This window comes from Pinus tabuliformis, chromosome X, assembly GCF_031772625.1.
Source record: "Pinus tabuliformis cultivar Carrire ecotype Pingquan chromosome X, CPIR1, whole genome shotgun sequence".
Taxonomy (NCBI): Eukaryota; Viridiplantae; Streptophyta; class Pinopsida; order Pinales; family Pinaceae; genus Pinus; species Pinus tabuliformis.
The window spans coordinates 254,147,739-254,291,917 of NC_142308.1; the positions used below are offsets into that span (position 1 = coordinate 254,147,739).

The 144,179-nt window shown below is 36.1% G+C and overlaps 1 protein-coding gene and 1 pseudogene across 1 annotated transcript; one reads left to right on the plus strand and one right to left on the minus strand.

Annotated features, from left to right (window-relative positions):
* Positions 1-30,296: 30,296 nt before the first annotated feature.
* On the plus strand, positions 30,297-89,910 carry LOC149139334 (uncharacterized; annotated as a pseudogene).
* Positions 89,911-105,117: 15,207 nt separating this feature from the next.
* Positions 105,118-107,417, minus strand: LOC149139335 (putative receptor-like protein kinase At1g11050). The gene has a single exon (XM_089449312.1). It carries the CDS (start codon positions 107,404-107,406, stop codon positions 105,628-105,630), a length of 1,779 nt encoding a protein of 592 aa, XP_089305438.1. The 5' UTR covers positions 107,407-107,417; the 3' UTR covers positions 105,118-105,627.
* Between the last annotated feature and the right edge of the window lie 36,762 nt (positions 107,418-144,179).

The following is a 144,179-nucleotide window of genomic DNA, read 5'->3' on the forward strand; positions in this document are numbered from 1 at the left end:
TCTTTTGCTGAATCCTGAATGTGTCAAGCTACATGGCAATGGTCTGTCTCACCTCACTCTTAAGATCTTCTAATTGATTTGCAAGCTCATGTTTGGAGAAAGGGACACTAGTTGAGAGGTGGTTTCCTCTACCTCGTTTCCGAGCTGCCCTGGAGTGGTTTCTAAACACAGTCTTGATGTCCTCATAAGGCAGTTGGTAAATGTCCCCCCCAGCTAACATGTGAAGGGTATCTAAGAGGTCTTCAGGGACTCCTCGGAGCAGGACCAACTTGAGGGATTCAGGGTCAAGTGTGCACCTGGCCCCCTTATAGCTTAGTTGGAACCTCTCCTCATAATCCTCTAAGGACTCATCATTTCCCATGGACATCCGAAAGATTTCCCCCTTTGTTTCCTTGGACCTACAGTAATCCCGGTACTTGGTGTTGAAAGCTTGCTGCATCTGAGCCCAAATGGTGATACTATTCCCAGGTAAGCCCATGAACCAGCGTAGTGCTGCATCCTTAAGAGTGGAAGGGAAAAGTTTCAACTTTTTCTCATCTTCAGTATAGTCATAGGTTCTACAAAGGACAGCAAACTCAAACAGGAAGGTATCCAGATCTTCAGTGGTCAGCCCATGGAAGTGAGGTAAGGCGGAGGGGCTAATGTTCTTCATTTTCATCTCTCCATTGGTCTCTCGGATGGGGAAGGCACCTTCTATTCTCTCATCGTCTCTTCTATTGTCAGCCATAGCTTCAGATGGAGTGGTCTCTAACTCTTCTTCTACTATAGGATCTTTGGATATCTCAGGATGTTCAGCTATAGGTTCCTCTGGGTCACTGTCACCAAAGAAGAGAGAAGGGTGACTCAGTGATGTGGTGGGGGTGTTTGGTAGGAATTTGCTTGATCTATCTCGGTTCCTACGAGGCATGAAATGGAAAAGACTTTCTTTTTCTTTTGATTGTTTTTGCTTTGCTTTTCTTTTGGTACCTGCAAAACTGAGACAGATTGATCTACAACTAACTATGAAAGATGCAGAATTAAACTGAAAGCAGGAAAGAACTATTCTACTTTGCTCAAATGAAATTGCAAGAATGGAAATGCTAGTCTACGCTTGCAGAAAGGAAATGCTAATCTATGAAAGCAGGAAATGCTAATCTATGAAAGCAGGAAATGCTAATCTATGAAAGCAGGAAATATCTATGCTACTTTTGCAGAATGGAAATGAAGTAAACTACTTAGCAGAAGGCAAGAGTAAGAAAGTAGAAGAAAAGCAACAATTACTAATACTCTGACGCTTCCCCGGCAACAGCGCCAAAAATATGGTGGGATCCAGTATTGTAGCAATAATGCTACAACTCCTGGAGCTTCCTATCTCTAATTTGATCAACCTGGTAGTTCGTACAAACTTGGAAGCGACGGTGCTGTATGCACAAGTACTAGCTCTTGTCGCAGCTGTCACTTGGTCAGCTGGCACAAGTCCGCTAGGGCTCAAGCCAACTTCTATATGCTCACAGAAGAAGCTTTATGAATGATGGAAGAAAGCTAACTCAAAGGAGAATAATCTATCTGCTGAAAGAAACTGAAAGCCAACAAAGCATGAAAACCCTAGTAAACCCTAATTTGACTAGCTAGACCCTTACTATGCAAAATTGTGAATGAAACCACTACCAACAATGCCATTACTTGCAGTGAACTGAAATACATGCATCTAAGCTACTTGCATCTCAAAAGACATGTTTTTGTATTTTTTCATTAAGTGGTTGGATTTATTGTGATGATGCTTTTGATTAGGGTTTGGTTGTGCAGGAGCGGTTGGAATGGAAGGGAAGCATGGGCAAGGTCAGGATGGCTAGGGGAGGTCCCAGAGGGTCTCTAGCATTAGTCCACAGAAGTCTACCACGTTCGTATGCTCAGCAACTGAGTTTGCAGGCTTCTACAGGAAGTCTGCAGGGGATCCTACAGGAAACTCAGGGATTTCTACAGGAAGTCTGTGCAATTCTACAGGATGTTTGACCGTGGAAATTTTGGGAGATGGTGAAGTGTTGGAGTGGTGTGGGAGGATAGGTGAGATGGAGATGGAGCTGGTGATGGCTCAGGAGCAGAGAAATCAGATGGAGGAAGAGTGCATGCAGTGGTTTGATGGCTGGAAGGATGGGATCAACGAAAGTTTAAGTAGATGGAGCTAAGTGAATAATGGATGAGTTGGAGGGTAAATGAGCTGGACAGAGGCCGAGTGGGAAACTTGAGGAGAGTTCAAGAAGAAGAAGAAGGAAGTGGAATGATATGGAGCAGTGTAAATGAAACAAATGACTTATGCACCAAACGAGAATTCATTAACCTATGATAACTGTGCCATGAAACCTATGATCAGCAATGGAAAACCGTGAAAAGAAACTCGTGCATGGAAGTGGAATGTAGAAGTATGCTTCAATATCAAAAGTGCATGGATGGATCTTCAACGAAAATGACTATGTTGCAGCTTGCATGGAAGTGAGAAGAACTGCGTTTCTTTTTGGTGGTTGGTTATGGACTGCACCCCAATCCCTAGCAGAGATGGCAGTGAGCTTTAACAACCTTTTTCTGGAGCTCCAATGGATTATATCTATCCTCTTCTAACCTAAGCAACTGGAAACAAACTCACCATAAACTAATCCTATTCAATCTCATGAAAAAGACTAAATTAACAGACTGTAAATTCAAATTGCATGTTAAAGTAAAAACTCAAAGTGCTGGAACGAAATGCAAATAACATTACAACACCGAGGAGATCTATTGCTCTCAAGTTGGGCCCTAACCTGAGAGCTATAGCTCCCTTAGAAACTCAGAATGAGATCAAAATCTGCCTTCCTTTATTCATAAACAAAAATCTGATGTCATGCCAAAACTGGCTTACAAAAGGAACAAAAACCGAGCTGTAGCTCGTACTTCCAAATTACAAGAGCAATACAAAAGTTCAAAAAGCTCCTATCCAAGGCTACGGCCTCAGTATTTATGCAAAATGATCATCCAACAGGTGTCCTTGATTTGTGGAGCTCGGCTGTCCAACTGAAGGTTAAACTGCTGATCCTATAGAACAGTTATAACTGTTGTTCCTGTAGAACAGTTGGCTGCCTCTATGCTCGGTGGGGAGATTGATTGGAGCTCGGAGCTATGGTGGGAATCACGAGGAAGGTCCCCAAGACTGTGGACATCCTCTCCTAAAAACCAGCAGTGCCACCTCATTGTCTCCTTGTCTCCTTTCTCGTGGTCTTTGCTCCCTTTTAATGCCAAAACCTGAAATCATCATGTATTAGTCACGTGGATAGAATGCCTACCCTTCTTCCTACAAACAACACAAATAAACCAAGAAATGAATGCATAAGCAATAAAAAATGAATGGTTTGAGCAGAGCAAGTAGGCCAAATGAGCCCAAATTGTACCAAAAATTGGGGCTCATCACTCTGCCCCCTTAATATCGATTTCCTTTATGCCCATATCAATTTCCTCTACGCCCTCATCGACATCTAGGTCTACCACCTTGCCTTTCTCCTACGCGTTGGGCTTCTCTTTTCTCTGATGCTTCCTTGGTGACTCGCTCATTGGTTGTGTCACATTTTGTTTATCCTTCTTCATCTTGGAAGCCTCTCTTGTTGGCGTAGGCTTTGGCCTAGGTGACCTCGATGATTTTGGCACTGCTGCGGGCACCTCCATACTTACGACCTCAGGGGCAGCTCCCTCAGAGGCCATAGCACCTTCCACACTTGCGGATTCTACGAGTGTAGACATGAGGCTATTAAGGAGCTCCTGGGTTTCCTTAGGTAACTTGTCAAACATTGAACTGGCCACCAAATCCTCAAAAAACGCAGGGTTCATGCGCAACTGATAGCATGACACATAAGCTCTCAAAATGCAAAGTGTTTTTGGTTGGGTGGCCCTCCTGTAATTTATGGGAAAATTGGAATTCAAATCTGACCGTTTACCCCAAAATTCGCTCATAAATGCTAGATTGGTGGCAGATTTTCAAAGATCTCGCTCTTAACTTTAGCCTTAAATGCCGCCCCCCCCTCTTAGCCATTTTCTCACTGTCAAATCATGAACAGTGACAGTAACGGTCACTTTTTGACTGCCCTATGTGGTCTCTCCTTCTATAGCCCAGCTCCCTTTGTGATTCTGCTTATGCTGTGACATTCTTCCATCTCGAGCAGTCCCCCAGTCATGCTGCTCTACAACCCAGGAAGTGTAGTTTATAGTCCCGCGCCTCCTTTCAGCTGCTTGGAGCACTAAGACTATGCTACCATCATATAGTCATCTGGTCGGATCCCTGGTGTATGGCTTCAATCAGCTGCCATTTACCTTTCTGGGAAATGGATCTCCATTCAATTTCACAAGCTAAACTGCTCCACCATCAGTAATCTCTTTGATGACATATGGCCCTAGTCAATGCATCTGAAATTTTCCTGGAAATTTATCAAACTTGCTGTCATATAATAAAACCAAATCGTTTACCTTGAAGGTGTGCAGTTTGGTGTGTCGATCATGCCATGCCTTTTCTAGCCTTCTGAACTTGCTGATGGAATCAAGCCAAAAATATGTCTTCTTCAAGCTCTGTCAGTTGTGCAAGTCTCTCTTCCAGGGCTCTGCGATCTACCATTCTTGTGAATGCCGCTATGCATAGACTAGGTACAATATACTCCATCAGCATCATAGCTTCTATGCCATAGACCAGTCTGAAAGGCGTCTGTCCATTCATCTTCTTGCAAGTAGTTCTGTAAGCCCACAACACCACGGGTACACGCACGTCCCAATCATTCCTTTGTGCATTACAAACCTTTGTCAGTGTGTTCTCCTTCACAGGCTGCGCCTCCACCCATCTAGTCAAATACTTAGTGGTGGTGATGATATACCATGCACCCATCTTCTTTCTTGGAGGTTGAATCAGGCCTACAAAATCAATCGCCCATTTCTCAAATGGTTGTAGCAACATCTACGGATTCATAGGCATCTCATCCCTCTGTGATGGCCTGCCAATTCTTTGACATGCATCGCATGCCCTACAGTAAGCTTTGGAATCCTTATGTAATGTCAGACACCACAACCCAACGCGTAAAATCTTCTACGTTGTTGTTTTTCCTACATAATGTCATCCCGCAACTCCTCCATGAGCTTCAGTGAGGATGCTATTTCGTTCTAACTTAGGCACATAACGTCACAAAATTTCATCTAAGCCCATTTTATATAAATGTCCTACAATGACAAAAAATTCTATCGCGCGCACCACCAACTCCTTATTTTGTTTGCTAGTATACCCTTCTGGATCCGTTCCCATCGTTAGGAAGTGTATGATATTTGCAAAGTGATTGTTAGCTATGCGCAACGCAAATAGCTACATGTTAGGAAGTCCTTCCTCTAAATTAGTAGGCTCCTCTCCTATTTCAATGCGTGACAGATGATTTGGTCCTGCATTCAATCATCCTGGCTTCACAATGACTTCGAAATCATATTCCTAAAACAACAGCAACCATCTACATATCTTCCCCCCCAACACAGGCTTTTTAACTAGGTACTTCAATGCAGAATGGTTTGTATACATCTTAAAGTGTCTGCTTAGAAAGTAGTGTCTAAACTTCTAGAGCGCGTACACCATAGCCAAACCTTTGCACTCTGTCGTTGAACATTTGTTCTCATCTTTAGACAACTTCCTACTTGCAAACGCTATAGGGTGATCCAACTGTCCCTCACCGGCCTGTGTTAGTACTGCTCCAAGCGCAATACATGATGCGTCCACATGCACATGAAATTCCTTCTTCCAATCCGGGAAGACTATGATCGACGTGGTGACCATCTTTTTCTTTAACACATCTAGGCTTCACTGACATTCTTCATTCCAACAGAATGTAGCATCCTTATTTAGCAGGTTCTCCATCGGCATGGTAATATGGGCATAACTCTTGATGAACTTTCTATAGTATCCTATATGCCCCAGCATTGCACGCAGCTATTTCACACTTCTTGGCGCCTCCAAATTAATTATAACTGTTATCTTAGCTGGGTCCACCATTAATCCTTGTCTGCATACCACATGGCCCAGAAAGATTCTAAAAGGAACACAGAACAAACATTTCTTTAAATTGAGTGCAATGTGATACCTTCGGCATGTATCTAGCGTCAAGCATAGGCTAGCTACATGGTGCTTCACCAGCCCAAACAACATCCAATCGTTGAAATATACCTCCAAAAACTTGTGAATGAAGTCTTTGAATGCCACGATGACTACGTGTGAAAAGATCACTGGTGCGTTCTTCAATCCAAAAGGCATTACAGTATATTGAAAGCATCCCCACTCAGTTACGAAGGTGATCTTACTTCTATACTTCGGCACAATCTTTATCTAATGGTACCCCAAGAACCTATCAGTGAACGAATATGCTTCCTTCCTCCTACATTATCCAACACTTCATCGGCGAATGAAGTCGGAAATAGATCATGCACGCAAGCGTCATTCATCTTCCTAAGATCTACACATATCCTTATTTCATCCTTCTGCTTCTTTTCCTGAACTACCATATGTTACACTAAAAAATGTCACCATGACTACTTACAGTTAGTATGGCTCAAATCAACAGTCATGCTACCCTCTTAGGCAAGTCTTATGCCTCTGCTATCCATCTCAAACTCAAAGAAGAGAGAAAGTCTTGTAAAAAATATGTTTATCTCTGGGGTCGTAGGTTCTCTCTAGCCTTACCTGCGGGGATGCTGACCATGTTCACAAAAGGTGCGTCCTTGGACGCTCTGTATGTTAAGGGACAGGTGCGTCCTTCTGTAAAAGGCAAAATGCGCGAGTTTCATCTTAAAAAAGTTACTTGTGGTTACTTCTAGAACTTTCTAGAGGTCGGTTTGATGAATTGGATGCGCCTCCAGTTGGTTCATGTATCTCTATTAAGGGGGAACTTATCCCATCAATAAGGGAGCTATCCCACCCAAAGAGGGGGATTATCCCATTGATGGTGGACCTGAATAACCTCTTTACAGCACTATAAATAAAGACATTGAGCCAGAGGGAGGAGAGGTTGAAGCTATACATTTTCTTTGGGTAAATGCTGCAGGAATTAGGACTCCCATTTAGAACCTTGTGAGGAGAGATTGTCTTTGCTTGATTCTACTTGGAAGTGGGTGAGATTTGTCAAAGTAGAGGAAAACCCTTGATGGACCCTGGGAGGAACTTGCACAACACCAAGGCCAGGTTGTAAGAGTTTCTTTGTTTCGTTATTAATACAAACTGGTTCATTTTTCTCAATAGCTTGTGTTAATGAGTTATTTCATGTGTTCCTTGGTCTGCATGTTGGATATATGTTTTATTATATGAGATGCAAGTGCTTGGTAATTGTTTGATTGTTTGTGGTTGCAGGAATTGATGTGAAGGAGGAGCTCATCCGGATCGGCAAGGACGGACTACAACAACAGCGTTTTGGAATAAGGTAAGCCTAAACACTTGTAGTTTTCATGTTTTAAAAGGTGTATTTAGAGAAAGATCGCTCCATTTTGTCTTGTTTGTCGCTAGAGAGTTTAGACTCCTAGGGAGGTCAGTTGTGTCCGCACAAACGACTTTTTCCGCCACGACAAATTGGCGACTCCACTGGGGAAAACCCTTGATGGACCCTGGGAGGAACTTGCACAACACCAAGGCCAGGTTGTAAGAGTTTCTTTGTTTCGTTATTAATACAAACTGGTTCATTTTTCTCAATAGCTTGTGTTAATGAGTTATTTCATGTGTTCCTTGGTCTGCATGTTGGATATATGTTTTATTATATGAGATGCAAGTGCTTGGTAATTGTTTGATTGTTTGTGGTTGCAGGAATTGATGTGAAGGAGGAGCTCATCCGGATCGGCAAGGACGGACTACAACAACAGCGTTTTGGAATAAGGTAAGCCTAAACACTTGTAGTTTTCATGTTTTAAAAGGTGTATTTAGAGAAAGATCGCTCCATTTTGTCTTGTTTGTCGCTAGAGAGTTTAGACTCCTAGGGAGGTCAGTTGTGTCCGCACAAACGACTTTTTCCGCCACGACAAATTTCTAGCCTTACCTGCGGGGATGCTGACCATGTTCACAAAAGGTGCGTCCTTGGACGCTCTGTATGTTAAGGGACAGGAACTTATGTTTTATTCAGGTCCACCATCAATGGGATAATCCCCCTCTTTGGGTGGGATAGCTCCCTTATTGATGGGATAAGTTCCCCCTTAATAGAGATACATGAACCAATTGGAGGCGCATCCAATTCATCAAACCGACCTCTAGAAAGTTCTAGAAGTAACCACAAGTAACTTTTTTAAGATGAAACTCGCGCATTTTGCCTTTTACAGAAGGACGCACCTGTCCCTTAACATACAGAGCGTCCAAGGACGCACCTTTTGTGAACATGGTTAGCGTCCCCGCAGGTAAGGCTAGAAATTTGTCGTGGCGGAAAAAGTCATTTGTGCGGACACAACTGACCTCCCTAGGAGACTAAACTCTCTAGCGACAAACAAGACAAAATGGAGCGATCTTTCTCTAAATACACCTTTTAAAACATGAAAACTACAAGTGTTTAGGCTTACCTTATTCCAAAACGCTGTTGTTGTAGTCTGTCCTTGCCGATCCGGATGAGCTCCTCCTTCACATCAATTCCTGCAACCACAAACAATCAAACAATTATCAAGCGCTTGCATCTCATATAATAAAACATATATCCAACATGCAGACCAAGGAACACATGAAATAACTCATTAACACAAGCTATTGAGAAAAATGAACCAGTTTGTATTAATAACGAAACAAAGAAACTCTTACAACCTGGCCTTGGTGTTGTGCAAGTTCCTCCCAGGGTCCATCAAGGGTTTTCAATGAATCAAGGTTTTTAGAGCATAGTTCCTTGTCTTGTGTCAAGCTCGTTAAAAAATGAATCAAGGTTTTTAGAGTAAAGTTTTTGTTAGGTAGATTGTAGAGAGTAGTTCTGAGCATAGTTCCTTGTCTTGTGTCAAGCTCGTTAAAAAATGAAACAACTCCCTTTTCAAGTCGAATCTTTACAAGATCTTGAAAGTAAAGCTCCATTCCATCCAGCTGGTTGAATGAAATGAAGCTTGGGGGGCATGTACCTCGTTTTGCATCATTATGCTGGGGGCATGCGAACTTATAACAAGCATAGTTTTTCGTTTCAAGCTTGTGTAAACATGAAACCGAATCCGAGCATAGTTCTTTTCCTGTGTCAAGCTCGTTAAAAAATGAAACAAATCCTCCTCTACTTGAGTCGAGAGATTGACTAGATCTTATAGATGTTAAGTATTTAGGTTAGTTATTTCAGTGTTTTGCATAATCAAAAAGTGTTTTGATGTACCTCGTTTTGCATCATTATGCTGGGGGCATGCGAACTTATAACAAGCATAGTTTTTCATTTCAAGCTTGTGTAAACATGAAACCGAATCCGAGCATAGTTCTTTTCCTGTGTCAAGCTCGTTAAAAAATGAAACAAATCCTCCTCTACTTGAGTCGAGAGATTGACTAGATCTTATAGATGTTAAGTATTTAGGTTAGTTATTTCAGTGTTTTGCATAATTTTCTTATAGTTTTAGGTCGAGTCTTTCGAACGATCTCGTACTTGAACCTTCATTTCATCCAACCAATTGAATGAAATGAAGCTGGGGGGCATGCGCTCTAGCAGTTATGCTTAGGGGGCATCAAGCACAGTTTTCTCTCTGTTTCAAGCTTGTGAAAAAATGAAACTAATTTGAAGCATAGTTTTTCTCTGTTTCAAGCTTTTGTAAAAATGAAACCTATCTCGAGTCAATTTCAGTTATTTTCAAGACTCGTTAAACTCATGAAAATACCGAGATTATTTTGCTATCTTTCATTCTCGTAAAACAAATGAAAATGCCGAGTTCTTTTCGTCTTTTCCTGCTCGTAAATTAAATTGAAAGTCGACCATATGAGTACATTTTTATCCTTTTTTCGAACTCATTAAAACTTACGAAAAAGTGAAAACCATGAGTACATTTTTATCCCTTTTTCGAACTCGTTAAAATTTACGAAAAAGTGACACCTCAGAGTCATCTTTTAAGCCCTTTTCTGACTCCTAAAACATGAAAAGATCGTCGAGCGTTTCTTTTACACTCGTTAAAACAGAATTAAAAGACGGTCCCCTTTTAGCTCTTTTCTGACCGCAAAATCAGGAAAAGATTGCCGGGTTTTTGTCGTTTCAAACTCGATAAGGAAATAAAACGACGTGTCCTTGATCGCTTTTTACTTTTCAGGTCAACGACACTATTATGAAAGTACTCCTTGGTCGCAAGATCAAGCGGTTCCCCCAGGTATTATTTTATACTTTTTCGGGCTTGAGGGACACAAATATACGAAAAAGTTCAACGTGGAGTCTCCTTTTGTTTTTTCAGACTCTCTAAAATTGAAAAACGCCGAGTTTCTCCTATACTGGGCTCGTTAAACTTTTACAGTAGAGGACCTGTTCAGTTACAAACAGGAACGAACCACTCCTTCCTAGGGTTCGAATTTAAACTAGGTTGGACTCGTCCGAAGGATGAGCTTATAATCAAGCATATGTTATCCTCCTCAAGCTTGTTAAAAATAAAGAGGTACTTGCCAGAAATGGTGGGGGAAAAGAGAGAAGAATGAACCTATTTGTCACCTTTTGTCTCAAAAGAAACTTTATTACCACTCTTGAACACGACACTTTTCATTCACCTGGGTTGGGAAATCTTTTACCTCACAGTTGACCAAACCACTTTGAAAGTCTTTAACCGGGTTCCGGGAATTAACTTTGAGTTATTCGTCACCAAGCCATCTGTTGTGTCGTTATGTGTTCAAGAGGTCTGCGAGCAAAACTTTCATCTGCAAAATACTTGTCATCCATTTGACCATCCCTAAGTCAGTCCTCACAGCAACATTTCTTCAACTTGAACAATGATTTCGTGTTGTGGGCTTGCCTGCAACGGGTCGCTTTCTATCGACATCGACACATTATCTAGAAAGATGACTTAGGAATCGACAGTACCTTGAAGTCTGCATGCATCAATGGCAGGTTTCTCGCCTTTGACGTCAGTTTACATCATTGACTTTTGATCAAAGGATTCTGTGAAGTGTTCGACATCAAAACATCTATTCACATTTCACGGGTTGTGCTTGGTACTTTGAGAACCATTGAAATTACTGGTGGTCTCTCTCACGCTTGTTAACAGTTTACATCATCGACTGGTAATCAAGTGGTTTCTACCATGTTCGACATCAAATCATTTAATCACATGACTAGAATCGTACCAATTCGGGAAGTAGAAGTGAAGACCCTGGATCTAGTTTCTACCATCCATGCTGCGAGGAGTTTTGTATTCATTATCTATGTAGACTAATCATAAACAGATGGCTGCGTCCATACTGTGTCTACAAAAGTCTATAAAAATGATGTAATGCAAGATCATTCCTGTATCAGAGTAGTTAGTCCTTTAGTTAAAGTTTTGAATCTGAGTATGGGAATGCCTACCTCAGTGATGATGTAATCTTATACATGTATTTTGTGTTGAAAATTGCAGGTTCCAACCAGGTCATCCACAAGACAATCCTTGAAATGATAAAGCACTTCACCCTTCCTAGAATTACAAACCCGAATCTATTCCAGGCTTCGCACTTTAGGGGGCAATCTGTTACACTAAAAAATGTCACCATGACTACTTACAGTTAGTATGGCTCAAATCAACAGTCATGCTACCCTCTTAGGCAAGTCTTATGCCTCTACTATCCATCTCAAACTCAAAGAAGAGAGAAAGTCTTGTAAAAAATATGTTTATCTCTGGGGTCGCAGGTTCTCTCTAGCCTTACATGCGGGGACGCTGACCATGTTCACAAAAGGTGCGTCCTTGGACGCTCTGTATGTTAAGGGACAGGTGCGTCCTTCTATAAAAGGCAAAATGCGCGAGTTTCATCTTAAAAAAGTTACTTGTGGTTACTTCTAGAACTTTCTAGAGGTCGGTTTGATGAATTGGATGCGCCTCCAATTGGTTCATGTATCTCTATTAAGGGGGAACTTATCCCATCAATAAGGGAGCTATCCCACCCAAAGAGGGGGATTATCCCATTGATGGTGGACCTGAATAACCTCTTTACAGCACTATAAATAAAGACATTGAGCCAGAGGGAGGAGAGGTTGAAGCTATACATTTTCTTTGGGTAAATGCTACAGGAATTAGGACTCCCATTTAGAACCTTGTGAGGAGAGATTGTCTTTGCTTGATTCTACTTGGAAGTGGGTGAGCTTTGTCAAAGTAGAGGAAAACCCTTGATGGACCCTGGGAGGAACTTGCACAACACCAAGGCCAGGTTGTAAGAGTTTCTTTGTTTCGTTATTAATACAAACTGGTTCATTTTTCTCAATAGCTTGTGTTAATGAGTTATTTCATGTGTTCCTTGGTCTGCATGTTGGATATATGTTTTATTATATGAGATGCAAGTGCTTGGTAATTGTTTGATTGTTTGTGGTTGCAGGAATTGATGTGAAGGAGGAGCTCATCCGGATCGGCAAGGACGGACTACAACAACAGCGTTTTGGAATAAGGTAAGCCTAAACACTTGTAGTTTTCATGTTTTAAAAGGTGTATTTAGAGAAAGATCGCTCCATTTTGTCTTGTTTGTCGCTAGAGAGTTTAGACTCCTAGGGAGGTCAGTTGTGTCCGCACAAACGACTTTTTCCGCCACGACAAATTGGCCAACATCCTTCGTGGCCCATAATGAAGCAAACTTCGCTGCTTCTAGTAGATCTTTCATGATCGGAGGAAATTGGTTGTCTTTCGATAGTTCCCATGTGACCAACACAATTGACAATAACAACCATGAGTAGTGGAATTTTTTGTTGTGGTCCTGTGCCTCCCTGCAGTTCTCGAGGAACTCGCTGCACAGGTAGCATGCCTTGCTGAATTGTACTCCCTCCGCGCATTAGGACATTAATGAAACCACTAGTGCTGGCACCTCTTCCACGCGAAACTTCCTCATCACCTTTCCTGCCAAGATCTGGGTGGCCACCTTCACCGCAGGGTCCGTAATATTCAAAATTGAATATCTGCACAACTTCTTGACAAGCTTAAACTTTTCCTTCATCCTTTTGGTGAGGTTGTGCTCGCCCGTCTTTACACCAAATTCCTTTGCTGGATTCAGCCCTTAATGGCGTAGTAGGGTGACCCGACGGATCAAAATGTCAGTTATAGGGATCGACTCTCCCAACCACAGGCACTCGTCGTGCACTAGCAACAACAACTTCTTGATAACTATCAAATTTATGGGAGCGCGATGGTAATGCGGTACCCATAACATATTCAACAATCCTGCCATTTCCACCCCACGAATCCACTTCACCGGTTCAATCGCAGTGACACCCAAGTCCTTGTAGAATACTCTATGCGTGGAATTATCAGTATCCAAGTGGGGGAACCGCTCAGTGTCTCCCAAGTCCTAATCCTCTAATTTCATATGTGGGATGCACGCTAAGCGCGGACCTCCAAATGCTATGTTTTCTGGTAGCAGGGGTGTGTTAAGGAGAAACTTTCCATCATCAGGGTCCTTCGAGACATTTACCTTGCCCTAGCATGGAGGGATGTATTCTAGCAGCTTTAAGATAGGCTCTGTGGTGGGCTCCAGTATTGTAGCAATAATGCTACAACTCCTGGAGCTTCCTATCTCTAATTTTATCAACCCGGTAGTTCGTACAAACTTGGAAGCAACGGTGCTGTATGCACAAGTACTAGCTCTTGTCGCAGCTGTCACTTGGTCAGCTGGCACAAGTCCGCTAGGGCTCAAGCCAACTTCTATATGCTCACAGAAGAAGCTTTATGAATGATGGAAGAAAGCTAACTCAAAGGAGACTAATCTATCTGCTGAAAGAAACTGAAAGCCAACAAAGCATGAAAACCCTAGTAAACCCTAATTTGACTAGCTAGACCCTTACTATGCAAAACTGTGAATGAAACCACTACCAACAATGCCATTACTTGCAGTGAACTGAAATACATGCATCTAAGCTACTTGCATCTCAAAAGACATGTTTTTGTATTTTTTCATTAAGTGGTTGGATTTATTGTGATGATGCTTTTGATTAGGGTTTGGTTGTGCAGGAGCGGTTGGAATGGAAGGGAAGCATGGGCAAGGTCAGGATGGCTAGGGGAGGTCCCAGAGGGTCTCTAGCATCAGTCCACAGAAGTCTACCACGTTCGGATGCTCAGCAACCGAGTTTGCAGGCTTCTACAGGAAGTCTGCAGGGGATCCTACAGGAAACTCAGGGATTTCTACAGGAAGTCTGTGCAATTCTACAGGATGTTTGACCGTGGAAATTTTGGGAGATGGTGAAGTGTTGGAGTGGTGTGGGAGGATAGGTGAGATGGAGATGGAGCTGGTGATGGCTCAGGAGCAGAGAAATCAGATGGAGGAAGAGTGCATGCAGTGGTTTGATGGCTGGAAGGATGGGATCAACGAAAGTTTAAGTAGATGGAGCTAAGTGAATAATGGATGAGTTGGAGGGTAAATGAGCTGGACAGAGGCCGAGTGGGCAACTTGAGGAGAGTTCAAGAAGAAGAAGAAGGAAGTGGAATGATATGGAGCAGCGTAAATGAAACAAATGACTTATGCACCAAACGAGAATTCATTAACCTATGATAATTGTGCCATGAAACCTATGATCAGCAATGGAAAACCGTGAAAAGAAACTCGTGCATGGAAGTGGAATGTAGAAGTATGCTTCAATATCAAAAGTGCATGGATGGATCTTCAACGAAAATGACTATGTTGCAGCTTGCATGGAAGTGAGAAGAACTGCGTTTCTTTTTGGTGGTTGGTTATGGACTGCACCCCAATCCCTAGCAGAGATGGCAGTGAGCTTTAACAACCTTTTTCTGGAGCTCCAATGGATTATATCTATGCTCTTCTAACCTAAGCAACTGGAAACAAACTCACCATAAACTAATCCTATTCAATCTCATGAAAAAGACTAAATTAACAGACTGTAAATTCAAATTGCATGTTAAAGTAAAAACTCAAAGTGTTGGAACGAAATGCAAATAACATTACAACACCGAGGAGATCTATTGCTCTCAGGTTGGGCCCTAACCTGAGAGCTATAGCTCCCTTAGAAACTCAGAATGAGATCAAAATCTGCCTGCCTTTATTCATAAACAAAAATCTGATGTCATGCCAAAACTGGCTTACAAAAGGAACAAACACCTATCCCCAGCGGAGTCGCCAATTTGTCGTGGCGGAAAAAGTCGTTTGTGCGGACACAACTGACCTCCCTAGGAGTCTAAACTCTCTAGCGACAAACAAGACAAAATGGAGCGATCTTTCTCTAAATACACCTTTTAAAACATGAAAACTACAAGTGTTTAGGCTTACCTTATTCCAAAACGCTGTTGTTGTAGTCCGTCCTTGCCGATCCGGATGAGCTCCTCCTTCACATCAATTCCTGCAACCACAAACAATCAAACAATTACCAAGCACTTGCATCTCATATAATAAAACATATATCCAACATGCAGACCAAGGAACACATGAAATAACTCATTAACACAAGCTATTGAGAAAAATGAACCAGTTTGTATTAATAACGAAATAAAGAAACTCTTACAACCTGGCCTTGGTGTTGTGCAAGTTCCTCCCAGGGTCCATCAAGGGTTTTCCTCTACTTTGACAAAGCTCACCCACTTCCAAGTAGAATCAAGCAAAGACAATCTCTCCTCACAAGGTTCTAAATGGGAGTCCTAATTCTTGCAGCATTTACCCAAAGAAAATGTATAACTTCAACCTCTCCTCCCTCTGGCTCAATGTCTTTATTTATAGTGCTGTAAAGAGGTTATTCAGGTCCACCATCAATGGGATAATCCCCCTCTTTGGGTGGGATAGCTCCCTTATTGATGGGATAAGTTCCCCCTTAATAGAGATACATGAACCAACTGGAGGCACATCCAATTCATCAAACCGACCTCTAGAAAGTTCTAGAAGTAACCACAAGTAACTTTTTTAAGATGAAACTCGCGCATTTTGCCTTTTACAGAAGGACGCACCTGTCCCTTAACATACAGAGCTTCCAAGGACGCACCTTTTGTGAACATGGTCAGCGTCCCCGCAGGTAAGGCTAGAGAGAACCTGCGACCCCAGAGATAAACATATTTTTTACAAGACTTTCTCTCTTCTTTGAGTTTGAGATGGATAGCAGAGGCATAAGACTTGCCTAAGAGGGTAGCATGACTGTTGATTTGAGCCATACTAACTGTAAGTAGTCATGGTGACATTTTTTAGTGTAACAGATTGCCCCCTAAAGTGCGAAGCCTGGAATAGATTCGGGTTTGTAATTCTAGGAAGGGTGAAGCGCTTTATCATTTCAAGGATTGTCTTGTGGATGATCTGGTTGGAACCTGCAATTTTCAACACAAAATACATGTATAAGATTACATCATCACTGAGGTAGGCATTCCCATACTCAGATTCAAAACTTTAACTAAAGGACTAACTACTCTGATACAGGAATGATCTTGCAGTACATCATTTTTATAGACTTTTGTAGACACAGTATGGACGCAGCCATCTGTTTATGATTAGTCTACATAGATAATGAATACAAAACTCCTCGCAGCCTGGATGGTAGAAACTAGATCCAGGGTCTTCACTTCTACTTCCCGAATTGGTACGATTCTAGTCATGTGATTAAATGATTTGATGTCGAACATGGTAGAAACCACTTGATTACCAGTCGATGATGTAAACTGTTAACAAGTGTGAGAGAGACCACCAGTAATTTCAATGGTTCTCAAAGTACCAAGCACAACCCGTGAAATGTGAATAGATGTTTTGATGTCGAACACTTCACGGAATCCTTTGATCGAAAGTCAATGATGTAAACTGACGTCAAAGGCGAGAAACCTGCCATTGATGCATGCAGAATTCAAGGTACTGTCGATTCCTAAGTCATCTTTCTAGATAATGTGTCGATGTCGATAGAAAGCGACCCGTTGCAGGCAAGCCCACAACACGAAATCATTGTTCAAGTTGAAGAAATGTTGCTGTGAGGACTGACTTAGGGATGGTCAAATGGATGACAAGTATTTTGCAGATGAAAGTTTTGCTCGCAGACCTCTTGAACACATAACGACACGACAGATGGCTTGGTGACGAATAACTCAAAGTTAATTCCCGGAACCCGGTTAAAGACTTTCAAAGTGGTTTGGTCAACTGTGAGGTAAAAGATTTCCCAACCCAGGTGAATGAAAAGTGTCGTGTTCAAGAGTGGTAATAAAGTTTCTTTTGAGACAAAAGGTGACAAATAGGTTCATTCTTCTCTCTTTTCCCCCACCATTTCTGGCAAGTACCTCTTTATTTTTAACAAGCTTGAGGAGGATAACATATGCTTGATTATAAGCTCATCCTTCGGACGAGTCCAAACTAGTTTAAATTTGAACCCTAGGAAGGAGTGGTTCGTTCCTGTTTGTAACTGAACAGGTCCTCTACTGTAAAAGTTTAACGAGCCCAGTATAGGAGAAACTCGGCGTTTTTCAATTTTAGAGAGTCTGAAAAAACAAAAGGAGACTCCACGTTGAACTTTTTCGTATATTTGTGTCCCTCAAGCCCGAAAAAGTATAAAATAATACCTGGGGGAACCGCTTGATCTTGCGACCAAGGAGTACTTTCATAATAGTGTCGTTGACCTGAAAAGTAAAAAGCGATCAAGGACACGTCGTTTTATTTCCTTATCGAGTTTGAAACGACAAAAACCCGACAATCTTTTCCTGATTTTGCGGTCAGAAAAGAGCTAAAAGGGGACCGTCTTTTAATTCCGTTTTAACGAGTGTAAAAGAAACGCTCGGCGATCTTTTCATGTTTTAGGAGTTAGAAAAGGGCTTAAAAGATGACTCTGAGGTGTCACTTTTTCGTAAATTTTAACGAGTTCGAAAAAGGGATAAAAATGTACTCATGGTTTTCACTTTTTCGTAAGTTTTAATGAGTTCGAAAAAATGATAAAAATGTACTCATATGGTCGACTTTCAATTTAATTTACGAGCAGGAAAAGACGGAAAGAACTCGGCATTTTCATTTGTTTTACGAGAATGAAAGATAGCAAAATAATCTCGGTATTTTCATGAGTTTAACGAGTCTTGAAAATAACTGAAATTGACTCGAGATAGGTTTCATTTTTACAAAAGCTTGAAACAGAGAAAAACTATGCTTCAAATTAGTTTCATTTTTTCACAAGCTTGAAACAGAGAGAAAACTGTGCTTGATGCCCCCTAAGCATAACTGCTAGAGCGCATGCCCCCCAGCTTCATTTCATTCAATTGGTTGGATGAAATGAAGGTTCAAGTACGAGATCGTTCGAAAGACTCGACCTAAAACTGTAAGAAAATTATGCAAAACACTGAAATAACTAACCTAAATACTTAACATCTATAAGATCTAGTCAATCTCTCGACTCAAGTAGAGGAGGATTTGTTTCATTTTTTAACGAGCTTGACACAGGAAAAGAACTATGCTCGGATTCGGTTTCATGTTTACACAAGCTTGAAACGAAAAACTATGCTTGTTATAAGTTCGCATGCCCCCAGCATAATGATGCAAAACGAGGTACATGCCCCCCAAGCTTCATTTCATTCAACCAGCTGGATGGAATGGAGCTTTACTTTCAAGATCTTGTAAAGATTCGACTTGAAAAGGGAGTTGTTTCATTTTTTAACGAGCTTGACACAAGACAAGGAACTATGCTCAGAACTACTCTCTACAATCTACCTAACAAAAAATTTACTCTAAAAACCTTGATTCATTTTTTAACGAGCTTGACACAAGACAAGGAACTATGCTCTAAAAACCTTGATTCATTTTTTAACGAGCTTGACACAAGACAAGGAACTATGCTCTCTCTAAAAACCTTGATTCATTTTTTAACGAGCTTGACACAAGACAAGGAACTATGCTCTAAAATCCTTGATTCATTTTTTAACGAGCTTGACACAAGACAAGGAACTATGCTCTAAAATCCTTGATTCATTTTTTAACGAGCTTGACACAAGACAAGGAACTATGCTCTAAAAACCTTGATTCATTTTTTAACGAGCTTGACACAAGACAAGGAACTATGCTCTAAAAACCTTGATTCATTTTTTAATGAGCTTGACACAAGACAAGGAACTATGCTCTAAAATCCTTGTTTCATTTTTTAACGAGCTTGACACAAGACAAAGAACTATGCTCATGACTACTTTCTACAATCTGCCTACTTAACCTACCCTTGTTTCATTTGTTAACGAGCTTGACACAAGACAAGGAACTATGCTCAAAAATTTCGCATGCCCCCAGTTTAATGATGCAAAATGAGGTACATGCCCCCCAGGCTTCATTGCATTCAACCGGCTGGATGAAATGAAGGTTTACTTTCAATATTTAACTTGAAAAGGGAGTTGTTTCATTTTTAAGGAGGTTGACACAAGAAAAGAACTATCCTCATACCTGATTCATTTTTTAACGAGGTTGACTCAGTAACATGAACTATCCTCGTACCTGATTCATTTTTTAACGAGGTTGACTCAGTAACAGGAACTGTCCTCGCACACACTTACTTTCTACAATCTACCTACATGTCCTAAAACCTAGCTGATTCATTTTTTAATGAGGTTGACTCTGTAAAAGAACTGTCCTCATGCTAGCCTATTTCATTTTTTAACGAGGTTGATACAGGAAAAAACTATCCTCGTAACATTGATCATGGCTTCCAACTGGAGGAAAGACATGTCAATGGACACACCTTGATCATGGCTTCCAAGAGGTCTTCATCCGAAGGAAGAATACTTCTTGGGAAGGAACACATGTCAAGGGACTCAAAAGGGATAAGAACATCGTGTTCAAGTAATCCCATAGAGTTTTCCATGTCAATTACCGGAGCTAAATCAAAGGAAGATGAGCAAACAGTGAGAGGCTCACTTACATTGGTAACTGAAAACATGGGATCAGTTGCCACATAATTAACCCGTGGCAGGGTAGATACCACTTTAGAATCAGGAACATGTAGGGGTGTCATATTATTGGTAGTTGAAACAAGACTAGGGAATGAAAGCTGGTCTACAGTCACAATACTGCCATTGTGAGGGAAAGACATCACGCGAAAGAGTGTCGATACGACAGCTTTCATTGCATAAACATAGTCTCGCCCAAGGAGTAAATTGAAATCCAAGGGACCTCGAACTACCATAAGATCGATACAGACAGTTTTACCTTCCAAGGTAATAGAAAACTTAGGAAGGATCCCTAAAGGTTCACTAATGGTTCTGTTAAAAGCTTTCAGATTCTGCGTAATAGGCGCAAGCTGAGGGGAACCCAAAGCTTTCCAAACAGCTGAGGATAAAATACTAACAGAAGCACCTTCATCTACCTGAGTACGATGTATGTCCCTACCACCAGCCTTGACAATGATTTGGAAAGGGATGGAGGAAGGAAGACGAGGTTCTGTCAGTCTATTCCAATCAAAGGAAAAGACCTCAGTACTTGGAGGGGGTTCTGTAGAAACAGGTGAAATGCCCCCCGGCATAGAAGAATCCGATGTAACAAGAAGAACATCAGCGGTATGAAATTTACTCTCGAAAAGGAGAGTGTGATCGACCGAATGTGAAATTGAATCGACCACTTGATCAACTAATGGATCATCAACCTGAGTGACATGAGTTTCACTCTCCAATGGGAGAGTGTGATCGACTGTACTTGAATTTAGATCAATCACTCCGTCAGTTGACGGTAGGTTGGGAGAAAGTTTACGGTAACCAGTTGGAAATTCTTGCTGTGGAACAGTAAGGTTTTCCAACAATGTTGAGGCTTCATCCATGTGAGGGCAAATGTGAGTTTGATGACTCCCTTTGCATAACTTACAAGGAAACCTAACTTTAGCCTTTTTCCCAGGAACCTGACTATCACTGGTTGATGGATCAATGGAAAGTTGATGAGATTTTTCTGACCATACTTCCAAGACCTTTGGAATACCAGGACAATTGACAAGGAAGTGGTCACCCTTACAAAGCCTGCAAGGGTATTTGGGTTTACGATGCATGTCGGAATTTTCCTCAACACAACTAACACTTACAGCCATGGTTGGTTGGTTGACTTCTTTCTTATCTTGCTTCTTCTTCTTCTTCTTCTTCTTCCCTTTCTTCTTCTTCTTAGCCTCCTGGTTACTAACATCAAGGCTTTTACCAGGCGAAGAGGAAGAAATGGAGGAAGAAAAATTAGGCGAAGAAGGTAAAGGGTCAACAGAAGGTTGGTGATGTTGAGATGGTGAACTCTGTTGAGGTGAAGCATCCTGTTGAGATGGAACAATTGGAGTATTTTGGGCCAACGAAGTTGAAAATAACCATATCGGTAAACCTATTGTAAATCCAGGTAATGACAAAGTAGCCATATAAGGAGGACCAACATTTCCAAAGTAAGGAAAAGTACTAGGATTCTCATTAGGAGGGGTTCCTAGGTTGATAAATTCCGGAAAATTTGCCATTATATTCAACTTCAGTGAATTTTATTAACAATTTAAAACTAAAATTAACAATTCACAATTCACACTTAACAACTAAAATTCACAATTCACACCTATGGTCTCTAAAAGTAAAAACAAACAAATTAACACGCACTATCAAATCTAGGAGTCAAACCATACACAAACAGTAGCCTTCCGGACCGAAAACACTAGTTGGTGATGAAGCCCAACATCGCCGAATTCAGTACAGAAGTGGTGGGTGGAACAGTTACCCCGGCAACCTGCTTAATGAATAGACCGGACCAAGTTCCTCCACTTTAACCGTCTCGAAGTGAAGTGAACCCCCCGGAAAATCCAAGTGAGTATAACCGACGTCTGCTCCAGGTACAGTGGGACCTTCCCTCCACCGTCACCTCGGTAGAACCCTAAAGATTATGGTCACTAAGGTCACCAACAGTAACAAATACACCTGGGGGAACAGTCTAAACTCCGACAGCACGCAAGGGCAAAGTAGCAAGCTCAATCCCCTTACCGGCTCCTTGACAACAATCCAAGGTTTACCGATAAGTGACCCCTGGCTCCTCGACAATGGTTAATCCGAGGTTTACCGTTTGTAATACGTACTGTCTGGCGTCGTTCCCAACGAGGGGGGAATGATCCCCTCACTGATTCGGACACGAGCTCGTGCTTCTCCTTTAAGAGGAGCTTTCCCAGAGTGCAATTGAAACAATTGGATTTATTCTACTCAAGATAAACTATCTGTTTGGTTTTGTAGTCTTGGAGAGTTAAGTACTCACCTACTCCAAGACCCTAGCCTAAGCTATGTTGGTGTTTCAGAGCCCTAGAAATGTAAAAATTACTAGATGAATTTTAATTAAGCGCTGTGTTATTAAGGCTGTTATTACTCAAATGGGTAAATGGAGATGAAACCAATGGTGTTATGACCCGACTCAACTGAATGCAATCGAATATGATAATGCAATCCTTTCAATTCAATGAATCCTAACTAGAGTAAGGAGAGAGTTTCCATTCACTTCCAACAATGCAAAAAATTGATCATTAAGAGAAAATTTAACAAATTCTCTAATGCACTAATTTCATCAAGAAAAACTAATGCAAATCAATTCCAAACCAATTTTTTATTTTTATTTTTGTGTAAATTCAAATCAAAGAAAGCTGATCTAAATCTACGATTGATTTTTCAGAATGTAAACTATACAATTGTAATCTATGCACAATTCACATGAAAAGTATGCAAATGTAATCTATGCACATTTTTCATTCATATTCTGAAACTGAGAACTCTAATTATGCAAATGTGATCTATGCAAGAGAATTCTCAAACACAAGATGATTCTAATGTAATCTAAGAACCAATCAAGTGCAAGTCGAGAAAATTGGGTGAGAGTTCCAAAGATCAAAACATAAAAACACTCAAAGGCGATTAACACTCATACACAATTTAGCCCCCCCCCGGCGAATGAGGGGGAAATTTTTTTGCAAAAACAAAAGCAAAAAGATGCAAAATTGTGAAAAGACTGAGAGAAACCTCCAAGTAATGACCAAAGGAAATCAAATTAAGAATTTCTCAAAAAAGAGACTCAAAACACCCAATTGATGAAAGCTAAAAGCAGGAATGCTAATGAAACAAGTTCAGGTGAAATTTTTTGACAGGGTACTAAAGGATCTGGGCAGAAAACACTAAGAAAAAACAAAATCTAAAAGCAATTAAAGCAAAAATGGAGTTTTCCTAAATTTTTACAGGAAGACGCAGGCAACCCGTTAGAACAGGCGCGGGCCCGCTCTGTGCAAACGGCAACAGCGCGTCCAAAGACGCACTGTGCAGTACTCAGAGGGTGCGTCCTTCTGGAAAAGTTAAGAAAAACCAAATCTAACTAAATCTAAAGCTAAGCCACCCAAATACTAATTCTCACAGTCAAAAACCAGAAAATAAAAATGATTTTCTCAGAGCAAAATTCACACAAAGGAAAAGACTTTCACATTAATGGATTCCCCAGTGGAGTCGCCAATTTGTCGTGGCGGAAAAAGTCGTTTGTGCGGACACAACTGACCTCCCTAGGAGTCTAAACTCTCTAGCGACAAACAAGACAAAATGGAGTGATCTTTCTCTAAATATACCTTTTAAAACATGAAAACTACAAGTGTTTAGGCTTACCTTATTCCAAAACGCGGTTGTTGTAGTCCGTCCTTGCCAATCCGGATGAGCTCCTCCTTCAAGTCAATTCCTGCAACCACAAACAATCAAACAATTACCAAGCACTTGCATTTCATATAATAAAACATATATCCAACATGCAGACCAAGGAACACATGAAATAACTCATTAACACAAGCTATTGAGAAAAATAAACCAGTTTGTATTAATAACGAAACAAAGAAACTCTTACAACCTGGCCTTGGTGTTGTGCAAGTTCCTCCCAGGGTCCATCAAGGGTTTTCCTCTACTTTGACAAAGCTCACCCACTTCCAAGTAGAATCAAGCAAAGACAATCTCTCCTCACAAGGTTCTAAATGGGAGTCCTAATTCCTGCAGCATTTACCCAAAGAAAATGTATAGCTCCAACCTCTACTCCCTCTGGCTCAATGCCTTTATTTATAGTGCTGTAAAGAGGTTATTCAGGTCCACCATCAATGGGATAATCCCCCTCTTTGGGTGGGATAGCTCCCTTATTGATGGGATAAGTTCCTCCTTAATAGGGATACATGAACCAACTGGAGGCGCATCCATTTCATCAAACCGACCTCTAGAAAGTTCTAGAAGTAACCACAAGTAACTTTTTTAAGATGAAACTTGCGCATTTTGCCTTTTACAGAAGGACGCACCTGTCCCTTAACATACAGAGCGTCTTTGGACGCAGCTTTTGTGAACATTGTGAGCGTCCCCGCAGGTAAGGCTTGAGAGAACCTGCGTCCCCAGAGATAAACACAATTTTTACAAGACTTTCTCTCTTTTTTGAGTTTGAGATGGATAACAGAGGCATAAGACTTGCCTAAGAGGGTAGCATGACTGTTGATTGAGCCATACTAACTGTAAATAGTCATGGTGACATTTTTTAGTGTAACACCATAGGACTTACGCAATTGGACTCCTCCACTGGTTGAATGATTCCTGCTGCTAACATTTTTTTCAATTCTAAGCGGACCCTTTCTTTGTACATAGGATTGAGGTGATATGGCCTTTGCTTCATGAGCATCACGTCTGGTTTCAATGTTATCCTCATTACTCCTAAATTGCCGATTATCCCTTTTAGGTCTGAAAACTTTTAGGGAACAAGTCCTAGTATTCGTGGAGCAACTCAATGACCTTATCCACCGTAGCATCATCCCAATAGTCCCCTATCTTCGCAAGCTTCAGCTCTTCCTCTGTCCGAATCTTCACTTGTCTCGTTTGCAGCAGTGCAGTGACATTTGGATTTTCTATCTCTGGCCCCTCAACTTCATGATGACCTTATGTTTCTAGGATATTGATGTTCCTTCAATCCTCATCTTCCTCTTCAACGGTCGCATTGTAGCACTCCAGTGCATGGCACAACTGGGTGGTCCAATCTAGTTGAGTCAAATCTAAAGGATCTTGTGGTATTCGGAAGACGGCTACCTTGACCTCCTGCAACACCTCATAAATACATTCAAATCCATCCTCAAAGCTAAATGTCATCAGGAATCCTTCTCGCAAAACATCCCATTCTCTAGTGCCATGGCGGAGCTCTGTTTCCATATATCAATTCATCGTGATTAGATCCAAAGTGTGATAGAATGAATGCACCCATTGAGGCTGAGGCTCCACTCCATAAACTTCAGTCCATTTTTCCAGGTGATCACATGGATCATTCCTTCCATCATTTTCTCTGTTAATCGAAATTTCGGGTGACCAAACTGCAGCCTCATCATCTTTCTATACATGCGTCAGTCATCAAAACTATCTTTGTGCTTGCCCCACCATCTTGTGGGCATAGCATGCAACGCTAAATCCAAGGCATGGAAGCGATACTTCTCTAGCATTTCCCTTTCAAATGCATCCAAAAAATTATCAATATTAGTTAAACCATCATAATAGGGAAGACTTCTTACCTCTGATGATATATAGTGCGACGATTTAGTCATCATATTACAGCGCAACGTAGATACTTCATATAATCGATTTTGCCAGTGTTCCAACTCCTCATCTGAATTTGATGTGCAAGAACTTTCGCGGTCCCATGAAATACTTCTGTCAGATGTCGGATTCATCCAATCTTGATCTCGCGCCATTATCTTATAAATTTGGTCCAAATCATCATCTCTTTCATAATCGCAAACTAGTTCAGTATAACGTTGTCCTTCTGTAGGGTCCAGAGGTACTACTATGCAGAGAGATTTATTCTCAAAGGTGATTATCCGCTTCTTCAAATTGATCACCCCTTTCATATTAGTGTCCCAATTGATCCCAAGGAGCACAGGGTAGGGATTGTTGTCATCCACAATCTCTATCACTTCAAAATTGGCCAACATGCTCGTGCCTTCAATATCGACTGTCACACCCTGTAATATTCCCATGGGGATAGTCTTTTGTTGGTTCATCGTCTGTAATTGAATAGGAGACCAGTGTAGCGCAGGTCTCCCCATTCTCTCCCATGTCTGTTTAGGCAAAGCATTCGTGTCGGACCCTAGATCCAGAATAACTTGGTCCATTTCATATTCTCCTATTTACACTTTGAGCCTCATCTCACACCATGTTCTTGCGTTATGCTTACCAATCTTCTTGACTATGCGTGGTCCATCAGGAGTGTTTTCTTTTCCGACACACTTATTTATCAGTTCTTGTAACCCTTTCGTAGCCTTGCTATCGTGCAACAACTTCATACAGGTCTCCAAGAAAGTAGTAAGCATAGAAGGGTTAATCTCTTTAGCTGGCTTATCTTGACTTCCTCAGGTAGAGGCCTCATTGAAGATTTTCTTGGCTTCCATAAATGTTTCCCTTGCGCACTCTAGATCAAACCCGGCATCCTTTTATGGAGCTTTGCGGACCCATTCACTTTCTTCAAGCTGCTTTCCCTTGTCTTCGCCTATCGTCATTCCACTTCACAGCACGATGTTCACATTAGGGCCCACTTTGCGGGGTTCAGCCCTCGTCATTCGCAGGTTCTAGATAGGTTGTTGATGCTGCACCCCTTTTTCACATATCTTAGCTAGTAATACAAGGAAGTCTTCTGTCGCGTGATCAAACTGAGTATAATATCGGCATGACAGAAACGTTGGGTTTGTACATTCTCGTGCGTAATTTCCTGGTCCCCCACAGTTGTGGAAAATCACTTGTCCTCGACCTCGACCAGCTCCTCCTCCACCTCTGCCTTGTCTGCGCCCCTGATATCCCCCTCGCGCTCCCCCGTGCCTTGATCCAGAGGCCAAGTTTCTGCTTACACTCTCTATGTAGGTGTTATATCCATCATTAGCTCATAGCTATGACAACTACGCTCATCATGACCCGCTGATTGATAGAAGTTGCGGAAGAGCTGTGTGGTGTCTATACAAATTTCTGCAGCAAGTGACAATTGTGTGTCACATGTTTTCCAGCTACCTGATAGATAGCACACCATAGCACGGGCCCTATACTTGGCCCTTATTGAGCTTCCGGCCTCAAAGGAATTGGCCCTACTATTGCAACATAATTCGCAAAGACTGGAAAATTATCTTTGTCATGCCCCTGACTTTTGCATTTCAGGCACCAAACTTCTTCGCGCACCTCTGGCTGAACTGCTCTATCCTTCTTCAGACTTTGAAACTCTAGGCAAAGGTTCTGCAACTACGCGTGAATCTGCTGAACTCCCAAATTAACATCTTGCATCGGTGTCTCATGCAATCTCATCACAATCTCTAGGGCTTCCGCCTAGGTCCCAATCTTTTGTTATGATAAAGCAACCCTCAAATGAGGCAAGAGCGAAGCCACAAACCATTCACGGTGCTGCCCATCCATAAGATTCATGTTAGCTTTGTGGATTGTGCACTTCAATCTCTGATCCAGATCCCAGGGTGTCTTGCTAGGCTTCATCATGATCTCCTTGAATCCCACAATTGATTGTGCTTCAGACTTAGGCCTACTGAATTCCTTATTCAGCGCAATCTGAATATCTGCTAATGAAGCCATCAAGTTATCAGTGCAGTACTTAATGTACCCTGTTAGCGCACATTCTTGTGATTAAGTGACCAACATTGCTTTCTTCATCTGATCATCTGTAATACCCTGAGCTTCCCATATGGCCTTCGCGACGAACCAAAACTGGTCCGGGTCCTCATTACCCAAACCCTTAAAAATGAGCGGCGTTACTACATTCGCCATATTGAACGGTGGCGGAGGTGGTGGCGGTGTGGGCGATGGTGTATGTTGTGGAGGTGGGGTGGGTGGATGGGGTATTCACGGGAACCCTCATCTTATTAATTGAACATAGCTATATGGTGAAGCCTGTGTTGTTTCCTCGTCGTCAGTCAGAGGAGGTTCGATCAACGGGCTATATTCAGGGCCTGTTCTCCCTCTATCCCTAAAGATCTTTCCACTTCGTGTAGCTTCAAAAATCAAGGTAACTGCATAACCCGCTTTTCACACAAGAGCACGTTAATCCAAGTATTTAAAGACTTTAAATGCTTACCTCACGGTCCCTTGAAAAAGCGGTGCTCTGCTTCGCTGTAACTCACTGAAGTATCGACCGTGAACTCTATCACAAATCCTCCTATGCTACGATCAAGCTAGTGATCGAGAATGCATGAGATCTTACCTTTAGAGGCTTCCAATCTCCGCACTAACTCCGGGGTCCATGCTATCAGATCGTTAGGTCTCCACCTTCCTTGGCCGTCTACCAATTTAGCGATCCACTTGTATAAATCGACCACGAAGGAACATAAAAAAATTTTGTGTATCTCTGTGTACAAATACCTGTCTAACCACCGTTCTTTCATTAATCACGGGTTCCTATTTTCCTAAGCCGCGAATTTGTGGATCTTTCTATCCAACCAATCTTCAATTTCCTTAGTTGGATTCGAGTGATGCGACATGACACATCTCTTTATGCAGATCCCGGTCCCGACAACGGAACCATTTTTTGGCTTAGTGGGCCCTGACCCAGGTTCAACGTTAAGTTAACCAAGAAAATCCGTACACTACTAGCCCTTTTGGCATCAGTCTGTGGAACAAAAACTGAAGTCTCACCCAAAGCAGTATGGGGGGATTCTAGAACCAAGTTTTCGCACATAGAGATGGTTATTATGTCTTTTTTACCCCTCTCTCTGCCTTCACGCAAATCGATAAGCCCTCGAGTATTATCGATATAAGTTCCTCTTACCAGCCTCTAGACCTCCGCGAAGGTCTATGACTGTCTTTCGTGGACCTTAAATAGGCGAATCAACCATTTACATACCTCTGTAATTATTCCTAAGTCTGTTATTATCTAGATCGGCTTAAGTGTCTGATATCTTTAACATGCATTAAGATATTCTTCGCATAAACAAGTATTATTACTTGTGTTAATACAACAATGTAAAACATATAGTTTCGCACATTAATACAACATTAAATCATAAACCCAGTATTCATCATATCATAATTGCATTCATTCGTAACATAAGTAAATAGATCAAACACAGGTATTTCCAGAGTAATCTTCTTTATTAATGCTTCAGATCTCCTTACATACTCAAACTACCCTCTGCACTCAGTTGCAGGGGTCCATGCACTCAGTTGCGGATTTCTACCCTAGGCCTCTACGCACACCGATACAGAGGCTCTCTTCTACTCTAAGGCCTTTCGCTCTTTCTGCTAATGACCTATTACATTCATCATCATCAATAATACTACTTTAGACTCTTCTAAGACTCTACTTTTTATACAATCCCATGGTTCGTGGACCATGGGTAGATATTCTAAAGCCAACACAACTTACATAAACAGAAGGGTAAAACCCTTTATGATACTTTACATCTACGCGCTCCGTGACCACAAATTGTGGAGACTTTACATTTTACATATAAAAACTTGGGTTCTTAACCCCAAAATTAACCGTAGGGGACACTGTCCCAACATTTGATATGAGAAAGAGAGGAACCATGGAAAATTGGTGTGTGGAAGTGTGGTGAGCATTAGATTACGACGAAGACATGGATTTTGACAAAAGACCATACATGATCTGTTGTAAGAGTTGTTTCTCCTTATGCGTGGGAGCTTGGGCATTATCATTTGCGAGATCATGAGCTCTATCTAGCTTCTTGATTAGGGTATTGGTGTGTGAATCCATCTCTTTGATTAGCTTGTGATACTTGCATATAGAGTGTGGACTGTAGGCGGAGTAGCCTACGTTGAACGGTGCCACTTGGCGTGGACTGGTATGGTATGTATTAAGTGTTGTGTGGAATTGTTGTTGAAGTTGCTTGTGGTGTGATGAAGACCTAATGCACTATTGTGAGTCATTAAATGTTTGGTTGATAAGAAGCATAGTGGTGGAAAAATGCAGCTCACGAAAGGAGCATTGAAATTTTTCGAGTTATTGAACCTATGCCTAATGAAGACATGAATCAGCTTGAAGAATTTGAAGATACTGATGCAATATTGAAGCGATTAATGCCAGTTCTACCATTGTTTTTAGGTATAAAATATAAGCTTTGGGAAATGATAATGGAAGGTTACTTGGTTCAATAGATTTATGGAAATTTGTTGAAGAAACTTCCGTAAATCCCCAAGATAAGAGTAGAGGTGCAATAACATTGCTTCTTATTATATTAACACTAGATGAAAACATCCTGTCTAGTATTTTGCATGAATTTGGTGAAGAATGTGATGCAAAAATGTTTTTGGATATTCTTGAGATGAAGTACAACATGAAATGGAGTGAGAAATTTGAAGTCGATGAAAGTGTTCTTGAAAATGATGATTGTTCTTTCAGCGTCATAACTGATTGTGAAACTGAAGATGACAACATTGAGGATGCAATGATGGATGATGAATGTGTGCCTGTAATTGACATTGAAACATGTGATGATGAAGAAACAACCATTGATGTAGAATCTAAATATGTTTATGAAGTATTTTTGACGTAGAGACGTATGAAGTCAAAAGTGATGAGAATTATGAAGAGTGGTTCAATCTGATGCATGGAAAAAATCTTATTGATGAGTTGTTGTTTGGTGAGAAGATATGCCTACTTCCATACACAAATAAAATGTAGGACAACATGTTTGCAGCAATAAGATCAAGAAAGAGGAGATTAAGAGTTCAAGTGTTCCACCTTTGGTGCAAAAAATGTAAATAAAGGAGAAGCTCCGCCACTATCTTAAGGAAAAAAAGGTGAAGATGATCTTGTATCGTCTTCTGTCAAACTTTGTGGTTTCGTGGCTATCTAATTTTCACCACACTTCCACACACCAATTTTCGACGCTGCCTCAACCTCAATTTTCCACATTGCCTCTCTCCCTCATATCAAAGACAAAACTGAACACAAAAACACTTGCTAGATAGACGTTATTCTTTAATATCAAATTGCACTACCGAATGAACAACCATGGACCAAAAATGAAAGCTTTGTTATCAAGCTTTTTTATGTACCATTGTAGGCCTAGCTGAGACTAAGACCAACAAGAAAGTTAAAGTATAAGTTGTGATTAAGGGGAAGTATCAAAATAATAATCACTCCCATTGTTCCTTAGTCGTCATGGAGTTAATAATCAGGAATAGTCAATAAAGCTAAGTAAAAAGTAAATGGCAATTGGTGAAACCTATATAAATTTACTAACTAAATGCATGTATAAATTATCTTATTCTGAATGCAATCTGCAATCTCTATGTGAGTCTTCAAATTCTATATCTCTGTGTGAGTCTTCAAATTATATTATGGTCTTCACAACTAAAATGTTACAGGTCCAGAATTAACTCAGCCTCATTTCAATCGAAATCATATAAAGAAAGGATAACGGTTGCTTTGTATTAATTTAGACAAATAGAGTACCAAACATGAAATTCTTCTGAAATCGATCAATAAACATATACTCAAATTGATACAATATCTTTTAAAATTGATACAATATTTTACTAAGTTAAACATTAACACACACACACACATATATATGGATATTCAAACAATTTATCTAAATTCTATATTGAAATATTTCTAAGAGAAATAGAAGTGTTTTTTAAATTCTAATTAGTTTATCTTTGTAAAGTTATATAAAATTATATTATTTAACATTCATATTTTATTTATTACTAGAATAAAAAAAGTGAAATATCAACAAACCAAGTGAGCACAATGAGAATGTGATTATTGATATTTTTATAACAAGTTTAATTAAAACTAAATAATCGTTTATGGTTTTGTTATAACCGACAATGCTTTTCATTTAAAGTATTTTATTTAAAGGACATGTGTCAACTCCAACTTGAACAAGGATGAAATTACACATCCCCTCAATGGATTATAGAATGAACCTCATGGCTCAATTAAGTGTGTATAAACATTCTCTCAAAATATACATTTATATTCCCCACTTACTATTAACTTATTTATCAAACTAAATTAAATTTTATTTTATAATCATTAACAATAATATTTATTATTTTTAAGTATTAATTATTTGTTAATATAAACCAACCCAATTTTACTTTATAATACAAAATATTAACATTACAAGTTGTTTATTTAAAATTTTAATAAAAAAATAACTAATGTTATAAATTATTACTAAATTAATTAACACTCTTGATTATAAATTTACTTAAAAAAAATTCATTCTATAAAAATTCAAATGGCCTTACCCTTTGTTAATGTCTAACCTATACCATCTCATGGATTCGAAACCCAGTTTAAAAGGTAGTGGGTCACTAAGAATTAATTTGAAAAGTAGGTGGGCCACTAAGAATTATTAATTTTATTATAAATTCATAGATTGATCCGTACTAAATTTCAAATTGTTGTATTAAATCGCAAATTGAATAGAATACCTAATTTTTCGTACTGAATTTCGAGTTATTAAGAAAACAGATTCGGTCTTATAGGAGAATTTTGACCAACGTATTTTGAAACATCCAGAGTGTGGTTCATTGTTATGACAAGATGAAAAGGCAGAGCTAATTTATTCATGGAGGACTTTGAATCAAAGGCCTTAGCCTCTTCTTGGGAAAAAATCTTGAGAAAACAAAATCTCTCAATCTAAGATTTGCTAAAGGATCAGAAACTTTAAATGAAATTATCAAAGTTCAGCATTCTCCTCTGATAAAGACAGGTCTTCGATATACTGAAGAAGCATCTCAATCACAGAAGCCATCAACCTCCACCTAAAGTTATCTTGATGCAGCAAAGACCAGTAAACAATATCATAATCATCAGTAAAGGCATAAAGCTGATCACCAGGTAAATCATACTCAATTTGCTCCAAGGATAAATATCAATAGAAGCCACAACCAACCTCAGGAAAATCATACTCAATTTTCTCCAAAGATGAATATCAATAGAAACTACATTCAATAGGTAAATAGATTCGATAGTCGTAGAAACTTCTTTAATGGGTAATGTTTTTCATGTCATAATTTTGGGCACAAAGCTGCTCAATGCGTTGCTTACAAAACTGTCATGATTAGAGAAGCATGAAATCAAAGGAATGTAACAGGGATCAAGAGAAGTTCCTATAATAACTTATCTCCTCTTGAAAATGAAATAGAATGCTCAATTTGTAACAACTTTGGTCATGAAGAATTTGAATGCAGAAGAAAATTTTGGCAAACACCTTAAAAGGAGCAAACACCATTAAATCCCAAGATATGGAGAAGGAAAGAATCTCAAACAGAAAGATGTGGTATAACCTTATATGTAGAAGGACAAGAAAATCAGTGGTACATCGACAGTGGATGCTCCAAACATATGACAGGTGACAAAGAGAAACTTCACTCATATAATGCCTTAGAAAAAGAAAAGAATGTCTCATTTGGAAATGACACTTCAACTGTCATAAAAGGTAAAGTTTCTATTTTCTTGAAAGAAAAGGTTAAATCTGGAAATGTTAAGTATGTAGATGGTTTAAAGCATAACATGTTGAGTGTCAGTCAAATGTGTGATCAAGGAAATGAAGTGGTGTTTCAATCAAAAAAATGTGTTGTTCGTGAGCTTGATATAGGAGAGACCATGATCGAAGGTACAAGAACTCCAAACAACTTACACATACTCAAAGGAGGACAACAACAATGCTATCTAAGAAAAAATGATGAAAAATGGTTGTGGCATCGAAGATTGGGACATCTAAGCTTTTCTCAAATAAGAAAAGCATGCAGAATCAAGGTTGTTTATGATCTTCCAGATATCAGCATTCCAGAAAATACAATATGAAAACCATGTCAAATCAGTAAGAAAACCAGAGTTCATTTCATGGAAAAAAAATGGTCATCTACTAAGCCTCTTGAAATTATCCATATTGATTTATGTGGACCAACAAGGAAAAAGTCACCTCATGGAGAAGAATACTTTATTTTGTTCATTGATTATTTTTCCAGAATGTGTTGGATAGGTCTTTTAAAGCATAAAGATGAAGCATTTGAAAATTTACAAGCCTTCAAAGCTTTGGTTGAAAATGAATCAGTCGAAATTTCAAATGCCTCAGATCTGATCGAGGAGGGGAATTTATATCGGATGAATTCTTTGATTTTTATGAGAAACATGGAATAAAAAGGCAATTTTCCACCGTAAGAACTTCTCAGCAAAATGGTGTGGTAGAAAGGATGAACAAAACAGTTCAACAAATGGCTCGAGCTATGCTAGATGAACTTGGAACTCCTGCAACCTTTTGCGGTGCAGCTACATTTGTTGTTGTGACTATTCTAAACAAAGAAAATGTTCGGGTAAATAGCACTCGAACTCTACATGAACTTTGGTATGGTAAGACTCTTATTGTAAAATATTTTAAAGTTTTTGGAAGCAAATGTTTTATTAAAAGGATTGATGAAAAACTTGGTAAGTTTGAACCTAAAGCAGATGAAGGGATTCTTCTTGGTTATTCTTCCAGAAGTAAAGGATATAAATGTTATAATAAAAGACTTGGGAAAATTTTTGAAAGCATTGATGTTGTAGTTGATGAAGCATGCAGAAATCCAAAACAAATAAAATCAATAGAAGATTATGACAATGAGGAAGATGGGGATTACTTTCCCACATCAAATCAAAATTATATTGAAGAAGAAACCAATGAAGCACCAGAAGAAGATATAATGGTAGAAGAAAAGACTCCGTCCAGGTATGTTCAGAAAAATCATCCAGAAACTCAAATTTTAGGAGAAAAGGAGGCTGGTGTACAGACAAGAAGAACTATTACAGGAACCTCAAGCTATATAGCATTACTATCCTCCACCGAACCTCAAAATTTAAATGAAGCATGCAAAGATGAATGTTGGGTCAAGGCCATGGATGAAGAACTTGAGAAAATTAAAAAATATGACACTTGGGAATTAGTTCTTAGACCTCATGATAAAACTATTATAGGAACTAAATGGATATTCAAGAAAAAGTTGAATGAAAATGGAGAAATCATTAGAAACAAGGCCAGACTTGTTTGTAAAGGGTATGCTCAACTAGAAGGTATAGATTTTGAAGAAACTTTTGCACCTGTTGCCAGACTTGAAGCCATAAGAATGTTTCTTGCTCTTTCTAGTTTTCGGAAATTCAAAGTATACCAAATGGATGTCAAATCAGCTTTCCTTAATGGAGATTTAGAAGAAGAAGTTTATATTGAACAACCAGAAGGATTCATTCTTGGAAATGATGCAAAACTTGTATACAGACTCAAAAAGGCTCTCTATGGTCTGAAATAGGCTCCAAGGGCTTGGTATTGCCACCTTGACAAATATCTACACCAACAAGGTTTTACAAAACGTTCTACAGATAGAAATTTATATACAGAGATTGAAAATGATAAATTGATAATTATTATTGTTTACGTTGATGGTATCATTTTTAGTAGCAATGAAGAATCCATGAGTCAGAATTTTGCTTCAGTAATGCAGCAAGAATTTGAAATGTCCTTGTTTGGTGAACTTACCTATTTTCTTGGTCTACAAATTCATCAAACTAAAGATGGTATTTTTCTTTCACAAACCAAATATCTCAAGCAGATCTTCAAAAAGTACGGAATGGAAGATTCTAAACTTGTATGTATTCCAATGGTAACAGGATGTAGTCTCGGCTCAAATGATGAATCAGCTGTATTACATCAACCAACTTATAGATCCATGATTGTAAGTATGATTTATCTAACAGGTACCCGACCTGACATCATGCATGCAGTAGGAATAGTTGGAAGATTCCAAGCAAATCCAAAAGAATCACACCTTTAGGCAGCCAAAAGAATTTTCAAATATCTTTAAGGAACTCAGGACTTTGGACTATGGTATCCTACAAATGCAGATCTTACTCTTCATGCATATACAAATGCAGATTGGGCAGGAAGTGTTGATGATAGAAAAAGCACTAGTGATGGTGCATTCTATATGGGTTCCAGGTTAGTGTCTTGGTTAAGCAAGAAACAAAGTTCAATTTCTTTATCTACAGCTAAAGCAGAATATGTGGCTATTGCATCTTGTTGCACCCAACTACTTTGGATGATGCAAACCTTGCAAGACATTCAGATCACATGTACTCCACCCATCTCCATTCTATGTGATAATACAAGTGCCATCAGTATTTCAAAGAATCCAGTCACGTGCTCCAAGACCAAGCACATACCCATCAAGTACCATTTTCTACGAGAAAAAGTTCTTGAACAAAAGGTCAAATTGGAGTATGTCCCCTCCAAACAACAAGTTGCTAATATATTCACTAAACCACTGCCCAGAGAAACATTTGAATATCTCAGACAAAAGTTGGGAGTAGTCGCTGCATCATACTGTTGTTAAATCCAGTTTTTTAGAATAAGGTTATTATACGCAGGTTTCATGAAGTATAGTCGCGTATACATGTGGGTCTCTGTGGCTGAAGAAGTGTATATGCTTTTCTGATAGGAAAAACAGTGGGTCGGACTCTGATATGGGTTCTTTGTCTGATGTTGATGATTACAATCTAATGATATGTTTTGTTCATTAATTTTTTATCAGACTGACAAAGATGCCTTGATTAATGACTTGTTAACAATGCACAGGTAGAATAGGTTCAGGGGGAGCATTAGCCTTCACACGCATTCTGCATTTTTGGCATTATGGTTGCTGAGTCCAACTATTGCTTCACATATTTATACCATTTGTTGCTTAAGTCATGTAAAAATCTAGGGTGTGATATGACTTCTTATACATTTGAATGAGTCCTATTGGACAAATGATGTAATTTGTATCCCCACTTTGCATGGGACAAATGATGTAATATTTATTGTATTTTTGTCATGTATAAACAATTGGTATATCCCCACTTGGTTGGGTGGATGAGTCAAATTTGGTATATCCCCACTTCATTGGGAGATTGATGTATGTATGAGTCATTGGTGATAGGAAGGTCAAACTCACATAGGTGAGTTATATAGTCATGTTATTCTTTTGGAAAATAGTTTTACGAATTCAGTATGTGCCTAGAGGGAGCATGATCAATGTTTATATTCAGCTGTTTAGATATGAAAGCCTTCACTTTGGTCACCCCTTTTCCCTTGATATCAAAGGGGGAGAATATCTTGGTCTGCCCTTTGCCCTTGATGTCAAAGGGGGAGAGTATTTTGGTGTTGGTTGTTATCTCTAACAGTTTCTATAGCTTGCAATAATCAACACCAACATGGTTGCCATCATGTCTAAAGGGGGAGATTGTTGGCATTATGATGTATGTGTTGTACTTGATGGCAACCCACTTGTAGCAGAACAACTCACTTGTATATGGTAACGAGATGAATCTACGTAACTAGATGAATCTACAGGAGAGATATCAGATGTAACAGAATGCATGGAAATTGTGTTTACAGATGTGACAAAATGCATGGTAGTTCAAAGGAATCATTTCAGAAGTAATATGGAAAATTACAATGTAACAGGTCTATTAAGAGGTAACAGGGCACTAGTACAGAAGAATAGGAATATGGAACTAAGGTCTACTGATCAGAATAAAGAAGGTAAAGGAAAAGGTTGATGTAAAGAAGTTTAAGAAGTATATGTAGGTCCACTTAATTAAAATAGCGTATACACGTTGGTCCACAAAACAAAAAGTGCGTATACGTATACATGCACTTTCACAGAAGGAAAAGCGCATATGGGATGGAAAATCAAGGTTTTGGTCCAAGGTATTGGTTCGAGGTATATGGCCCAAGGTATTTGGTCCAAGGTATTGGTCCTAAGTGGTTTTGGTCCAAGGTATTGAGAAAGGCTTAAAACTATATAAGGAGGAGAAGATCATTAGGCCAATAGTGCAAGAAATGAATATCTTACAAAGAGTGAGATCAAAAGCTAATATGCATGTTATGGGTTTATGGTGCTTTGCTTGATCTGAACTAAGGATGAACCTTAGCAGTTGATGGCGATAAGATCTCATGATGGATCAGGATCATGAGACCTAAAATGAGTTATTATTATATGGTTTAGTCTAGATCTGAATGCTAACGCATGATATACACTGTAAATGTTCTGATCTGGGTAAGTCTGAAGTCCGGAGGTGCAGCGAAGTTATGAAGTAAGTATTTACAGATCTGTACGCTGGTTCGCTTTGGTGAAGGTGCGTGTACACGCTAGTTCACTTCATTGAAGTAGCGTATATAGATCTATTTGCGAAATAAAATTATTGATATGATAATACTAATTCACCCCCCTCTCAATATTATTTCCAACAATATAGACACATTGTTTGATAGTGGTTCACAAGAAAACCTCATTTCTGAAGACATTATCAAGAAATTGAATTTGGAAACAACGCCTCATCCTAAACCATATCCTTTTGGTTGGATACGTGACAATGAAAAATGCATGTGACAAAAATATGTAAATTAAGATTTACCATCACTGCAAACTTTATAGATGAGGTAGAACTTGATGTCATTCCACTTGATATTTGTGGTATTGTTTTGGGAAGTCCATATCTATATGATAGGGGAGCCATCTTTCATCGCCATGAGAACAAATATCACTTGTTTAAAAATGGAGTTGAGTACATTGTTAGAGCACATAACAAGAAGTTGAATTTGTCACTTGTAAATGCTAGAAAAATGAAGAGGTTAGTCAATGCTAGTAAGAACTTTGTACTCTTGATGATCAAACCCAAAGAGAATGTTGAAAATGAAGCTTTCCAAGGATGTGATGCAAAGTTAAAATCTGATTTGTATGAGGTTGTTAACACATATGATGAGATGTTTCAGGAGCCGAAAGTATTGCCTCCTAAAAGGGGTATCCAACATGAGATCCAATTGCAACAAGATTGTCCTCTTCCAAATATTGGCTTGTACAGGATGTCAGTTATGGAGAATGCAAAGATTAAAAGACAAGTACAATATTTTCTTGAAAAAGGGGTCATCAAACCAATCACATCGCCACTTGGTTCACCAATTGTGTTGGTACCAAAGAAAGATGGTGCATGACATGTGTGTGTAGATTTCAGAGCCTTAGACAAGATAACAGTAAATAGTCGCTACCCTCTTCCTCAAATTGACGATTTGCTTGATCAATTAAAAGATGTTGTTTATTTCACTAAGTTGGACTTGATGATTGGTTATCACCGAATAAGGATTGCTAAAGGAGACATATGGAAGACAACCTTCAAAACAAAAGAAGGTCTGTTTGAATGGTTGGTTATGCCATTTGGGCTTTGTAATGCTCCTACAACATTCATGCAAGTTATGAATGATGTCTTAAAGCCTTTTATTTATGATTTTGTAATTATCTACCTAGATGACATATTGATATTCAACAAGTCTCATGAAGAGCATGTCATGCATGTGAAACAAGTCTTAGATGTCTTGAAGAAAGAGAATTTGTTTTTAAAGATGTCTGAATGTGAGTTTGGAAAGACCTAATCAGTTTATTTGGGACATATTGTTGGAGGGGGTGAATTGAAGATAGATCCCTCAAAGGTAAAAGTCATTGTTGATTGGCCTAAGACCACTAATATAACTGGGGTGAGAAGGCTTTTGGGAGCTACCCAATATTGGAGAAAATTTATTTCTAACTTTTTTTCAATTGCAGCTCCATCACATGTAATGAAAAACATTAAGCGGTTTTTCAATTGGGAGGAAAGCAACAATTTTTTTTTTGTGCATTGAAGGAGAGAATTAGTACAACTCCAGTTCTTGCACTTCCTTATTTAAGACAACCATTTCAGATACAAACCGATGCAAGTGACTATGCAATGGGAGCAATCTTGATGCAACATGGTAAGCCCATATGTTTCCATTTTGAAACTTTTAATGGTGCAGTAGTTAACTATCCTACTTATGACAAGGAACTATATGCATTGGTGCAAAGTGTGAAAAAGTGGAAACACTATTTGATGGGAAAGGAAACTATCATTCACATTGATCATCAACCATTACAATACTTGCAATCACAAACTAAGATACAACAAGCAAGGTACTTTAGATGGATGGGTTTCTTGCAGAAATTCCACTTGGTGATAATGTATAAGAAAGGTATCTATAACAAGGTTGTTGACATGATTTCTAGACCAATTTTTAGTACTTTAGTTATTCTTAAGCATAATTCTATCATGCATGAGAGATATGTTGAACAATATGCTTTAGATGAAGACTTTAAAGATGTATATGTAACTTTGTGTCAAGGAAACCAAGTAGAGGAATTGGATTATCATTCCATAGGGTTAAAGAGTCAACATCATAAGGGGAGGTGCATACTTCTCTTATTGCTGGCCATTTCGGTGTGGGCAAGACAGTGGCACAATTACAAAGGTATTTTTATTGGCCTAAAATGAATGAAAGTGTATCATGATATGTAAGAGGATGTTCTTTATGTGCTACAAGTAATCCTAGCAATAGAAAGTTAGGATTGTATACTACACTTCCAGTTCCTTCCCGTCCTTAGGAAAGTGTCTCTATGCACTTTGTAGGAGGATTTCCTATGTCTAAAAGAAATCATGATTATATTTATATTGTGGTGGATTGTTTCAGCAAGGTGTGTATTTTGATGCCTTGTAAGAAGCAGGTTACAACTGAATAGACTATACAAATGTTATTTCAACATGTATGGGTACATTTTTTATTTCCCAAATCCATTATTTCTGATCGAGATTCTCAATTTGTCGAGAAATTTTGGTCAAGATTATGGACACTCATGAAAACCAAGTTGAAAAAGAGAACAACATTCCATCAAAAAACAGATGGTCAGACAGAAGTGGTGAACAGAATGGTAGTGCATATTCTTCGTGGTTATTGTATCAAACATCCCAAGATTTGGGATGAACATTTACACTACATTCAACATGCTTATAACCAAGAAAAGCATTCATCGACTCAAACACCTCCATTTGAGGCATGTTTTGGTTACTTACCAAAATATCCTTTAGATTTTATCTTTATGAAGGATGTTACTATTGATGGTCATAGTGACATTGATAAGGCCAAGTAGTTCATTGAACAAGTTCAATTGGTGCATCAAATTGTTCAAGAACAATTGGAAAAGAGGCAAGCCAAGTATAAGACAAGGCATGATAAGCATCATGTTGATCACAGTTTCCAAGTTGGAGATGAAGTATGGCTTTACATTAGCAAAGAAAGGCTTAAAGTAGAAGGTAAAATGTTGAAACCAATAAGATATGGTCCTTTAAAGATTGTGGAAAATATTGGTAATAATGCGTTCCATTTTGATTTGCCTCCTTATATGCAAATGTATGAAGTTTTTATTGTTGAGAATTTCATACTATATGAACCTCTTTTGATTGATGATAAAGGAGAACATGTTCAGATTCCTTCAATAGAATATTTCTCTCCAGAATTTCTTGAAGGATGGAAACAGGATATCATCCTTGACAGAAGTACAAGAACTTCAAAACAAGGGAATGTGGAGTACCTTCGTGTTGGTCTCAAAGGTACAAATCAAAGCAAATATAAGTGGATTGAGAAAGGAAGGGTGAAGGAATTGTAGCCTCATCTATTTGTTGATTGAAAATGTGCTTTTGGAGGTCCAAAAGCTTCCAATGGGGAGTAGTGATCCAAGGGATCAAAAAAATACTCAAAATTGAAAGTGTATGATAGATCTCAAAACCTATAAAATTTAATAGATCTCTGGGATCTGAATCCAACGCAACTCGTTTCACCCAAATCCAACATCGGATGTTCCCATAATTGCATTCTGATCAATTTGGGAAACAACTAAAATTTTTGGAAAAAGAGTTACAGGGATGCTTAGTCAACAGTCCGTACGCTGATTGGTCCATGACTTGGTAGGTGACTAGGTTCTTCATCAAACAATGGCAGGTTGACACTTGGCATTAGGAGATTGGTTGGCATGGTTTAGCTGTATTGGTTGAACGTTGATGTGGTGGCCTAATGAGGGAGTGCCAACTGGGCCAACCAATGGTTGCCACATGGCCTCCTCATGGCCAAATAAAATTGGTTTGGAGACTGAACAACACTGCCTGGAGTCAAACGTGAGAAAAACTACCTAGAAACCAACCGCTTTACTATCTCACCACTTCCATGTCACTTGACATATATTAAATGCGCATTTAATTTAAACTTAAATTTCAGCATGGTTGGGGGTAGGGCTAGGGCTAAGCCCTAGCCCTGGTCACCATACCCAAGAGGATCAAGGGGCGGGACCATGGGCCAGGGCTTAGCCCTAGCCCCATTGTCATGATGCCACCATAAAACATACGCCGAAGCTAACATCATAACCGTGGGTAGATGAAAAGGGGGCTAGCCTTAACCAATATGAGGTTCCATACAACCATCCACAAAAGCGGAGAAGGAGCCAACGAAAAGGTTCTTTCCACGGGGGCCAGCCCTGGGCCATATGGTCCTCCGTGTGACCTCTCTGCAACAAATAAAGCGCTCAGTCTTGTGCACGAAAATTTAGCACTAAACCTAGGTTCTATGGATCGATAAGACTATGTGTCAAGAAGTTGGGGGCCTAACCAACGAGGATGGGTAGTTAGCCCCGACCCTTGGGCACGTGGCCCCCATGTGGCCTAAATTTTCGGAAGTGGGGCTTAATGGCACCCTTATCGGTCCTACAAATTTTCTCGGCGAGCAGGAATTGTGCCAAGTTTAGTGCGCTGGTTCCGCATTTGGGATGCTCAAGCCAGGTTGAGGCCAATTAGAGGATGGTTAGCTATAGAATTTCGGAAAATGAGGAATCAAGCATACATTTCTTAGTTTTTTTCCAAATGAGGTGCAGAAAGAACCAAAATAGGGGTTTTTGACTGTTTTGGAGCCACTGGAGACATTGTTTTAGAATTATGAGAACTTTAAATTCATGTAAACACATATTTTTTAATATAATCAGAGAGGCCCAACATTGGAAGTTGGACCAGGAGCTGTAACCCAGGAGGGGTGAACTCCTTTATCATTTGTTGCTTTATATTTTTTGTTATGGTACTGATGTCTTCTTTACTTTCTAAAAACTGAGTTTTTTAAAGCATATTAATGTGTAAAGGAAATTGATATAAGTGTTTGAAAACTTTAATCATTATACTTGCAAATTACACCATAAAATATCTAAGTATTACATTTAGATCACTTGACTCCCTCAAGGGAGGGCCAGGAATATGTGAGGGATCTTGAGTGTTATTATTTATGTACATATTAGCATAGATGTATGAGAGTTTATTTTTAGAATGTGGTTTCTTTTGTGATCTTGTGTCTAGATCTTGTTGTTCATGTGTAGTGTCTTCAAGAATCTTCATATCCTTTAGTTATCTTGCTATCAGTAAAGTTTTGTTGTGCTTATCTGCCCATGAACTGTACATGTTGTTGCACTGATTTGGATTCAAGATCTGGGGCAAGGGAGTTTCAAGCAACCAATGATATATGTCAAAAGTGTTAAAATTGGAGGAATATCTCAAATTTTCACTTATGCGAGGAAGAGATCTCTACTTCATATGTTTATGTTGCAATCTTGTTCCGATATCAAATTTTGGAGTTTGCATTTTAAACATATTGAGTCTGTTCAGCTCAATATGTGAGTGAGTTTGTTGGAATTGACCACTCTAAAAAACGCAACTTTGTGAAGACAAGAAAGCTCCAAGACAAAGATTGAACCAGATGAACAACTTTTGACTTGTGCTAAGAAGGGACGTGGTGACTTGTTTATGCTTGAATGACAGTTGATAGTTTGATGGTTATTGATTTTGTAGTTGTGAAATGTTTCAATTCTGGTTGTAAATAGGTTTGGTGGTTCTTAAACTAGAAGCTTCGGTGTCTAAAACATCAAGTCTTGAGTGTTTTTATTGGTTATAAAAAGGGTTGGTGGTTCTTAAACTCGAAGCCCCGAGGTCTGAAAAATAAATTCTTGTGTAAGGTCAAGTTGTTTGATCAACTTTTGAACACATTCAGTATCCAGACCTCCATCCTAGCAATTGACGCATAGACGAAAGAGAAATATCTGAAAGATGGTGTTTGGTCCATAATATGGTTCATTACTTGATGACTCTTATCACGGAAGTCGTGACGATACGAGTTGTTGATATTGTTGATCTTGCAAAGTTCATCAACGATGGTCAGACACATTTATGTTTTAAATGTAGGTCAAGTAACAAGTCGAAGATGTAGTGGTGAAAGAACAATGTTTGTGAGATTCCATAGTGGATGTGAGTGTTGATGAAGATCAGTCAGATATAGATTGTCCTTATTGTTGTAATATGTGTTTTCAATTTTTTCCATGTAAGCATTAAGGGAAGGTGTTGGAAGTAATGCTTCCATTTCATGTGTTCCATGTGTATTAAAAGTTGTTAGTGAATATTCCAAGGTGTTATTCTAGATGTGGTTGTTTCCCATGTGTATGAGTTGTTGTTGTGTCATGTCCCAGTCATAGATCCACTTTCTTAGGATCTAGGTTTTTCAAAGTCAGTAACTTCTATCATATATATGTAACCTTTGTGATCAATAAAAATAGCATAGTTTTCTCTCTCTTTCTATTTCTAATAGAGTTCACCTTAAGCACATTTCTAAGACTTACTGAGTACTTTTTTAGATGAAAATAATAATTCTAATCTATAAATAATCCAATAATATATATTCAATCCTTTATTATTATAAAATTTCTCAACAAACATATACATATTATGCATTCATGCGAACATAACAATCATCTAATAAACCATAGCGAAAAGAACATCCATAATAAGGGGCCTTATGTGACTCCATTCTAGAATAACTAATAAATGCATTATCTCTCTTACAACATACCAATGGGTTTCCCATGTACAAGAATAAATCTACAACAACTCAAGACAATCTAGAACTATGAGCTAATACTTGATTAATCAACCATTTTTTCCTAACATTTGAAGGCTTTGTATAAAATTTTTACCCATCTGCATCTTTAACCATATCAAAACCCTAAATGGAGTTCTTTCATAATAATGATAATAATAATAATAATATCCATTTTTAAGGTCACGGCCAAGCCAGACACCAAATTTGTGTATGAGACCCCCTTGTTTGTGGGACAAGGGACCCACCTCTGCGCAACGATTTGACTGCTAAGTCTACGAAGGCATACATACTCTACCCCCCCGGTTTGTGTATGAGACCCCCTTGTTTGGGGGACAAGGGACCCACCTTTGCGCAACGATTTGACTGCTAAGTCTACGAAGGCATACATACTCTACCCCCTCTGGTTTTGAACCCGTGACCTCTTAGGAGGAAACACATGCTCTTAACCATTAGGCCCACTCAAGTTGTATAATTGAATTGACTTGACTAATGTTATTTTTCTATATGTGACATCATTATAATTATTTAGTATTGATCAACCACATTTTTTTTCGCCTACAAGGATACAACCTTGTAAAATTACAATAATAATTCAAAAAATAAATTTAAATATGTCATAATAAATGCTATATGTTATGACATTTTTGTGGATATACTTTCTAATTAAAATTTTCCAAAATATAGTTAAAATTTACTTTAATTATAAAAATAATTTATAAATTTATAAAATTCAATACTTTGAAAAAAATTCAAAACATTAAATTCATTTCATATTAAAAAATACAATTTTAATAATAAAAACTTAAAAATCTTAATAAAAAATTATATTATTAAATTTCAAATGAAATTTGTAAATGATAAAAAGATAAAAAACACCAAATTAAATTATATTATTAATTTCTATAATTATATTATTAAATTTCAAAAAAAAAGTTGTAAACAATAAAATAACAACAAACACCGAATTAAAACAAAATGGCTTGGCAGTAAAAGAGAAAACCTACTCCACCAAAACCCAACAAACACCAAATTAAATCATATTATTAAATTTCAAAAAAAAGTTGTAAAAAATAAAATAAAAACAAACACTGAATTAAAAAAAAAAAATGACCAAAAGAGAAAACCTACTCCACCAAACCTCAACACAGTAAAATAAGGTTTGTACTACAACCCCAACTTTAAAAGGGTTAGAAAGATATAATTCTAACTAACAAATCCTCCCTAAGTGCGACCATTGAAAAAGAGAAAAAGTTAATGAATGCACTACAACCCCAACTTTAAAAAGGTTAGACAGATATAATTCTAATTAACAAATCCTCCCTAAGTGCGACTATTGAAAAAGAGAAAAAGTTAATAAATGCAACCCTAAGTGCATAAATAACTAAAATGTTAATAGACAAATAACAACAAAACCCATTCAATCACATAACTAAGAGTTAATAGACAAGTAACAAAAAAAACCTATTAAATCATTTCCCACTTTTAATACTGTTAGCACAACTGTCGAGGCATACCCCTCATCACAATCGGCAATTGGCGTTTCCCCATATATATATATATATATATATATATATATATTATATCATTGATATGACGGACCCGCCACAGTCATGAAACGTAATACATAGGCTTTCAGGTCCAGCTTACCCATATTGCAATTGGCAATCATTTCTATTATAATCTCTTTATAATTGAAATATATAAAATGCGCAATCATAAAAAGACTTTTCGACCTGCCGGACCTAACAGGACTTACAACCATAATGAATATACCTTTCAGGTCCGGCCCGCGATTGAAAATCGCAATCGCTGATCATTGAATGCACCAACATACGTTTTCAATGTTTTACGGAGCCGCCGGGCTGTTAAAACATAACGTAAATATGTTTCGGGTCTGCCTTACCCATATCGCAATTGGCAATCATTGAATGCACCAACATACGTATTCAGTGCCTTACAGACACGTCAGGCTTTTAAACAAAACGTAAATATGTTTCGGGTCCGCTAGTATTAATCGCAATCAACAATCTTTATATATGTAGACCAATATAACTGCAGACCCGCCAGGACTTTACAACAAAATATAAATGTTTTTCGGGTCCACACTGCTCATCGCAATTGGGGATTGGTGATTCCTATGGTAATAACCTGTCCGTTGCACTTTTGCGATTGTGATTTATTTGCATTAGTAATATATATACATTATATCGTTGATATGATAGACCCGTCACAGTCATCAAACATAATACATAAGCTTTCAGGTCCAGCTTACCCATATCGCAATCGGAAATCATTTATATTATAATCTATTTATAATTGAAATATATAGAATGTGTAATCATAAAAAGACTTTTCGACCTGCCGGACCTAACGGGACTTACAACCATAATGAATATACCTTTCGGGTCTAGCCCGCGATCGCAAATCGCAATCGTTGATCATTGAATGCAGTAACATATGTATTCAACAATTTACGGAGCTGTTGGGCTGTTAAAACATAGCGTAAATATGTTTCGCGTCCGGCTTACCCATATCACAATCGGCAATCATTGAATGCACCAACATATGTATTCAATGCCTTACAAACCCGCCGGGCTTTTAAACATAACATAAATATGTTTCGAGTCTGCCAGCATTAATCGCAATTGGCAATCTTTATATATGTAGATACATATAACAGCGACCCACGAGGACTTTATAACAAATATATAAATGTGTTTTGGGCCCGCACTGCTCATCGCAATCGGGGATTGGTGATTCCTGTGGTAACAACCTGCCCACTGCATTTTTGCGATTGTGATTTATTTGCATTATATATATATATATATATATATATATATATATATATATATATATATATATATATATGGGGACCACTCCATATAAATTCTTATATTATGAGTTGATTTAATTCTTGGCTGTATTCAGCACCTTACAGACCAGCCGGGCTTTTAAATATAACGCAAATATGTTTTGGGTCCGCCACCATTAATCACAATGGGCAATCTTTATATATGTACATACATATAACTGTGGACCCACCGAGATCTAAAACAAAATGTAAATGTGTTTTGGGTCCGCACTGCTCATCGCAATCAGGAATCAGTAATTCCTGTCATAATTACCTGAGCGCTACACTTTTGCGATTGCGATTTCTTTGCATTAGTAATATATATATATATATATATATATATATATATAAATAAATAAGGGGACTACTCCATATAACTTCTTATATTATGAATTGATTTAATTCTTGCCTATATTATTATAATATTATAATAATATTCTATTATTATAATATTATAATAAATTATTATTATTATTATAATTGTTAATAATTTTTTTTATAATTTTATATGATTAGATTATTTAAATAATATAATGATAATTTAATATTATTAATAATCCTATATAGTTATTTATATAGTTATTAATAATCCTAAATACTGATAATAATTAACTCTATGTGTACAAACACTAAGATAAATATTAAAAATACTAATATTATTATGAGTTTATATTATTATAATAATATTAATATAATAATCATAAATATATAAAAATATAGTAATATAGTTGCTATTATTTGTATAGTTATTAATTATCATAAATAATAAATAATTGGTCTTTATTATTCTTATTGTAATAATATATTATAATAATATTGATTATATTATTATTATAATAATAATAATATAATATTATAATAATAATAATAATATTATTATTATTATTATTATTATTATTAGAATAGTTGTTATTATTCTTTTTATAATTTTATATGATTAGGTTATTTAAATAATATAAAAATAATTTAATATTATTATGGACTATTCTTATTATTAATTAATATAATATTTATACAGTAATATATATAAATAATTAAATACCCATAATAATTATTAATGTGATTGATATAAACTTATGAGCGTATATCAATCACATTACAAAATGTGATTAATATATATGCTTATCGGCATATATCAACCTTATTTACTTTGGTAAATATGGCTGTGCTAGTAGACAATAACAACAAAAACCATTAAATCACATAACTAAGAATTAATAAACAAGTAACAACAAAAACCCATTAAATCACACCACTAACAAATGTCATTTACGGAGATGTAAAACCCATACTTCTGTAACACAAATCCAAGACTCTTATGCTATTCTAAGAAACCCTCCCATAGGACAAATCCCAGACTCTTATGCTATTCTAAAAAACCGACAAAAATAACAATATGAAGATACCTCCGCTTCTCTTTGGCTTTGTATTCTCTATTTTCTGACTTATGAATGGACAATCAATATATTTGGCACTGGACAAATGGAGCCGGGAGAACTAATATGACTATGTTCTGGGTCCCCTTAGCTTCGGTCTAGTCTATAGAGTCTGTCTGATTGGTTGAGTTAGCTGGGTATGATAGCTGCTGTACCTGTAGCAATATCAGTCGGTATATGAGCTGTAATTTACAAAGCACTTAAATTTATTCAAAACAATGAAAATCTTTTTTAAAGATTTATTTATGTTAAAAAAATTAACAAAGAAAAAGTTCATGAAAACTTAAGTTTTATTAAAAAAACAAAAACAATACAATTAACATTCGAGAAAGGGAACTTGCCATTTATTCTATCTTTATATTTCAATATTAAAAAAAAAAAACATTCAGTCTATATATATAATTGAAAATATTAATTTAATAAATTTCTTAAAATTTTAATTTATCTAAATAAACTTAATAATAAAAACATATATTTTTGAAAATTTAAGTTCATTTAAAAAATTCAAACTAAACGATTAAAAACAAAAATGATTCAGAATGTTCACTTTTCTTATTTATAAAACGATAAATATAAAAATCACCAACCACATCCAATCTACTACAAATATTATAATTTGCGTTTTATTAATGAGTTTCAGAGTTTGGTTTTGAAAAATACGTATTCAAATTCGGTTTTGAGAAATACATATTCAATTTAAATTAATGGAATTGAAAGAAAAAGCTAACTTGGGATGATCATAAGAGTTGTGTATTGTTGTGCGCGAGAAACGATTGATCACTGAGTGAGGCGAATCAGTCCTGAATTTTGACTCTTAAGGTTGAGAGCCCAATCATTCTCTCTGTCGTTCTATATGTGCTTAACTCAACTACTCCAGCCTCCAAACTTCATTTCACATTATATTTTCTTATTTCTTGTTGTGTAGGCAGGAATATATAATGTATATATAATATTTCACAATGACATGCTGCAACCTATTGTTCACTTCATTTCACATTATATTTTCTTATTTCTTGTTGTGTAGGCAGGAATATATAATTTATATATAATATTTCACAATGACATGCTGCAACCTATTGTTCACTTCATTTCACATTATATTTTCTTATTTCTTGTTGTGTAGGCAGGAATATATAATGTATATATAATATTTCACAATGACATGCTGCAACCTATTGTTCACTTCATTTCACATTATATTTTCTTATTTCTTGTTGTGTAGGCAGGAATATATAATGTATATATAATATTTCACAATGACATGCTGCAACCTATTGTTCATGGGGGCACTCAACAATTAGAACTATGCCATAATTCTATTAAAGGAGCATTGTCTAAGCATTTAATATCATTATAGACTCATTATCTGCTCTTTGGCAAGGCAAGTGGAATTTTCTTGGGTAATGGTTAGCGGCAGTTAGAAAATAAAGTGAAAAGAAATAAGTATAATAATGGTTTCAAAAAATGGTTGTTCATAACACAAATTGCCAATCAAATTTCATTTATTTTTTATTCCAACACCCCTCAAACACAACTTGGAAAATCAAACCTAAATCCAAGATTTGATACTATGAAAAAATTAGTCATCAATATTGGTAAACTTTTCAAACCAATAACTAAAACCCCCCATAAAAATTACAGATTTCTCCCACATTTATAAACAACATAAAAGTCATATCGGTTGAACCGAAACACAAAAAAAAAAAGGCGAACATAAAGCGCCCGAGAGTATTCTCCGGATGCCCACTTGAGAGTACGGTTAGCCCTCCGTCGGATTCACGAGAAGTTTGTCTAACGCTTAACTAGTCTCCGTCGCCCATATCAAACTCAGCAACTTCTAAAATGCGTAGTTTAAACGTGTAATTGTAAAAAAATAAAAAATAAATGACGTGACGAGTCTCTCATCAATCTGACCCTAAATAAAATCAATAACATTGGAATTCCGAGAGCATTAAAGAAATCTCTAAGGTGCAATCAGGGGAATTGACCATAGAAACATCGACACATATTCGTAAATATCAGTCAATATAGGTTCGGGATGATGCAAGTTGGGTGGGTTAGTTTGCAGGTAAATAGAGTGAATATAGGTTCCGGATGATGCAAGTTCGGTGGGTTAGTTTCCAGGTATTTATTTATTTTATTTAATAAATTTTATAGAGTAAATGGTGATAGTTGTGAAAATAAAGTGGTCTGTCTAAGAGGTTTGAAAAATTCAAACCCTGTTAAATAAACCATATAATTCTATGTAATAATATATCAATTTAAACAAATTAAATTTCTAATTTACTAACAAATAAATACCTAAAACATTATAGTAATAACTATTGAAATCAGTCCTAAAATTCAAAACCTGTTGAATAATCAACAATATAATTATATGTAATAATATATCAATATAATTATATCTAATAATATATCAATCTAAACAAATTAAATTTCCAATTTACTAACAAATAAATACCTAAAAGCATATAGTAATAACGGTTGAAATCAATCCTAAAAAAATTATAGTAATGACTATTGAAATCGATCCCATAATAACTATTGGAATCAATCCCATATGACAAAAATAGGAATAGGAACAAGTGAGGATCTAAATTCACAAAAAGTTCGTTTGTCTGATGCATAACTACTCTCCGTCGGCCCCATCAAACTCGGCAACTTCCAAAAGGCGTATTTTATACGTAAAACTTTTTATTATGTTTGTGGTTACGACTCTCATCAATCTGATCCAAAATCCATTAAAAAAATTTGGATTTTCAAAAGAATTAAATAAATCTGCATATTTTATACGTAAAACTTTTTATTATGTTTGTGATTACGACTCTCATCAATCTGATCCAGAATCCATTAAAAAAATTGGATTTTCAAAAGAATTAAGTAAATCTGCAGGGTGCAATCAACGGAATTGACCATGGAAACATCGACACATCCTTTGTAAATATCAGTCAACATAGGTTCGAGATGATGCAAGATTCAGGGTGTTAGTTCGCCCACAACCGTCTGGATTTCAGATGACTAGGGTTTCCAGAATTTACAATTTTAATAAAAAAATGTGTGATTGTTTAGGTTTAATAAATTTTAAATGAATTGTTATTTGCAATTCACTTGTGCTCACATAAGAGACATATATAAGGACCTACACGTCATAATAATAGCAAATGAAATTTTGTGATGAAGTGAAGCTGCACCGATGAGTCAAATCCGGAATTTGACCAATTAAATTCTCTACTAAACTATTACACCCCGATCTCTGGGGTGGATCCCAAACAAATAAAAATTTAGTTCAAATTTAATAGCATCTGAAATTCCATTCATAATGAATGGCTATGATAAATCCGGAATTCAACTGGATTGAATCACAGTCCATAAAATATGGCGTCCGAAATCTGAATTAAATTGTGTCCATAAAATATGGCGTCCGAAATCTGAATTAAATTGTGTGCATCTTTCGACCCGATTACCCTAGAATCACTTCAACGGTCACGATCGACTTATCCATTAATTCGATTTTATAACGTTATCGGGTCTGCTTCTTGTGTTAATGTATGTGCATATTCACCCGCGAAGACCGTCCATTTTTTCCGGAATAGATCATCATTGGTCCATTCTGTGATCAATGATGATTTGTCATTTCATTCAATCTCTGTCCGCTTTAAAGTGATCAACAAATTAAAGCCTTTGTCCAAGCGATTCTCAAACACCAAACTCCACTGAAGGCTTTAATTTCACACACAATGAGAGAGGATTCAACCTACGATTTAAAGAAGCAACGAAACCAAATCACATAATGAAAGATCACACAAAGCCATGTTTTAAACACAAAACTCCTTTCATTCATAATGATATTTACATTAAAATTCAGAACATCTGGTGCTCTCATCTATTCTCTCCACTACTTAGCTCTCTCTAACACTTGTTTTGACTCTCCCCGCAGGCTTATATTTATAGATTAATTACATAATTATGGATTATACTAAATCCATGATTTTTCCCATTATTTACTCAAGTTATTCCTATTCAAGGATCTCGTAATCCCTAAAATCTCTAAGAGATCTACACATATCAATTATCCCTGAAATTCTCACATAATTGAGAATATTTCACAACTAAAAACCTCACACATAGATTTCTCACTCAATCTGTACAAGATCCTAAAAATAATTAAAAACATCACCCCCTAAATCAACCAAATGAACACTAATATTCTAGCAAGATGCTCCCTTGTACATCATTTAGCCAATAATAGTTAATGAAATTAAAATAAAAATATTTCCAAATTTTTTGGCTATCCAATAATTTACCTATGTAATCTTAAATAATTTTCATCATCATTTTTGTGTGTATTTTTCTTTAATCCCAAGTACTTACTCATTTGCCTATGTAATCTTAAATAATTTTCATCATCATTTTTGTGTGTTTTTCTTTAATCCCAAGTACTTACTCATTTGCCAATTCATTTTATCTATTTATCTGTCTATTTATCTAAAAGTTTTTAAAATGGTATCCATAATCACACAGTTCACCCATGTAACTTAAAAAAATTTCGTAGGTCCTCCCCCTCCCTGTTTCCCAATTCCTCGCCGAGAGCAGACACAGGACCATAAGTACATTAAAATGAATGGGATGACTAGAGATGCAATTTTGATGAACGTTGGGTTATCACAGCTCGGGTCAAACCTTTATTCTTTGTCATTGTTTTAAAATGGAATAGAATTAGGGCAACTACATTAATAAAAATAAGTATAGTGTGCTGATATATGTTTTCTAAAATTAATGTTTTCTATTATAAATTATTTGCTTTTAAAATGAATGGAATGACTTGAGATGCAATTTCTATGAAGGTTGGGTATTCACAGCTCAGGTCAATTCTTTATTCTTTGTCATTGTTTGCTTAAAATAAAATAGAATTATGAAAGTTGGGTTTTCACTGTTCAGGTCAATTTTTTATTCTTTCTCATTGTTGGTTTAAAATAATAAAATAGAATTAGGACGATCGCATCAACATAAAAATAAGTATAGTTAGGTAATATATGTTAAATAAGTAAAAATAAGTATAGTTAAGTAATATATGTTAAATAAGTATAGTTAGGTAATATATGTTTTTAAAATTAATGTTTAGTATTGTAAATAATTTGTTTTATGAATCTGAAATTTGTTATTTGGAAATTTGATGATAATTTTATAATTATATTGAGTAAATATGTTATTAATATAATGTCATTTGTTATTTGATAATTGGTATTATAATTTTAGAGTTGAATGAGGTAAATGTGAAAAACTAAATATGGATTTAGAAATATAAAATAATTAATATTTGAAATACCATTCATTAATGTAAAGGATATTAGAATCTTTCATTTATAACTATAAGATAAATATTTCGAATAAAAATAAGATTATTCTATTAAAATTTAATAGGAAAATAAATTTAAAAATGCAAACTAGTTAATATTTGAAATTTCATTCATTAATTGTTGATATGAAACAATGAATAAAATATGGCGCTATAGCCATAAGATAAATATTTGAATTAAGCATTGTGCTAATACCATTCATCATAGATCTACGAAATTTGCTTTAGCCAAACACTCAAAAATAACAGAACATCACATATGCTTGGAGAATACCAAATTCATTGCCTCTATTGATCATTATTCAAAAAGGAAAATCTGAAAGGCCTTAGAAATAGATGATGAGAGGTGAAATATTAGACAATCATGATCCCATTATTAACTACATTTATTACTAATCAAATTTATTTTACTACATTATCTACTTAATTACATTATTTAAGTTATATTATCTTAATCAATAACACATAAATTACATTAATTAACCTTATTATTAATAGTTATTAATCTAACTTAATATTAATTATTTATTCTATTAATCAATTTTAATTAATTATTAATCATTTTAATTATTATTAAATTAACTAATATTACTATTAATTAAATAATTAACCTTATTATTAATTCTTTATCAATTAACCTTATTATTTATCTTGTTAGATTATATTATTAATTAATATAAATTAAATAAGAATTTATTTAAACATATTTTTTTTAATAAATTATCTTTATTAAAATAAATTTATGTATTTTTATTAGTTAATTATATTAGTAATTAATTTTTATTTTATTTTTCTTATTCATTAAAAGTAATATTAAATGTTTAGCAATTTTATGTTAATTATTATTTATCAGTTAAATGAAAATTCAGTAATATGAAAATTCAGTGATGATAGATTGTGATATTTAAGTAGGAAATGTCAATAAAAATATTTTACCACACAAAATTTCAAACACTCTTGAATGCAAATTTGAACATTAGAGAATTTTATTTTTTTCCTGGTTTATTCATACTAGCTTGTGCTCGATTAATATCACTTATTAACATTAAAATATATTTGATGAATCTCCAACTTATTTTTATTGTCAATTAAGAATGATATAATAATATTAAAAATTTCCAAAATAACACATATAATATTATTAAAAATTTCCAAAATAACACTATATAATAGGTGTGATCACTCCATAATATAATACTGTTAGCTATCAGAAATTAAAAAATTTAAACGATAGAATCAGAATCATGAAGTCATTTGGTGGATATGGGCACATTCACCAAAATATATAATTCGGGCAACAGACATTCAAGCGCATTCACCAAAAATAAATAATTCTTCGAGGTGTATGTCTTAAAAACTGGCTTCTCTGAAAAAAAATGTCTTAAAAACTGGCTTGTTAACACATCTTTTATTTTGAAAGTTGAAATTTTCAAATCGCAAAAATGAATTTGAAGTCCGATTATATTGGACACTAATACGGATTCAAAAGTCTCTCCTTAAGACATCAGATAGGTCCACGCTGGAAACAAAATCTTCATGATATTTCTAAAAAAAAAAAAAAAAAATCTTCATGATATTATTGTTTATATGGTTGAATTTATTTTTTTGACTATTGTAATCTTCCCTGTAATATAATTTAAATTATTGGTCTTTCCTATAATATTGTGTAATATAACTAAATTATAATATAATGTTAATTATATTGAATTATATAATATAATTTAAACTATGTATTAGAAAACATATGGCCAGTTCCATGGTTTAGTGGCAGCATAATGCCATTGACGGCTCTGAGAAACTTTGCTTTTAAACGTTCATTTCATTTATGTTAAATGGATTTTTTTAGTTCGGTTAAGTCGCATTTAATTTACTAATCCACTACAAAGGTTGTGTTTATATTTGCCAGAATGGAGTAATTTTTTTTAAGTATTTCAGTTTAGGATTTATATAAACTAATTAGTGGAAATATAAAATTATTTAGTACGTTTATATTCTTTAAATAATTAATTAATGTTGGTAGATTCCTTAATATCAAAATCAAATTGCATTTATCTAATATGATAAAGTTAAATTGTTTCTTCTTATAATTAAGTGAATATTCTTTAATCTAATTTTTTATAATAATAATTTTTTTTCCTTTAATTTTATTTTTTTAGTTTTATCTTTTATTATATATTTTAGGTTACATTTTTTTAGTAATAATTATAAAGTGAATATGTGTTATTGTTGATATAATTGAAATAAAATAATAAAATAAAAATTGATTAACTATCAAGATTAGCATTAGGATTAGAGTTTAATTTGATTTTTTTCTATGAGAAGATAAAAATGAAAAAGAATATGGTCTCTTTATTAACTCACTTTTCCATATAAATTTTTTAATTAAAAAAACATAAGGAACCCCTGAAAATGTAACAAAAATTACAAATTATGTTGTAGATTATGATGATGATGATGATGGTTAACATCCACTAAGACCAAACGTTGGTCTATGACCTAAAGAAACAAACTTATATTTAGATTTAGATTATCTTATTTGAAATGGATATTCATAAAAAATTCTTAGTTAACTAGAATTAGTAAAGCATAGAAATTCTAAAAGAAATCCTCCATGAATATGTCTTTTTCAACTTATTTAATAGAGACTTTGTAACAAGTTTACATAACACAATTATATTTAACCCTATGTTGCTATAAGTGTGTTCCTTCCTTTTAGAGATGAAGGCTCTGAAGTCCTCAAGATCGACAAACAATTGGATTAGCCACAATGAATATATAAAGTTTATTATTTAAATAATACACCCCCATAACCAACTATATTTAGACCAAATAGCACACATTATGAAAAATCCTAAGAAAACAACAAGAAACCAAACATAGGTACCTCCTAAAATCCAAGAGGAACGAGGTGATGAAGTCCCCAATGACATTGAACTAAGGAATAACTGAGAAGTAGTTATCCCATCCTCTGTATATCAACCTTTTTTGGAGAACTAAGCTTGATGGAGTTGTTCTCATTTCCTATGAGCACTGATACAATGTAGTTACTGTGGGGGCTTCCCATCTATAGTCACCTAGGTAAGAGCCCTAAACATAAAGCACTAAGTATACCCCGTCACTTCCAAACGATTAGCAGAACACATGTGATTAAGACAATACACATAACTAGGGTAGCTAAGACTGAAAAATCATGAGAGATGGCTCATATTGAAAGGCACACCTCTCAAGGAGATCCCAAATGCACACAATCCAATTAATACCAGAACCAATGGAGTGTGGATGTTACTCCACGAGTTCCAACTAGGACCATGCGCTTGAATTCTATGTTAGTTGAGATGTCCTGAATAATTTGGTATAGCAGTGGATATACTCTCTTTAGTGGAACTAATTTCAATTTGGCCTTGAAGTGTGTCCTCTTCAATTCTATATGAAGGCTCAACACCCTAATCTATGTTTTGTGTTATAACCAAAAAGTATAAGTAAATTTTATTAGCGCTTGGTTTTATTGGTTGTTGTTTACTCAAAGGTATGGAGTGAAACTATGATGGTGTTTAGATACTGAAGATGAATCCCAAAATTAAAACTATATGAACCATGCAATTTGTTTCAATTTGATGAAATCTATCCAAGGGAAGGGTAGAGAAATAGTTTCCTTTTTATAAGCAACAAGAAAGTCACACACACTCCCATTAACCACTTAACACACACAAAATTCCCAAATGAAACCAATTCACTAATTAGTTCATCCACTCCAAGAAACTAATGCAAAATCACCATTCAAGTACTCAAAAGCTTCAAACTAAGGCTTTGAAACAAAAGGATCTGGTATACTCTTATCAAGAAATAAAATCAAAACAAAGACATTTTGGATTCATAAGACAATGAAGGCATCCAAAAGACCAACCCTATAATGTCTTTACAAGAAAAACAAACTCAATTCCTAACAAGGAAAACAAGACCAACTAGCACATAATAACTTTAAGTTTTCTTTGAGACATTTCAAATAAGAAGAGAAAAAAATAGTAACCAAATCACTAGATCAAGTTTTCCACATCTAAAAACTTATTTGGATCACAAGTTACAAAGCAAGGCAATCAAATATTGAAGAAAAAAAAAACTAGAGAAAGAAAATATTTAAGAATAAGGAAGATCTTACAGGAAAAGAGGGTTTTAGATCAATCTCAAATATATCTAATCTTTCAAATTCAAGTAAAATAGATCTAAGGTGCAACCAAAATAAATTAGATCACATCTCACTCAAAAACACTAATTTAATAGTCTATCTCTCCCTCTGTGAGGGCGGGTTATGATGGTATCATTTTATGCCTAAGAATAGGGGGTGATAGGGCAACTAGAAGGTCACCATGTTTACAGAAAAACAAAGCGATGGTGATTTATGAGTGACTTTTCTCAAGAAAAAAAATATGTCGATATGACTCAATATCTATGGATCTATTATACAATAGACCCAAAAGAGATAAAAAAAAACATTAGAAAAATACCCAAGTGTTGTTCCCCACATTGACCTTGTTAAGGTTGATGTCAGGGACCCAATGGGGGTCAAGAATACCTCCTTGCTTTAGGTCTTACGCTAGCCCCTTAGATTAGAGGTGGTAACATATTACAATTGATAAATGCCTCGAATTACTTTGGAATAATCATTTAAAAGTGCTTAGATGCAAGATTAATGATAACATGTAAGATTAAAAAAGTGAGGAGTTAATAACAAAGTGGGGATAATAAACACTAAAATTAAAAGAAGTTGATAAAAAAATATCCAATAGTCATCATGGTTCCTGTAACACGAATTCCTCAAAATAAATAAACGATAGATTAAGAAGTAGATGCCTAAGTGAATAGTGTTGTTATCCACAACATAGAAGAAGACATCTATATTAAATATTAATGGTCATAATTTTAGCATTCCAACATACAATTAAAATTAGAAAGTATATTACATTTATCAAGGAATTCATTGTATGTGTGAAAAAATGAGTCCAATAGGTAAATTTAATAACTTACAAAAAAAAAATTAAACTCTACAAGATTCCACTTCTGAAAAATATCATGACTAATTAGGGATCATGCATATCAACCTAATATGGAATTTCCAAGAACATATATAAATCAAACCCTAATTCAAATGTTAAAAATATCCAAGAAATATTGTATATTTCTCTGTAAATATTTAATCATTTATTAAAGTAGTCAAAGGAAATATCCAAGAAATATTGTATATTTCTCTGTAAATATTTAATCATTTATTAAAATAGTCAAAGAAACATTAATACATGATCATGGTTTGTGAATAATTATTTCATTGACTAAAGTATGATCTTACAAAGATGTATAATTGCATAGAAATAAGGAAAATATTTTAAATTCACAAAGTTTTTTACATTCACAATAAGAAGGGATTGACCGGATCTGCTGTGTGAGAGATAGTTTTATGGGCTGATATTCAATCTACTACCTAAAAATATAGCCCAGTAGGCTCTCCTAAGTGTATTCTTCCTGCCCCTGCATAAAAAAACTCTCCTACAATGATCACTTCCAAAAATTTTGATTCATTGAAAGTTAGTTTACTATTTCTGCTTTTATAACTTCTCCTTTAGTAACAACATTAGGATTAATACTAATTTAGATTAATAGATCTCTTGTCGAATAAATTATACCTTTATTGTAATTTATTCCAAATTAAAATATTTGCAACTAGAAATTTAATCCATCTCTAATAACTTTCGTGCATCCCATAAAAATTAAAATTAGTTTCTTACGAGTTAAATAATAACCTAAAAATGAAATACAATAAATTTATTTTTCTTACCTTGTTTTCCTTGAAGTAAAACCATTTGGATAAAATTGTATTTTACATTCTATTTGGATTATTTTTTTGATTTTATATTTTTGCAATAAACATTGGTAAAAAACTATCCTCAATCAACCCGTATATAACAAAAACCGTATATCTCATTTGAGTAAATTTTATTTTCCAAAATTTAGAGAAAACCAATAATAAAAGGAGCATGCGATTGGAACTTTTAACACTATCCAATAAACTTCATCACAAGAGTAGATAAAGCTATGAGGACATATGGATATTTGAATTTCAACAAGAAGTGGAAAAGGTGCTCGAGATTTAAAAACAACGTATGTGTTTGGTGGATCTAAGGGTTAATATTAACTTGATGGAAAAAAATTATTGATATCATGCAGGAAACTTGTCTGAGAATTACCCCTTTGTTTTGACCGGATTGGATTTCAATGCACATGTAAAGTGGGTTTTTCACGTGTATTGATTATATGGGAGTTTAATAAAGTTTTCTGAAAAATGTTTTTTTTTTTAACCTTATGTGATATACCATTTTGTCAAAACATTCCGCATATCAGGATATGGGGAGCAAGGAATTTGATTTTAGAAGATGACATGCAATGGGATCCAAGAATGGAGGACTAATGAAATCAATGATGGTAAATCACATCAAGTAAAAAGCTGTGAGACCTTTTGACCATGATGTGGAAGTCCAATGTATCTAGAGGTTTATATTAATCATGATGGATGGTTGTTATTTAATCTCGTGTACTAAACCATTAGTGAAATAACCTTTTCATTTTTACCTGATATCATTAAAATTTTCACTTGCCTTATATCAAGGTGGGTATAATGGTAAGTTTGATTTATAAAACGTTAATAGTTTTTCCGAACATACCATTTTGAATTATGTTTTTACTTATATATATATAAGAAAGAAAACTGAACTAATTAAATGACAAATGCACTATGAGGTCGATATAGAACCTTTTATTTAATATATCTCTCATCATAGATTTTCCCTTTTTAAATAAATGCTAAAATTTATACTTTTTGAATGATTTCATAACATTTATGTTTTTTATAAAATAAATTCATGGATTATAAATATATTAAGTGAAATATGAAATTTAATGTTAGTATTTTAGATTTATGAGAGAGAATTTTGATATGGCTAACGTGTATATTGTATGTATCAATTATGAGAAAAATAATGATATCATTAGAGAACTTGATGTTTTAGTTATGGTTTTACGCTATATATGAATATATCTAACACAAGGTGTATAAGAATGAAGTTAATAAGGCTAAGTGTTAGAGCCTTAGAATAATTAAATTCATATATGATCAAAAACCCACTTTATAAATTTGATATAAGAAGAAACTAAAGTATTAATTTAAGGGGGTGTGATTCTAATTAGTAACGGTAAATAACTAGGCTAGAGGGTAACTATAAGGGGAACATTAGCATGGAGAATATGGATTTTAAGAGACAAAACAAGGCTAGCAATTATATGATAAGGGTCTAAGTGAAACGAATTTGCAGATATAACCTAATTTAAGAAGGGTCAAATTGGGTTGCAACACTAGAACCAAGAAAAACAAGAAACGCTCAAAGGATGAGGATAAACACTAGGGATATCTCCCTAGTTGAGTCACTGGTTCTTTTTGCATATATTTTACACTAAAGCAAAGTGAATATTTTCTCATAGATCCTACCTTAGGATCTACCAAACCACATATATAAATCTTACACAACTATACCTTATATCTTTATGCACACAACCTTTCATATAGAAATAGAAGTAAAGAAAGGAATGCAATATGCACTCAGTTACCCTCGCTTACCAATGTAGACTACAAACTCGATTTAGTGGAAAACAATCCTACTCTTCATCCAAAGATCTTATTCCATCACTTGGAACTTGCCACCTACACCAAAATCATAGACAAATAAGGATGATCCTTTGCCCATAATACAAAGAACACAAGTATACATAAGAGAATCAAATCATAACATAGAAATTCACATCATGATATCCTATACAACATGTAAGAGAAGAAACAATGTCTGTAAAACCAAGTACAATCACCTTGGAGGAAAATTAATCCTTTCCATTTCCTTGATCCTAACCCTTCCTTGACTCTCTCAAACATAAATTGGGCTTATCCATGCAACAAGAAAAGAAATCCTCATGACAATTCTTTAGTATAATAGGACAATATACAATCTGCTCCCTCTTTTCCACCCTTGATAGGGTCTAGTCATATAGACTCGTCCTAGATCTGGGAGGATGTATCTAGTCACCTAGGGCTAATAGTGATTACAAAACTTCTCTAATAATTGACCCTGAGCCAATTGATGACACTATAACTTGATATTATCATCTTGTAAAATACAAATTCTATAACCTTGAGGCTTCGTCACTCCACGAATAAAGACCTAATGCATAGTTTACAAATGACATGATAAGATGTACAGTGAGATGGCGCAATGTTACACATGTTGATAAGGGATAGAGAGAAATTGGGTAACTATAGGAGAAAAAAAGGGGTGAAATATGATGCATTTCAACCTACAATAGAAATGAGGTGATATAATGTTTATCCCAATACAATAAAGTATAAAATAGGGCTTTAACAATATTTTAGGAAGCCTATCCAAGGTAATATTTTCAATTTTATTCACATGTACTTTTGTATTTGTTCCTTGTTATCATTCAACTTATTTTCCATTTCATCCATAATTTGTCTTTTAAGTTTTTCTTAAAAACCTGATAAGTGTGACATTTTCAATAAATTACCATCCATTTAATTAATTTTCTTCTCTAATTGGGAGAACCTAAATTATAATTCTTAACTTCCTTCATGAGTCTTGGTTGATATTTTATGATGTTTTATTTGTATAGTATCTTATTTTGGAGGCATCATAATAGTATTTTTATTTATCGCTACTTTTAGTCACCAAAAAAAATTGGATCAATGAAATTTTATATCACTTGTAAGTTATGTACATTTAAAACCTTAATTTGGAGAGTATATGAATGACTGGCATTTTTATCGATATATATTTCAGATTTGAGCCCTTCTAAATATGAAATTTTGGAATGTAATATTTAGATGTGTCTTTTTGTAATTCCGCAAGTCTAACTAGAATTTGACATGCTAGGTAAAAGTTACAGTAACTTTCTCAAAAGTTATTGATTTTTGGAATTTTACTAAGAAAAAATTTATATGGCATGCCACTTGTCCAATTCTTAAAATATAATTATGAAACTTTTACTTTAGTTACTTCATTATATCTCCTTTGATATATTAAAATTTCACAATTTAAAGTATCCCAGAAAGAAATTATAAAAAGAATTCCATGATCACTAATTTGAAATTGATTTTAGGACCACTCACAAACCCTAAATTCCATAAGGTACATCACAAAAATTATGGCGAAACAAAATATAAAAAATTTAACCAGATGTACCTTGTGGTAACTTCTCAAGCTCCTCAAAATTTGTTTGCCTGAAACATCATAGAAACAAAATTATAGCGAAAATGGCAAGATGAGTTGTTTGAAATAGATTTGAGGGCTAATAACAAACCCTAACTTACACAATTTATATATTAGAAACTGTAGAAAATCAAAATTAGTGTTCTAACTAAATATTCCTTGAGATCCCTCCTTCATATTCTCAAAATTTCACTATCTGTAATGTCCCAAAAAAAATATTATAGAAAAAATTCCAAATATGACTTGTTTGAAGCATAAAATCCCTAGGTTTGTGTTATCTTATTCCAAATGTTATGAACCTTACACCTTAATACTATTAAGAAACCAATAATTATAGTCCACTTCAAGGAGGAAACCTCCTTTTAGAATGAGTATAATGATCCTAAAAACTTGGTGTTTTTAGTATATATATGAGACAAATGGTACAATTATAATAAAATGGGAGCATGAAAGGTTATGCCTACATAACAATATATCGATAGAAATGTAATCACTCATTGCCTAGGTCTTAATAAAGGAATTTTATGGTTAAGATGGGGTTTATATAGGGCTTAAAAATATTGTTCCACAAATTTGAGATAAGCATGAAATCCATATTATTAATATAATATAGGCATAAATACAATATTATTGATCCTTGGGTTCATCTTCCAAAGAATTTTGGACTCTCAATTATAGTTTGTATCCCTAACCATAGCCTTAATGAATAGGGTGTCTATATTTTGAATTTCATTTGAAGCCTAAGAGAAGGGTTACTTTTATCCTAATTTCTTTTCCTCCTAGTGCTAGAGGGTTTGTGCATATTGAGGAGGGAGGAAAGGAAAGGTGATTTGAAGGGGTTTGGAATTTCAAACTTTATTTATATTATCCACCCATTGTTTGTAGATACCATCATGATTTTAGGTCCTGGTTTAATAAGCGAGTTAGAGATAATAAAATAATTATTGGATATACATTATAAAGATACTAGAAATATTATTAACATGAACAAATATATAATTTTAATTAATTAAATAGATTATATCCCCGCGCTACTTATTAAGTTTTCCCTAATATCCCCAACCCCACCCCTAATGCATTAATTTTTTCCTAATGTCCCAGCCCATCCCATACTAAACTCAATATTACATTTTTTTCCTAATATCGCCACCCACCCTCACCCTAATATTAAATACTCCCCAACATCTCCCCTTGTACCTTCACCCTCATATTAAATTTTCCATAATATCCACAACCCCGCCCTATATTAAGGTCTCTTTAACATTTCCCACCCTGACCATATGGGGGTGGGGGTGGAGGATATCAAGCGAAATTTAATATCATGTTTTCCCTAATATCCCCACACCGACCTCCGCCATATTAATTTTTCCCTAATATCCCCACACTGACCTCCACCATATTAATTTTTCCATAATATCCTTATCACCTCACAATATTAGTATTAGGGTGGGGGTAAGGATGGGATATTAAGGAAAAATTAATATGGTGGGGGATAGGAGTGGGGATATTAGGGATAAATTGATATTCATTTTCCTCTAGTATCCCCCACCCCCATATAGTGGGGGTGGTGGATGTTAAATAAAACATAATATAGGGGTGGAGGTGGAGATATTATGGAAAATTTAATATTGAGTTTAGTACGTTGTTGGGGGTGATATTTTAGAGAGAACTTAATATGTTTGGGGTTTGGGTGTGGATATTAGGGAAACATTAATACTAAGTTTTGGAAAATATCTCCCCCACCACCCATCAACCCTCATCCCCATATTATTAATCTTTCCTTGACCGAATAATAACTCCACCCTCTATACTAGCATGTTTGTATTGGCGGATGGTGTGGAGCATGGACATATTAAGAGAAACTTAATATTAAGTTGTGCCTAGTAACTCCCCAATTTTAGTAATAATGTGTGTGTGTGAGGGGGGTATGTTAAAGAAAACTTAATATGGATATTTCCTTAATATCCCCTTTTCCCCACTAACCACCCCCATATTATTAAGTTTTCCCTAATAAATCCTCACCCCCCATAGTATAATCATGGGGGTTGTGGTAGGTGTTATGCCCCAAACCCATGTATTAACATGAGGATGGGGATGGAGGTGGGGATTTTAAGGAAAACCTAATATTAAGTTTTCCTTAATATCACCCCCTCATACTAATATGAGGCTAGGGAGAGGGTAAATGTTAGGGAAAACTTAATATCCTCTCCCCCAACCCCATTATGGTTTCAGTAATGAGTCTTGCCCCATTATATTTTTCTTAATAACATAATATTAAGCTTTCCCTAATATACCTTATTCTCCCCCTTCCCTCTCCCCTCCCCCATATTAGCTTTGGCGAGTGAGTGGGGGATATCAAGGAAAAATTAATATTGAATTTTCCCTAACATCTACCCCCACCCTAATGTAACATTTGGGTTGGCGGTGTGAATGTTAAGGAAAATTTAATCTTAATGTTTTCATCATAACCCATCATCCCCCAAAGTCTAATATAAGGGTAGGGTGGGGTGTTTGAGGGGATATATTAAGAAAAACTTAATACTAATTTATCCATAGTGCTTGGGGGAGGGGGGATATTTAGGAATACGTAATATTAAATTATCCCCCCTCCCTCCATCCCTCCACAGAAACATATATTAGGGTTGGTTTGGGGGTTGTGGGGATTTAGGGAAATATTAACATTAATATTTTGCTAAAAACACCATCTCAACCCCCACCTTAATTTAAGTATGAGAGAGGGGGTTTGGGGGAGGGGTTGATTTTTATTACCTGAAAATTTATCACACAATTATATAGGTGATAACTAGAAAACTTAATTAATTTGTCAAAAAAGTTTCCCTAAGGAAATTAATTAGTATCTGAGGCGAACAAAGTTCCTTCTAAAAATTAATTACTCCAAAAAACATGGAATATATAGATATCCATTGAGGATATAAATATTATATTAAAATGAATAAGAATAGAATGAATGATTTACAAATGAGAAAGAGAGGCTTTCTTATATACTAAGCAAGTGTCTCTTCATGAAGAGTCATGTCCTATTAGACATGCCTCTTCAACCTAATTACTAGCTTAACTAACTATTATTTATGATTATTATCTTTTACATTATATTTATATTATTTATATATCTTATTCATTACATTTCCTCCTTCCTCAAAAAGCTTTGTCCTCAAAGCTTGTTGATGACAAAAGGCTTGATCTCTTTTTTGGCGTCAAGCGTCTTTCTATCTTGGAACAGTCATCTTCGTCGAAACACGCTGATATGATCTTATTAGAGACAAACAGAATTGTCGCACTGAGAAGGGATCAGTAGAAACATACTTACTGTTACAGACAAAAACATTCATGAAACTTTGAAGGGAACATCTTAATAAATGTACTCCCTTTTTTATTAATGAAAAGAAAAAAAGGGGTAGGCACCAACGCAAGGGAGATGCCATCCAACCACATTTATCATTCAAGCTACATCACTCCATGGCCAGCCAACAATATTACCTACCCTATGTGTTGTCATCCATTTCCAAGCGAACAAACTAATTCTGCTTTCTCCCCCATAGCGAAACAAAATTATCTGCGTCAATATAATCTTGCTAATTTAAATTAGCCACTGCAATAATTTTAATCTGGGGCACTGTATTTGTATTACATTGCAAAGATAAATTTATATTCTATTTTGTTTTGCAATGCATTTGTGTGATAGTGTGAAGCTAGCCTTGTATACCATGTTTTCTTTTACTAACATTATAAAGATAAGAAATGCTTTTGGATCAATTATTGAAACAATGAAGAAGACTTCAAGTTCACATGTTTTGCACATTAATGTTTATTGTTGAACATCCATAAAATAAAATTGTATTTAACCTTCTATTCTTCTCTTATGTGGGCTATGGGCGGTGCATGCATGCACAACTCCATTTAAGTGAACAATTACTCCTTGCATAATGGAGCCTTGGTGGCCGCTTGGCCCATAAGGAAGTCAAAAGGATTGGGTTCTTGGGCGATTGGCCCTGCATACATGCACAATTCCATTTATGTGAACATTTACTCCTTGTATAATGGAGCTTTGGTGCCCCTTGGCTCATCAGGAAATCGAAGGGATTGGGTTCTTGGGCGATTGGTCGTGCATACATGCACAACTAAGTGAACATTTACTCCTTGCATAATCGAGTTTTGCTGGCCGCTTGGCCCATAGGATGTCGAAGGGATTGGATTGTTGGGAAGAATTCCAATTCTGAATTCATGTACAAATTGGACTATCCAAAAACAGAAAGGCGTTTTGCTTGTTGGTAGTTTTCCAACACCACCACTTTAATTAATTAATATTAGTTGTTGATAGTTTTTCAACACCACGACTTTAATTATTTAATATTAGAAATTTAGTTTACTAGCCTTTTTATTTTTATTATTAAAAAATAAAAGCGTGTTCAATTGTACAAAAATGCCACCAATTGCGTTTAAAAAAAAACATTGATATTCCCATGTTTTTCTAAATTGTTTTCAAATTAAAAATGTACCATTGCATTTAGAAAAAATTAATCACAGCGTTTTGGCATTTGGACTCCTATGTCGTCCGACAAAAAGTTCATAGAAGTAAGTAGTCTTTCGTTAGTACACCACAATAATTGTCTATCATGCGACACCATAGGTGTTTGTTTTTGTTTTTCTTTGTTTTTTTTCGAAGGTTGCCTTAGAGAGTGATTTATTTAGCAGTTGTCTATAACGCGACTTTTTGAAAGTCTTTCCGGCAGGTTTTTCCGGTCGAAATCCGGCAGGAATTTATTGGAATCGCAAGTTTGATAGCTAGTTTCTGCACAATGAAAGCGTCCCAGGGGTTTTCGAGGGTGCTGAATCCAAATATGCAGTTAAAAACCCATTTTAACTGCAACAAATCAAGATTTAACCTCAATTTCTTCCGCCGGATTCCATCACTGGAATCTCCAAAAAGTCGCATTATAGACAACTCCATTTATTTATCCATTATTTTTTAATAATTATAAATTTATAATATAATAAATAATGATAAATTTTAATTACGTGGATAGAAATTATATCTTTTAGAAGTTGGCACGTTAATTATTTTATTAATTTATTTTAGATTTATGGAATTCTTGTTGTAATGATTTTTCTGGATAAATCTCATCCATATTGATTTGAAAATTGATGTTTCGAATCTGCAACTAAGGTTCATCATTAAGATAAAAGTGTGTGAGGAAAACTAATCTATTTAGGTATTAATAGGAAAAAAGGTATTAGGGTAAAAAAAACCGACTAATGCCCGTAGGGGTTTGGTCTCATGGTTAGCGAACGATTTGCTAAGTCGTTCGTGCCGCTGTGCAGGTCACAGGTTCAAGTCTCGTCCTACCTTGAGGGGTCGTTCCTTATGGGATGGGTGGTTCCTCCTAGCTGTTACAGTGGCAGCGGGTGGGATTCAACCCTGTGTAACGCGAGTACAATACCACCGCCGTTGCCGATTCAACTAGATATCAAAAAAAAAAAAAAAAAGAAAAAAGACCAACTAAATAAATTATCATAATAGCAAAGGGCATACAAAGGGAATGTTCATGATATGGTTTTAAATTATTTAAAAAAAATGTATTAAAAAAAATTATTTATTGAGAATCTTTTGTTTTTCTTTATTTTTATTTTATTTTATTTATCCATTATTTTTTAATAATTATAAATCTATAATATAATAAATAATGATAAATTTTAATTATGTGGATAGAAATTATCCCTCTTAAAAGTTGGCAAATTAATTTTTTTCATTAATTCTAGATTTTAGATTTATGGAATTAATGACTCCTTGTAGTGATTTTTCGAATAAATCTCATTCACATTGATTTGAAAATTGATGTTTCGAACTCACAACTAAGGTTCATCAGCAGGATAAAAGTATGTGAGGAAAACTAATCTACCTAGGTATTAATAGCAAAAAAAAGGTACTAGGGTATAAAAAGATCGACTAAGTAAATTATGATAATAGCAAAGGGGGAGAATGTTCATGATATGATTTTAAACTATTAAAAAATAATGTATTAAATCAAATTATTTCTTGAGAATCATAAGTGAATGACTAATAGGATTAATATTATGATATATTAACTAATGTATTATTATAAATTTTCAGAATAATTTTTATTATTATTTTTTATTTTATTATAAAGAATTATATTTCTAAATGAGGGATTAGGGTTAAATAATCTTAGGATAAATAAAGTTATATGATTCATAATTGGATATAATATTAAATAATTAATGTATTTTATAAATTTCAAAGATAATTAATGCATTTTATAGATTTCAAGATAATTAATGTATTTATTTTTATTTTTTAATATATATATATATATATATATATATATATATGAGAAATATTTATAACTAAGGGATTACAGTTAAGAAGCCTTAGGAATAATAGCTAAAAAATATAAACAAAGAAGAGGGTAAGTAAGAAAATTGAAATACGGGTTAAGGGTTATTAAGATTTCAGGGTTTTTTATTTTAATGTAGGGATCCAATTTTTACTTATAACCCAACCTTCGTCTATGTTGAGGTTTTGGGATGAATAAGCTCAATGTTTTCCCTAAATTTTATATGGAAATAGTGGTCAACTTTAGAGAGAATGTAAGTGTTTTCAATGCATATGTGATGTTTAGTATTGCTGGAATGTTTTGCTAGGGCTGAGTTTTTTAACAGGTTATGGTTTATGTCAGCAGAATGTTCTAGGATGTGAGTGTTGGTGGATCTACCTATCTCCCCAACATATGGAATCCCAAAGAAACAAGGAATTAGATAAACTCCTTTATGGCTTTTAGGGTCATGGGAACTTTGGTCAAATTTAGGCGGCTACGGATTGTGTTAATAAGCTTGAAGGTGGTCATGATTTTATGCTTTCTTAGGATATGGGAGATTTTATCAGTGGTACCCTAAATATAAGGGAGGTTAACATTGCTGATGAAAGTATCTATTTTTTGTTTTTATTTATGAGACCAGATTCTTTGTTTGCTTTATTTAGGGCTTTTATAGCTTGATGTTTTCTGTATCCATTTTTCAAAAATACTTTTATGAGACGAGATTTCTCTTTATCCAGGTGTTCTTCATCAGATGTTCAAAAAGATCTTGTTGCAAGGGTGTTTAAAATGCCTAATTTTTGGTTGGGATGGTGGTGAGAAGAGGCATGAATACACTGCTCTGTGTGGGTTTTTTTACGTAAACTTGGTGAGATATGGAACCATCAGGATTTCGAGTGATGAGGATGTCAAGGAAAAAGAAGCTCTCATTATTTTCTATTTCCATGATAAACTTTATAGATGGGGAAAGATTATTTAGATGTTTGAAAGTTTCCAAAGTTTCACGTCCATGGGGCCATATGATGAAAGTGTCATCTACAAATCTTTTCCATAATTTTGGTTTTAAGGGAGCACATTCAAGGGCTTTGGATTCAAAATCTTCTATGAACAAGTTAGCAATAATAGGAGAAAGAGGAGAGCCCATTTCTACTCCACAGTTTTGTTCATAAACATCATCCTAGAAGGTGAAGAAGTTCAATTTGAGGAAAATTTCAACAAGTTTGGAGGTGTGAGGATCAATGATTTTTTGAACAACTTCCATAGCCCCATCAATAGAAATTTTAGTGTAAAGAGCAGTGAAATAAAAGCTCACCAATATGTCATTTTTATCAAGCTTCATATCTTTGATCTCATTAATGAAGTGGATGGAATCATTGGCGAATGAATCAGTGTTTCCGACTAATGGTTTTAGATTCTTGGCAAGGTATTTAGCAAGATGATAGGTGGGACCTCCAATAGCATTTACAATGGGTCTAATAGGAATCCCTTCTTTATGTATTTTAGGGGCACCGTAGATACTAGGGGTATAGGGACAATTTTCAATGAGGGTCTTATTATCCTTGATGTCGTTACCTTTGATTAGGTTGGAAACTTCGTTAGTAATGTTCTTTAAAGGATTTTTATCTAAATTTTTTTAGTAGCCATTGTTGTTAAGATGATCAATCATTTTGTCATTATATTCTTTTTTATTCATTATGACCATGGCCCCTCCCTTTTCTGCTTTTAATATTATAATTTTAGGGTTGGAATTTAAGGTTTTTAGAGCCAAGTATTCATCTTTTGTGATGTTTCTTTTTGGAGGTTTGGAATTTCGAAGAATGATAGAACAATATTGTCTAATTTGTTCTTTGGTATCATCTGACATGTCTTTTATGCCATATTCAATGTAACAAAGAATGTCTTCTATGGGGATTTTTCTAAGTTTCATGGAGAAATTTAACCTGTTGCCTAAAAGATTAATGATAAATTCATTTAGAATGAGATTTAATAAATTAATGATTTTTTTAAATCAATGAGATAAAAGAGATTTCTTATTTAAGGAGAAAGCATTATCATACTTGAAAGAGGAAGAATGAATGGATGATAAGGCTTGATCGAGGAGAGGAGAATTCATTGGGTGAGACCACATATCAAGGGAAATTTAACGTTGTTCGAGTTAGAGTTATCATTATATGCTATGATTATTGTCTGTCGATTAATGTCTTTTGAAAATTCCTTCGTGTTTATCATAGAAGATGAATTGCAGGAGGATTTAACATAATTCCTTCGTGTTTATCGTAGAAGATGAATTGCAGGAGGATTTAACATTGTCTAGGTTAGGGTTATGATTATATGTTGTGTTTACTGTCTCTTGATTAATGCCATTCGAAAATTCCTTGGTGTCTATTGTAGAATGTGAATTGTAGGTGAATAATTCATCGAATTCTGAACCTTTAGAATTGGTCTGCATAGAGTTCAAATTATCTTGTGTTTCATGGATTAGGGAAGAATTTGAGTTATGAAGTGGAATTTCAGAAGAGAATGTAATTTTATCAAGGCACTTTGTATCCCTAGAGATGTTCAACACACTTCGTATCCCTAGTGAATTGCAGGTATTTTGTTCAATGTCCTTTGTATCCTCGGAGATGTTTTGCGCTGAGTTTAAATACGTGTGCCATTCTCCCAGGTGAAAAGAATGCAGGTTGTTTTGGGGAGAGGAAATCAAATTAGTAGATATTGAACTTCGGTGTTTAAAAAAGGTAAATTAAGTTATAAGAATCGCCCTACGTTAAGGATGTATTATGAATAATTTCGTTATTAACTTCTTCATTTCTGATGTTATTTTTTTTTTGCTGAGCAAGAGTAGGACCTTCGTTACCATTAATAATATACAAAATTTACAGAAATCCACTCAGAAGAGTGGCGAAGGAGAACTGCCCCCCCAAGGAACCAAGAACAGGCCAAGGCAAAAGACTCGGCACCAAAAACCAACCTTACAACATAACAAATCTCAACAGGAAAAAGCCAAAAAGAACCAGAGTTATGGATGGACCAGAGCCAAAGATAAAGGGGCCCACCGGTCCTCCAAGACCTGGAGAAAATCGTTCCCAAAAGAAATGAAACAACAAAGAGGGGCCCACGCTAGACCTGCCGAAAAACAAATTTAGCACCAGAAGCTGCAAAGAAGAACCATCGGGCCCTAACCAATGGCTCGACCAACCTGCTCGACATAATGCTCCCACCAAGAAATCTTGACAATAGCGAGCGAAGGGACCCCAACAAACTGCTCAAATGATCCCGAGCGTTGAATAACATCGCCCCATCGGACGACAGAGCAGAAAATCGCGTGCCCGAAGTGAACGACCTTTAGGCAGCGGGGAGAGTGGTTTTTGGAATGGGCCCAGCACCATGTGTCAAGCACTCTATGGAATCATTGCCAAAAAACTAAAACCACTTTTGCCATAATAGCGGTGCGATCGTAACGAATCCACTCCAATCTCCTCAAAAACCCCACCAAAGGGTTTGTTCGATTGCCTAACCCCACCAACCAAGAAATCCTGTCAAAAGCGAGTGAGGGGCCCCACCAAACTACTAGAACGATCCCGAGTGTTGAATAACATCGCCCCATTGGACAACATAGTAGAATATTGTGCACCCTAAGTGTACGACCTTTAGGCAGTAGGGAGAGTGGTTTATGGAACGGGCCCAACACCATGTGTCAAGCACTCTATGGCATCGCTGCCAAAAAATTAAAACCGCTTTTGCCATAAAAGCGGTGCGATCGCTGCGAATCCACTCCACTCTCCACAGAAACCCCACCAAAGGGTTAGTCCGATCGTTTGACCCCCCCAACCTTCCTACTCTTTGACCGCCGCGATGAATGATCCATGGAATCGCAGTCATAAAAATAAAATTGCTTACCAAGAAAGCAATGCTCGAACCACTGAAAATCGCTGAGGTTCAGCCCTCCACACGAATTTGGCAAGGAAAACTGAACCGGTAACTGAAGGGACAAATATATTGCCAATTCCACTCTAACGAAGGACCCATAACCTGAGAATGTATTGTAGAGGCAAAAAGCATCGCCTCAAAACCATCCGCGAACCAATGGCGCCCAAAGGGAAAATCAAGAGTCCGAGGAATCATTGGCTGGGGACGCTTCACTTCTGCAATAAACCCTTCCACTATGATGGACCGCCTCTATGTCCTCTACCACTTGGTTATAGCATAACCCCTTTAAATAATTCTGGGGAAAATCCTGCCACTTCTTCACCATCCTGCAATCTTCATTGTTCACCCCTTGGTTGGCTAGAATGTCCGCAAGCTTGTTAGCATTTCTGCATACATGATTGAAACTAACAAAACCCAAGCATTGAAGGTGAGCTTGAATCCTTTAATAAACCTAGATTAGTCTCCAATGACTTGAGAATTTGGATCCACAACTAATTCTTTTTATAGAATTGATGGTGATTTCGGAGTCTGCCTCTATAATGACATTAGAGCTACTAATTTGAATCAAAATCTCTAGGCACTGCTCCAGCACCATTAATTCCGCCATGTTATTGGTTGCTTTACCTAAATGGCTGTGGAAGATTAATATGATTCTTCCTTCTTCATTCCTTAAAACTCCTCCAGACCCAACTATTCCAGGATTACCTTTGGAGGCTCCATCAATATTGAATTTCAGGTAGTTTTTCGAAGGAGGCTGCCAGCAATCTTTCTCTGTATTCTTTGTCGTTTTCTTTTTTCCAAGCCCTTGCGGAATGATCTCTTGCAATCCCAGCAGTCTGAGTGATCTCAGCTCCATTTTTGAGGGAGGATTCTCTGGGATATTGCGCACTGTGGTGCTGACTGTTTCCCTTATCTGCTTTAGAATCAAATCATATAGCTTCTGAGGGTTGGCTTTTTCTTCCTTAAAGATTCTCTTATTTCTTTCTTTCCAAACATTCCAGATAATGAATCTTGGTGTGAAAACCCAGGCCCGATTAAGCGCTTCATTCTCTGAAAAGCTCCTTCTCCAATTATTAAGGTTATTTGTGATGCTCCCTCTGTCCTTGTCTGATTGTTGGAAAATGTTGGAAAAGGAGTTCCACAACTAGGTGGTGTAAGAGCAGCAGTTGAGGAGATGTGCTCCATACTCTCCTCTTGCTCTTCACAAAGCTAGCATTTAGAAGGCCCCAAGACGCCCATTTTTCTAGTTTTATCCCAAGTCAAAATTTTCTTATGGTGCACCAGCCACATAAAGAGCTTGATCTTCATCCATCCTTGGTGAGATCAGAGTTGCCTCCAAGATTTTTCTAGAACATAGGACTCCAACCCTAGGATAATATACTTTGCCTCTTTGAGATTAAAGGTACCTTTGTTGTTAATACCCCATCTCAGTTGATCCTGCCCCTTTTTTACCATGATCATCCTCTGTTTTAATATGCTTCTCAGTGCCTCTACTTTTGTTGTTAAGAGTCTATTATTTCTACAATCAATGTTACTCTAGTTTCTCCACTTGTCTTGACTCTGAGGGATGTTCTAGAAATATTTAACTTTATTTAATCCTTGGGAATATGTTTCCTGTTTTAGACTTATGAAGTCCTCCTTTAACAGCACCGGTTCTTGTTGCCATTTGTCCTCCCAAAAGAGTGCTTGCTCACCATCTCTGATTTCCCAGAAACTGTGTTGTTGCATTATGTTTCTATTCTCCCAAGCCCTGTTCTAGATGAGAGAGCCCCTTATATCTCCCGACATTCTGATGAGATCATTATTGTGCCAAGAGCTGGCATATTTTTCTTTCCAGAACCTTGCCCAAAGGGCTCTTGTCTCTTGCACCCATTGCTACCAAAGCTTGGCTTCTAGCACTTTATTAAGAATCACCTGATCATCTAAGCCTAGACCCCCATGGCTTTTGGGTTTGCAGATTTTTTCCTAGGAAACCAGGGCCCATTTCTTCTTGGTTTCCTCCTTACCCCACAGGAAATCTCTTTGAATATTTCTGATTTGTTCTAAGACTCCTTTGGGAGCTAGAAGGGTTGATAACATGAAAACCGAGATGGATTGAAGAACTCCCTTTGTCAGAACTAATCTGCCAGCAAAGTTTAGGGCTCTGAAGGTCCATTTTTTAACCTTATCCTGTAACTTGTTTAGCACAGGTTCCTAAATATTTTCAAGCATTGGCCTGTCTGCGAGAGGTACTCCCAAATATTTTGAGGGGAGGGAGTCCCTTTGGAATCCAAGGATTCTTGAGATATTCCTTTGAATAGCAATGTTAGTATTGAAGAAGAAAATTTTTGATTTTGAGAGATTAACTTCCATACCTGAAGCCTTTGAAAAAGCATTAAGGATTTTCTTATAGGCAGCCGCTTCTTTGACTGTGGGAATACCTTGCAACATGGTGTCATCTACAAATCGTTGGTGAGTAAGTGTCTGTCCATTCTCCGTTACTTGAAGACCCTTAATATTGACCATGTTTTAAGCCTACTTGATAGCCCTACCAAGTCCTTCCATCATGAGGATGAAAAGAAAGGGAGAGAGCGGGTCTCCCTGTCTAAGGCCTCTAGAGGGAAAGAAGATAACTGAGGGAGAGCCATTAACCAAGATAGAAAAGCTGGAAGAAGTTACTAGAGCCATTACCCATCTTACCCAGTTGTGATCAAACCCAAAGGCTGTGAGTATCTTTTTGATATACCCCCAATGGACCTTATCAAACACTTTAGCAATATCCAGTTGCATGATCATCCCAGCTTGATTTTTGCTTTTGAGAGAGTGAACCACCTCATGAGCTTGAATAATGTTATCCAAAATTTGTCGGCCCTCCACATAACCAGATTGCTCCTCAGACACTAGTTTAGGGAGGAGGGGTTTGAGTCTGTTAGCCACTACTTTGGATATTATCTTGTAAACTACATTGCATAAAGCTATGGGTCTAAACTTATCTGTTGTTTGATCCGAGTCCTGTTTTGGAATTAGGGAGATGAAGGAGGTATTTAGGGCTTTTAGAATAGTTTTATTAACTCTAGAATCCTCCAAAACATTTAAAATATCCAGTTTTACTATATCCCAACAAGCTTTGAAGAAATCTACATTAAAACCATCGGGGTCTGGTGCTTTGCCATTCTGCATATCTTTTAGTACTTCTCTAACCTCCTCTTCAGAAACTGGTCTATTTAGGTTGATATTTTCCTCTCTAGGCACCAGCTTATCGATATATCTTGTAATTTCCTTTATTGAATCCTCCCTGTCTGGATTGTTATCTCATGAAATGTCTTGAAAATTTTGAACAAGCACCTTTTCAATTTCCTTATGAGTGTTCTGAGTCTCTCCCTTTTTATCCTTTATTTTCGAGATTCTGTTGAATTCCCTATTGGCCATGGTGGATCTATGAAAAAATCTTATATTTCATTCTCCTTCTTTGAGCCATTGCACTCTAGATTTTTATCTCTAGGATATTTCCTCTTGTTTACATAGGTTTTCCCATTCATGGTGCAGTTTTTTAGACTATTCATTTATGTCATTGTTAAAGCCTTCTTGGATCAGCTCTTGGTTGAGTTCCTGAATTTTACTTTCCACCAATTTCTTATTCACAAAAATGTTTCTGAAATCCTTCTTATTCCAGTCTTTGAGTTTACTCTTAATATGCTTTAGTATTTTATGAAGGAGAAACATTTTTATCCCTGGATCTGTAAGTACTCAATCCACCATTCTTTTATGTTACTCAAGAAGTCCGAGTGGGCGAGCCAAATGTTTTCAAATTTGAAGGGTTTGTTCCTTGGAGAATCCAAACCCTTAATTTGCAATTGTATCGGCCAGTGATCTAAGCCCCCAAAGGGAAGAATTCTTGTTGTAATTTCACTATTTGTAAGCATGAGCTCTTCTGAAACCAAGAACCTATCTAACTTGGAGGCCACCTAGGCTTCCCCTCCTCTCTTGCTGTTCCAAGTAAAAAGGCCATTGCCTAAGTCTGAGTCAACCAATTTCAAGTTATCTGTGAACTCTTGAAATGCTAATGAGTCTTGGTTGAGCACTCTGGTTGCTCCTTTATTTTCTGAAAGATCCAGGGGATGCCATTTTGTCTGTTCCTGAGATTAGTGAGGGATTCTAGCAATTTGAGTTTATCCTTTAATCTTTGAGGACCATAAACATTAGTGACTAGGAAGGTTTCAGAAACCCCTGCTAGTTGAATGACTACTGACAGGTAGTTTCTGGATGCCTCTGCATTTAAAAATCTAAATTTTTGAGGGTTCCATAGAGTGAGAATGCCCCCTGTTACGTTATCAGCCTTAACTTCTAAAAACTCAAATCTGTGAAGCCATTTGCTATGGATTGCTTTTATTTTCTGAATGGAGCTCTTCGTTTCCTGAATGAAGATCATATCCGGCGTATCTTGTTTCATTCTAAAACTGAGCATTCTTTGCTTTCTTTTACTACCCAGACCTCTTATATTCCAAGATGTAAACTTCATTATTAAAGATTTTTGAAGGAATAACTAGTCAGGTCTTTCATCTTACCTAAATCTATCATCAGCTTCCCACACTCCATTAAAATCTCCTTCTGCGTCTTTCTTCCTCTTTTCTTGCCTGAATTTCTGGTTGCTAAACCTGGATTAGCTTTCATTGTTTTCACTCCTCTATGTTCCTGCTCATCGTTGTTTCTTCCTTTCACTGCCTCCTTTTCCTAGGTTTTCCATAGAAGCAACTGTTGTATTCTATTGCATTCATCTTGAGGTAATGAATCTATCCCCACCCTAGTTCCCTGTTGTAGAAATCCTTCCAGATCTAGGTTTTCCTTATCTAGTATTTCCTGTAGTTCATGCTCCTCTAGATCTGTTTCGCTCTGGGCCATTTCCTGGTCCATTTCTGGCTCTGCTTCATTCATCATGGTTTCTTCCTCATCATTAATATTTAGGACTGGAGTGTAGTTTTCCCCCTTCTCCTTGTCCTTAGGGTCTTTCTCCATAGACTGGTTTTCGTTTTGGCATGTCTTCCATCTCAACCAGAGATTGGAATTTATTTTGACTAGCCTTTTGTCCTTCTTTATGTTGTTGCTTTGGTTCTTTTTTACTTCCTTTTCCTCTGCTTGAAAGTTTATGAAATTTTTCAGTATCCTTCTTTGCTTTTAGTTTACTTTTATCTTCTTCTTTACTAAGACGGCAGTCTCTGATCAAGTTTCCATGTTCGTGGAATTTATGGCATCTGAACGGAATATGATCATAGTCCACCGTTTGCACCCATTCCTCATCAAAGACTTCCAAGATAACTTTGTCCAGAAGAGCTCCTGAAAGCTCCATCTCCACACAAATCCTTGCATAGGAAGTGTATTTACCCCTTCTGGTGGCTTTCGAGGCTTTGATAAAATGACCTAGTTTATTTCCTATAGCCAGAAGTGATTCATCTTGCCAATAATCCAGGGGTAGCGAAAAAAGCCTTACCCAAACAGGAACTGAGGTAAAAGTTTCCCTCTCTAGAACACAGTTCACCACCCAAGGCCGCAAATATAGGCCTACTACTGCAAAAAAGTAGGGCCCTCCTTCGAATATTCTATCCTTGTCTTTGATGTTTTTGAACACCACTGTGAAGAAACCCTTTGACCCAAGGTGAGGATCAATGCTACCCTTAGGTTTCTAGTGATATTTGATTCAGGTTTGAAAAACTTTTTCACTGGGCCATCCTCCCATGAATTTGCATATGATGGCATAAGTTTCCATATGTTCCCTATGCTCCTGTAGTGCCGGATTATTTAAAACTACTCTCGGAGTGATGTTCGCTCTGGGTCTACACGGTCCCTTTTGATTAGCTTCCTCTTTTTTACCTTCCTGGTTATTGTCTTCTTCTTTCTTGTCCTTTGTGTTGCTTTTTTCCTTTGACTCTGCCCCATCTGTCTCCTTCTCCTTACTTCTGCTTTCTTCTTCCCCTGTACCTCTGACATTACTCAGATGGGACTTGTCTCTACTGGCCACAGCATCTTTGTAGGAGGGAGTGGAGCTCCCTCCTCTGCGGGCCACCATTAGAGTCAGAAACTGCTTATCTTAGAGCTCTGCATGAATTTCCGTTTCCCGCCTTCGCAGCCCTCCGTCTGTATTTGGGGTTTTTCTGGCCTCATTTCTGATGTTATTACTACCCATATCATTCATACTTAATTCTATATTCAAATTGTTATTCTGATAGTTTGCAGAATTGTTCGAGACTAGCTAAAGATTTATGATGGAATTTAAAAAGGATTTTTGGGAAGCAAAGATCCTGGAATTTGAAGGAGAACAACAGCTGGAGGGAGAGGAAAACCTTTGTTCAAATGAAAAAGTTTATAAAATTTTGAGTTTGTTTTTTTGCAAGAAAATTCTTCAAATCTAAGAGCTTTTAGTGTTAATGCTACATCAACTTTTTGCCATAATACATGATTAATTTTGTTGGCTAATGTTACGCGAAGCAGAAGATCTTTCCGAGATAGTGAATCAAGTTCAGATCTAACTTTATAAATTTCACTAAGTATCATAGCTAAGCTAGCCTTTATGAAAATGTGCTTATTTTTATAATTTATTAGAGAGTGATTAATTTTGGCGAAAGAAGGAATGATAGAAGAATCTCTACAGCATTTGAGGAAGGTGAGATCATCTTTCCTTTTCATTATCAGCAGTTTAATTCGTTCTAAAAAACGAATTTATTCATAGTATCCCATCTGTATAGGGTATTAATTTCATATTTTAGGTTTTTGGGATTGTTGGCTTGTTGTAGTGATTTTTCGGGATAAATCCCATCCATATTGATTTGATAATCAATTTGATAATCAATGTTTAGAACTTGTAACTAAGGTTCATCGTCACGATAAAAGTGTGTGAGGAAAATTGGTCTACCTAGGTATTAATAGGAAAAAAGCAACTAGGGTAAAAAAAGGTCAACTAAGTAAATGGTCATAATAGAGAAGGGCCTACAAAGGGAATGTTCATGATAGGATTTGTAATTATTTAAAAATAATGTATTAAATAAAATTATTTCTTGAGAATCATGAATTACTAATAGGATTAATATTATGCGATATTAATTAATGTATTATTTAAATTTCAAGAATAATTATTATTATTATTATTTATTTTATTATAAAGAATTATATTTCTAAATGAGGGGTTAGGATTAAATAATCTTAGTATAAATAAAATTATATTATTAATAATTTGATATAACATCAAATAATTAATGCATTTTATAAATTTCAAGGATAATTAATGTATAGATTTCAAGGATAATTAGTGTATTTGTTTTTATTTAATTTATTTTTATAATTTAATTTATTTTTATTTTATAAGGGTTAAGGGTTATTAAGATTAAATACAAATCTTGATCGGATGGTGTAGAATTAAAGATGGTAGCATATTCTCATCATCATCTTTTCATTAATGGATCATATTACTTAGATTAAATTCCTTGTATGTATTAATCCATGGTTTAGTATAGGTTAATATTTTCATTTTAGTATGGTAGTTTTGTAGGAAGTAGACAACATACACAAACATTTAGGCCATCTATTAGAGTGGTGTACAGAATTACTATGCCTAAATTACTACACACAAATTACTAAGTGATAAGTGGATTTGCTACCACACTTAAAAAAACTACCTTTATTGATATCCTTAAATGGTGGGAAGTGGAATTACTATGACAATTGAAATTACTACACCCAAATTACTAGACCTAAGTGGCAGGAAGTGAAATTAGTACACCCAAATTACTAGGCCTAAGTGGTGGGACAAAGAATTTTTGCATCTCATTAATTCATATTACTAACTAATAATAAGGTGCTTATCAAAGCTAGTGGGACAACTTGTGTAGGATTGAAGTATGTAACAGTTGTGGAAAGTGGAATGAAAATGTTGGGTGGTGGAATATGAAGGTTGTATGGCACATTGTCCCACCTTGACCTAAGTGGTGGTTGAGAGTTTGAAACTATTTTAAAACCACAAATAACATTCATGTTGATGAATATGAATGTTATTGGAAAGCACAAAATCCACATAAGAGTCAGAAGAAACATAATCTACAGTTTGTATGAGAAAACATTCATCAAGCTAGGAAAACTAAGTGTATGGTTATCAAAATTCTCTAAATGAATTCCTTGATTCTATAAATACACTATTTAATTGTCTATTTCTATACACAATTTGCAAGACAAGTCCCAATGAAGTGTTACAATCTATTCACCAAAAATTGTGAGGTTTGCAATTATATTGCATTTCCATCAATGTTGTGATGAGTGTGATATCAACAGCATAATTAAAAAAAAAAGTTATAGAATAGTATAAAACCAATTTCTTTTATTGAAACCCTATGCTAGAGGCAGTCATAGTGGGCACCATTCATGATTGTTTCTCATAAGATTGTTGGGGTTAATGAGGAAAAAGGAGAAAAGGGAGATTTTTTTTGAAATTTTGCTTAAGTGTGGAGAAACTACATAGAGGATGGTGGACATTGTGCACAACATGCCACATAGTTTCCTGAAAGATCACGCAAATGTGCGATGGAGGCTGGGAAGACCATGCTATAGCTGAAATATTCTTTAGTATAAAACACACCCTCTAGATGTAAGAGTCAATTAATTGTAGGTAAAAGTTGTGATTTAACCCAGTATGGTCTAGTAATTGATTGTGGCTTGGACACCTATTTTTCCTATTCTACACATAGAGACCTTATCAATGACACAAGAATTGCTTGAATCAAAGTCCATATGAAAAAATTATGCCACTCAAACGTTAACCTTCCTATTTTTTCCACCATAATTCGAGAGGATGCCACATATATCCCCATTACTCATGGAAAAGGGGCTAGCCATGTGATCATGATGCAAAAGAATCTAGAAGATTCTATATTTTAATTCTAGTTAAAGATTGATAGAGTCAAACCTAAACACTAGTAGGCAATCAGGTTGTGTTATAACCAGGCTTCTAGGAGGAAAAGGTGTTACATTCTTTTTTAGTGCATATTGTTCGATAGAAGAACAAGGTAGCTAAGAGGCATAGAAAGAAAAGACATAGAGAGGATTTGTGCATTGTAGTATCCCATGGGCCAAATTCCTTACTTCTTTGTACTTACAACCATTTTATGTTGAGAAAGAGAGAAAGTAGTCTCACCTTCTAGTTGGTTTTTATCACGAAAGAGTTTCCCATCATATATCTTATGTCAATTGTGGTTTGTGAGTTTTTATTTCATTGTTCTCTATTTTATGCATAATTATAATTTGCATGCATATGCAGTAAACAATAAGTTACAGATCCATAAATCTAAGAGAAATAAACCCTCATAGTCTAGATTTCAAAATTTTAGTAATCATTTTATCAGATTTGTTATGGCCAATTGTCCAATGGAATATCCACAATATTTTATGGATCAAACAGGAAGTCCCACCAAGAGAAAGTGTTGGACGTAGTGGCATTTTGAGCTATAGGATGAAGAATATGAGCCAACAAAGTAATATGAATTAGGGGAAGAATAATCTCATACTTTAGTATTGAGGAGATTGGTTTGGGAAACAAGGAAACTAGAATGGTAAATTCACTTAATTTTCATTCAATTTTTTCTTCATATATTATTAATGATGATCCTAGAAATATTAGGAAGGTAGTGAATTCAAAGTATGGTGAACTCTAGAAAAAGGTCAGGGTTAAGGAAATGGCGTCCTGGGACAAGAATGAGGCTTGGGATCTAGTTAGTTGTCTGCTAGAATAAATCCCATTAGTTGCGAATCAGTGTTAATAAGAAGTTGAATGCAAAAGATAAAATGGAGAAATACATATCTCGATTAATAGCAAAAGGTTATTCCCAAGTAGAGGTAAGTAACTGTTGTGATTTTTTTTCTTTTGTTGCTAAGCTAACTTCTATTATATTTCTTTTATTAATATTCATCACTTTTTATCTTGGATTAGAGTATATGCATGTGAAGATAACATTCCTACATGGGGATCTAGAAGAAGAAATATACATGTAACAACTAGAAGGTTTTACGGTGAAAGAAGAAAAGTGTTTCTTTGCAAGTTGAAAAAGTCCCTATATGGTAAATAAATCTCCAAGGATGTGATATCGAAATTTTTATGTTTACATATTGAGACTTGGTTTCACAAGAAGCAAAGTTCATTATTATGTATATTTGAAATTACTAGGTGATCATTTTATTTATGTAGTCTTTCCATGGGGGCTTCACTCAACGAACCTCTGATATATCATGTAAGTTCATGTCATACTAAACAATAACCCTAATTTTATTACATATTGGAAAATACCTCTAAAAGTCACATTATTTAACTCACCAATATGAACCCAATACACCTTCTCAATTTAAAAATCCCCTACTTACTAGATATTGTAGATATCCATTTTTCATTAACATTTTTTATGTCCCTTTATATTCTTTCATTAACTTTGAGCTCAATTTTTTATACCTACCAATATAAAAACCCTTTACCCCGTAATATATGCTCAATATATTATCTCATCTTTTCCTCAAAATATATCCCCCAATATGAATGCACGTGGTATGGTATTGGTCCCTAGTGAAGCCCTTGCGAGTCTTGTATGTGAATGATATGTTGTTGATTAGAAGCAACATGGAAGTCATCAAGGAGGTGAAAACTTATTTTTTATCTAATATAGATATGAAATATCTTGGTGTTGTTAAATTTATTTTGGGAATGGAAATTAAAGGAAATTGATAAAAGAAGAAACTTTAATTAAATTAGAGAAACCACATTAAGACAATATTTGTAGGTTTAATATGAAATATTATAGACCAATCAAGGTCTCAATTCATGTAGGTGTAAAAATATCTACATATCAATGTCTGAAGACACAACAAGAGTAAGAGTACATGTCTCGTGTTCCATATGCCAATCTTGTTAGAAGTTTGATGTATGCAAAGGTTTGTACAAGACTAGAAATTTCACATGTAGTGGGAAATTTCATTAATGATATGTCAAAACCAAGGAATTAAAATTAGATAATTACAAAGATTGTTTTAAGGTATTTGTGTGGCACTATAGATTATGGAATTTACGACCAATGAGGACCTATGAAAGACAGAGTATTGGAAATACATGCCCTTGCTGGTAGTAATTAGGCTGGAGATATAGATCAAAGACAATCTACAAGTGGTTATGTGTTTAACCTATTTGAAGGAGGAATCATTTGAATGAGCAAGAGGCAAACTATAATGGCACTCTAAACTAGAAAATCTAACTACAAGGCAACCACTCATCCAAGTAAGGAAGTTGTATGATTACAATATTGTGTTCAGTCATTGGGTTTGTAAAGGAAGTTGTAAGGCTAGGTTGTGATAGTCACAGTGCAATATTTCTAAAAAAGAACCAAAATTATCATTCTAAGACAAAGCATGTTGATTATAAGTATCACTCTGTAAGAGGCATGGTTGAAGACAAGAAGATGCTACTAGTAAAGGTGGATACTTTGAATAATGTTGTAGATTCTTTAACAAAGTTTGTGAGAATTGAGAAGTTCCCATGGTGTAAAAAAAAATGGGCATTGTTGCCCTTGATTTTTGAAAATGTACTCCTATGACCTAATCTATGCAAAGAAAACAACATGTCGGAGAAGGTTAGGTATGTATTATATTCTTTTAACAACTAGTTCCACGTAAAATCTATTGTGTTAGGCATAATGGGGTTTCACAGGGGGCCAAAATCCCCCCCTATCCATGGGGTTGTAAGCACGGGTGGAGTCATTGAAAAAAAAATTGTGGTCATTTCATCTGTTTTTTTTCTAGTTTTCAACATATGATTTTTTTCTTTTCGTAGTTTTTTGGTATATGGTATTTTATCCCATGGTTTATTAATTATTGTTAAACACTTAAGTTTGTAATCTAGTATGACTATATGCATTAGTATTTTTGGATGCTACTACAAAATACATATTGTTTTGAAAACAATGGATTTGATTAATGATAAGACGATTTGAGGTGTGACTCTAAATAGCTTGTTGGCTTTCCTAGTTTGGATTTTATTGTGGCCACAATATCCCCCTTAATTTTGAAAACATGAAGGCCGCCCATTGCAGTTTTTGAGAAATCTGCCCTTCTAATTGATCGATGATTTCACCCTACCTCATTATCTAGTTTTTGCGCCTCTTGCTCCTCATATTTTGATCATGTCTTGACACATCATTTGTCTCAATCCCTGGGGTTGTTGTCTTGAATGTTTTTGAGTGGTGTTGAGCCGATCCATTTCAGTTGCCTCATTTATCCCACCTTTCCGCTAAGTTTCCAATAATTGAAAATTCAAGAGTTTGATTAGTTTGAGGCCTTGCTTTGATGGATTTTGACTTATGTTTTGAGAGAATAGATTTCTTGGATACTAACATGCTTCTATATATATATATACACTAACATTTTACATTTTGTATATATAATATATTATATTAACACAAACTATTATACTAAACTAATATATATATATATATATATATATATATATATATATATATATATATATATATATAGATAGATATATATATATATATAAAACCTACTATTATGTACACTACAATTCACTTATGTAAATAAACTTACATTTAAAACAGTGTGTATATTATAAACTTATAAAAATCATATATGTATTCTATCTTAAAAGGTAATGAATGAATATAGTCGGCATTTGAAGTCATCTTTATATATTAATTATAAAGATAACGAAAAATTATCTTGAAGTGTAAAAACATTCAGGAATTTTATTAGTCTTTAATATGCAAACTATAAAACGTTTATGGATATATTTGTGAAATTATTCAAATTTAAAAATATTTATATACGGCCTCTATATACTATAAAATATTTATAGATATATTTGTAAAATTATTCAAATTTAAATAATTTGTATATAATCTCTATATAATATTGATAATTTTTACATTAAAATAAATTTATATTATAAAATTTAAGCAAATCATTTAAAAAAATAGAAATTAACAAATCTTTTTATTAAAAAATTTATAAAAAATTAACCCACTTACAAATATTAACTCTTAAAATAATTTTTTATAATAAAAATATATTACATACTTACCTAACCAATCCCAGAAAATGTCACGAGAGCCAGTCACAGAAAAAGTCACGAATGACCCTTATAAACGCGAAAGGTCTCAACAGTTTGTCACCCAGAAGCTAACTAAACGCAACAAATGACGCCATAAAAAATAAACATGCAAATTCACCAAATTACAAATACATACGCTTTATATTGCACCTTATAAAAGCAACAAAAGTAAAGCGACAACCTCACAAACGCACCAATAGATGTACGTACTAGTCAGTACGTTGACCTACCCTTGCATGTCGGTCTTTGCATGCTGCAATACGTTCCACGTCGTCACATACTAGTCAGTCAGGGATCAAAATTGAACACGTCAGAGCCCTTCAAAGGGTCTTTGGCAAGTCAGAGAAGTAAGAAGAAAATTTTACCAGTCAAAAAAAATTTAAAAATTGATTTTTGTCATTTAAAAAAAAAATTGGAATAATATCTTAAAATTTTTTAAGAAGTGCTGTCAAATTGTCAATTTTTTTTTAAATTTCATTTTTCCTGAAATTAGAATTTTAGGAATGAAAAAATTAAAATTTTAGGAATGTTGAATTTGTAAATTTATTTTCATGTTAAAACTTAAGTCCCATTTTAGAAACTCCCATTTGAAAAAAAACAGTTTCCTTTTGAGTTGTTTTTTCTAATTGTGCATATGATGCAAGTTCTTATTACGCCGTAAGGCGTTTCCCTCAAATCAACTCCCCTCTCTGCTTACCTGTCATCGTGTAAGCCACACGATTATATGTTAGACGATTGCAACAATTTCAGCCGTTGATCATTGATTCAAAAGGGTTGCCCAAACGGTTTCGGCGTTTCATTTGGCGGATCGAATAGTTTCATCAGGGCAGCTGAACCGGGCTCTCTAGTGCTACATGCGTCCCACTAACCCTGTTGGCGGGCTTTTCTTGTACTGTCTGTGGGTGGAGTTGATTGATCCCAAGGCTGTACTGAGCAGGCAGCACATTCTCACAAATCCCACATTCTCACAAATCCCGGTGTTCTCAAATCCATCGTTGAGAAAGCGGACATGAGAGAAAGCGATACCGTCCTGGAAATCGGCCCGGGTACTGGAAATCTAGCCCTAGAATTGCTGCAGGCCGCCCACAGAGTCATCGCAGTCGAGATAGATCCCCGGATGATTGAAGTAGTTCACAAACGCATAAAGGGGACCGAAATGGCTCAGAGATTGGAGGTGAGTTCCAATTTCCTTTGCATCTTGTTTTTACATTCATTCACCTTATTTACCTCATTAACAATATGTCAATTCCACATGGATTGTGACTCTTCATGCCCACCCCAAGTTTCAAATCCTCAGAGACATGTTTTCCCTTCATGAGCTGTTGCTTCTATGCACCTGTGTAAGCAGCGGCTCAGGCTCCGGCTCCATGTGGATGGGTCAAGGTGTAGGTCTTCTGCCACAATCACTGAGACATATGTTTTCGAATATCTGTTGTCAGCCTGCTATAGTTCGTTGTGATATTCACATAATGGAAATGGGCATGCTTTCTGCATGACCTGACTTCAGTTCATCGTGATAATCCCATAATGGAGAAGGGTGCGCTTGCTGCATTTGTAAACTGGAAACATCAACCAAAAAAAAATCCTACATTGACAACAATACTGAAGAAGGTTTATTTGTGAAATACCACATACATTAAAACTTTTTCAAATCTTTGCCAATCTGAAAACTGGGTTTAGGGTGAATTTCTCATGCCTATGCGATGAAAACTGGCTATGGGGTGAAGTCCTCATGCTTATGTGATAGCAGCCTTCTTTTCTTCAGTTACTACCTTTCTCCAATCTAATGATGCTTAGAAGTACCTGTGTGCTTTGGGAATCCATAATCTTGTAACGTACTGCACTTTCTGTCTGGCAATGAAAAATGCCAATTTTGGCAATAAAACACTTCTTCTTTTTGCAAATTTGATGTTGCAGATGGATTCCCTACCCCCTTATGTCCAATTGGGCACCTCAGTATTAAATTTATGCAATTCAAACCTGTAATTCCAAGATTTTGGCAAAATTTCTGCCAGATTTACAAGGAAAATGCACTGGAAAGAGATTCTGTTTACTGCAAGGTTAGCCTAAGCTATGTGCTTTGCAGGTTCCCTTGTGATGTCTTCGTAATTGTCTCTTGCAATTCCTTTTTTGTTCCTTGTGATTGCTGTATTTGGTGATACCTTATTAATTTTTGGGATTACGATAAATCAAAGTTGCTCTTCTCTAATATGACTATCTCCTTTTTCTTTTCTGTTATGGACAGTTGGTGCGAGGGGACATACTACGAACAGACTTGCCAACTTTTGACATATGTGTAGCCAATATACCTTACCAGATATCATCTCCGCTCATCTTCAAGCTTTTGTCCACCATGCCCAAGTTTCGAAGTGCCACCCTCATGCTTCAGAAGGAATTTGGCCACCGCCTCGTGGCAAAGCCTGGTGATTCCCTTTTCAATCGCCTGGCTGTCAATGTGGATATTCTGGCCAGTACCAAGCTCCTTATGGATGTGAGCAAGAGGCTTTTTACGCCATGCCCTAAAGTGGATTCCTCTGTTATGAGAATCGAACCAAGGGCATGGCCTCCTCCAGTCGACTTGAGTGAATGGAATAGATTCACTCTGATGTGTTTCACCAGAAAGAATAAGACTCTCGGTGCAATCTTCCTGTTCATCAATTTTAATCTTGAAGGCATATATCCCTGCTATTGTTTAGTTGCTCCCCAAGATTATCTTCTTTAAAGGCATTTAGAGCATGGATGGGAGCAATTTCTCAACAAACAGTATAGGTACATTTGCATTGTATGAGCAAATGGAGGAATTTTTCCTTTTTAGTTAAAAGGACGAATCATCTTCGGTTTTTCTTTGCAAGCAATACTTTAAGCAGACAGGCGTTTCAATATGAATTAGTTATGTTTTTTCGATCTCTTCATATTTATTTTCTTCAACATGTTTGAAACCTTTTCTTCTGGGAACTATTGTTTTTGCAAATATTTTACCTTGAATCAATTCGTCTCAACATGCATTCAAGTTAGTTAGAATGGAATCACATAGGTTTCAGCAGTTTAGCCTAGTCGGTTGTCTCATTAGTCAGGACTTATGAGATGTATGTTAAAAGACTGAAACCTGCTTATGTTAAGGTGAATTTGTGCTGAAAACAGTTTTCAATACTCACGGATCAGACCTTGATCCGAAGAAACTTGTGGGTTAATGGAAACTCATGATCACAGATATAACTGAAAAAGGGAAAAGGAAACCCTCCTATTGAACGATTTCCTCTGCGAAGTTTTTCTCAAGCTCTTGTCAAATATAAGGCAAACTCTTACATTCCAGCTTAACAGAGTTCTTCGCAGAACTGAGGTTTTAAACATTTTGTTCGTAACTGACAGGAAAAATATCTTGAAGATGGATCACTTTCAGCTGCATAATTTTTTTAGTGTCTTGTACTCTAAAGTTGGAGTACAAGGGAAAATATTCCTTGCTCATTAAATAAAGCCTCATCTGTGACTCCGTCGGTAACAACCACTCTTTAGAAGGTAGGCCCCGATATAAATACCAACATTTTGAAAGAGAGTCTAAAATCCTGAAAGCCTCTAAAGGATCATAGTGTACAACGATGACTTCCCCACAAAGATTAGTCTTGCACATTACACAAGACTTGATCGAAGGATTTTCTGCGTAATGAAAAAGGCAATATGGGAGATTCCAATCACGTTCCAAGGCATTTTTTAAAATGTGGATGTGACAAAAGGTTGTTGTGGAACGTGCTGTTTGTATATTTTAACACACTAACACTTTACAACAATGAACTAACAATATTCATGATGAAAATAGCAATAGGGAAGATTTATCTGCATAATGAAAAAGACAATATGGGAGATTCCAATCATGTTCCAAGGCATTTTTTAAAATGTGGACGTGACAAAAGGTTGTTGTGGAAGGTGTTGTTTGTATATGGGAAATTTCTTGATCATTGTGTATAATCCTAATGTTGATAGATATGTCTACTAAGTGGTTCCAGTTAATGGGGCATTGATTTGAGTGGTCAATATATTTTTATTATTTATCAAAGTAATCTTGTGTTGTATTTGTGTTCTTCAATTTATGCCTTACGGCGTTTCCTTTGCAACATCTGATGCAAATGCTAGTTAATTATTATGTCACAATTACCTTTTGATACCATTACATTTGGCAGTTGTTCCCATTTCAAAAACAACAGTTTCTTTTCGAGTTGTTTTTTTTAATTGTGCATATGATAGAAGTTCTTATTAATTATTATGTCACAACTACCCCTTGATACCATTACATTTGGTAGTTTCAATTGAGAGCGACTAGATGTCAATATGGGCCATGTATTAGGTCTGTAATTTCACTGGGTTTTGCTTGAAGGTTGCCTAAAGCAAGGTTCAGGAAAAATTTTAAGAACCCCCCTAAATTTATAAATATAATAAATGGGCGAATCTCCATGGTATATAGGAAAAATGGAAGGCGATTTTATCAATAATATAATATGTATATATAATTTTTTGGCGAATCTCTCACCAGGCATGGCGAATAGTTTACTCAATTATAAAATCTTGTAAGATCTTGGCGAGTCTTTCACTAAATAATAAAACTTTGTAAAGTCCTAGTGAATCTTAGCATAGGCTACATGGTTTAATTCCTCCATTTAAATAGGCTACATTCCAAGTGAATACCATGGGTCAATACCATGTGCCATTTTGGTGAATACCATGGGTCAATACCATGTGCCATTTTTATTTTTATTAATTCTAATATTAGGGTTAATAATGGCTTTTTGCATGGTATTAATAACAATCTAGTCCATGGTATTTGTCCCATAGTATTTTGGCCATAGGTTTCACCTAAATATAACCCATTTTTTGAGTGTTCGTAAATATAAGGTGACTTATGGAGTAAATATAAAAAAATGTTTTATTTGTTTACAATACCTCTCGTTTATTTATATTTTTATTAATTTACCATACCTCTTTTACAAATATGGTATTTGGCCCATAGGATTCACTTAAATAAAACCTCTTTCTTGAGCCTTCATAAATAGAACGAGGGTTATGGACTAAATATAAAAAGACGTTTTATTTATTTACGATACGTCTAGTTTATTTATATTTTTATTTATTTACCATACCGTTTGAGTAAGTATAAAAAGACGTTTTATTTATTTACCATACCTCCATTTTACTTATATTTTTATTTGTTTACACCGTTACATGTATATAAGGTGACTTATGGAGTAAATATAAAAAATGTTTTATTTATTTACCATACTTCTCATTTATTTATATTTTTATTAATTTACCATACCTCTTTTATAAATATGGTATTTGGCCCATAGGATTCACTTAAATAAAACCTATTCTTGAAAATGGGCGAATGGATTCACTTAAATAAAACCTATTCTTGAAAATGGGCGAATGGAAGGTTGTAAGTCCTAATTTCAAGGGCTAAATTTACCTTTTTTACCCTCTCCCTTAAAATAAGGTGGGCTATTTGAGGTGATTTGTAAAAATTTACTATAATACAAAATATTCGCCCACTAAAAATTTAAAACCCCTTAATTTCACCAAACGGCGAACATTCGCCCCTAAAATTATCCTTGGCAAGGTTTGATGACGATTTAAGTTGGAGAGGAGGATAGATTCATCATTCAGCAAACGACTTTCAAGCAAGGTTTAAGCACAATTTATGCTTGGAGAGGAACGCATTCAACAAGCTTCCTAACATACTCGATTTGATTTGTTTGCGGATTCCCAATTCCTGGTATGTTTTCATATTAAAAAAGGAGATACCAAAAACATATACACATTTGTACATTCATTTGTTGAATCCTAAACCTGTTTAGAATTTTACTAAATTTTTTCGTTCATGCAATAAACTTAAATTTGATTGAGCTACTTGTATATTGGCTTGAACGTTTTGGTCACAAAAATTTCCTACAAAATTAATCCTTATCTAAACTGGAGGAATATAGGTCTCCTTTTTATCCATTAATGGTAAATGCATTCGATATATTAGTTGTGGCTCATATCAGACCTGCCTTATATACAACATCCATGGGGTTGTTGTTCCACCATTTTCCTGTGGCTCATATCAGACCTGCCTTATATACAACATCCATGGGGTTGTTGTTCCACCATTTTTCTGTGAAAAAATAAAAAGAAATTTGAAAATAATTTACTGTTGTCAATTGAATTGCTCTTTTTTTTTATGCTTTTCATTATAAAAGTGCGACCTGAATATGTGCCCTTCTAAATGAAATTAAGACATGCCCTTCAAATTTGATCACTGGTCAGTACGTTGACCTATCTTGCTTGTCGGTCTTTGCATGCTGCGATATGTTCCACGTGGTCTTTATGTTACGTTGTTACGCTTTTGGAATGGAGTTGTTTTTAGTGTGATTTTAATGTTGGGATAAGTTTTACGTGGTTTTTATATTACGTTTTTGGAATGGAGCTGTTTTTAGTGCGACTTTTAAAATTTAAGGTGAAATTTTGATTTTTGTTATTTAAATTATTTTTTGATTGTATAGAAAAAAAAAGAAACTATTTTAAAGTCTACGAGGCTAAAGATAGTCTATGGGACAGATTGCTTCTTCGTCTGCTTAATGTATTTGGCCCTTTTTCTGTGAAATTTCAAAATAAATGCTCCCAACTTCTCGACAAACCCCTCCCTAAATAGATTATCTCAAGAGCTAGCTACCAACATATCTCCATAACTTTCCCTGTTGTCTTTGAAGGCCTCACATTCTAGATTCAGAGTCGTCTAACGAGGCCGAGGAATTACCCAGAGGGCCAAAAGTAGCTGGAATCTAGGGAAAAAAATTTCAAAAAATCTTGTAGAGACAGTGTTTGAATCGTGTTTTTGATGGTGGAAATAGATTCAGCCCCATCAAATACTTTTAGCACACCTAAAATTTTGAAGTTTAACAACTATAACTTAGATTTACAAAAATCCTTGAAAGATTTTATTTAAATATGACCGGAATTTCCATAATTTTCCAGGCAACTCTTCCGGGCAACTTCTCCGCCTCGTTACACTACGTGTAAATTCAGTGTTTTGAAAAATTTCTAAAACACTTCTATTATGCAACTGTTACTAATCAAACATATAATTTAAATAAATTCCTGCCAGATTTTAAAGAAATTAAACCAAACAAAACATAAAAAAAACTTCAAAAAAATCTTTCTAAATTGCTATTGCAATTACAACTCACCATATGTTAGGTGGATTTTATGTAAAACTATAGTCTTCGACATACTCAGTGCCTCACGGCGGTTTGCCAGCCATTACTATAACTGCTCTGCACACGTGGTCTGTATATAAACCCCTCGGCTGTCTTAGATCTTCCAACACAGATCTCTGGGATTGGGATTCGATGTGGAACCACCAGATATCAAACAAGAACATAAAAAATAAAAGAATAACTCATTTCCTGTTTCGATTCAATTTGCCAATGCCATCGAATAATGACTCGATTCTATTGTTCATTGCAGATGTGCTGCAGGTGAGCGGATCTTGGAGAAGCTTGCGCAACATAGGTGAATGGAGATAATGACTTCAATGCTGCACTGATCTGTTCAACCGTGGCAATCCAACCAGGAAACTGAAATGGATCACTCATAGCATATCGATGGAGGCAGGGCGGAATACGAAATCAGGGTATGGAGGAGGGGTCATTTAATCTTGGGGATTATAATGAGAGCAGAAAACAAATTAAAAATTATTTTGTTGAATTGAGGCTTTGTGATCCATATCAAATTTATGCTCGGGCTGATCCCCTATATCCCTATATCTCTATAGGCTATATGCTCTGTTCGATCTATACTGCTTGATCTATACTGCTTGATCCATATGCTCTGCTTGGGAGGCCCCCTATATATATATCTAACGAAAACGCCCTATCTCGCTGATGAGTAGCTCGCTCGACCCTTATATATGGATGGGAACTAACGAAAAACAGTAAAAGATAATTCCACCGCAGAAGATATAAACAAATAGAAAGATTATAATATCATTTTTTTCCATAATTTAAAGGTAGTGAAAGATACTTCCACCGCAGAAGATAGAAACGAATAGGAAGATTATAAAAACCACTGATAGCTCGCAAGGAGGGGTTCCGGATCCATAAGACACAGAGGTCCTGCCGAGGAGGGAACGCAAAGACATTGTCTAAGGATTTTTTTCATTGTAGGATTTTTTTTTAAGGAGATTATAAGGGAAATTTTGTTTGTATTATTGTTTTCCATTATACTAAAATTATTTGTTAGTATTAGTAAATTTCTAAATTATTATCATAATTTTTTTAAAGTGGTTTTGGGGTCGATCTTAAAGTGGTAATTAGTTCATTTAATTGATTCTTGATAAAAGGAGTGTGGAATTGTAATTAATTTACGTGATTAATTCCCAACAAAAAATATAAAAATTTTTGGTAATTAGTTAACTTAATTAATTCTAAAAAAATGTGAAAATCCAATAATTTCCACAAAATTGTATGAGTTAAAATTTCTATTAGGTAATATTGTAAAATTGATTCCTTAAAGGCTTTTAGACTTTGAAGACAATGCTCCAATAGAAACAATTGAGACTAATTCCAAGTGTTCATTGCACTAGTGTAAGAAGAATTGTTTTCTTTCTTTTATGTGTAACTTAATTTGGATTAAATTCTGCTTTGAATCGACATATAAATGATAGATACTTGACACTATTGTTATCGATGTTGGATATGATAGATACTTGACACTATTGTTATCGATGTTGGATTCAAAGAGAACTGTTTGTAGTTGTTGATAATTGTTTATTAGTTATTATAAAAACTTGTTTTATTTTAATCTTCATTTTTTTTTAATGAACTATTTTTTTAATACAATAAAATATTTATTTTCAAATTTATTTTATTAAATAACATGTTTTTCAGTTTGTAGCTTTCTCTGGATGAGAATGAGGATTATTCCATTTTCATCCCTATAGATTAGGTTTTCTTTTGTTATTTGTATTATAGATTAGTTTGTATTTTACATTATATTAATTACATTCATTTTTAAAAGTTTTTTTTCGAAGAGGCAAACATCCATCCTCGTGGCTTGGTTGAGTCCAAATAACAACCACAATCCAATTTTGATCTCAGATCTGTATTCAACACATTAGTGCCAAACATAATTACAAATTTGAATTGGGGTTATATTATAGTGTGCATAGTAGGGTTAGATTATATTAAAGTGGATTAGGTTAGATAGATTAATTATTTTATATTAGTTTTAGAAAGACGGTAACTCGATCCATTGAACTATTGAACTATTCAGAGCCACCATCCCAAATAAAAAAGTGTCTGATTTGGAGCGTTGACCAAGTGGTCTCCTAAATGTTGATAATGGTCATTTTTTTGCCATCAATAGGTTTCTAAGGTAAATCTCTATGTAATATGTGATTTCCATGGTTTTTCTTTTTTGTTTATCAAAATATTTGTGTGCATTGCATTAAAACAAAAGGTTTAAAACTTATCGATCCAAGTAGCGATGTTAAGTTATAGGTAAATCTCTATGTCGTATGTGATTTCCATTGTTTTACCATTTTGTTTATGAAAACATGTGTGTGCATTGCATTAAAACGAATGGTTTAAAACTTATCGATGCAAATACAGATGTTGAGTTAGCATTTGAGACATGAGTGATTTTAAGGATAAAAAAATTGAAGAAAAAATTGAAATAGAGATGAGAGGAGATGATGAAAAATAGGCCCATGAGTTCTTCGTATAATTGGAAGATGATCATAGGGATGATGATGTACGAATTATAAATTGTGGAGCTAAAATAGTATTTAAATGGAATTTATCTATCTGACACATTTTTTCATTATGATTATCTACACATTTTTCCATTGTTATTGTGTAAGCATAAAGGAAAAAATAAGCAACCATTTTGTTATTGCAATAGAAGAAAATGGAAACAATACTACTATTATGGGAATAACAACAAATTTTGAAAAAAAAACCAATGATAAAGCATCGTAGAAAGGAGGATATTACAACCCTTGCAGTTGTAGTAAAACTTGTAGATGTTAAGAAGTTTGTAGCAATGTTCAAGACCACAAAAGTAGATAAGTATATTTAAGAAGTATTTTAAGGAAAAGGCAATAGTCAAAATTTGGTATGATCTGAGAAAGATTTTTCAAGAAGTGCTAGCCAAGGAGATATTGTAAAAGAGGGAGAGAATATAATGTATGGAGAAGTTCTAAAATCTCAGGAAATTGAAGAAACTACAATAATATTAAAGGTTGAAAAAGAAAGTAAATAAATTGAAGAGGAGACAATCTTCAGAATTATGAAAGTAAAGAGCATCTATGGAGATCCTATGATTATTAGTTATAATTAGGAATAAGAAGGCTCCAATGCCAAAATGGAAAAAGAGGAGAGGGTACATCGAAAAGATGGACATGAAGATGTTGAGGTTTCCATAACAATAAAAAGATAAAGAAAAAAACAATAAAAGTAGACCAGGAACACACATTAAAAAACATTAGTGAGGAAGATGTTGATGTGAACAAAATAAAACCTAAAGAGGGAGAGGCATTGGATGGATTTAGTTTTGTAAGGATTTCTATGGTGGAAGCATTAGAGAAAATGAATGGGCATAATGAGGTTAATTGCAAATAAAAGGATAATATGGGGAATAATACACTCATTGTTTTATGGTGATGTTGTTGTTGAGCCTTCTATAGAAATTGATGATAAGGCCAACAAGTATGTACATTTTCTGGAGACAATAAAGATATAGAAATTAAAAGTTATCCTATTAAGCCTTTGGAAGTTGAGGAAACAAAGAGTTGGATAAATAAGTGGATGAGGATGTTTCTATAACAAAATAAGAAATCAATAGAGTTGGAGGAGATACGAACATTGTTTGGCTAACAACAATAGTATTATAGGAGGAGGGGAAGGAAACTCTACAATTTTCAAAATTAGAAGAATGTATGAACCAATAAAAATAGTTGAACTTGAAAAAATATATGATGAAGAAGAATTTTAGGAGGAAGATGTGCTCCAAATTGAAAAAAAATGAAGTTGGTTGAAGAGATAATGAGAACGGGAAATAATGAGCCTCAGGTTGCGTGAAAAGGAGATGTAAACTTGACAAGTAGTTCGCCAATAGAAGGGGAAATGAAACACAAAGCTCCAATGATTTCTTGACTAATTATAATGTGTTTATTTGTGCAAGACATGATAAAAAGGAACAAAGTAATGTTGCAACTATAAGTAAAGAAGAAGATAGGAGATGGTAGTTTTAGCCATCTAATCCTAATGATAACATGTTTTCTTAAATTATATATGAGTAAGAATAAGAGTAAAAATATGAGATGGTAAATTTAGCCATCTAATCCTAATGATAACATGTCTTCTTAATCATATATGAGTAAGAATACGAGTATATTGGGATTAGAAAAAAGAATTTTCCCTCCTAGAGTAATGCTTTCCAAGCCAAACTATGATGAGGAGCCTTTCCAAGAAGGAAAACCACTATATGAGGAGGATGTATAAGAAGAAATTATTGTTGAGGAAGTATGATGGAATAATTGTTGTGGTTAAAACCCACACATGAAATAGGGGAAAACATTTCAAGATTGTTGCAAAAACTAAATGTTTATTTGGTTTAACTATTGAACATTTTTTGATACATGATGCAAATTTTAAAAATGATGTTGGTTTAAAACTAGGAGTAGGTAGCATAAGCGAAGTTACATGTGAGAGACAAGAGTGCAAATAAATCACACTTGTAGAGACATAATTTTGTTAAAAATAAATGCAAGAACATGTCCATAGAAGTAACAATGCATTAGAGGCTATATGGAGTAAAGTTCTTAGGTTATGCAACCCATTTGGCCTTTGAAATCTCCTTTTCTGTTGGAACAACCTCCTTCATTTAATAGCCTTCATTTATTTTAGAGTTGTGGGAGGTTTAGGTGAAGTTTTTCCCTTTTATCATATAAATCCTCCCCGCTACTGGATCAATCCTATACAAAGTAGTTGGATTGTGTGTGATTGGCATTCACACATCACACAGTTAGATCTTGTTGGGTTTTGGAAATAAGCTTGAAAAGGAAAGGACACATTCCCTTTGGCATTAATTTTGGGTTGCAACATGGGAAGGAAGTAGAAATTTTGAAGAGGCTTAGACCTTCAAAATTTGCAACAATGGTTAGAAATGCAACAAAGGAATAGCTCTCTATAGACATAGGTTCCAAATTGGAGCAAAAAAGGAGGATCCTCCAAGGGAAGAAGAAGAGAGATGCCACAATAGGGAAGAGAGAGAGTTGAAGAAAATGGAGAAACAAAAGAAGGAAATATAAGTCAAAAGAGCTGAAGAAACAAAGAAGAAAAAGAGAGGTTTCATCAAGACAAAGGAGAGAAGATAGAGGGACAAAGGAAAAGAAAAAAGGAAATTAGAGGAGAATAAAGAGAAAGGAGAATGATTTGGGAAGAAGAAGAGGAATATGATGGAGAAAAGGAAAATGAAAGGATTTTGATAAAAAAAGAAGAGAATTTTGAATGACAAAGAAAACTTCATCCAAATAAATTATAATTTTTGTGAAATTTTTATAGATGTGTCTAACTAAAACTAAAACCAATTAACCTTGTAAATATATTTATGAAAAGGGAGAAAACCTATTAAAACCTTATGATTAATATTTCTTGGATTTCATTTAACCAAAAACCTATTAAACTATTTGCAAATTTAATAAATTCTTTAATTCATATACATTTGAAAAAAATTCTACATATATATTATGTATATTAATCTTTACGTACTAACTATAATATAATATAATATATGTTGGAAAATGTAGCTCCTACTTGTCTCAGATGTGATTCTTTCTAAGTAAAGGAGTTTGTTCCTAGTAGTTAGGATCTATTTCCTACATTGGTGTGTGGTTGAGATATTCTCTCAACCAACAAATTGTGTGTGCATGTATATATGTAATTGCATTTTATTAATGAAACAATTGACATTGTCATATTTTATCATGGTATCGGAGCCCTGAGGGCCTGGCACCTTGTGGGCTTGACCTGTCCTGGGCTGAGGAACCTTGGCCCATCGTCAATCAAGGGAAATAAATAGCTTGTTGAATTTTTGGTTTTGGTTTGTCCACTTATTTAAGCCTATCGGAGGAGTGATCAGATCATGGCAGAGGGAGTTCTACACACAACTTTCAGGTTCATCAGTTGGGCAGAGGGAGTCCTGCGTGTAGGTGCTTTCATGGCTGTAGTGAGATAGCTTTCAAATTAATATCAGCTTGCGAGTGGCGAACCAAAGAAAAATGATTTCAATTTAATATCAAAATTGTTGTTATGAAAAAGGAGGTTTTGAAGGTTGTTGTTAGGAAAGTTCTTGGCGGTGGAAAATTTTGTGTTGAAATTGTTGGGATATCAGCAGGGCAAAAAGTGTGTTTTTCAAGGGCGATCGGTGGCTCGGTGTGGAGAAGGCCACAACTACTACCTCAGGTGAATTTGTGTTTGGGAGTTCTACCAACTCACTGTCTCTTTCTAGTTCTGTGCTGCCAGCATCTTCATTTTCAGGTAGTTCTTTATGTGGGAATACAAGCCCCTCTTTATTCGGGTCAACTCTGTCTACTTCGGCTTCAGGTACTTCAGGTAGCTTATTTGGCTTAACTACACCTAGTACATTAAACTCATCCGCTCTACCTTCTTTTCGCCTGAGCAATAGTAGCACTTCTGCCCAATTTTCTTCTAGTAGTACCCCTGCACCTGGGTCGGGCACAACACCTACATTTGGTGCTGGAAATAGCCTCTCAGTAGGTTCTGTAGGCACTTCTACTTTCTCTGGGATGTATATGCTTGAAGGATTTACATCTTCCTTTACGATAGGGAGCACCCATTCATTTGGTTCTAGGAGTACATTTGGATCTAGTAGTGCTCCATCATTTGGTGGAAGTAGTGTGTCATTTGGTGCTACCAGCACTTCAGCATTTGGTGGAGCCAGTGCCTCGTATGGTTTTGCTAGCACTCCATTATTTGGTTAAAAAAACACTCATCATTTGGCTTGGGACAACCTTTTGGAGCTTCAAGTACAACATCTTCACAGTCAACAATGACCTCATTTGGATCTGGGTTTGGGGGCATTGCATCCTTGTCGTCCACAGTTTTTTCTTTTGGTGGATCTGCAGCTGCAAGCAGTGGCTCCTTTAATTTTGGAGGTGCAGGAAGCACTACATCTGAAACTACACTCTCATTTGGATCAACTAGTACCCCTACTATCACATTTACATTTTCTTTGAAAGACAGTTCTTCTATGACTCAACCGATTTTTGGGTTGACCAACTCAAATTCTTCTTTTGGGGCTACACCATCACCAACACCATCGGTTGATCAGATGGAAGACATGGCAGAGGATCCTTCCCAGGTATCAAGCCCTGTTCCACTAGTATTTGGTGGATAGACTGCTTCACCAAGTTCATATTTTGTGTTGGCTCTCAGCCAACTGCTCCGTCTGCTGGGAAATCTCTTTTCCAGTTTTGGTGCAGTGAGCATGGAGTTTCATCTAACTGGAGAGCTAACTGTGTTGTGACTGTTTTTAAATAGTGATCTAAAGTCATGTTGGATAGAGATAGAGAAATTTGATCAATTATTAATCTGAAAGTTTATTTTTTATTTCTTGGAGTCATGATAAAATTATTGTGCCTTATTGAGCCTAGCTAACTCAATTTAGGTAAAGTTATTTTGTTAGAATTCGCGACTCTAACAAATGACGACAGGTTAAGCATGGAGTTCCAAGATTTAATTGACAAAGAAAAAGATGCCCAAAATGTGAAACGAGCAGCAACAACGATTAAACGGTGATGGACAACTAGGTGAAAGTTAGTGTGAGTTTGTTTGTGTTTGTGGAATAAACTTACTAGCATGTTATTTTATGAGTCACATTTTATTAGTAAGCAAGTCCAAGGTTTTTTGTAGTGGTCTTTGTAAACTGTGTACCTGGTAACTCCAGAGTTGGAGTGTGAAATGTAAGCCTTGTAAGGCAAGTGTATCCCCATACAGTTCGTGGTAACCTAAAAACCACTTTGTATTTGCAGTGTTGGTTTGTGGTAAGCTAGAAACCACATGTAAGAATGAAGTGGGACAGAGATCCCTGTTGGCCTAGTTGAGTCAGGCTTTGGAGTGCCCTAGTGGCAGGTTTGTAGCCCAGAGTGGTTGGAGTGCCCTAGTGGCAAGTTTGTGGCCCATAGTGGCTGGAGTGCCTTCGTGGCTGAGTTGAGCCTTTGTGGCTATGTTGAGCCTTCATGGTTGTGTTTAGCCTTGGTGGCTGAGAGCCCTTAGTGGCATGGTTGAGGGTGATCCGATAAAACCCAGAACATGGTTACGGGTGATCCGATAAAACCCATGATGATATTGGAGGGGGATTTACAAGTACAGGCACAGGTGTGCAGTTATAATGGTTGAAAGAACCATGTATGCGAAGAACATCCTACAAGACTGGCAGTTGCAGCGGTTAGTACCCATGCATTCTAGTGGATGGTTGCTCTTTTATATCGACATCAACATATTCTTTTTGTGTTTGACCACAACTAGGCTTTGCGGATTGATATTTAGACAAGTAGTCATTAAGGGGGAGTGTTGGAAAATGTAACTCCTACTTGTCTCAACTGTGATTCTTACTAAGTAAAAGAGTCTGTGCCTAATAATTAAGATCTATTTCCTACATTGATGTGTGGTTGAGATATTCTCTCTACCAACAAATTATGTGTGCATATATATATGTAATTGCTTTTCATTAATGAAACAATTAACATTATTAAATTTTATCACTATAAAGAAAAACTTCCATTCCATTTTTCCCTTTAAATGAAGGAAAAAAATAATTTCCCATTTTCTTGTAAGACTCGTTATTTTAGATCCACTACTTTCTCTATAAAGTGAGAATAATACTCTCGAAAGGATTTGAAACACGAAAAATTCACATCCGACCACCCCTACCAACAAACCTCCAATACTCGACAAATGGCAAGTTCGAAGTTTACCGCAATTTCCGTGCTTTTATATTTGCCATATGAAAGTATATTTATCTATAGAGATTTGAAGCTGAAGTAAACGTAATCATCATAGGATTCGAGATTCCCACGGAAAGCACTAAAACAATACATTAGGGATTAGCCCAAAGTTGGTAATCATAACCTTCCTATGATAGGACCACCACCAAACCAACTATCCCTACTTTCTTTATAGCCATAGAAAATTTAACCATAAACCTCTTATGATAGGACCACCACCAAACCAACTATCCCCATTTTTTCTTAGAACCACCACCAAACCAACTATCCCCACTTTTTCTAAAATTTTAGAAAATTTAACCGTGATTGGAAGAGTCTCCGATCCAAACCCATCCAACTACCATCACTTCATAAAGAAAGAGTTATAATCATAGAGAATGGAGAATATAATCATGAATGAACAAGCATGAAGCTTCCTGCTGAGCCATGGTGACTTATCATCTCAACTTCAGCATTGCTGAAATTCTATTTTCCGTTTATAGAATCGAAGTATGTATAATCAGGACCGATTCCAAAACTTAACATTATTCAAACTGTATTTCGTTGGTAAAATCATGATATGGATGAAGCTGTATCGATTGGAAATCCTTATTTTAGAATTACTGTTTGTGGGTAAGTGAGATTGTAATTTGTAGCTGAGACGATCGTCCAGATCTATGTGAGGAAAAAAAAGAGTACCCTAAATCACCGGCCAGATCATCTGGTCAATGTAATTTCTTATGAGCGCAAAACCCATTAAGCTGCCGTACAGTCACTAATCTGGTGCACTCAACCTGCAATTTTGAGACACGTTGTAACAAGGGAAAGTGCATGAAACGAGTCAATCTTCATGCGATATGTGAAGCCCTTTATTAATAGGTTTCATACAGGCTTAGCGAGGTAATCCTTTGCAGAAGCCAGAATTATTAACTTATGGATCAAGAACACACAACATTGTCGATATTAAAACCGTTCCTCTCCTTGTGAGGGCCAATTCCATGTTCAAACTATTAAACAGCGGTCATCCTTATTTCTTATTTGGATTGCAGATTTTAGAAATTTGATGTACAAAAGTTAAATTAACAATAATATTAATTTCATTTCAGGTTTTCAAATGAAATTACAAAAAGAGTTACAATAATATTAATTTCATTTCATGTTTTCAAATGAAATTACAAAAAGAGTTACAATAATATTAATTTCATTTCATGTTCAATTGAAATTCAAAATTCAAATCCTCATAAACGGAACCCACCAGAAACTATACATTTAACCACAAAATAATAGCTATTTTCGTTGAAAAAAATTAGCTACATAGCTATATTAAAAGTTTGTTAAATAACTAAGTTGAAATCTAGTAAACCTGCATTTCTTTATTTGGCAACAATGCACAAATATCTCTGGTTCTGAGATTGTTATATAATTGTAAACAAGATATTCCAGACATAAGCCGAAAAGAATAAAAGTATTGGAAATATTTTGAGGTTGTTGTTAAAGAAATTCAATAAAACTCAATCACAACAGCAGATTGATATCATATCTGTTAAGTGAGTCTATTTAGCTTATTGGGAAGGTTTAATGATAAGCTATTCACCCAGATTCAAGTCTTATTGGAAACTTACTCTATCTTATATCTTGACTATGTTGAATCATATATACAAGAGAGAAAGAACAGCGTCATATCAGAAAATGCAATGTCAGCAACGAGTTACCTTTTCTAAATAAAATGAGCATGCTCGTCTTTGAAATGCATTGCATAGAACATAAACTGTACAGGTTCTTCGAACTCTATTGACAGCCTGCAGAAAATATTTATAACCAAAAATTATGTTGCCCTTCAGCACATTTGTGAACAGAAAATAATAAAAGTCTGGTTTCAAAAAAATATACAAATTAGTTTTTAAAATAATAGAAATCTTAGTAAGATTATGATAAAATTTGACAGAAATTTTTACAAATCCCTGATGCAACCCAGAAGAGCAAGCAAACAACACACTAGACCACCGAGGCTGCCAATCTAAATACATAGGACACAATAAATAGAGGAAGCACATACATATGCATGTGTTACAAGGCTAAATGACTACGGGGGTTCTTCCTAACTTTAAATCGGCAGTAATTACTAGTCTAAGTCATACAAAGTCTAAAGAAGAATCGCAGAGTAATTTATTTATCGTGGCTTATTGTCATTTTTGCTCTGGTTGGGTTTTCGTCCGGCTCCACTCTCCTTTTTCGTTTATCTTCTTCCTTCCATTTTATTTTCTGGTCTCTATCAGAATATTTACAACTGATTCTACCCAACAGTCAGTCTTTCTTGATGATAGTTCTGCCCAACCGCCTTCCTCCGCTTCTAATTTATTGTTTCTTTCCTTGGCAGAAATTTGGGTCATGTCTGCTTCTCATTCAATCATTCGCTGAGCCCGAAGAAGTACTCCAATTACCGCTTCTCTCTTCCGTGTGTATCGTGCTGTCGTCCGTAGGCATCCCCGGAGATAGAAACCAAGTGAGGTCTCCTCTGCTGTTGCAGAAAGCTCCCAGTTCCAATTCGATTTCCTTGGTACCTGACAATTGCCCATCTATTGCTTCAAGGGCCAGTAATACCTCTGACATTGAGGGCCTCGACACAACTCTTGGGTGGGCACATCGTAGTGCCATAAATAAAACTTTCTCTATTGTCTTCCTGTATCCTGAATCCCGTATCTTCTTGTCGATAACCTCTTCGGCCCGGTTATGCTGCGCCATGTCGAACACCCAGTCCGATAAAAGAAAGTGCTCAACATCACCATGGGTCAAATTCAGAGCCCTCCGCCCGGTTATGAGCTCCAGCAATATGATGCCGAAGCTGAATACATCGCTTTTGACGGTCAGATGGCCGTAGAGAGCGTATTCGGGAGCAACATAACCGAGAGTCCCAACAGTCCGGGTGCTGTAGTGGCTTTTCTCCTCTTCTTCTTTCTTCAACTTGGCCAGACCAAAATCTGTGACAATAGCATTGAGATGGGCGTCCAGCAGCACATTCGCAGCCTTTACATCTCTATGAATGATGGCCGGTTTGGCGAATTCGTGCAGGTAAGTTAGCCCCCTGGCTATGCCGACTGCAATTTTGTACCGCTCGGGCCATGACAGCGATGTTGGTCTTTTGGAATTGAAGAGACAGTCAGCCAGACTGCCGTTTTCCATTAAATCAGAAACCAGAAGCTGTTCGCTAATCTGTCCATCTTCGTCGAATTCGATGCAGTAGCCTCTGAGAGGAAGGAGGTTGCAGTGCTTAATACTGCTGATGACACGCAGTTCGTGGCTCAAATCCGCACCTCCTTTGATCTTAGCGGAGTACTTTAATCTCTTCACGGCTATCCGCGATCCGTTTGGCAGCGTCCCTCGGTAAACAGTGCTGAAACCTCCTTCGCCGATCACGTTCGACGCCGCAAAATTCCCAGTGGAATCTCTGATCTCCGACAGGCTGAAGAACGTCAGTCCCGTGCTCGCACTCAACAATTCGTATCTCTGCATCAACTTCTTCCGTTTTGATTTGCGGAGACGGGATTTTCGGCGGTTTAAATACACACAAATGCTGAATAGCACGATGAGGATTCCTACCGCGGGAATAGCCGCCGCAAGGAAATATGTCTTCGTCGGTCTATTTTGTTGCTCGGTATTGGCTGCCAATGCCGTTAAATTCTCCACACTCTGAAGGCAGTAAGCAGCATCCGGGCCAAGACTGTCATAACAATTGATGCCTCCTTCGACATAAATCATCACAAACAATGGGCAATTCGATTTTCCTCCGGATCCTTCATCCAGCGAACGGAGCGCCATCCCCATGGCACTCAAGCATTTATTGCATGAAAAATCTCCGGGGCGAGATACGTTGCAGTTCAACTTCATGTCGGTCGAATCCACCCTGCTCTCGAAGGTGCTTAGATTTCCAATTCTGAGGCAGGTGCTGGAATCCGACACCAGGCTTTGAGGGCTCACATTGCAGCCGCTGAATAGCTGGGCTCCTATCCCGGTCCAGGTTTCCAGTTGCCTATGAAATTCATTTAAACAAACAGCCGCCGTGTAGTTAGTGGGCAAGACGAAGGAACTGGTGGTGTGCATCCATGAAAAGTGAAGGATCTTGATTAAATCGTTGATGCTTTCGCAGCAGTGAGATTTTTCTGCCCTGGAACATTGGTCAACCATCCATGGATGAGCGTCAAGCTCTTCGCTTATGTTCAGCGGACAAGATCCAGCGCCAGCTTCAGATGAAATGTTCAATGTCTCTGCCTTAATTGATGCGAAATTAAGCAAAAATATAATACATAACCAGAAGCTCTGGTCCATCACAGCGTTCATCGAATTGGTTCCCGCAGAAAGATTCATAGAATGGGAATATAATCATATCGCTTGAATCGAAGCACATATAAAGCTTGTGAAACTCGGCAGTTGGCAAATAATTCTCGCTGCTCAGCTGCCGTGCCCGTTCCACTCACTCAAGATTAAAAGGAATCCGGAGGGCACAATTAATGGACTTGAGCGGGCAAAAATCGACCGATATTGTAAACCGTCAGTCAACAACGTCAGGGATGATGCAAAATTCAGTGGGTTAAGTGCTGGTCGGAAATTCAGGACAGCGACGTCAAGGACAGGCCTGACGAATTGATCTATTGTGGGATATTCCCAGCGTGTTACAACGAGGCTTCAAATTGATCGGAAAATAATGGAAATTTTGGTATTTCGTGGAGTGCCTATTACTAACATTCTTGTTTATTGAGACTCACTATAAATGTTTCTACACCAGGCACTTGAAATTAATATTTTGCATGGACGGTTGATGAAGGGAAAGTGATAGAACTTCCAATTATTACTAAGTATTTGACTTATGTTATTAGTTTGAGTATTAAACACTCTCATGTCCAGGGACTTACTAGTATGTATTGCAATATTTGTGTATGTATGTATAATTTGGAATGTTATTATTGAAATATTTTTGTTAATTCAACGTAAAAGTAGGTAACTTCATGACCCACCTTTAATATGTTACTTTAGTCATATTCGCCATTGTCGTATTTCAAAACTCTTTATCATCACCAACACAACATACTAATATGTATACCAACATAACTCACATCTAATATATATACCCTTGAGTCAATGTCAAATACAATATTGACAATGACATGTGAAGAGTGAAACTCTACATGGATAAATGCCATATTATACCATAGCTAAATTACACACCTTCAACTCACTACTCTAGCCCCACTTTCCATCACCCTCATAAATATTTCTTTAGTGCCATTTTCCATCACGCGCACAACATGGTGCATATATCAGCATAAATCTGATCCAAGGAAGTCGATATATAAACCAATATAAATATCATATCCTTAATATAAGTACCTCGATATAGGTATAAATATTGAGTTAGGAAGTCGATATATAAACCAATATAAATATCATATCCTTAATATAAGTACCTCGATATAGGTATAAATATTGAGTTACTTGCTATATATACCATGTACCAAGTGTATATACATACTAGGTTGTGTTGGTGAAGGTGAAGGGCATTGAAGTGACACACAACCACTGCCCAAGGTTCTGCGGCTAAAGAAACATAATAGAGGTGGATGATTTAACTATCGTATGGCATGCGATGTATGTCTAGCACTCCAAAGGTCCTTATCATGACACTATATCTAAAATTGTCATGATTGGTTCTTAGGGAGAAACTCAAACTTTGCATGGTTGATATCCTTGTGCATGGCGAGGTATGAAAGACATGGCTGGCTTTACTTTTTCCCAACAAAGAAATGGAAACATGCTTTAGAGGGATCTCATTACAACCTTGCACATAATGTTTTGAGGCTTTTGTGTTAGACCAATTGTTGTGGAAATCGGGGGAACATTCACTAAGTGATTATGTATATATATTTTCATGGCATTATATATGGATATGTCGAAAACAAGGGCTTCATGAAGTTTAAGGACTTATAAGAGTTTCCAGTTCAAAAAATGAATTTGTCTCTCCTTCCTCTAACGTACCTTAACGCCTTATTCTATCGAGCAAGTATAATTGCTTTCAATTTCTTACTTCATATCTCTTTATTTGTAGATCTTGCTTTAGAATTTGCATCCTAAAAACTTTGTTCTCTATGTTTTCATAGCTTACATATATGAGGTTGCATCTTTTCCTCTCTAATGATGCATTACAAATTGACTTCAAGGAACATGTTTTTCGAGGCTAAGTCACCTAGTTCGTGTTCGAGTTCAATGACTTTAAAGTTCACGAAAAAATTGACAATTAAAATATATATAATGCTAAAAAATGTTGTAACTCTCTTATATATAATTCTAGGAATTGTCTTATCTATTGTATATATGTGTGTGTGTGTGGTTCTTCCATCTAATATTGGGGTTGACCTCAGCCTAGGCTCGACCTAGTTAATAATATATATATCATGTTTTACATAATACATTATAACACGAGCAATACCAATATATATATATATATATATATATATATATATATATATTTGTGTGTATGTGTGTGTGTGTGATGATGATGATGATGATTAATGCCCACTAAGTCCAATGCAGTCTATCAAACCTTAAGAAAAAAAAGAATTTAATTGTGATTCTTCAAAATCTTATTTCTATGATAAAAAGGAAGGGAAAGAAGCACTCCAAGATCACTATAGTTTGTTTGACTTAACAATTCAAGAAGATTAGAAGCGTGGTAGATGTTACGTAAATGAGAGCAAATGTGAGTAAGGGCCGAGCAATCTAAAACGAAGTGTTTTTCATCTTCCACCCTCTGAGTATCGCAAAATTGATAGATTATATCGTCCAAGGGAGTCTTGGGAGTAGACCACCACCAGGTTTCACTTCAAATCTCATGAGAATTAGTTCTTATCCTAATGATATTCATTTTTTTTCTTAGTGTTGGTCAAAACAGAGAGATAATTTTGGTTATCAAGGGTGGGGTTAATCACCTCCTTGTAATATCTTAGTTTCCTTTTACCCTCCAACTCCTTATCATCCCATAGTTTATCCTTAAATATGGAGGTAATAATATCTTTGACACTATCCTTGCTTGCCAATATGATATCCTCCTTTATCCCCCAGTGTATAAGCCAAGAATGAGCATCCTGATGGCACCCACGCTTGACTTGGAGGTGGGGGTTTTGACTAAATTTAGAAGCAATTTTGGGAAGCCTCCTAGATTCCATGTTGTAAAGCTTCTTCTTATACATCAGATACCTAAACATTGCCATGCTTTGAATGGGGGAAATGATAGGTTCGATCAGGATGATAGGATCTGGAGTATTTCCCTTGATCTTGAGGTTGTAGGTTATGAATTGCTTTTGAATCATCTCAATCTTTCTCCACAACTCTCTAGATATACTGCAACCCCAAACTTCAAATCCGTATAAGATAACAGGGGTGATGAGGATCTAAAAAAGAAACTTTTTTCTACTCCAAATAAAAAGATGAACTAACTTATAATTTTTTCCAAGCTCATAATAAGTTTTCCAGCCTCCAATAATCCTTTTCTCAATGCTATAATTCTAGTTGAGTTGATGAGGATTGTCAATATTAAATATTTATAAGAAGAAACTTGTTCTAAGAAATTGTTATCATAGACAAAATTACCATGGGTGATATTTTTGGATTTAATTATCATGACTTTAGACTTGTCAATATTAACTTCCATACCCATATTGGAGTAGTAATCATGAAGAGTCTTAAGTTGCTTGTCTAGGTCACCATGCTTCTAGAAAGAAGAACGATATCGCTGGAATAAAGGAGATGAGTAATGATTATACTAGCAAGCTTGGTGTCGTTGCAACCCGCAGTTTTCAAACACTCCTCTAGCTTATCGATGTAAATGAAAAAAAGTGCAAGGGATAACAGACACCCGTGCTTAACCCTGATATTTCATTTAATATCTTTAGACCACCCTTCGTTGGTCTTAAGATTGGCAACAACAGTCTCGTAGAGGCGAATCACAACACTCCTCAACTTAGGAGGAGCCATTATCTCTTCAATCCTTTTCCAAAGCTTATCCTGAGGAACAATGTTGAAATCTTTTCTAAAGTACACAAAACAACATTAAATATCGGTTTTACTTTTGCGACTTTCCTCGATAATGATCCAGAGAGTGACAAGATTGTTGATAGTTGAGTGATGACTCTTAAAACCAGCCTACTTGTTAGCTCTTTTACCATGGCTTTCAAGCCAAATTCTAATCTTATTTTCCAAAATGAGCCCATATAGCTTGGCTAAGATGTGGCTAATCATAATGATCTTGTAGTTAGAGGGAACATTTTTGTCCCCATTTTTAAATATAAGCACAATAGGCATTGCATCCAAGGCTTAGGGAATCCATGCTTTACTCCCAAATTGAGAATCTTGTGGAGATGAGGAATGAGGATAAACCTTCCAATTTTAAATATTTCATCTTGGTATCCTTCAATATCTTTAGCTTTCCCATTAGTGATCTTATTAATCCTAGAGTTAACGTCTTCTAGAGAAAATATATCTTTCTTAATAGGAGTGTTTAAGATGGTGCCCATAGTGTCCAGAGAGTTATACAAAATCTTAAGATATATGTCTCAATTATCTAAGGGGATTGAATGATTATCTTTTGTTTCATGAACAAGCACATTTCACCAGAAAAAATTAAGCACAACTTTAGAAAGGTGAAGAAGATGCTCTTGTCTCTTGTTGGCTTAGGGGGTCTTGACCCAAGTTCAGAGTTAGTTGCGCCAACCAACAAATCCCTACACTACTGGCCCTTTCGGCAACAACCCACATAGTGCAGGCTGTAGTCTCAACCGAAGTAGTATGGGGGGTGCTAGAAACAAGTTTCTGCATCCAGAGACTAGTGTGATGTCTTTTAGCACCTCAGATCTACCTTCGCGCAGATCTCTACACTCTTAGGGCTCACCGCTGCAACTCTGTCCAGATGGTATTTAAAACTTCGCGAAGGTCTACGATTAGTATTTGCAGACCTTTAAGAGTCGATCTATCTACTTACGTGCATCAGAAAGCAATCCTAAATTAGGGTTCATGCAGATTTACTTAAGTTATTCATAAACATCAGAGAATGCATCAGAGTCTTTACGAAAACACATAAACATGCATTGCGTACATCATTAACACTTATTCAGTAGAATCGTACAACATTCAACCAATATTTCATAAAACACATCATTTATCAAGAACATATAATATTATCAGCAATAAACAGAAATACATAGGAATTCTTCGGTAACTGTCTTTATTGATCTGCAATTTATATTTACAGACTCAAAAATACCCAGCGCACTTAGCTGCAGGGGTCCGTGCACTCAGCGGCTGACTCTATCTAGGCCTCTGTACACTTAGCTGCAGAGCCTTTCTTCTCCTATCTGACCCAATTCTCTGCATTATCACTTCTCTTCTATTGACCCATTGCTTATCACCACATCCAAGACATCCCTTAGACCTTCTAGGACACACCTATTTATAGCCTTTTGCATACAATTCCATGGTCCATGGACCATGGATGGATCTCAAGACCGACTCATACTTTACATAAAACAAGGGGCTAAACCCATTTGACTCCTAATCATCTACACACTCTACATCCAAAAATCATGGAGACTTTACATTAATTACAAAAATGTGTCAAAACTTGGGTTATCTTAACCCCAAAACTAACTCAGGGTACCCCATCCATAGGCCCCTAACACAAAGATCGCAACTCACCCTCGAGTCACTCGACTGGCGCTGTGATCTTGCTCCGAAGATCTCCCAGCTCCATCTGGATCACTGCGACTTCGGTAATGCTCTGAGTTGCTGCCTCCTTGACTTCCTCAACCAGTTTTTCTATAGCTAGTCCTTCAACTGCCAACCTCATCATATGTTGTGTCTGCTGCAAGCCTTTAAGCTTATCTGAGATGGTTGTCAGGACTTGATAATCCTCTTCCAACCATGGCTGCAACCTAGCCTTCAGCAAGGCCTCCTTTTTTTGTGCTTCCTCCACCTGAGATAGGAGATTATTTCCTTCCTACAGTTTAGCAAGGCGTTGTGCTGGTGCAATGGAGCATGCAGTTGCCCTGACTTCATCATACTATCGCTGCAACTCCCTGACCTCAGTGTTCAATGTCTACAAGTTCAAATCCTCCTGCAGGTTGGTGACTAACTCTATTTCTTGATAGAAAAATGCCGTACAGTCAACGACTGTGGCATCCAGTGTGGCCATTCCTTCTTTTATCACGGCTCCGTGCTGCTCCCGGACCTAAAATGGTGTCATGGGATGAAACTTTAATTGCGTCTCGGTGATCTTCATGTTGAGTTCAAACTGAACTAGGCTAACCTCTGCTTTAGCTTTGTGTACACCAGCGGCCAGTTTTCTGATCTTCGCTTCTCGTTGTGCATCCTTCGGGATATGAAGCTTAGGCACTGTCTTGCATGCCTCTACGACTGTTGACTCTAGTCGTGAGCTATGCGCTTGCTTTTTCGGTAAAGCCTGCGTCTTCTCAGCGAATCTGCTCATTGTTCACTCTGTACTCACTGATGAGGTTGAGGGCGTGCTGCTCCTGGGCCCTCAATTCATTTGTGACCCCTTCGTGTAGCGCGTGGAGGGTCTCGTTGGAGAGCGCCACTATATTCAGCCCGATATTCTTGATTGTGCTCAAGATAATGTGATCGTCAGCTGACTCCATACGAAGGGACCCTTTTGTCAATGCTATAGTTGTAAGGTCAAGGGACCTTACTAACTCTGCTGCTTAGCTCGTCCCAAGTGCCAGGCTCACTTACTCCACGCTCGCCTTTCCATTGCCCACTTATATCCTACTTGCTTGGATTTGCAGCTTGCGCAGATCCTTTTGGATGCTCCCCAGCATCTTCATGTATTGTTTCTCAAACTAGTGCAACATCTCAGTTGTGGTATCCCTGATTTTATCCCCGATGATCGAGATCACCTTCTATTAAGACCATGGGATCCATCTGAGACTTGTTCAATTTCTGTTGTTTCCTTGGACTTGTTAGCCTTGTTGGCATTTGGCCCAAAAAATGGATCCAAAACACTCCTGAAGTCTTCAAGAGTTGATTAAGATCCTCCCAAGATCGAAACAATCATATGCCAAAAGGCCTCAAAAGGGCGGAAATACGTTATCGGGAGGCTAAAATACTCCAAAATAGTGAAAAAACAGAATATTGCAGGCGCGAACAGAGCAACACACAACTATCATTAGATCTGGCTGATCAACGGCCTAGATCTAATGGGCTAAATCACAATCAGCCAAGCTGAAGGGATAGTTAATCGGTGAGTCACATCGACAGTCGCGGCAGTGGAGAGCATAATATATAAAGCCCCAGAATTGAGAGATCAGGGATTGTGATCGGATCGCATCGCTACATCACAGAAGAACATTACCAAGGGTTGGGGGGCCCACATTGCATTGCAGGTTCGAAATCGGAAAGAACATGCGTCATGTTATATGAAGACCGTTGGCTGGAGCGATATGCGATTGCGATCAGATCACATCGCAAGATAGCATCGGAATATTGCGAAGGAGCAGGGCCTCTATACAGGTGGTAAAGCCAATTGTGATGACTCCCGAACCCGAAAGGGTTCGGGAATGCAATCCATAAGATTTGAAGTCCGGAGGGAGGCCAATTTTCACGTATTTCCCATGTTTTTAAGTATTTCAAAATACAAGGGGAACAAAGGGACCAGGCCAGCTACAATAGATGACAGCGACCCAGGGGGCGGAACCGATGAGAGAATAGACCATGTTTAAGGAATTTTGAGGTCCAAAAAGAAAAACAGAGAAGGGCAGGATTTACACAGTTGCAACATTTTATGTATGAAATAGAAAACATTTATGGTTATCATTTGAAAGGGACTATCGTAGGGATTTCATAGGCCCGATAGCCACTCCATTTGCAAGATTAGGTGGCCAACCATCCTTAGAAGTGTTGTGTAGAAATGTTTACATGCCAGAAGAGGGATTTGGCCGGGATACAGTGGCCGGCGGACAGATCCCGGAAAGGGAAAGAGAGGGGCCACAGCATGCTACAACCCAAATCAAACGAGATCATGGAGCATCGACATTCCAGCCAGTGCAACAACGATCTTAACAAACATTATGGGGCATCTTTGGCATGATAGAGCTCCTAGGCATCACAACAAGCTGTCCAAAATATCTGAATATGGTTAGTCTTCTGTCAGAAGACGAAACCTACGAATCATGCTGCCTATTGAGGGAATCAAACGGTTAAACAAGACAGAGGGATAGATTAAGACACCTGAAGCCTCAAAAGGCTCAGGACCATTGTAAACGAGCTATAAATAGCTGAAAACAAGATGAAATAAGGGTTCAACTTTTGGAGATTATTCCTCCTCTGTTCTTCCAAGCTTCTCATCTGCATCCTTTAGTAATACAAGCTTCTTTTGCTATTATATGTTCAATGTCCATTTCTCTTCTGTTCTATGCTTGCACTCGAACAATTTGTTCAGGTTTTCTTTGTGTTTAAGGCCAGATAACTGTCATCTTATCTCTGCTTTGATATATTAGATTTGCAAGCTTCTTTGCTACCTGTAGCTAGCCATATATATGTGTTATTTTATATGCATATGCCAGTATAGTTAGTAAGTTCATTTGCTGCCTGTAGCTAGCCATTCATATATGTTCATGTATGCAATCTGTTGGTACTGTCAGTATTCCCCATCTATCCATTAAATCTACAAACTATTGAGCATTTGTGGTCTAAAGCCTTGTGTTATTGGGGGTGTTCATGCATGTCTTGAGTGAGAATAGAGCTGAAATGGTTATCTAACTTGATCCAAACCATCATTTATTCCAATAGTTCAGAGAACAATATTGAAGATTACATGTTACTAGGCATCTCCGAGCTGCAACCTAGGAGAGTTTCCTGGAGTGCTAACATTATTGGCGTCGTTGCTGGGGAGAGGAAACTGAAGCTCAGCTTCCCTGGGAAATGACACAGACCCAACTTTGATGATAGACAAAGTCTGGGCACATTTTTGGTTGTAATCATCTATCTGGCGACTCTACTAGAGGCCGAACCTCTTGGCGACTCCACTCCAGAGTTCTGGCTCAGTTTGTGAGGCACACTCGGAGAAATCCTCAGAAATCACAAGCTGATCCAATACCTGACCCTGGAAAGACCTTCAAAGAAAGAAAGACATTGCAGAAAGGAGCATCAGGTTCAGGTAAACCTAAACAATGTTCTATATCTCTTCAAGAAAATCCTGCAATAGAACAAATACATGTCGAGAGTACAGATTCTAATACTAGCAGTGAAGAAAAACTCTCAGAAATTCATAAAGCTCCTTATTCTTTAGGTTCTCCTTTTTCTTTAAGCCCAAAGGAAACCTCACCTCCTATCCATCATACTCCTTTAGTCCTGTCAGTCACTCCTCAGCCCTCTATCATTCAGACTGCCAGTACTCTTTTAACTACCACAACTATGGCAAGTCCACAAGCACCTACCAAAATGGAAAGAATCATAGTTGCTAGGTATGGACCTCTAATACTGCCCACTCCTTTGAATGCTATGCCCACTGGAGAATATCAGAAGTATATGCCTAAGTTCACTGGGACTGAAGGTGTTACTGCTGAAGAACACCTTGAGTCATTTTATAGCTATGCTGATAATCTGGACATTAGTGAAGATGATGTGTGGATGAGAGTCTTTGTCCAAAGCCTAGATGGGGAGGCTAGAAAATGGTTCAGAGAACCAGCCCCAAGATCTATAGTAGATATCGAAGCTTTAGATGATGCATTCCTAAAACATTGGGGGGATAAGAAGGATCTCCTCTACTACCACACTGAGTTTGGAAACTTGAAGAGGGAAAATGGGGAGTTGCTGTCCAATTTTAATAAGAGATTTAACCACATGTATAGCAAGATATCGGTGGAAGTAAAACCTACCACTACCTCTGCTAAACTCACCTATGCTAATGCTTTTGATTTTGACTTCTTCCTATTGTTGAGAGAGAGGCGATGTGCTACTTTGGCTGACATGCAGGATGCAGCCTTGGAAGTAGAATCAAACATCATGGCTGCAGAAAAACTCAAGGGAAATGCTGATAGAAGAAGACAGAGGGGCAAGTCTTCATCATCCTCTGATCCTAAGATAGATAAAATGACCAAAATGATCGAGTCATTAGCCTCTGAAATTTCCAAATTAAAGGTTGAACAACACCCTGGGAAAGGGAGAGTTCCCAATACCTTTGCTCCTAGAAATCCAAATCCATATAGAAGAGCTAATGAACAGTTGCAGATATTGCAAAGAAGCAAAGATGCCAATGAAGACCAAAGGGTGAAGACCCCTTTCCAGAATGTAGTCATGGAGGAAGAGCAGTTTGAAGAAGATGATGAGATCCATTGCCTTGAAGACAAAGGAAATACTTCCTTTTTGACCGCAGCTGCCTATGAAAAGTCATTATGCAATGACCAAACTAACCAAGAATGGGGTGGTGAAGCTGTTCTGCAAGCTGAAGATCAGCGCAGATATAATCTACGGTTGAAGATGAATAATGCCAAGGAAACTCCTGTTCAAAGAGCTGTTGACCCTGCAGTGCAGCAAGCTAATAAGCAAAAACAACCGGCAGTTGATCCTATCATCCTCAAAGCTCCAGCTCATGAGGTAAGAGGCCTTGACAAGTCCCCTTCTCCTTTCAGTTTTCAATCAGAAATTCAAAAGCTAAGAATACCTATGCCTCTGATTGAACTAGTGAAAAGTGAGTCCTTCAAAAGATCCATCCTCGAAGCCCTTGAGCCTAAAGCCATCCAAGCCTCCACCGACTATGTAAATCTACAAGATGACAAGCCAGCTGTTATCCTCAGCCCAATGATTGAAAATGGTGAGGACAACTCCCCATCATTCTATGTCTCTTTGAACATTCATGATAAAATCCTCCACAACTGCCTTTTGGACACTGGAGCTAGCCATAACTTAATGCCCAAGGCTGTCATGGACGAGTTGGGTCTCGACATCACTAAGCCTTATCATGATTTGTTTTCTTTCGACTCTAGAAAAGTGAAATGTCTAGGATTAATCAAGGACCTAGCCATCACTTTGTCTTAGCTACCTATGAAAAGCATGATGATGGATATTGTGGTAGCAGATGTACCTCCCAAATTTGGCATGTTACTTTCCAGAGGTTGGATCAAGAGACTAGGTGGATCATTACAAAATGATCTGTCCTATGCTACTGTCCCAGTTTTCGGAGGTGAGAGCAAGAGATTATACAGAGAGGCGCAGTTGGCTTACATCATCAGCAATGAGAAGAATCCCACTAATCATCCCATCTACGCTGTTGATACTGATTTTGGAGCATGTATTCTTCATATTGAAGAGTCTCAGTTGGCCTCCACGCAACTTAAAAATCCAGTTTGCCAGATCGCGCAGGATGGAAACCCACAGATTTGGGGTATGTTCTTTGATGGGGCTTGCTCCAAAGAAGCTGCAGGGGCAGGTGTAGTCCTTGTGTCCCCAACACAGGAATACATTCATTTGTCTTTCAAATTAACCTTTCAGGTCACAAACAACATAGCAGAGTATGAAGCTTTGATTCTGGGCTTAAGCGTTGTTAAAGAAATGGGTATCAAAGGCCTGCAAGTGTTTTGAGATGCAAACCTCATCATTCAGCAGGTAAATAAAACGTTCCAAGAAAAACATCCAAGGCTGAAAGCATACAGGGATGAGGTATGGAGGCTCAAAGATTCTTTCAAAGATTTCAGCATTTCTTATATTCCAAGAATGAAGAACCAGCTTGCCAACTCCCTTGCTGTCTCTGCTAGCACGTTTGTTCCTCCTTTGCCTCCTAAATTGACATATGAAGTTCAGGTAAAATACAGACCGTCCCTGCCAGACAATGTCAAGTATTGGAGAGTTTTTGAAGACGATGAGGAAATTAACAGGTTTTTACAAGTCGTTGAGGAATTTGTTGAAACGCACATCGACCAAGAAAATCAAAACATGGAAGAATTTGGCCAGTCCAAGCTAAAAAGTGAAATCGGCCGAGAAAGCATCGTCCAGCTGCCCAGTAATCACATACCAAAGGGATTGGTGCCTCTAGAGAAGCTTTTCAATCATAATGACGTGCCCTACAAGCCGGCCAAAATAGAGAATGAGTCCGCCATTTGTAAACATAATATAGGGAGCCTAGCCCATCCTAAATTCATCAATCTGTCTACTCATTTGTCTTCTGCCTAGAATTCTGAGTATTGCTCCCTCATGAAGCAATTCACTGATATTTTTGCCTGGGAATACAACGATCTTAAAACCTATGACCCAGACATTATTCAGCATAGGATCCCACTGGAAAAGAACACCACCCCTTTTAAGCAGAAATTAAGACCTGTCAGCCCTCTCTTACTGCCTTTGATCGAGAAAGAAATCAAGAAGCTGTTGGATGCCAAAATCATAATTCCCCTAAGGTATTCGAAGTGGATAGCCAACCTTGTGGTGGTAAGGAAGAAAAATGGAGAAATCAGGCTTTGCGTCAACTTCAGAAATCTGAACAAGTGCTCTAAAAAAGATAACTATCCCCTGCCCAAGATGGAACACTTGCTACAAAAAGTTTCAGGGGCTAGAGTCATGTCTTTCTTAGATGGATTTTCAGGTTACAATCAGATTGCTGTACACCCTAAAGATCAGGAAAATACTACCTTCACTACTCCTTGGGGCACTTTCATCTACTCAAAGATGCCGTTCGAACTGATGAATGCTGGGGCTACTTTCCAGAGGGCCATGGACATAGCCTTTGTGGGAGAGAAGGACAAGTTTGTCCTTATTTATCTTGATGACATAATGGTCTTCTCCAGCAGCCACAAAGACCATTTACAACATTTGAAGAAGGTCTTCCTAAAGTGCAGACAGTTTGGAATTTCAGTCAACTCAAAGAAGTCACAGTTTGCTCTAGAAGAAGGCAAACTTCTGGGACATATTGTTTCTGCTGAAGGTGTGAAGATTGATCCAGCCAAGGTTCAAGCCATTCAAACATTGTCCATCCCAAGGTCAAAAAGGGACATTCAATCCTTCCTGGGTAAGATCAACTTTGTAATGAGGTTCATTCCAAACTTTGTAGAGTTAGTAAAGCACATCACTTCCATGCTGAAGAAAGGATCGGAGATAAAATGGACAACCGCTTCAAGAAGCTCTTTTGAAGCCATCAAGCAAGCTATCATGGAAGCTCCCACTCTAATCAGCCTAGATTACACTAAGGAGTTTTGTATCTTCTATTTGACCTCTTATGATACACTGGCAGCAGTTTTGTTGCAGAAAAATGATGAAGGCATAGAGCACCCCGTGGCCTTTTTCAGCAAAACTCTAAGGGATGCACTAAGGTATGAACTTATTGAGAAGCAAGCTTATGCTCTCATAAAATCTTTGAAATCATAAGGATTTATATTCTGCATTCCAACGTAATTGCATATGTGCCCTCAGACTCAGTGAAATATGTCTTAACTCAGCCAGATATTGATGGAAAGAGGGCAAAATGGATTGCAAAATTCATAGAATTTGACATAGAGGTGAAGCCCACTAAGCTTGTCAAAGGCCAGGGCTTGGCTAAGCTCATGGCCGAAGAAAATTGCAGCTTGTTAGACATAAATTTCATGGGTCTAAATTCAGATGATGAGCAAACAAAGGGAGCATCAAAAGAGCAAAAGCAGGATCAGTCCTTGGCTGAAAATCTAGCCACATGCGAATGGTATTCCAGCATAGTTCATTTCTTGCAGAAGTTGGAAGTTCCTCCAGGGCTTAGTTCAAGTCAAGCTCATACCACTAGACTCAGATCAGCCAAATTCTACATTGACAAAAATTTGCTTTACTAGAAAGACCCATCATGAATCCTCTTGAGGTGTCTAGATAAAGAACAATCTGTAGAGGTCATACACTAGTTCCATTCTAGCATCTGTGGTGGGAATCATTATTGGAAAACCATAGCTCACAAAATCTTGAGGGCTGGGTATTATTGGCCTACGTTGTTCTTTGATGTGTTTTCTTTTGTAAAAGCTTGTGACAAGTGCCAGAGGTTTGCAGGAAGACAGCAACTAGAATCTCTGCCTTTGAAGCCAATACAGGTCAGTGGTCCCTTCCAACAGTGGGGCTTGGACTTTATAGGTGAGATTAACCCACATTCCAGTGGCCAAAACAAGTGGATCTTAGTAGCCACTGATTATTTCACCAAGTTGATTGAGGCTATACCCACTAAGAATTCCAATCATCAAGTTGTCGTAAAGTTCTTGAATGAGAATATTTTCACTAGATTTGGTTGCCCAACAAAACTAGTTACTGATAATGCAGCAACAATTAAGGCAAAATAATTGATGGACATGGCTGAATCCATGGGCATTCAAGTGGTGCATTCTACCTCATATTATCCTCAAGGCAATGGCCTGGCAGAATCATCTAACAAGAGTTTGGTAAGGATAATAAAAAAATTGTTAGAAGACAACAAAAAGAGCTTCCATAGTGCAGCCCCCATGTTGGGCCCTGCTGGGGCTTCCGGCTTGAGGGGAATTGGTCCCCTTCCTGCAATATATTTCAAAAATATGGGTAAGTGGTCTTTATCGTGCCCCTGTCTCTTGCATTTCAGACACCATACTTTCGCGTGCACCTCTGTTTTAGTCTCCTTGTCTTTCTTCAAACTCTGCAATTCTAAGCAGAGGCTTTGTAACTAAGAGTGAATCTACTTTACCCCCAACGTCGCATCCTGAATAGGCATTGCATGCAATGTCATCACAATTTCCAAATCTTTCATCTGTGTTCCTATCTTCTGTTGCGACAGAGCAATCCTTAGGTGGGGCAAAAGAGAAGCTATAAACCACTCACGATGTTGACCATGTGTGAGCTGCATGTTAGCTTCTCGAATTTGACACTTCAGCCTTTGATCTAATTCCCAAGGCGTCTCATCGACCCTCATCATGATTTCCTTAAATCCAACTACTAATTGCGATTCAGACTTAGGCTTACTAAACTCCTTGTTTAAAGCATCCTTAGTTTCTGCTAACGATGCTAGAGGATTATCAGAACAATACTTAATATACCAAGTCAGCACACGATCCTGCAGAGCGGTAACCAATTGTGCCTTCTTTATATTGTCATCAGTAATCTATTGCACTATCCAAACAACATTCACAACAAACCAGAACTGCTCTGTATCTTCACTCTCGATGCCCTTGAAAATCAACAGCTTCATAGTGTTCGCCATGTTGAATGGAGGTGGTGGAGGTGGAGGTGTGGGCGAAGGTGTATGCGGTGGAGGTGGAGGTGGAGGTGGAGTGGATGGATGATGTGTTCGTGGAAAACCCTATGTTATCAGTAGGACAACACTCCACTATGAGGCCTGTACCACTCCCTCGTCGTCGCTTGAAAGAGGTCCAATCAATGAGCTATATTCTGGACTTGAACTCTGTCAATCTCTAAAGAGTTTTCCACTTCGTGTAGCTTCGAACATCAAGGTAATGGCATAACCCATTTTTCACATAGCAGCATTCTAATCCAGGTATTCAAAGATCTTAAATACTTACCTCGCGGTCCTTTGAAAAATCGTCGCTTCGCTTCGCTGTAGCTGACTGAGGTATCAACTGTGAATTCTGTAACAAATCCTCCTAGAATCTTATTGAGCCAATGATCAACAGCCCGTGCGATATATTTTTCAGAGGGTTCTAATAGTCACACTAATTTCAAAGTCCACACTATAGGATTATCAAGCTTCCACCTTCCTTCATTGTCTGTCAATTTAGCTAACCACTTGTACAGTTCAATGGGAAAAGTGTAGAAGAAGATTTTGTGTATCTCTATATACAGATACCTGTTCAACCACTCTTCCTTCAACAAGCACGGATTCCTATTTTCTTGTGCCGCGAACTTGTGAATCTTCCGATCCAACCAATTTTCAATTTCCTTCTTGGTTAGATTCTAGTGATGCAACATCACACATCTCTTTCAAGCAAATCCAGGTCTCGGCAACATAACCATTTGTTGGCTTAGGGGGTCCTGACCCAGGTTCAGAGTTAGTTGCACCAACCAACAAATCCCTACACTACTCGCCCTTTCGGTAAGAACCTACGTAGTGTAGGCTGCAGTCTCACCCGAAATAGTATGGGGGGATGCTAGAACCAAGTTTCTGCATCCAGAGACTAGTGTGATGTCTTTTAGCACCTCAGATCTGCCTTCGCATAGATGTCTACACTCTTAGGTCTCACCGCTACACCTCTGTCCAGATGGTCTATAGACCTTCGTGAAGGTCTACGATCAGTATTTTTGGACCTTTAATACTCGATATATCTACTTACATGCATCAGAAAGCAGTCCTAAATTAGGATTCACGCAGATTTACTTAAGTTATTTGTAAACATCATAGAATGCATCAGAGTCTTCACGAAAACACATAAACATTCATTGTGTACATCATTAACACCTATTCAGTAGAATTGTGCAACATTCAACCAATATTTCATAAAACACATCATTTATCGACGTCATATAATATTATCAACAATAAATAGAAATACACATGAATTCTTTGGTAATTGTCTTTATTAATCTTCAATTTATATTTACAGACTCAAAACTACCTTGCGCACTCCGCTACAGGTGATCTAAAATTGATCTAAGACAAACAATAAGGTATTACAGACTCATGTGCATGGATGTGTCTATGTTATTTTATGCAATGGATCGATAAGATTGTGAAATACACAGACACTGAAGCAGTTAAAGAAAACACAACAGGAAAACATATAAACACAACAAGTTTAATAAGGAGTTCACCCAATACTCCTCGACTACGTCTCCTGGTCTAGCCTTCAGTGGTGGCCTCTCTATTATGTTTTCAAAGAAGAGTTTTTACAACAGTGAGCTCAATTTGAGTCTCACACACAGATATAAATCAGCAAGACTGTACTTGGATCCCCCAAGTCTCTGGAGTACACAGACTCTCCTTATTGAATCTTGACCTCTATTGGTCACAATAGTATGAGTCCAATCTGAGACTCAATACATGACAGACATATACAGAGGAGTTCTATTGAACCTCTCAAGCCTTCGCTGGAGTACACAGACTCTCTAACTCTCTCTGGCTCTGTCTTAACTCTGGCTCAATGCTGCCTTTGCTTCTGCAGGTCAGCTCGGCTTCTTCTCTCCGCTCTTAGCTTTCTACTCTAACTTACTGCTTCTTAACTTGCTTGCCTCTCTCTCTGTCAGTTCGTGGCTTTAAAGCCAATCTGCTTCTTGACTGTTCGTTTCCGCTTCTCGGCCTTCCGGTTTCCCTGCCTCTGTCCATTTGAATTCCTCTGTCCCGCGTCATCAATCATTGTATAATGCCTCACAAGGAGGTGGCCACCTATTTTGTAATGGATGAGTGTTAGTTCTCTTAGAAATACTCGAAACGATATCTTTTACTGTTAGCTCCAAGAATTCCCTCGAAACACAACCTTCTGCCAACGCATTGTCCATATCAGACTTCAAATCTTATACAACTCTGCCTGTTAACCTCGTCAAATCTGGTCATCCATTGGAACGCATCTCTGCTGTTGATCTGGGGGCCCCAGATCCTACAGTCATCATTCATATCGGGTGGCTAAGTCGCATGATGCTTACCCCTCCGATGTGAGCTATTTTCTCTCTCTTCCACCGGAGGCGTGGCAACCATTGTGTGGCATCAGGCGGGACTCAGTTGAAACTGCTTACCGCTTGAAGCCCCTCCGATATTCTACTGGTTTTTGTGGGACCCCACTTCTGACGGAATTGGAACGATATCCGTTGCATTTTATGATTTTTCGGGTCCGGGTGCTTGCGACCTTTCCTTCTTTGAGGTTTTTTCCCTGCGATTAGTGACTTGTCGCTAATCGCATATCAGAAACTACCCCCGTTTCTTGAAATGGCCTTTGTATTTGCTAATTCGTGATAGCGCGCATTACCATGGGCCGACGGTCTGCGCGCTTGACTGACGTTCCTCATTGCTCTGCGTTGATCACCAATTGCAAATTTTACGAGGATACCTCCGATAAGCTTGATCTTTATAAGACTTTGAAACTTTGGCATGATTTTTAAAGAGTTCATGAAAACTTAGAGAGTGTTCTAGGATCCAATTTGGATCATGGCCTTCCCACTGAAAAATCTTTTGGACCACCAAAAGTTGGTTTTTAAGCATCAATCAAGTGAGGATATAGTTTCCTCGCTTGCCCAATTTCTATCCATCTTGCACTGCTTGGTTTTGAACCTTTGAGTCCAATCCTGAGGTACTCAACATCCCCTCTGCACGTAGTTCTCACCTTCTTGTCCAGAACTGTATCTTCCTGCAATTCGTTAAGATATTCAGGCAACAGATCATCAATAGAAGGCAATTGACTTTGCTCTTCGGGATCTTCAATCAATGAAGGTTCAAATAGTCTCAATCTTTCTGCATTAACTACCGAATAGATGTGCATGTAAGCTGGCAAATCAAGGCGAAAAGAATTCTCACCAATTTTCTCAAGTATCTTGAAAGGTCCATACCTTATTGGCTTCAGCTTCTTACCTTCACCTTGCATTCTGTCTTTGCTGATATACAGCCAGACTTGATCACCAACTTGGAAACTATGCTTAATCTGATGCTTATCATGCCTTTCCTTGTACTTGGCTTGGCTCTTTTCCAGCTGTTCCTGTACTGCCTGGTGAATCTCTTGGATTTGTTCAATGAACTTGGTTGCCTTGTCCACATCACTGTGTCCATCAACCGCTATGTCTTTACCAAAATCAAAATCCAAGGGAGACCTTGGTGTGAAACCAAAACATGTCTCAAAAGGAGATATATGTGTACAAGAATGTTTAGCACGGTTGTAAGCATGTTGCACATAACATAAATGTTCATCCCAAAGCTTGGGATGCTTGCTGCAATAGCCTCTAAGCAACTGGATCACTGTCCTGTTGACCACTTCTGTTTGGCCATCTATTTGTGGATGAAAGATTGTGCTCTTCTTCAGTCTGGTGTCCATCAATTCCCACAGACTCGACCAAAATTTCCCAACAAATCGAGAATCTCAATCAGATACAATGGAAGTGGGTAATCCAAAATGAATCAATACATGCTGAAAGAATAACTTTGTTGTTTGTTCAGCTGTAATCTGTTTGTTACAGGGTATTAAAATACACATTTTTTTGAACCTATCCACAATAACATATAAATAGTCATGACCTTTTCTAGATTTAGGCAGTCCCCCAACAAAGTCCATGGAAACACTTTCCCAAGGATGAGAAGGAACTGGTAGTGGAGTGTACAAGATTAGTTTTCTATTGCTGGGCTTGCTTTTAGCACACATGGTACACCCTCTTACATATCTAGAAACTGTTTCATTCATTTTTGGCCAATAACAAAATATTTGCAGCTGTGAAACTATTTTACTTACACCAAAGTGACCTGATATTAGAGAAGTGTGTGCTTCTCGAATTATCTTTACTCTTTCAGTTTGAGGAATGCATAACTTTCTAAAATGATACAAGAGTCAGTCCTTAACATGATAATCCAATTCTTCTACTTGTTTGCCATGACTTAAATTTGCATATACATCTTTAAAATCTATATCTTGGCCATATTGTTCAATGTAGCTTTCATGCAATACTGAGTTATGCTTAAGTATAGTAGATGCATTTATGATTGGTTTGGACAACATATCTGCAACTTTATTATGTATGCCCTTTTTATATCTGATGACAAGATGAAACTGTTGTAGAAAACCCATCCACCTATAGTGTCTCGATTGCTGCAACTTAGTTTGTGAGTGTAAATATTGAAGTGGTTGATGATCACTATGTATAACTGTCTCTTTTCCCATTAAATAATGTTTCCACTTTTTCACACTTTGTACTAATGCATACAATTCCTTATCATATGAGGGATAATTAACTACTGCAGAATTAAATGTCTCAGAATGATAACATATGGGTTTACCGTGCTGCATCAACAATGCTCCCATGGCATAGTCACTGGCATCCGTTTCAATCTCAAAGGGTCTTTGAAGATCAAGCAATGCTAGTACTGGTGTTGTACTAATCTATTCTTTTAAGGTGTCGAAGGCTTTCTACTGTTTGCCTCCCCACTGAAACACCTTGTTCAATCTTGTTAAAGCATGTAAGGGAGCTGCAATCAAGGAAATGTTAGCAATAAAATTTCTCCAATAATGTGATGCTCCTAGGAAGCTTCTAACTTCTGTAGTATATTTGGGTTTAGGCCAGTTTACAATGACAGCAACCTTAGAGGGATCTATCTTCAATTCACCACCCCCTACAATATGACCCAAATAATTCAAAGATGTTTTGTCAAATTCACATTTTGATAGCTTAACATAGAGATTTTCTCTTTTCAAAACATCTAGAGTCTGTTTTACATGCTTCAAATGTTCTTCCCATGTTTTACTAAATATAAGAATGTCATCCAAATATACAATGAAAAAATCATCGATAAAAGGCCTGAGTACATCATTCATTACTCTCATGAAAGTAGCATGAGCATTAGTTAAGCCAAAAGGCATAACTAACTACTCATACAATGCCTGCTTTGTTTTGAAAGCAATCTTCCATGCATCTTGCTCTGCAACTCTGACATGATGGTAGCCACTATGAAAGTCCAACTTGGAAAAGTAAACAACTTCTTTCAACTGATCTAATAGATCATCTATGCGAGGAAGGGGATAACAATTTTTGATCGTTATCTTATTCAGTGCCCAGTAATCAATACACATTCTCCATGAGCCATCTTTCTTTCTCACCAAGACAATTGGAGACCCACATGGTGATGTGCTAGGTCTTATGAACCCTTTCTCGAGCAGCTCCTGTACCTGCTTCTTGATTTCTGCATTCTCTAAAGCAGACAACCTGTACATTCCGATGTTAGGCAATGGAGCATCTTGCTACAAATTAATATCATGTACTATTTCCTTTTTGGGTGGTAGACTTTTAGGTTCTTGAAATAGTATATCATATTCTGAAACAACTTTTTCTAAATCAGCTTGTTGTTTAGCATTACAGCTCTCAAATACATTGGTTTTATCAGGTTTCTTTTCCTTTACAACCATCAGTAAAAATTGTTTGCATGAATTTACAATTATTTTCATCTGCCCTGAGTTTGTAAGAGTATAATTATTCTTGAATTTATGAGCTCTTACAATATATTTGATTCCATCTTTAATGAGTTGATACTTTTTTTCAGCTCTATAGAAAATGGCTTTTCTATCATACAAGTAAGGACTTCCTAAAACAATTCCACATATATCCAAAGGAACTATATCTAACTCAACCTCATCTACAAATGCTGACCCAAAAGAAAACCTAAGTTTACATTGTCTAGTCACTTGTAGCTTTGCTTTATCACATAACCAACCCAATGGATATGGCTTCTTGTGAGGTGTGGTTAGTAATCCCAGCTTCTTTACAATTGCTTCAGAAATTAAGTTTACTTGTGAGCCACTATCAAAAAAAGTATCAATATTTTGATGCTTGGAAATAACTCTAATATGAAAAAGCTCATGTCTTTTCCTCTCATTTTCTTCATTATCAGTAGATTGTGCAGAATTACTAGTAGATGCTTCAGAATTTTTACCTTTTATACCTGTGGCTGTGATTGTTGTTTCATCCCCTGAGTCTGACCCCAAATATTTCTGAATAGCTGCAGCAGTCTTCTTCTTTTTTCCATCGAAATTCTTGGGCCTCAACTCTGGATGTAGAATCTAGCAGTTTTCATCATCATGCCCATCCTTCTTGCAGTGAGTGCATGAAGGTTTGGTCTTTTTTACAGCATTTGTCTTCCTCTCTTTCCATTTCTGCTTTCTCTTTTCCTTGTTCTTACTTGCAGTGGGTTTTGATGATCCCCCAACTTCTGGGTTCACATTCTTGCCTCTAGCCTCTAGATGTGTAGCCTGAACAGATACCTCATCTATGCTAGTGGGATTAAACATGAGAATGGTGTGCTTTAAATAGCTGTGTAGACCACCCATATACTTCAGCAGAGTTTCAGGTGAGTCTAACGAAATTCCTAGAATCAAAGCTCTTTTTCTAAATTCTTGGGTGTAGCCTTGTACACTTTGCCCTTTTAATTGGTGAAGAGTTTGCCAACTCATCATAGCTTGCTGCATATAAGCTAGTGGATAGAAATATTTTTTAATTGCATAAACAAATTCACTCCAGACAGAAAGGGTTTTACCATGCTTCTTCATGTCAGCTTGTGTCCTGCCTTCCCACCATACCAAGGTAGTGCCTCCAAGGCATAGGCTGGCCAGCTGAATCTTACTTTTGTCTCAATCAATGCTCTACACCCTGCAATATACATCAATCTGTCTAATCCAATTATCGAGCTTCTCTGCATTCAACTCTCCATCATTGTTATGAAACCAGCTCACAAAAAGATAGAAAAGATAGACCAATGCCTTAGAATTCAGCCTCTTCGAGGGGGCAACCTCCTTTACATTACATAAATGAACAATTCTTGGATGATTCAAACGGCAAAACCTCCTTTATATATATAGGAGTCTAAGGGGTCACAATATAACCAAGCCGACCTAACAATAATAATACAAAGGCACAAAAATAACAATAGAGGGATTCTATGGGGCACAGTAATAACAATATGCGGACAATAGGGGCACAAAAATATTAATAAGGGATACAACTACAATAGTAATGGGGGCATCATTAGTATTATAGTGACCTAACATGCCCCTCTCCTTCAAAAAAGTGTTGTCCTCAACGCTTGAGTAGTTCTGGATGCTTCTGTATAAAATCTCATCCTCCCATGTGGAATCTTCAGTGGATAAGTTCTTCCACGTGATGAGATACTCCGAAATGGATCGATTTCGTAGCTGTCGAGTTCTTGTTTCTATGACTGCTTCTGGTTCCAATATAATTTTTCCTTCCTCGTCAAGTTCTAAAAATATTATTTGAACTGGGAGCTTGTCGCCTATAACCTTCTTTAAACATGAAACATGGAAAACTGGGTGAACTCGAGAAGCTGCATGAAGCTCCAATTTGTATGCCATAGTACCAATCTTTTGCAACACCTTGTACGGACCATGATACTTTGGTGATAATTTATTATCCTTCTTAGCTTGCTTGAGGGACATTTGTTTATATGGTTGTAGCCGTAGGAATACCCAGTCACCTACATCAAAACTTCTTTCATTGCGATGTTGATCTGCTTGTTGTTTCATTCTATTCTGCGCCAACACGAGGTTATCCTTTAAGAGTTGGAGAACTTGTTGTTGATGCTCGATGTGATGTTCCACTGCTTGAACCTTAGAATTTTCTCTTAAATATGATGTGATGGATGGTGGCTGATATCCACAAAGTGCCATAAATGGGGTCATTTTTGTTGCAGTGTGGAAGGAAGTGTTATACCACCATTCAGCTAGAGGCAACCATTTGACCCATTGTGTCTGTTTATCAGATACAAAGCAACGAAGATATCCTTCCAAACATTTGTTTACTATCTCAATTTTCCCATCAGATTGAGGATGATAAGATGAGCTATGAGCTAACTGAGTACCAAGACAAGAAAATAATTCTGTCCAAAGATTTCCAGTAAAAATGGGATCTCTGTCACTTACAATAATCTTTGGGTTTCCATGTAGCTTTTGAATTGTTTCCATAAATGCAGTAGAAACTGTACTGGCTTTAAATGGATGTGATAATGCACAAAAGTGTGCATACTTGGTAAGTCTGTCAACTACCACCATGATGACACTCTTTCCCTCAGACTTGGGTAAACCTGTGATAAAATCCATTGAAACCTCCTCCCAATGTTGGCTTGGAATGGATAAAGGTTGTAATAGACTTGGTGTCTTAATTGTTTCAGCTTTATTTTGTTGGCAAACCAAACATTCCGCGTCAAACTTTTGAATATCTAATTTAAGGCCATCCCAAAAAAATTCCTTCTTAACCCTGTGGTAAGTTTTTAAAAATCCTGAGCGCCCTCCTAAGGGAGAAGCGTGCAATTCCAGAAGAATCTTTTATTTGAGTTGGGAATTCTTACAGAGGTATAAGCGATCTTTGTACCATAACGAATCAGTTTTCCTGCCAAATGTATCAGATGTACTAGAATCTTGTTGTAACTTTCGAATAAGTGCCCACACTTCTTCGTCATTCTTCCATTCCCCCCCCCACCCTTGCTTCGTTTATCCAATTTGGTTGGATAATAGAAATGGTGCACAACAATGCTTCCACATCCTCATCCTTTCTTGAGAGTGCATCTGCCACAACATTTTGCTTCCCTTTTTTGTAGATGATTTCAAAGTCATAACCCAACATCTTTGTGACCCACTTTTGTTGTTCTTCAGAGGATAATCTTTGTTCTAAAAATTATTTAAGGCTATTATGATCCGTTTTTACCTTGAAGTGTATTCCCATTAGGAAGGGTCGCCATTTCTTAAGTGCATGTAGTATTGCCAACATTTCCTCTCATAAATAGCTTTGTGTAAATACTTTTTCTGCAATACCCCTTAATTCAACTTCATTTCCTTCCGCATAAAATTTCATGAAAAGTTCTTGAAAGTTAAAAGCTATTGTACCCAAGGATTGTAGCCATTGAACTCCTAGTACAACATCAGCACCTCCCATTGGAATGGAAAGCATTGGGCTATTCAATACATATTCTCCCATGGATATCTTGATATTATGGCACTTTCCAGAGCAATTTATCGTTCCTCCACTTGCAACCATCACTTGACACTCTGGTGCTGGATATTGGAAGCAATTCAATTCTTTTGCTATCTTACAATGAATAAAATTATGGGTACTTCCTGAATCAATCAACACTATTAACTTTTTCTTCTTGATATGTCCTTCTATCTTGATGGTTTGAGGAGTGGTAATTCTAGCTAATGCATTACAAGATATGGTCAGATTCATTTCTTCTCAAATGGGTTGTTTTTTTCGCTTCTGAAACGTCGGAGAAAAAAAGTTATAACGAAAATGCCACGATGACCTATTTGGAGCAGCGAAACCCTAGAATTCAAAGCTCTGATACCAAATGTTATGAAACCAACTCACAAAAATATAGAAAAGATAGATCAACGCCTTAGAATTCAGCCTCTTCGAGGGGGCAACCTCCTTTACATTACATAAATGAAAAATTCTTGGATGATTCAAATGACAAAACCTCCTTTCTATATATAGGAGTCTAAGGGGTCACAATATAACCAAGCTGACCTAACAATAATAATATAAAGGCACAAAAATAACAATAGAGGGATTCTATGGGGCACATCAATAACAATATGGGGACAATAGGGGCACAACAATATTAATAAGGGATACAACTACAATAGTAATGGGGGCATCATTAGTATTATAGGGACCTAACAATCATATATCGGCAAATCAAATTTAACATCTAATTTAATCAAAGATGCTTTATTTTTATTTTTAGGGCTATTAGGAGGTGTGGGAAGCTTTTCTTCTTTCCCTTTGCCTTTAGCATGGAGGAGAGATTCTTCTGCTCCTTTATCTTGTTTGGAGTTTGATGAATCTTCATCTCTACCTTTCTTAAATTCTCTATACATTTCCTCTACCATGGCTCTCATGGTCATGAAACTATCCATGAACTGGGAGTCTGATTCCAAGGGACTTTCTTCTGCCATTTTCCTCTTAGGATAGACTCTTCCAATTTCTGGGTTAGCTTCAACCAATTCTCCTTCTCCTAATTTGAGCTTTGTCCTAGTTAGCATTCAAAAACAAAATCCAGCACAAGCTTGTCTAACCTTAGCAACCTAGAGCTCTGATACCACTTGATCTGAAATTGATCTAAGACAAACAATAAGGTATTACAGACTCATGTGCATGGATGTGTCTATGTTATTTTATGCAACGGATCGATAAGATTGTGAAATACACAGACACTGAAGCAGTTAAAGAAAACACAACATGCAAACATATAAACACAACAAGTTTAATAAGGAGTTCACCCAATACTCCTGGGCTACATCTCCTAGTCTAGCCTTCAGTGATGGCCTCTCTATTATGTTTTCAAAGCAGAGTTTTTACAATAGTGAGCTCAATTTGAGTCTCACACATAGATATAAATTAGCAAGACTGTACTTGGATCCCCCAAGTCTCTGGAGTACACAGACTCTCCTTACTGAATCTTGACCTCTATTGGTCACAATAGTATGAGTCCAATCTGAGACTCAATACATGTCAGGCATATATAGAGGAGTTCGCTTAAACCTCTCAAGCCTTCACTGGAGTACACAGACTCTCTGACTCTCTCTAGCTTTGTCTTAACTCTGGCTCAATGCTGCCTTTGCTTCTGCAGGTCAGCTCGGCTTCTTCTCTCTGCTCTTAACTTTCTGCTCTAACTTACTGCTTCTTAACTTGCTTGCCTCTCTCTCTGTCAGGTCGTGGCCTTAAAGCCAATCTGCTTCTTGACTGTTCGTTTCTGCTTCCCGGCCTTCTGGTTTCCCTGCCTCTGTCCGTTTGAATTCCTCTGTCCTGCATCATTAGTCACTGTATAATGCTTCATAGGTAGGTGGCCACCTATTTCGTAACGGATTAGTTTCAGTTCTCTTGGACATACTCAAAACGACCGTTTTTACCATTAGCTCCAAGAATGCCTGCGAAACACGACCTTCTGCCAATGCATCGTCCATATCGGACTTCAAATCTTATACAACTCTACCTGTTAACCTCGTCAAATCCGGTCATCCATCGGAATGCATCTCCGCCGTTGATCTGGGGGCCCCAGATCCTACGGTCATCATTCATATTGGGCGGCTAAGTCGCATGACGTTTACTCGTCTGATGTGAGCGGTTTTCTCTCTCTTCCGTCGGACGTGTGGCAACCATTGTGTGGCATCGGGCGGGACTCAGTTGAAACCGCTTACCGCTCGAAGCCCCTCCGATATTCTACCGGTTTTTGTGGGACCCCGCTTCTGATGGAATCGGAACGATATCTATTGCATTTTATGATTTTCAGGTCTGAGTGCTTGCAACCTTTCCTTCTTTCAGGGGTTTGCCCTGCGATATGTGATTAGCGATATGCGATTAGGGGTTTGCCCTGCTTGCAGCCTTTCCTTCTTTGAGGGGTTTGTCGCTAATCGCATATTAGAAACTACCCCCGTTTCTTGAAATGGCCTCTGGATTTGCTAATTCATGATAGCGCACGTTACCATGGGCTGACAGTCTGCGCGCTTGATCGACGGTCCTCGTTGCTCCGCGCTGATCACCAATTGAAACTATTATGAGGATACCTCCGATAAGCTTGATCTTTATAAGACTTTGAAACTTTGAAATGATTTTTAAAGAGTTCATGAAAACTTAGAGAGTGTTTTAGGATCCAATTTGGATCAGTAGGGGTCCGCGCACTCAGCTGCGGACTGTACCTAGGCCTCTGCGCACTCATTTGCAGAGCCTTTCTTCTCCTATCTGACCCACTTCTCTGCGTTATCACTTCTCTTCTATTGACCCATTGCTTATCACCACATCAAAGACATCCCTTAGAATTTCTAGGACACACCTATTTATAGCCTTTTGCATACAATGCCATGGTCCGCGGACCATGGGTGGATCTCAAAACTGACTCATACTTTACATAAAACAAGGGGCTAAACCCCTTTGAATCCTAATCATATATGCTCTCCGCATCCATAAATCACAGAGACTTTACATTAATTACAAAAATGTGTCAAAATTTCGGTTATCTTAACCCCAAAACTGACCCAGGGGACCCCATCCCAACACTCTTATTAATATATGACCTCTTCTTCCTTTTGATGAGATCTTTGTATATACTTATATTTTGGAGCTTTATAGTTTTGTTAGGAGCATCTCTAATTTCTTTCTTATCAATTTTAGTGTCCTTGTCATACCAAGGGTTGGAAGTTTTGTTATTCTATTTATACAAAATCTCAGTAGAGAACTTGTATCATACTAATATAGAAACAAGTGTCTTTGGCTTTCACTGGTCTCCTGCATGTGCTTGGTATGCATAACAAGATTGAGGTTAAAGGAAAAGGCCTATGGTCATAGTCAGACTCGTAATCATTAAGTAGCTTAAAGTTTGCAATATGGTTGATGACATGGGTGTTTGAAATCACATAATCCATGACACTACTTCCCAGCTAATGGAAATAGGTCATCTAGTCATAGGAAATCCATTTTTTAGTACCATTACAAATAATCATGTCTTGGGAACTACAAATCTTGAGAAGCTTAGTTTCGAATAAGTTCTCAGTTATGTCTTCAAAGTTTCTTTTGAATCTATTAGCTAAGTCACCATATTCATCAAGCCACAAGGGGTCAAGGTTAGAGTTGTTACTTAACATAATCTCTTGGTTAGTAGGAGTTCTAGCATTGAAGTCCCGAAGAAAAAAGATATTACCTTCATTCCTTAGGTTGTGGATGTCTTTCTCTAAGGTATTGAAAGGGAAGTTCTTTCCCAAGTTGCTTTTCTTAGAGGAGGTAGAGTTGATAGGAGCGAAATAATAGATTGCAAGAAAAATCCTATTGGTGGTAGTATCAGAGATCTCGATCCAAATATACATATTGAAGGCGTTGATTTTATGAATTCAAATGTGAGAAGAAACAATGTTCGTTATATAACAGGCTATACCATCAAGACCCCATATGAGAGAATTTCTTATTCCAAGCTAATCAAAGAATGAATATGTCAAGGTAAGGGACCCTAGATCGGACAAGCTCCTAAGTTTCAACTAAAAATATAATATCACAAAGATGTTGTTGTAGATTGCAAACTTGGTAGAGATCATAGAGATGTTGTTGTAAACCCAAGAGAAACCATCACAATACTCAAAATAGACCAGTGCCCAAATGAATATAAGCGTTGTTGCAGAACTAAATTATATATGAACAATCCAAGCAAGCCACTTTTCACCACTTCTTGTAATGAATATATACCGCAATAGAACTGCAGAACCACACACAGTGTAATAAGTGTTGTTGCAGATCTGAATTTTAAGTGTTGTGGCAGACCTAAATTTTATATGAATGATCCGAGTGAGCCACAAAAGAGTCGCATCACAGAAGAGCGAGCCACCAAATTTTATACTTATTGAGTGGCCATTAAAAAACCAAATAGAACCGTATAACTGCACCCTCATCATGTAATGTATATATACCACCCACATCGCAAAGTTTTTATATTAAAAAACCGAGAGAGCCACATAAGAGTCACACCGTAGAGTTGGTGTGCTTGGTTATGTCTTCATCGAAGTTTCTGAGTGAGCCACAGAAGAGTCACACCGCAGATGAGCGAGCCACTTTTCACCACACCATGTAATGAATATATATGACCCTGGAACCATAAAACCACACATTGTGTAATACATATAAGTGTTGTTGCAGACCCGAATTTTATATGAACGATCCGAGTGAGCCACAAAAGAGTCACAGCACAGAAGAGCAAGTCACCAAATTGTATACTTATTGAGTGACCATTAAAGAACCAAATGGAACCACAAAACCAGTGCTCATATGAGGTTGCATGACAAAGAGATTAATACATGAGGGGGTTGAGAAAATAGATAAAATTTACACCGCAAAGATCATAGAGTGCTTATGTGAGCCTAGTGTTCATAGACCGTAGGGATCGTAGAGTACCTTCACCACAGAGTCCGAGAGAGCCACAAAAAATTTGCTTAGACTCTTCTTTTCTTTTATAGGAATATTATACCCTTTTATAGAAATATTATACTTCCATTATAATTGTTTATAAATATTATACTTCATTAGAAATATATAAATTTATATAGTTTAAGTGTATCATACAAATCAAAACTTAACATATATATATTTTCAAAAATAATAAATATTAATAAAATTTTAAATTTTAAATATGTCTTTATTTATGTGTGTGTGTTTTTTTTCTTTTATATATTTTATTGAAATATTACACCGTTTCTATTATAATTATTTATAAATCTATAAATCTATATAATTTAAATAAGAATGATGTAAATAAAAAATTAATAAAAACATTTTTATAATTTATCTATATTTCTTTTATATATTTAACTTTTATATTTTATTAAATTATTACACTTATATGTGTGTGTATGTGTGTATATATATTCTAAATAAAAAATTAACATACATAAAAAAAAATACAAAATTTAAAGATGATTTTTTTTTTTAGTTTACTAATATTTCTTTTATGTATTTATATTTCTTTATGTATTTAACTTTTATACTTTATTGAAATATTATACTTCTATTATAACAATGTAATTATATAAATTTATATAATGTAAATATATATAGTATAAATAAAAAATAATATATATATTTAATAAATAACAACAAATTTTAAAAATTAAAATATATTTTTAATTTATATAGGTTTCTTTCATATATTTAACTTTCATATTTTATTGAAATATTATATTTTAATTATAATTGTTTATAAATATATAAATATATTTAATTTAAGCATGTATGGTATATATACAAATTTAATGTATCAAAATTAAGAAGATAAAGAAAAATAAATAGAAATGAAATTTTTTATTTAAAAATGTTGTGATCTATGTAAATTAACATGGTGATTCCATCCTCCCAAAGTTAACTTAACTTGAATGATCTCTGGCATTCAAAAACAACATTTAGTTAGTGCACACAACTTAGATTTTTTTTTTTAAGTGTGTAGGTTTTAGCCTTTAGGGATTTTTTGTTCTGTTTATTTTTATTTTTTAATTATGAACTTCTTTGAATTTCATGTGATTCCATAATGAACTTGAAATTATTCATGTTCGTGTTTGACTTGAGATTTGCGAAACACATCGAATAAATTCACCTAGTAATGAAATTTGACGAACTTCGAATTTAATCAATTTTCTTTGTCGAACATAGTGACTTAGTTCCTAGGTTCTTTCATTTAGTTATTCTATTGCCAAGGGTTCTTTCTTCTCAATGTTCCTTTTATTTTTAGTTACCATGTTGGAATTTTCTTTTTAACATTGGCTTCCTTCAACGACCCATTATTCACATGTTTGTTGAAACAAACTCTCTATACTATCGCCTTTGTTACTATACTTATTTTTTCTACTTATAGATTAATAGTGTCGTTGAATTGGTTAATTGGTTGATAGAAGTGCATCCATCTTTGGATGGGCTTTCCTACCTTATGTCTGACCTTGCCATTTGTTTCTCTATTTGAAGATGAATAAGCTAATCTTATGGAAAAATAATCCTTTTTCTAACCATAATGATAGTAAGCATTTAAAGATCAACAACATATAATTTCTCTTAATAGAAATTATGAATTTTCTTCTTCGGAAAAAAAAAGATAGTAAACATTTAAAGAAATTTTGTGCCTCAATAGATTTCCACCTAGACCTAAAATTTATGCATAATGTAATAATACATATAAAAATTTTGTTGAATTTTAAATAAACCTAAATTATAAAAATATCAATTCTAGGTTCATAAGAACTCTAACTCACTATATCATTTGATTTTGACAACCAAAAAGATATTTGTTACAGGATTAAATGACTCATTTTCGTTGATATTAGTTTATTTAATTCATCTTTCCCTATTCCTAAAAGTTCAATTTCGTTTACTTCTACATTAATATAGACTAAATCTCTTCTTTAAATAATCACAATTTTTCCAAATAAACTTATCTTTCAACAATTATCTCTATATTTTATTATTCTAAATATTGCTACTATCATGCATAACCTTTAAATCGCACACTTACATTGTCAACCAAATCCACCTTGTACGAAGGGTTGGTTTGAAAATGAATGTTTAGGTTCCCTTTGGTGCATAATTTACACCCTATCGCAATGCCTTTCACCTTCTTATTCTACACCTAGATAGTGGATGAGGTGGAAACATTATTGTTTTTCACCCGTTTAAGTCTAATGTTTTCTCAAATAACGATGTGTTATTGCTTCATCTCTAAAGTTTTCTCCAATAACGATGTGTTATTGCTTCATGTATCTCATGATTGCTTTTGGAAGTAAGTGACATTGTGTAAATCACATATGGGCTAGCAATATTAATTGTATTTTCCTTATGGGTTTGTTTTGACCTCACAAAAAAACACCTTCCCAACATAAGGACAAAGTCTTATGTTATAAGATATTTTTTTGTGTGTATTTCGTTCACTCATTGCTATTATGCATAACCTTTAAATCACAGACTCACATTGTCAATCAAATCCACTTTGTACGAAGGGTTGGTTTGAAAATGAACGTTTAGGTTCCTTTTGTTGCATAATTGACACCCGATAGCAATGCCTTTCACCTTCTTATTCTACACCTAGATAGAAACATTAATGTTCTTCACCCATTTAAATAAAGTTTTCTCCAATAACGATGTGTTATTGCTTCATGTATCTCATGATTGCTTTTGGAGTAAGTGGCATTGTGTAAAACACATATGTGCCAGAAATATTAAATGTATTTTCGTCATGGGTTTGTTAAAAACACCTTTCCAACATAAGGACAGTCTTATGTTATAAGATATTTGTTGTGCGGGTTTCGTTCACTCATTTGTTCCCCAAAACAAATCCTTGTCTGTGTACAACAAAAGTTTGGAGACTTGCATTATGTGACGACATATTTACTGTGTCTTTTTTGGTTCACTTATTAGTTTGGTGTTATGACATATTTGTCGTCTCGTTTGTTCGTATAAACAATGCTCGTCAATGGCCAGCTAAGCTTGACGTAAACAACGTACACATGATAGACACGTCGTGAATTCAAAGAAACGCCAAAAATAAAATTAATTGAGGGTATGCATATCCACAAGACAGGGTTGCATAATTCAATGGCCCTAGGAGTCGTTTCTATCATATTAGAGGATTATATACACTATATAAATTGAGAGTTTTCTAGCCTTACTCGGTTGATGACTTTGTTTTTCAGCTTTTCTACCCTTCCTCATCGGGTAGGATAGTATTGAGTATTTTGTTTTTGATTTTTAATGCTTGAAAATGTTATTTTAGAGTTTTGAAGTTAGTTTTTTTTTGGTAAGCAGTAGTTATTCAAAGAATTTATTCCGTTCCAATTTGTTACTTTTAATTCTATTCACATAGTATTCTATTTTAACATACTATTTACAAGTAGGTTGAATTTTTAATTTTTAATTTTCAATAATTATTTATATTAATTTTTCATTATATAAAGTGTTTAAAATCATCTATAATTATGATTTGACTAATATACATTTAATTCATTATGTGTGACAAAATCGAATAACAAAAAGATAAAGTAAAAGTCTTTATATAAATATCCAACTGATTGACAGAGTTATATAAAACATAATAATGATATTTTACTTGCTGATACATCATTGCTATGTTTACCATATATTTTTTTAAGTTTTTGAATTTTACATATTCACTACTTACACATAACAAGTTCACAAGTGTGAATGATGAACTACTATGGTTTTATTTATGTTTGATCTTTCTATTAATCATACTTGTCATGCATTGTATTGATTTAAAGATTAATATTCAAAAGTTAGTTTCTTTTTCTAAGTTTCATGATGACTTACAAATATGTTGAATGATGCCCTCTAACCCAAGACATCAATTTATTCAACATGAAATACGTGTATTCATTATAATTGTGACCATATATCACTTTTTTTTATCATATATCAAATTTTTTTCTATGGATTTTTCTTCAATTTTATCTAGTAAATATCCAAATTGAGGATTGGATTATTTATTATCATTAATTGGCTTTCTATGACCACTAATTAAGGGAATGAAATGGAACCCTTTTGTATTTTGAAGGATTTGATTCATGTCCTTGTCTTCCCTATTCATAAAGACTTCCTTGCACGAAAATCAATAAGAAGGGGTTTGGCTTCCAATATTTGTAGTTCAAATGACTTCTTCACAACCTTTTAGCATAGAAAAGATTTAATTTTTGAAATTGCAGGTATTGGATCTTGAGATGTCCTTATTAAATTTATATAATAAATTTCCATTCGTGTATTTTTCACTAAAAAAATAGCTAAGTATATCATTTTAAATATGAAAATAATTGTCTTCAAAAAAAGATAAACACATGACTATGATAAAAATATATATATTAAACACATGACTATGATATATATATATATATATATATATATATATATATATATATATATGAAAAACAATATTCACAATCCAACATTTACGCCTCTTTTATTATATATATACACACCATAGAATGAAGCTTAACTCATTCATTTCCAAAAATAAACCATCCAATTTTTTTGTTTGTAGCTTTAAAGGTTAGTGACACTCTTTTTTGCGGCAACAACTTGTATGATGTAAACTCTCACCAAATGGATGATTTCCACATGTGCGATCCTCATTCTAAATGCTATAACAACTTGTATGATGAGAACTCTCACGAAGTGGATGGTTTCTACATGTGTGATGTTTATTTTAGATGCTATAGAAACTTTATGATGTGAAGTCTCAAAGAATTTATTCCGTTCCAATTTGTTACTTTTAATTCTATTCACATAGTATTTTATTTTAACATATTATTTACATATAGGTTGAATTTTTAATTTTTAATTTTCAATAATTATTTACATTAATTTTTAATTATATAAAGTGTTTAAAATCATCTATAATTATGATTTGACTAATATACATTTAATTCATTATGTGTGACAAAATTGAGTAACAAAAAGATAAAGTAAAAGTCTTTATATAAATATCCAACTGATTGACAGAGTTATATAAAACATAATAATGATATTTTACTTGTTAATACATGATTGCGATGTTTACCATATGTTTTTTTAGGTTTTTGAATTTTACATATTCACTACTTACACATAACAAATTCACAAGTGTGAATGATGAACTACTATGGTTTTATTTATGTTTGATCTTTTTATTAATCATACTTGTCATGCATTGTATTGATTTAAAGTTTAATATTCAAAAGTTAATTTCTTTTTCTAAGTTTGATGATGACTTACAAATATGTTGAATGATGCCCTCTGACCCAAGACATCATTTTATTCAACCTGAAATACGTATACTCATTATAATTGTGACCATACATCACTTTTTTTATCATATATCAATTTTTTTTTCTATGGATTTTTCTTCAATTTTATCCAGTAAATATCCAAATTGAGGATTGGATTATTTATTATCATCAATTGCCTTTCTATGACCACTAATTAAGGGAATGAAATGGAACCCTTTTTATTTTGAAGGATTTGATTCATGTCCTTGTCTTCCCTATTCATAAAGACTTCCTTGCACGAAAATCAATAAGAAGGGGTTTGGCTTCCAATATCTGTAGTTCAAATGACTTCTTCACAACCTTTTAGCATAGAAAAAGATGTAATTTTTGAAATTGCAGGTATTGGATCTTGAGATGTACTTATTAAATTTATATAATAACTTTCTATTCGTGTATTTTTCACTAAAAAAATAGCTAAGTATATCCTTTTAAATATGAAAATAATTGTCTTAAAAAAAAAGATAAACACATGACTATGATAAATATATATATATATATATAAGAAAAACAATATTCACAATCCAACATATATATATATATATATATATATAGACACACACACACACACACCCCAGCATAGAATGAAGCTTAACTCATTCATTTCCAAAAATAAACCATCTAATTTTTTTGTTTGTAGCTTTAAAGGTTAGTGACACTCATTTTTGCAGCAACAACTTGTATGATGTAAACTCTCACCAAATTGATGATTTCCACATGTACAATCCTCATTCTAAATGCTATAACAACTTGTATGATGAGAACTCTCACGAAGTGGATGGTTTCTACATGTGTGATGCTGATTTTAAATGCTATAGAAACTTTATGATGTGAAGTCTCACAAGAGGGGTGATTTCAATTCTTTGGAAAGATAATTTGGAATTTATTCTATTTTATGATTATTGATGTTATCTTTTTCTCTTTTTGCATATATATTATAGATATTGATTTAAAATTATTCTTAATTAGCTAAGATTTGTTTTCTTAAATATATATGTAAATTGATATTGATTTAAATTAATTTTAATGAGTTAGAATTTTGTTTTCTTTAAATATAAGAAAACATATTAAATGATAAAAATAAAAAACCCCATGAAATATAAACTATTTGGTTTGAACGCGGTTTAGTTTCTACAAGGTCTCAACTCAAACTTTATGGGGGGAGTGGTTGAGGATGGAAGCTACTTTTGGGGGGAATTAAATTATCTTGAGCAGCATCAAAGATAGATCATTTTTCCATCCCTAACCTAAACCCAATCTAGCTACCAAAAAAACATAAAAAATAATATGAAAATCCAAAATGCTAATATTGTTATTTTTGTTTGAGGTTTTGTAAATGTCATCATTATACAAAAATATTACTGAATTATATACCCTCTCATTTTCAAAAAAAAAATGATTGATATTTTTCCTTTCTAGTGGAAAAACATTTAATAAAATTATTAAAATTTATTTTAATTTTTAACTTAATTTGAATAATATAGATATAACTAGAATCTTCTCCTTTATTTTTTATTATCGAAATAATCCAAAATACTAATATTGTTATTTATGTTTAAGATGTCTAGGGAACCTTATAATTATACACCAATATTATTAATCATATATAACTCCTTTTTAAAACAAAAAATAATTGGATTTTTTCTCTTTCTAGTGGAGCAACCATTTAACTAAACTATTAAAATTTATCGTAAATTTTAGTATTTAATAATTTTGATTAAAAATTTAACACTTTGGGTTAGTTGGGACAATTTTAGAATAACTAAAATTCTTTTCTTTCCTTCTTTTTTGTTTCTCGAGATTAATGGTTACTTAAAAAATCACTATGTTAACTCTTATTAATTTTAATAATCTGATACCCAATGTTTGTTGATCAGAATGCCGAAGTGGAGCAATATCAATTGTTAGAGTTTCTTCCTTAATGCATAGACTAAGTTTTCTAAAAACCATAAGAATTAA

What these genes read in the sequence shown, in the direction of transcription:
- LOC149139335 (XM_089449312.1), bottom strand. Translation starts at nt 107,406, where the DNA reads ATGGTTGACCAATGTTCCAGGGCAGAAAAATCTCACTGCTGCGAAAGC.